A 144,179-nucleotide genomic window follows, 5' to 3' on the forward strand; every position below is an offset into this window, starting at 1 on the left:
GAAGGCAAAGAAACACTCGTTAATAGAACGACCCATCAATAAAATGAGCCAAACATTTCCCAATGCAGGATCCTCCTAAAAAAAGACGTTGTACATGCAATCGTCATTTTAACAAGTAGGCTTTCGCGACCAATATCATCCATAATAGAGGTTGTTTTGGGTTAGATCGCGTGAATATATAAATGTGTCGTTAAAACCCGCCACCACCCGACACAGCCACCTAGTAAGGGTTGTCACGTTAACAGAACGTGGCCAATTCGTCACTTTCACAGTCAACACATCTACGTGTCTATATAAAACAACGAAACAGTAAGACTTCTCCACAAATCTCGCTGTCGCCTGATGAAGCTAGTTGTAATTACTGGCGAAACGTCGTACTCAGATTGTAAATGTTGCGGCTTGGCTCTCCAACACACCGGTGATGCTGTACTAGTGACAAATTGGCCACGTTCTTTTCACGTGACAACCCTTACTAGTTGGCTGTGTCGGGTGGTGGCGGGTTTTAACGACACATTTATATATTCACGCGATCTAACCCAAAATACCTCTACTATGGAGCAATCGTCATTATACGTTGTCATGTTATGCACGTGCGTGCCGGTGTCCTGTGGCTGCAAGAAACGAGCCCAATGTGAAGTGAAAACCACTGCTCTGAAAGTGGCGAAGCGTAGTCCCAACTCCCCTCCCTCCCCTCCCTCTTTATAGTTCGGCCGCTGGGCCCCTCCGACTCCCGGAGCAGTTGCACCGCCTGCACCCTCGATCGCGACAAAGACCCCCCCCCCCCCCGACGTATAGCTTTAACATACCGTTGGGGCAAGTGCTGTTAGCGAGTAGCACCTATGAAGGCCGGCACGGCACACGAGCGGGTGGGTGGCCAGCATCACGCGCGGCCGCCTTTGTCTCCCTAGTGGCGATGTTTACACATCGCACGACGTGCTCGTAATGTAATGCTGAGTCGACCTCGGGGAGGCCCAGCAGCGGTTTAGAAAATCGTCACTGGTGGTGGTCGTGAGCGGGAATCGCACCCGGTTCGCCGGGTTCGTAGCGCAGTGCGCTCCCCACCGATCGTGACGCCACGGCACTGACACACGCTCCTGCAGCCAATTAGAACGCGTCTCTGGATCAATTAGCGTAGTCATAACTATAATTGCACGAGAGCGAGGGGACAGGGCAGGGCTCGGGTAACCGATTGTCGAACTGTATCAGAACGTCTTCTGTTAATCTACTGCAGGGTGACAGTATCCACGTTGCCGCTTCGGTCAGAGGGGTGGTTTGACCATACTGCACCGCTCTGGTCATGTGCGAGTTTTGTGAAGAAGAAGAAGAAGAAGCTGACCACAACCACCGGTTCATCTATCTCCCACCGCTGGCGTCAGCCGTGGATGGGGGGCGGGGGGGATGGAACTCTTTGTTGTCGGGTTCAATAGTGCAGCGGCGCTAACCGCTGCGCCACCGCTCTATAGTAGCGCCCGTGTAATTGATGGGTGTGGAGCAACACGGAGACCCAGAGAGACGGCTGCGGGGTCGTGACACGCTAGGAGTCTCCAGCCTCAGCCATCACCACCACCCCCCCCAGTCTTTCTCCAGTCTCGATGTCGCTCCACGTTTGTTTTGTTTTTTTAAGTTAGAGACGCGTCCCCGCGGGGTTTGCTGAGAACGTGATAATGTGTACCTGTCCACCTGTGCCTTCACACACGCAGAGAGAGAGAGAGAGCGGCGAGGAAGGGTCACTAGGGACATGGAATCCGGTCTCGCATTAGATGTTCCGACCAAGATTCGAAAAAAAAATATTAATTCATCTTCTTCTTGAACGCACGCACCGCCCATTAATAGCGTGTCCGGCAAAAAGGTGATGGCATTTCTTTTATTTATTTTTATCCACACATGATGGATGGTAATGACGATGGTGGTGGTGGTGATGATAATGATGACATTGATGATGACGGATGAATGGAAGGAGAGTGGGCGAATGGGTGACTTGGTTGGCTGGATGAACGGATTGATTTAGTGGGGTGCGGTGGTTTTTTGTGAAAGAAAAAAAAAGAGGCAGGGACGGCTCTCGATGGGAGCGCGAAGCGCCGCGGCCCGACACTGAAGCCGCGTGGCCGCTAAGGGGCGAAATTCACAACGGCGACTTTCCGTGCGTGCGACACCGCGCTCGGAGAGAGAGGAGCCCGTGAGCCCAAGGGAACCCCACCTGGGGGTGGCATATGCCGGACCTGCGGTATCCACTACGAGCTCGACGGCGTAGCTTGTTTACTCTCCGTTGCGTGGGCCCAAAACCGGCGAATGATTTTCACATTCCGCGCTCGTTTCACATCTCGAAACTCTCTTTCTAAACGTAAAGGCGCCGTGCTTTGACATGTTACGCAGAGAGAGAGAGCTACCACGGGCGCCTTGCCAGCTGTCATCTCAGCACGAAACGCTGCAAGAGCATCCTGGGCTATGGTTTTTTTATCACCCAACCACCGATATCGATCCTTACTTAGCCCGCTTAACGCAGACTTTGCGACACACGAAGTTAAACATTGGCCCTCCGACCGCGTGGATGTCCGTCGAACTTTTTTCGCACCGGAAGTAGCCAACCGAAGAAACAAAACGACACTAATAATACGTAATAATAATCATGTTTGACAGCCCTCCGTTAATCCACTGATAGACGACGGCCTCCCCTGCAAGCCGTGACGGCCGTGTGAGAGGTGTGTCCATCACTTCACCGCGTGTCGCCGCTCCCCGCTTCCCAATGGCGTTCCTCTCGGCTGCTGGAGGCCTGAGCCCAGCCAGTGAATAGATTATCTCAGTGGACGATTAAGACGATACGGGCATCTTTTCCACCGTCCTCCGGCCCCAGACTCCCAACCCTCGCACCTCCACGTGCTCCTAATTCCTCTTCCACAATCAAATGTCCCCCCACACATCTCCCGCATCCTCCTACAGCCCCGCACCAAAGACAGAGATCCCCCCCCCCCGTATGGCCTTTCACAGACTGTTGGGGCAAGTGTTGTTAGCGAGTAGCACCCGTGAAGGACGGCACGGTAAACGATGGGGTGGGTGGCCAGCACCACGGCCCGGCCGCATTTGTCTCCCCAGTGACGATGTTTACACACCGCACCGGGTACTCATTTGAGCCTGAGTCGACTGATAGGGAGGCCCAGGACCGGTTCAGATAATCGTCGCTGGTTTTGGTGGCCCGCGAGCGGGAATACAACTCGGGTGGCCGGGTTCTTAGCGAAGCGCCGCTAACCGTTGCACCACCGCTCCACAACCCCCCCCCCCTCCCAGAATCCTCCACCCCCCGGCACCACCCCCACCGCAGTAGCCAGCACGAGAGAATGCGGGACTCCTTCTCTCTGTGTGTGTGTGAGTCGTGGCCGAGCAGGCCTCATTATCTCCAGCCACGCATGTTTATTGATGCGGCCAGTTTGCTGATACCGAATCAAAACAAACTCATTAATGTTCATAATTTGCCAAACGTAAACAAAGGCTCCCGTTTGTTTCATCCAGTAGCAACAGCAGCCGCAGCCCTGTCACGATAACTGCTGCCACCGTCGCCACAAGCACCACCAATACCACTACCACGAATACCACCATCACCATCATTACTACGGAAACCATCGCCACAAACCAGAAGAATCACCACGAGCACCATCACCGGTACGACACCACAACCACCACCACCGCTGCCGCCTGCACTACAATCACTAACGCGGTCACCAACGCCACCACCACCAGCACCACCAATACCGCCAACCACCATTACCACCAGCACCACCATCAAGGACCCTACACCATAGCGCAAACTACGGTTTTCCTCGCATCAACGGTTTTTGGCTGCTGGCCATCGAACAAAGAGGGCGGGCCACGGCATCGCGCGCATTCAGATGCGCTTCTGCGGCCGTCTGGAATGCTCTTCTTTCTTGCATGTACGTTTAACTTATTTCGCGCCGTACGCAGACAACCGTGCTAATCGGAGGTGCGGGGAAAGAACAACACGCCTCTGGAGGTATGCACTTTTAAATCTAGATTGAAAACTCACTTAGATCGAACTGCTCTTTCGGTTGAGTTTGCTATCCTTACTCCGCACCTCCGATTAGCGCGGTGGGCTATGTACGGTGCGAAAGAAGGTCAACATACACACACCACTGCCGCTACTACTATCACTGCCGCCACGACCTCTATTTAAAAGACAAAGATCCCCCTTGTAGCCTTTCACAGACTGTTGGGGCAAGTGCTGTTAGCATGCACCTATAAAGGCCGCATGGTACACGAGGTGATGGGTGGCCAGCACCACGCCCGACCGCCTTTGTCTCCCCAGTGGCGATGTTTACACACCGCACCAGCTACTCGTCATTTAAGGCTGAGTCGACCTAGGGGGGCGCCCAGGACCGGTTCAGATAACCGTCAGCGATGTTGGTGGCCGTGAGCGGGAACCGAACTCGGGTTCGCCGAAGGTTCGTCCCGCAGCAGAGCGCACACCGCTCACCCTAGCGCTCCTCACACCTCGACTATCACCACCATCACCACCACCACGGCCGCAAGCGTCTACTTTCTGCTTTAATCTGAGGCTGTGTCGACCGGGCGCGCTTGTCTGCACATGCCGCTGCGGATTTGACTGCGAATCAAAGGTAAATTGGACATTAAGGTGACATCCAATTATACAATGGGGTACCCATAATAGCATGTACTTGCCTAGGTAATCATAGGTGGGCAAATCGAAAGGTTTGCTCGAAAATTGCTACCTACTCCCGCAAAGTGTGGCGGAGTTATTAATTATCTGAAACAGCAGCAGCAGCAGCGGCAGACAGCGGCCAGTAGTTTCCTCCCGAGCATGCGAACCTGAGTTCAAGTCTAGGCGCGGGGTGGAAGATGATGAGCCGTGGTTACTGTCACAAATATTGTTACCATATTCTTTGGGGTTTTTCGGTAAAGTCGTCGTTTTTTTGGTAGACGTAGAGGCGATTGTATTGCTCCAGGCTCCTTTCATAGCCTTACCGCATATCAGAGCGAACTGTTAAGGCACACAGGGCGATTCGACTTGCCATGTTTCCATTCAACGGTTGTGAGGTGGTGCAGGCGTTAGCACACCGCACGATGAGCCCCAGTTGAGCGCTGGGTGGTGACTAACATCAGTGGCGAGTGCAATCTGAACCGATTCTGAAACTCAGACTCCCTAACAACCAGCGTGGCGAAGTATAGTCAAACATCTCCTCTGACCGACACTGCGTGGGGAGGCCTTCGTCCAGCAGTGGATTGACTAAGAGCCGCGCAAGAATTACGTTCATTATTAATTCCAAGACTACATTTTAACTGTTTACCTACTCCGCCAAATCGGTATTTTATTTCCCGTTAGTGCAATCCCTGTTGACCGAAGCTTTCGCGAGAATAACTGCCGCAGAATGATCGATTCGTCGAACGCACGAGTCGATGCGAGTGCCGTTCGAGTAAGAATCGTGTTTTAATCGATGAAAGTCACACGGCTACTGCTGAGCCACGAACCCTGGACCTCATCCTCCTCCCCCCCCCCCCTCGGCCTCTGATAGGGGAGGGTCGAATCCCGTGTTATCGATTATGACTGTAGGTGCATCCGTGCGACAGGATACACCATAACGCAACATCACCTCTCAATAGGGGCCATCCGTTTAGTAGGTACGCAAAAAATCTGACAAAACTTGACCCCTCCCTGCACGCACCCGGACTTTTTACACCCCCCCCCACCTGCGTACGTACGCCTGACGCACCCCCCCCCCCCACCGAATCTTATGGAACGGCCGATTTTTTATCCACGCAGAAACGATCAAAGATTAATAATAATAACGTGTTTAAGCAAACAGATAGTCCACCGCCGGACTATCTAACTCATTTGAAGGCCAATGTAGACAAATAATTATCGAGGCTTCACCACCCCCCCCCTAGTTTCCTATGCGTACGTACTAAATGGATGGCCCCATAAGAGTCATCTTTCTGACTATACCTCGCCTGGTATGCAGGAGGACGTGGGTTCGATCCCGATCTGGACGCCTGCTCTATATTTGTGTCTATCTCCCCGTGGTCCCAGGGATTTTTCTCCGCGACCTCCGGTTTTTCCCTCAACAATTTAGAACCAAAATATGTTTAGAGTACTTGAGTGATATACATTTCCAAGTGATATCAGCTACTTCGTTCAGCTATCATTTGTGGCCAGGTCGCTTCTGAAAAGAGCTACAGAGCTCAGTGAGCCTGACCTGGTTAAATAAAAATAAAAAAAATTTAGTTTTTACTTTTTGTTTGCTCACGTTGTTGCTGTAAAGACCTTCACTAGAGTGAGCTCTAGAAAGCCTCTCTAGGTGGTATTTGGCCTACTCTTCTCAGGCTCACCAGACGTCTTGGGAGACGTGAGAAATACCCACGCCTCACCCCACCTCACTATTCTATTCATGCGCATGATGGCAACGCGGTTCAGGAGTCCTGTTGCTTGCCACGACAAAAGGGCTTCAGGAGACAGAGAGAGTTCGTGTCATTTCGCCGTTCATCCTCCTCCTACGTTGAATGGGCGCAGACCACAGCGGTTTACCGTCCGGTCCGTAGTGTGGGTTACATGGCCACGGTCGCACTGCTGTGGCCATGTGTCTTTAGTTTTTCATTCATGAAGGAGATGCGCGCAATGGCTTGTTGGTGTTATGATGCGGTTGATGGCCACACCACTGTCAATTCGGAGGAACGTCAAAGCGATGATGTTTGGGTCTCGAATGAGGTGAGGTTTTTTTTCGTTTTGCGGAGATCCACTTTGATCCATGCTGTTCGCCAGGGTTCTTTAAGATCTGGCTGAGATTCTAGGATGGTGACCGCATCAGCACCAGCAGCACGATCCCAGAAGGTGGATCGGGACTTGAGTCGACGACGAGGAACATTGCTCAGGTCTTGCTTGACGATTGGTAGGAGGGTTGCCAGAAAACGTGTAAACTACCTCGCAGTTTGCGCGACGTCTCCGCGGATATTCAGTGGCAGAATTTTCGCCAGAACAGGGAGCCAGGGGGGTCGATGTCGGTTTTCAGTGTTCAGGTTGTGACCCGCACCGCGTTATGTTATTGTGTTATTGCACATCGAGCAGTTTTGTGTACGAGGCCTCAGCAAAGCGACTCTGCGCCCCAGGCCTCACCACTGCACAAAAGTGCTCGCCACAAATGAACCACAAATACCTTCGCCGATGTCGTCAATGAGCACAAAATCCCATCACGCGAACTCCGCTCATCTTCACAGCGGCGGTGGTGGCTTTTGGCTGCTTGACCATCGATGAAAGGCGGCGGTCACCGCATCGCGTGGCGCTTTCGGATACGCCTTCTGTGGCCCTCTGGGAAGGCTCTTCCTTCCAGTATTAGGAAGCCGCTGGAGCTACGCACTTTGACACCATCGAGGTTGAAAACTCGTTTCTTTCAAGCTGATTTTCGCGTTTAGTTTGCTGTTCTTCGCCCCGCACCTCCGATCAGCGCGGTTGGCTATGTACGGTGCGAAAGAAGTTCAACACACACATACACACACTGAGTAGATCAGTGAGAGGTCGCTCCTGCTAGGCCGATCGACATTGGCGGTGGGCCCATTCACACTGCTGGGTGGATGAAAGCACGAATCTTCTTGCACGCTGTTTAAACTTCCTGGCGGTGACCTCCTTCTACCCCCACCCCTCCCCCCTCACCCCCCACGGCCACTCCCCCCCCATGCTAAAGTCCCTCGTTATCCGCTCCCAGATCGCTCGCACAGCAGCTTAATGAGCTGACGACCTGCAATCTCCCCCTAATTATAGCGCGGTGAACGCGCGACAAGACACTGATGAAGCAATATTCGAATTTTTCTGTGTGTCTGATTGCATGCGGCCGTGAAGCGGTCACACACACTGCTCCCCCATCTCCCTCCCACCTCTCAATTCACCCCTCTCTCTCCCCTGACTCTCCATCCCACTCTCCCTTCACCCTAACTCTCCCCCTAACTCACATCCCTCCTCACTTTTCTCCCCTCCGTACCATCCTCCCCTCTCTATTCCCTCTCCCCTAACGCTCTCCTCTGACTCTTCCTATCCTCTCCGGAATCTCTCCCCGAAATCTCTCTCCCTACCATCCTGCCCCCCCCCCCGTCTTTGTCTCTCATACATTCTCCTAGCTTTGAGCGATCTCATAACTTAACCTTACCTCTCCCTCCCATTCGCCTTCCCGTCCTCTCTCTCTCTTCTCTTCCCTAACTCTCCCTTACGTCTCCCTTGCTGTATCTCCCCCACCCTCACTCTCCCCACGACGCTCTCCCCTCCCTGCACCGAGCCCCTCTATCCAGCGCGCACTTTGACCGCGTCTCACGCCAGTGAAGCAGGATGTTGATGGCAATTCGCGTGCCTCGACTCGTCCACTCTGCGTATTGATCCGCGCCGCGGGAGGATTTTTCTGTTCGGTTTTATCGCTCAAACGTCGTGGGATCACGCAAACAAACAAAAAAAAATCGGCGAATTGCACGTTGTTACTTTCAATCTTGACTTAAATCTTTCGTGACTGCAGGAATACGCATTCTAAGGGTCTTTCGGTAAAGCCACGTGAAATATATATATGTTTTAATATCACGACGTTTCGATCGCAACACAAGCAATCGTCTTCAGGTGAGAGTTAAAATATAAGTATCTGTCGCGATATTTATTATTATTTTTCTATTTACGTGGCTTTACCGAAAAACCCATATAATATATTTTTTAGCGCAAAGGGTGTCGCGTGACGAGGCTGGTTTAAATTACCGGTGAAACGTCACGGCACTCGCATTGTTAATGTTGCGGATTTACTCTCACAAAGTGCCCGTGTCGGGTGGCGGCGGGTCTAACGACACGATCTAACCCCTCAAAAAAAAAACTCTATCAAGGATTATAAAACTATAATGAAATGTTCTTTATTTATTTGACACACCCATTGCCAAGCCACGGTGGGATGAAGGCCTCCCCCACGTCATGTCGGGCATGAGGGTTATCATGTTTTGCCCATTACTTGAACACGATGTTGAGTGCCGGAGGTGATTAATTGATTGATTGAGTCAAATATCATTCGTCACTGATGTTAGCCGTGGCCGGAAATCGAACTTGGATCGCCATGTTCACAGTGCAATGGACGACCCACTGCGCTCCGTTGACAGTCGGGTGCACAAGCACACTTAATAAAACAATGACCACGAGACATTCCGCAAATAGCACTGTGGCTTTACAAATAAAAGTACACATATATAATAGGCAACGTTTTGGGCAACGATCCTTCTGCATAGCACATAATCCAGAGAGAAGGAGTGGACAATAAGCGTTTGAGACTGTACTTTACACCATGCGGCCTGATAAGAATCACATTTAAGACTTAGTTAAATATATAAGTAGCTTATCAGTAAATGACTCGGCTATGTGCTTTTGGCTCTGGCTTTTTTTCTCTTACGGTTCATTTTCTGTAAGGGGTGGACATTCGGGGTGGATAATCGAGGTGGACAATGGGGGTCGTCGATCGAGGTGGACAATCGGGATGGACAATTGAGGTGGTCAATCAGAGTGGAGAATCGGGGTGGACAACTTGGGTGATCAATCAGGGTGGTGGACAAGGACCCACAGATGTCAGGGGGCGTCAAATTATCAATGATAGGCGGCGATATTTTGCATCACCGTGGATATCGAGAGGCACTGAACGAGGACACCGCCAGAGACACGGGGAGAAAGACACGGGGGCGACGGAGACACGGAGAGACAGACACGGGATCGACGGAGACACGGAGAGACAGACACGGAGGCGACGGAGACACGGGGAGAGAGACACGGGGACGACGAAGACACGGGGAGAGAGAAACGGGAGCGACGGCGACACGAAGAGACAAACAAGGAAAACAGCACGACAGGGACACAGTGCTGGACATCTGTGAAAAAGAGATTTATAGCTCATCGGATTCCTCCAGTATAAATAGATATTCCGATTCAGAGGCACAGTACAGGGACCTCTCCATCACATGCACGTGGTCGTGAAATGTATTTAAGTCTTCATTGCTCTGCTTGTGACACTTAAGAGACTAAGACATTGAAAAGCATTTGAATACTACCCAACGATGATATGTTCACGCTGCCCGGTCAACACGAACGATACAACGTTGGCAGCAAAGCGTGGAATGAAATTAGGAACTTTCCGCATTCGTCAGTCACACTCACGGCTGATGACAGAAAGAAGAAGAACAAGAAGAAAAAAGACACACACGCCATAGGCCGACATTTCGGGCGATTGCCCCTTTTCAGGGAATATAGAGAGAGGGCAGACAGGACGGAGTGAGTGATAGTTTGAAGCGGCACTTTATTTACACCGTGGGGTAATGAATAAACTAAATCCGTGCAGTAAAAAACATAAAGCTGCCACTTGGATAAGTCGAAGAGTAACTGGGGAAATGCGGGTATCGAGTGAACGATATTTCTTTATCTAGTTCATAAATCTTTGGGGGGGGGGGGTATAATTACGTCCGTCAACCCGCACGCGTTTATATTGTTTGACGCTTCAAATCGCACCCGGGGAAACACGTGTACAACAACAACCACAAAATAACACTCAGCCTTTGTGCATCGTGCAACAACAAAAAAAACCCCATCAACAGCTTCTGCACAACTTCCCCGTGGGACCTCGTGCCTCTTCTCGAGGCCACTCCTGTTCTAGGTGACTGGTTGCGCTGCGCAGGCGACAGTGGCAGGGAGTGGAGTGGCGTTGCGTGTGTGCAATGGGCGATTGGAGCACAAGTTAATTATTTGTCATCGATGCCATCAGCTGTTTATAACGTGCGATGGAAATTCCTATTAGAACAGTGGCAAATGCAAAACGACGGGGGGGTGGGGGGTGTAGTAGGGTACACGTTCTTAGACGCACCTGTGATGGTGTTCGTGACGGATTACAAAGACAAACACACGCACATCGAATCTCAACAACAGCAGACTATCGCCACGAAAGTTCTGACGAAAGAAATAACAAACCAAGACCCCCCGCCCGCATAATCTTAAATAGAGTGTCGGGACAAGAACTGTCAGCAAGCATCAATGACGCCCGACGCGGCCAGAACCACGCCCGGACGCCTTTGTCTCCCCAGTGCCGATGTTTTACCCACCGCACCAGGCACTCATTTGAGGCTGAGTCAACCTACGACACGCTCAGGACCGGTCCACACATCATATTCCAACGGATGCAAGTTATCCCGTGGCTGGTTCGTGGGGTACCACTCCACAGCTCTCAAAGCCAAAGACCCCCCACACACACACATATATACCCTTAACAGACTGTCGAACCAAGTGCTGTTAGTAGCGAGTAGAACCTATGAAGGCACACGAGGAAGTGGGTTGCAGAACCACGCTCTCTCTGTGCTTCCAGTGTTCAGGGGCCTGCTTAAGGCGCGGCTCGGGCTGGAGCACGCGTACCACACACATGCCGGTGATGTGCACGTCTTCTTCGGACGCTGGGGAGCCGGACAAGCCCCTCTCTGTACCAGCGTGGACGGCACCCTCGTGTTCACCTTCTGAAGCGCTCGCTCGTCACCGTGGCGTGCGCGATGACCACCACCACCACGTGACTTTTCTTTCGTGTTGTGCGCGGTGCATTTAGCGCCACAGCGCGCGGATTTAAAGCGTTTGTTTGTGTTGCTGGTGACTGTGTATTTCATATCGGAATCGCCTCCAGTGCTGTTGCTGCTGGCGGCAATAAAAGTTGTTTAAAAGTCTCTCTCTCACACACACACACATGCTCACGCTCTCCCACTACACATGCACACACACAAACAAGTGTGGCTGTACGGTATTGATCTGTCGTTGACAATGCACGCATTCATTTCAACTCGGTTCCGATAATACGATATCATCCGCGCCGCGTGATAAAGAGTGCTGCAGGAGGATTGGACGCGCAGGGTTAATCATTTACAGCCACCCCCGTCAGCCCGCTACTGGATGAAGGCCTCCGCACGCCGCGTCGGTCAAGCTGGTTGTTTGACCATACTTCACCACGCCGCTCAGACGCGTGTGCTAGAGTTGCATGTGCGTCACCCGGAGCGAGCTTTGTCCAACTCTCGACTTTACCGGTTTACTCAGAGTGATTTATAGTATATTTTGTAAAGAGTTTAGCTGCCAGACTTTACTTATGCGTTACCCAAATGAGAACATTCAGATGGCCACTTTTGTCAAGCTCACGTGCCATAAGCCGAGACTACAGTTGTGCCGCATTTAGGGCTTTGCAGCCCATTCGGAAAAGAAGGAAACAAAAAACCACGAGGATTCGTTCTCGCGACGGGGACCCCGAGTGGTGTTGGAAGTGCCCCGGGCATTCGGTGCAGAGAACGTGGGAACGAGTCGTGGGGACCATCCTTCCCATCGCCTTATAAGTTGACAAAGACAACGATCACCCGTATAGCCTAAACAAAATTTTGGGGGGAGGGGGGGGCAAGTAGTGCTAGCGAGTCGCACATGTACGCCTCGGCACACGAGGGGATGGGTGGCCAACACTACGCCTGACCGCCTTTGTCTTCCCAGTGTTCATGTTTACACACCGCACTGGGTACTGATTTGAGGCTGAGTCAACTTAGGGGAGGCCGAGGACTGGTTCAGAAAATCGTCACTGGTGTTGGCCGTGAGCGGGAATCGAACTCGGATCGCCGGGTTCGTAGCGCAGCGCGCTAAGCGCTGCTCCACCGCTCTCCTCCCCACATGCACACATAAAACAAACAAAGATCCCTCGTATAGCCTTAACAGACTGTTGGGGCAAGTGCTGTTCGCAAGAACCTATGAAGGCCGGCACTGTGGCACACGAGGGGGTGGGTGACCAGTACCATGCCCGACTGTCTTGTATCCATTTTGACAATGTTTACACACCGCACTAAGTACTGATTTGATGCCGAGTCGACCTAGGGGAGGCCCAGGACCAGTTCAGATAATCGTCACTGGGTGTTGGCCGTGAGCGGGAATCGAGCTCGGCTCTCCGGGTTCGTAGCGCAGCGCGCTAACCGCTGTTCCACCGCTCTCCTCCTCACATGCACACACACACACTGACATATCCGCCTTAGCCCCCATCGCTCCGACCCCGATCGCGAAACACACGGAGCGCTCGTCCGTGCGTGTGTGTGGGGGGCGGTGGCGCAGTGGTTAGCGCTTCGCTGCGCAGCGAACCCGGTGAGCCGAGTTCGACTCCCGCTCACGGCCAACACCTGTGACGATTATCTGAACCGGTCCTGGGCCTCCCCTAAGTTGACTCAGCCTCAAATCAGTAGCTAGTGCGGTGTGTAAACATCGCCAAAACGGATACAAGGCAGTCGGGAATGGTGCTGGTCACCCACCCCCTCGTGTGCCACAGTGTCGGCCTTCATAGGTTCTCGCGAACAGCACTCGCCCCAAAAGTCTGTTAAGGCTATACGGGGGATCTTTGTCTTTGTGTGTGCGAGCGGTAGAGCGCCGGGTGTCAATGCGAGCGAAGTGGGAGGGCGCAGGGAGGCAAGGCTAAGGGATATGGAAAGGGAAAGAGCTGGGAGCGAGAGAGAGAGAGTGAGCAAGTGAGAGATGGAGAGAGAGAGGAGGGCAGGGGAGGGGGGTAGATTGGATGAGGGGTGGGGGAGGGTTGAGAAGTGCTAGCGAGGCTATCGCGGGGAGGAGCGGTGGGGGTAAAGCAACACTGGGGGGAGGAGGAGGGGAGGGGAGCCGCAGCAGGAGGAGGGGAGGGAGATCAAGCATTGGGTTGGTCGCTGGGCAGCTGTGCCGGCACCTTCCGGGCAGAGTATAAGCGGGCGGGAGGGAGCTGCAAGGAGGGCGGGCGGGCGTACTCTCGGCGCACTTCATAAGGGAACTTTTGAGTCGACCTCTCCGGGAAATGTTGGTGCCGCACGGCCGGGAGGCGGAGAGAGAACCATGCTACCGGCTGCGCTGCGCCCATCCAGCGCAGCGTCGCACGCAGCCGCTCTGCTCCTAGCGCTCACGCTCCTCACCTGCGCCTCCAACCCCGTCGCATCTTACTTCGGGTAGGGCGCTCGCGACGGTTGGTCCCAGCAAGCGCGCGCGTGTGCGTGTGTGTGCGTGTGTGTGTGCGTGTGTGTGTGTGCGCGTGTGTGTGCGTGTGTGTGTGCGAGTGTGCGCGTTTGCACGTGTGTGTGTGCGTGTGTGTGTGCGTGTGTGTGCGCGCGTGTGTGCGCGCGTGTGTGTGTGCGTGCGCGTGTGTGTGCGCGTGTGTGTGTGCGCGTGTGTGCGTGTGTGCGCGTGCGCGTGTGTGTGTGTGTGTGCGCGTGTGTGTGCGTGTATGTGTGCGAGTGTGCGCGTGTGCACGTGTGTGTGTGCGTGTGTGTGTGCGTGTGTGTGCGCGCGTGTGTGCGCGCGTGTGTGTGTGCGTGTGTGCGCGTGTGTGCGCGTGTGTGTGTGCGCGTGTGCGAGTGTGCGCGTGTGTGTGTGTTCCCGCGTGTTTGTCTGCGTGTTTGTCTCCGTGTCTCCGCGTGTCCCAACGTTCGTCGGATCACGAAAAGGGATCGGTGTTTCTTGTGACGGCAGCATCAGTGCTGCGCCCGTGTTCGTGTCGGGATGTACGGGGTATATAATGCGCGTGCGTCGCGATCATCATCAGCAGCAGCAGCAACAGCAGCCATGGTCGATCCACTGCTGGATAATGCGCGTGAGGGTGAGTGGTTCGGGGCAGCGCCGCGCGCGTTCTACCTCTGCGCGAGGGGGGAGTCGGGAGGCGCTCATCAGCTCCCCCGAAAATTCGCCGCGCGCACACAGCGCCGGCTGGCCCCTACCACCACGACGACAACTACGAGAGAGACTTGCAACAACAAGAAAAAATCATTAACTGCCGCGGTTAATATTTAATATTTTTCACACTGGTCCCAGTTTTGTGTTTATTCTTCCTCTTCTTCGTCTCCTCCACACAAATGTAACCGATGGAAATACGGACGTGGTCATTTACTCAACCCTGTGCGAAACAAACGGTCACCGCTCATCACCGTCATCATTGGCCACGGTCAATCCTCTGCCGGATGATAGCCCCCCCCTCCCACCACTCTCCTACTCAAAGCCGCCGCCGCAGCCGCCGTGATCCTACGCACGAGCCAAACCCAAACGCTCCATCTCCGCGGCGGACGTCTCGTGGCGCCCTCTCGGACGCGTTCCGTTCATTGGCCGCCGCTATCCGATTGCCAAGCAAAAGCGGGCGCCGGTTTCGTGTCGTCTTAAACAGCGCGGGCATTTAAATTACGTGGAGCGACAGACAATAAAAAACGAGCCGTGAAACTGTTCATCATGGAACGTCGGTTATGCGTAACGGAGGAGGAAACACCAACAACGAAGATCCCACCCCCCCAATCCACAACCCCCCGTATAGCCTGAGCAGACTTTTGAAGCGAGTGCCGTTAGCGAGTAGCACCTAGCGTGCGGCCGCCTTTGTCTCCCCCGTGGCGATGCTCACACACCGCAGCCAGGCAGTAATTTGAGGCTGAGTCAACCTAGGAGAGGTCCCAGGACCGCTGCAGATAATCCTCGCCGTTGTTGGCAGCCGTGAGCGGGAATCGAGCTCGGGTCGACGGGTTCGTAGCGCAGCGCGCTCGCAGCTACACTGACGCTCGCCCACCATTGAAAAACCACCACCACTATCAACAACACCACCACCAACACCACCACCGCACCAACCTAAACAACCTCTCACCTCGCGCTCTATTCACGCGGCGAAGCAACGCGGGTTCAAAGTGTACAAATGCAATGATTTACCGTTGATCGCAGAGTAATGTCCATCACACACATCCTCCCCTGCTCTCTCTCTCCACCACCACCAACCCCACAACTACCTTCGCTCCCCACTGCCCCCCCCCGCCGCACCCCCCGCTAACCAACACAACCACGACCGAACCCATCAAACCCCACCTCTCCGTCTCACCCCGACGACGGGGGTTTACAGATTAACGGGCAAGGAACCCCTCTCCGCGCTCATCTCGGGGCCCGAGGCGGCTCACGCGGGCCCCGTACCCCGACCGGGCCGCCTCAAGGGCTGCGAGCGTCTGCAGCTGGGGGGCGAGAGGAGGAGGCTGTGCAGGAGGGACCCGGGCGTCGCCGATGTCCTACTGGGCGCGGCCGAGCTGAGCGCCGCCGAGTGCCGCGCGCAGTTCAGGGGCGAGCGTTGGCAGTGCGAGCTCGAGGAACGCTACCGCCTCAACATACTCAAGCGAGGTACATCGCCAAAGTGCAAAGATCGCCCCACCCCCACCTCCTCCCCGCACGCGTCTTGTAGCGTTAATAGACTCGTTGGGGGCAAGTGCTGTCAAGCGAGTGGGACATGCGAAGGGTCGATCACGGCACACCAGGCGACGGGTGGGCAGCAACGCGCCCGGCGATTTTTTTTACCATCGTCAGCGTTGTCAGCATCAGCACCATCATCGCCGTCGTCACCATCGTTGTGACCAGCATCACCATCAAATCCATCGTCATGAACATCATAATCACCATCATCACCACCATAATTATCATCACCACCACCATCACCATCGTCATCACCATCACCATAATCATCATCACCACCACCGTCATCACCATCGTCATCACCATCACCATAATCATCATCATCACCGTCATCACCACCATCGTCATCACCATCACCACCATCATCATCGTCGTCGTGACGTGGGTTCTACCGCATGATGATCTGCGTGATGTCTCGACGTTTCGCTCCACCGTCGATCTTCTCCGAAAACGTTTCATTTCTTGATTTTATCCACGTGCTGGGAGCTTCCTTGAGAGACTGAATCGAGCGCCTCACTTGAGCGTCGGGAAAGTGAGCGGCTCGATTCAGCTGTACAAATAAGGAAGCTCCCAGCCAGCACGTGTTGCGAAACGTCGGACATCACATCATGCAGCACGTCTCGAGACGGCGCCATAGAAAATGAGTGTTCTAGATAATAGCAAAGCTCGAGCGGTGGCGCTGTGGTTTGCACAACGCACTCTTTGAACCAGGCCCATTGAGTTCCAATCCCGTACACGGCTGTCATCAGTTGTAAATGATACATGAACAGATCTTACCTACCCACCACCACCACCACCAATCCGGCTCCCCCCACCCGTGTCAAAACCCCGTAGTGAGGATCACGGCGAAGTATGTTCAAACATATTCTCTGGGTCTTTCGGCAAAGTCACGTAGATAGGTTCAAAGAAAATCATAAAAACTAAATCTACGACGTTTCGATCACAAACGATCGCTTGTGCTGCGATCGAAACGTCGTAGTTTTTGTTGTTGTTATTTTCTTTGAACCTTTCTACGTGACTTTACCGAAAGACCCAAAGAATATGAATTCCTTATGTTCAAACAACAACAAACCAAAATCGACAATTGCACTGGGAGATCATCCCGAAGGGTGCTGACTTCGGGGCCGTGGTACATTGCGATGTCTATTGTTATTCTGATGAAGGTCAAATAAATAAGTCGCTGGGTAAATACTTACTTGCAGAGCGTGGTGGGCTTGCAATGATACTGCTGCTGCTGGCACCACTTGCCACGGCTATTACTGCTGCTGGTGCTGCCAGTAGCGTAGCGTGCCACGAATGAATGACTGCTGCTGCTGCTATTGCCGCTGCTGCTTTTGCCGTATGCGATTTTCCCTCGCTCTGTGCGCGTTGGGAGCGACACATTTGGGGCAGAGTCGGGTTCCTTGCACAAATGTTGCTACGCCGAGTGGAATTTTTTTTTCTTTCCATTTTATATCCGGAGAGCAGCTCCTACGATGGATGGAGTTTGTTTTATTTGCACGCAAGCGACGCACGGTTGGGTTGGTCGAGGTATCGCATCCTGCGTTTGGATGACGAATTGTCCACGCTCACTTTTCCCCGAGTACCGGGTTTGTTGGAGGTCGATAGTGGTCCGTGCTGTTACGATTGTAGAAAACTTCCACCAACACTATCGCTAAAATTACCATTACTGTTGCAATTACTATTACCACTACTTCTACCATTACTATAACCACTACTGTTACTATGACCACTACTATTACCATTACCACTACTAATAGCATTACCACTACCATTACCATTACTATTACCACTACTATTACTATTACCACACCATTACTATTGCCACTACTGTTGCCATTAACACTACTATTACCATTACTATTACCATTACCACTACTATTACCATTACCACTATTACCACTACTATTACCACTACTATTACTATTACCACTACTATTACCATTACCATTACTACTATTACCACTACTATTACCATTACCACTACTATTACTATTACCACTATTACCACTATTACCACTACTATTACCACTACTATTACCACTACTATTACTATTACCACTACTATTACCACTACTATTACCATTAACACTACTATTACTATTACCACTACTATTACCATTACCACTATTAGCACTACTATTACCCACACTATTACCATTGCCACTACTACTACCATTACCACTACTATTACCAGGACTATTACCATTACTATGACCACTACAATTACCACTACTATTAACACTACCACTATTACCACTATCGTTAACTCGGCCACTACTATCATCACTACTACAGTACGAATCGTACTACAGTACTGCTATCACGATCACCACTGCTGTTACCACAGTACTGTTTGACCATAACTACGACCGATAACCAGTGCTGCCCTACCACAATCGCTCCTACTTGTGCTGTCGCAATAGTTACTACTGGGACCACATAAATCATAGTTCGCGGCTGCTACCACATTGACTCTTACCACGACAGCACGCCACGAAGATAACCTCAGCAGACTGTTGGGGCAAGTGCTGCTAGCGAGTAGCGCCTATGAAGGGCCGGCACGGCACTACGCCCGGCCGCCTTTGTCTCCCCAAGTGGCGAACGTTTAACACACCGCGCCAGGTACTCATTCGAGGCGAAGTCGACCGATACAAAACAACTGTCACCATCACTACGAGCACATTGCTGCTGCGCCTACTGATCCGGTGAGAGCGCCCGTCCCCTGCTGCGAGTTGGCATCGATCCGGTGAACCCAGTTCGATCCCTGGCCACGGCCACCATCAGATGTGCGTACGTGGAGGGTACCTGCGTGTGCCTGCGTGCGCGTGCGTGCGTGGGGGCGTGGAGCGGTGGCGCGGGGGTTAGCGCAACTATGCTACGAACCCCGGCGACCAGAGTTCGATTCCCGCTCACGATTATCTGAACCGGTTCTGGGCTTCCCCATGGTCGACTCAGCCTCAAATGAGTACCTGGTGCGGTGCATCAATATCGCCACGAGGAATACGAAGGCGCCCGGACGTGGTGTTGGCCACACATCCCATCGTGCGCCGTGCCACCCTTCATACGTGCCTGCTAACAGCACTTGCCCCAACAGTCTGTGAAGGCTATACGGGGGGTCTTTGTCTTTTTAGGGGTGCGTGGGCTACGGAGTAAGCGGCTACTCCTTAGTTTGCTCATTGCGCTGTACAGTCATCCCGACGACCTGAGTTCAATCCCAAGCGCAGATATAGCTACCCAACATCAGTGGCACGTCTTAATTTGTACCAGTTTTAGGCCTCATCTGGGTCAACTCAGCCTAAAATAGTTACTGTACAGTGTCTGCTGCGTGTGTGTTATCATTATCAGCATTAATGACACAAAGGCGACCGGGTGTGGTTATGACTACACTTCCTCATCCTGCGTTGAACCAGCCCTTAATAGGTGCTTGCTAACAGCACTGACGGAAGGAGCGCAAATGTGTTTCGACCAAAATAAAATCCAAACTAATATTTCAGTGTCTCCTGTCTCACGAACGTGCGCCGCCGCTCGTGTTATCGCTTTACCGTTGGCTTTACACCCATGGCGGAAATGCCACGTTCCCACGACGGGGCCAGTCCATCCATAACAACCACTTTCCTATAAAACGGCAATAGTTTTTTATTGAGCCAAGAGCGATGGTGGACCCTCGCGTCTGTGTGGTGTCTGCGGTGATCAGGATGAGTTCCAGCACAAAGTGTGCGTACCCGTACATAGCAAACAGCCCACTGGCTAAGGAATAATAAACAACTACGACAATAAACGTTGCATATCTGCTACTCTAGGAAGCGGTGGCGCCGTGGTTAGCAGAAGCCGGGGTCGATGTACGGCACCCGTCCTTACACCAGTGGCTCTTCATGTCTAAACTGATCCGAGGAACTCCGGCCACTTTCCTAACCGGTACCTAAGTGTGGTCAAACGACTCATCCATGGGTAAGCTTTCAGCCAGCAGCGAGTTAACAGAGGTGGCCGCTCATTCGTATTGTATCGTTGTCTGTGCGTAGTTGTGCGTGCGTTAATTAATTCATCATAACCGGTCATGCTCTGTCAGCGGGGTCGGCTATGATGTTCGCGCGTCATGAGCCGTGTGTGCGCTCTAAGATTTCGTGTACGCTACGCGATGCGTGTGATCGCGATCAGCCACGGTCAAATCTACTGCCTCCCTGAAAACGCCGCCAGCTCTCACGATCCCAGCGATGTTATATGTGCAGCATGTACGTGTTGAACGTATTTCGCGCCGCGCGTGACCAACCGTGCTCATCGGAGGTTAGCACGTTTGGCGAAGCAACGCAGTAATCTATCTCGCATCATATACCCATTAATATGCTTCCGCTTATTATTTTAGTAAATGATTGTTTTAATATATTTATACTATTCTTTGTATGCTGAGCGTCTGCTGCTGCGTCCTGTACAGCGCTTTGCGATCCTTGATGAAAAGCACTACTATATAAATGTAATTATTATTATTCTTGGTTCTTTCGGTAAAGTCACGTAGAATGGAAATAATTAATAAAATAATAAAAATAAAACATAATAAAATAATTCTCACGACGTTTCGGCCACAACGCAAGCAGCCGTCCTTAGGTGAAGAACAAGTCTGTCGGCAGCTTGCGTTGTGGCAGAAACGTCGTGAGAATTATTTTATTATGTTTTTTTTACTTTATTACTTTCATTCTACGTGACTTTACCGAAAGAACCAAGAAGATGAATCCCTGCAGTCACGAAAGCTTTAAATCGAAATGTAATTATTATTATCAGCACGGGAACTAATTTATTCGCTCCGTCTCCCCCGTAGATGTCCTCTGGGAGGCATTCCCGAACCTTGGCTGCCACTCCGTTGTTGTTATTATTACTACAATTGTCCATGGTCCATGATTCCTCCTTCAGATGAGCCCTGTGCCCAAGGCCAGGCCAATATCGAATGTGTGAAGAACAAAAAAAAAGCCACCCCTACATAATAGATTGATGCACAATGAACACTAGTGTGTGTTGTTGTGTGATACACAAACTATAACTTCATTCATTGCATGGGTGCGTGACGTGCGGTGATAGTGCACGCAATTACGCTGGCACGCGTGGTATGCGCGTGTGTTTACCCACGTCAATAATAACAACAACAACAACAACATCAACAACGGGTACACCGAGACTGCGGGGAGGAAGGATGAGAGAGGGGATGTCTGCTAATGCCACTGGGGAGGTGCAAAAGTATAAAGTAGGAGTGGTGGGAACTTCATTCTGGATTCTCTGGAGCGTACCGCCCCGTGGGTGGGTTTGCGTTTGTGTGTGTGTGTCTGTGTGTGTGTGTCTGTGTGTGTGCGTGTCTGTGTGTGTGTCTGTGTCTGTGTGTGTGTCTGTGTGTCTGTGTGTGTCTGTGTGTGTGTGTGTCTGTGTGTGTCTGTGTGTGTGTGTCTGTGTGTGTCTGTGTGAGTGTCTGTGTGTCTGTGTGAGTGTCTGTGTGTCTGTGTGTGTCTGTGTGTGTGTCTGTGTGTGTGTATCTGTGTGAGTGTCTGTGTGAGTGTCTGTGTGTCTGTGTGTGTGTATGTCTGTGTGTCTGTCTGTGTGTCTCTGTGTGTGAGTGTCTGTGTGTGTGTGTCTGTGTGTGTGTCTGTGTGTGTCTGTATGAGTGTCTGTGTGTCTGTGTGAGTGTCTGTGTGTCTGTGTAAGTGTCTGTGTGTCTGTGTGAGTGTCTGTGTATGTGTCTGTGTGTGTGTGTCTGTATGTGTGTCTGTGTATGTGAGTGTCTGTGTGTGTGTCTGTGTGTGTTTGTGTGTGTCTGTGTGTGTCTGTGCCGCATGGGGAGCGGTAGCGGTTTAGCGCGCTGCGCTACGAACCCGGCGACCCGAGTTCAATTCCCGCTTACGGCCAAAATCAGTGACGATTATCTGAACCGGTCCTGGGCCTCCCCTCGGTCGACTCAGCCTCAAATGAGTAGCTGATGCGGTGTGTAAACATCACCACTAGGGAGACAAAGGCGGCCGGGCGTGGTGCTGGCCACCCACCCGCTCGTGTGCCGTGCCGGCCTTTATAGGTGCTCGCTTAACAGTACTTGCCCCTACAGTCTGCTAAGGCTACACGGGGGGATCTTTGTCTTTTGTAACGCATGGGGAGCGGTAGCGTAGCGGTTTAACGCGCTGCGCTGGCAACCCAGCGAACCGAGTTCGATTGCCGCTCACGGTCAACGCCCGTGACGATTATCTGCACCGGTCCTGGACCTTCCCTAGGTCGACTCAGCCTCAAAGCAATGCCTGGTGCGGTGTGTAAAACAGTGCCACAAAGGCGACCGGGCGTGGTAAGTGCCACCCCACCCCCTCGTGTGCCTCGTTCGCCGTCATAGATGCTCACTGACGGAAATTGCCCCGACAATATGTTGAGGCTATAGGTGGGATCTTTGTCTTTGTCTCGTACGTGGTCTGGGTGGGGGAGCGGTGGCGTGATGGTTGTCGCACGGGAAACTCGAGTTCAATTCCCTGTGACGGCTGCTAACATCGGTGGCTTATATCTGAACCAGTCCAAGGCCCCCTTCACACGATGCCTCCAACCTGTGTATGCCCTCGATGCGCTCCTCATTCATCCATCTATCGGTGCGTCTCACGTGACTAATTAACTGCGGCATGTAGCTGCCCACGGATAGACCCCTTCAAGTATCTCACCTTGCACCCATGAGCTTCACACAGTGCTAGTATGGGGCATGCGATTTGAGTGCACATTAGGCTGTTCAATTTAGTTGTCCGATGGTTCTGAATACGGCTGATTGCCGGAAACGTCTGCCTATTATATGGATTGGCTGTTTATTTTCTGTTTTAAGGGATTGGTAGTGACGGGCGTGGAGAGTTATGATCTCATCTAATATCCCGTGTGTACACACAAACCATTTAGTCCATTACAAAGCGCGTCACTTTCTCGTGTCTGAATTACCCACGACTGCCGTGCCATTGAAATTATGATAAGCAACTGTAAGCTCTTCCCCCCCCCGAAACGTCTGAATCTTTTTATTTCTCTAAGTGACATTTTACTTTAAATGTTTAGTATGTGTACGTATTTTGGAATATTTTGTAATTTCGCTGAAACCCAGGGGCGGCGTGGCACAGTGATCGGCGCACCTGAGCTGCTCCCTTCAATTCAAGGCCACGGCTGACATCAATGGCGGGTGATAATCAAAGCGTCCTCATCAAAACCGCAACCATCTAATAGTGACGATAATTAGTTGCCAGTGTCATTAATAGCGTCATCGACACGGCTAAACGGAGCAGACGCGTTTCTCGAAACAAACAGTGTGGTTTGTCGAGCCGCGTCCCTTAATTAGAGTCGCAGAGCACGTGGGTGAGTTAAATGAATGCGGGCCGTTTTTCATGTAGATATATATACACAAGTATACAACGAATGCATGCTACCTCGTGCACTTTAAGCTAATGGCAGTTCCCATCCAAATCCACTGAGAGGCGACGCCGCGTGTCTGTGAGGACGGTGACCAAATCGAGACCGTGTCGCTCCAACACGCATTGAAAAACTTGTTTCTTACCTCGTTGCTTTTGTATTTGTTCAAAACGTATTTATGCCGAAGAGCCACGCTGAGTCGTAAGCCTCTTTTTCAGGAGGCTCCTACCGCATCACTTTATTTTTTAACGTTTTTTTTACCAACTAATTTAATGGAATAAAAAGAAACGATTTTTTTTACCTACGTGACTTTACCGAAAGAACCAAAGAGTATAGATTCCTGCAGTCACGAAAGCTTCAAATCAAGATTGTACCGATTAGTTACTACTTCAGCACACCGATGTGTTGGAGAGTAAACCCAATACATTTACAATTTTAAAACGAAGTTTCGCTCGTAATTACACCCAGCCTCATCGAGCGATTTTGCCAGAATTCTGAAGACGTCTTCCTGCTTCCGATTTTAACATTTGCGCGATCTTACCCAAAAAACCATTGTTATGAATAACACGATTAAAACAAAACAATGTGTTGTCTTACCAATAAAGGGCCACTGAGCTACACATCTCTTTTTCAGAAGCGACCTGGCCACAGATGATAGCTCAACGAAGTGGCTTGTCATCGTGTGGAATATTATAGCAGCCAAATACTCGAAACGCACGTTGTTTATACATGTGGAGGGAAACCCCGGAGAAAAATCCACGCGCCCACGGGGCGAACACGCAAACTCCAAATATACAACAGACGTCAGGGCCGGGATCGAACCCACGTCCCTTCTGTATACCAGGCGAGGTAGTTAACATCTCCTAGCCACCGTGGCGCCCCCAAGTGTAGGAGAAAACGGAAGCACCCGGAGAAAACCCACACTCGCTCGACGGTAACACCGTCATCCCCGTACAGATAGGATCAGATAGCGATTAGTCCTCTTCCCGCACCGCCTTCTCCTGGCGAGCCAGGGGTTGTTATTCGGCTCCTCCTCCTCCTCCACTCCCACGTCAAGGGAGTTCCACACCATCCCTCGCTGCTTGCCCTCACACAGCGCTGGGTCCACAGGCAGTCAGCCACGTGCAGTTCCAGGAGCAGCAGCACAGCCGACGACTGCCCGGCAGACCGCTGGCGATGCGGCCGGCTTGATCGTGCTCGCCGTTGTTATTATTTTGATTACTTGAAGGAGACTTTAAAGTGCGGGCTATGCCCCGCTGCTGCTTGTTGCGAGGAGGGTATTTTTGGAAGCTGAAGGCAGAGCGGGGGAAATGGCTCAGGAAGGGGCACGGCGCCCGGTACCGGTTCGCCCGTAGCCCTGGCGGCACCGTGTGGTGTGAGTGTGGTGTGTGAGTGTGGTGTGTGAGTGTGGTGTGTGAGTGTGATGTGGTGTGTGTGAGTCAGTGTGTGTGAGTGTGTGGTATGAATGTGGTATGTGAGTGTGGTGTGTGAGTCTGGTGTGTGAGTGAGTGAGTGTGTGAGTGTGGTGTGTGAGTGTGGTGTGTGAGGTGTGAGTGTGGTGTGTGAGGTGTGAGTGTGGTGTGTGAGGTGTGAGTGTGGTGTGCGGTGTGTGAGTGTGGTGTGAGTGAGTGTAGTGTGTGGTGTGAGTGTGTGAGTGAGTGTGGTGTGTGAGTGTGGTGTTTGTGAGTGAGTGTGGTGTGTGAGTGTGGTGTGTGTGTGTGGTGTGTGAGTATGGTGTGGTGTGTGTGAGTGAGTGTGGTGTGAGAGTGTGGAGTGGTGTGTGAGGTGTGAGTGTGAGGGTGGTGTGTGAGTGTGGTGTGTGAGTGTGTGTGTGGTGTGTGAGTGTGGTGTGTGAGTGTGGTGAGTGTGGTGTGTGAGTGAGTGTGTGAGTGTGGTGTGTGAGTGTGGTCTGTGAGTGTGGTGTGAGTGTGGTGTGTGAGTGTGGTGAGTGAGTGTGGTGTGTGAGTGTGTGTGTGGTGTGAGTGTGTGAGTAAGTGTGGTGTGTGAGTGTGGTGTGTGGTGTGTGAGTGTGGTGTGTGAGTGTGGTGTGTGTGTGTGGTGTGTGGTGTGAGTGTGGTGTGAATGTGGTGTGAGTGTGTGAGTGTGGTGTGTGAGTGAATGTGTGAGTGTGGTTGGTGAGTGTGGTATGTGAGTTTGTGTGTGGTATGATGTGTGTGGTATGATATTTGTGTGTGTGGTATTATGTGTGTGTGTGTGGTGTGTGTGGTGCGTGTGGTGTGGTGTGTAAGTGTGGTGTGTTAGTGTGGTATGATGTGTGTGTGGTGCGTGTGGTGTGTGTGTGTGGTGTGTGAGTGTGTGTGTGGTATGATGTGTGTGTGTGTGGTATGATGTGTGTGTGTGGTATGATGTGTGTGGTATGATGTGTGTGTGTGGTATGATGTGTGTGTGTGTGGTATGACGTGTGGTATGATGTGCGTGTGTGATGTGTGTGGCACGATGTGCGTGTGTGGTATGATGTGTGTGTGTGTGGTATTATGTGTGTGTGTGGTGTGTGTGATATGATGTGTGTGTGTGGTGTGTGTGTGGTATGATGTGTGTGTGTGTGGTTTGTGTGGTATGATGTGTGTGTATGGTGTGTGTGTGTGGTATGATGTGTGTGGTGTGTGTGTGTGGTATGATGTGTGTGTGTGGTGTGTGTGTCGTGTGTGTGGTATGATGTGTGTGTGTGGTGTGTGTGTGTGGTATGATGTGTGTGTGGTGTGTGTGTGGTATGATGTGTGTGTGTGTGTGGTGTGTGTGTGGTATGATGTGTGTGTGTGTGATTTGTGTGTGTGTGGTATTATGTGTGTGGTGTGTGGTATGATGTGTGCGTGGTATGATGTGTGTGTGGTATGATGTGCGTGTGTGTGTGGTGTGTGTGTGGTATGATGTGCGTGTTTGATGTGTGTGTGTGTGGTATGATGTGTGCGTCTGGTATGATGTGTGTGTGGTATGATGTGTGTGTTTGTGGTGTGTGTGTGTGGTATGATGTGTGTGGTGTGTGTGTGTGGTATAATGTGTTGTGTGGTGTGTGTGTGGTATGATGTGTGTGTGGTATGATGTGTGTGTGTGGTGTGTGTGTGGTATGATGTGTGTGTGTGGTATGATGTGTGTGTGTGTGGTATTATGTGTGTGTATGTGTATATGTGGTATGATGTGTGTATGCGTATGTGTGGTATGATGTGTGTGTGGAGTGTGTGTGGTATGATGTGTGTGTGTATGTGTGGTATGATGTGTGTGTATGTGTATGTGTGGTATGATGTGTGTATGCGTATGTGTGGTATGATGTGTGTGTGGTGTGTGTGTGGTATGATGTGTGTGTGTGCGGTTCACTTCCTGTGCGCTGCTGCGTTTTGGCGCATCCGCGGGCGGCGTTGGCTGCCTGCTTTGATGCCCCCCCCCCACCACGACGAGGCCGAAACCAAACAAAAGGGCCGCGCCTTAATGCGTTTTTTGCAAAATATTCCGTGCTCGGGTGACGTCACGATGTTGTGTTGTTGTGTTGCTGTGTGTGGTGCGTGCTCGCTAACAGCACTTGACCCTCATTAAAAGTACGTTTGAGGCTACGTGGGGAGGGGGATCTTTGTCTTTGCCTGGGTAAGGGGGAGGGGGGTGGTCAGCACCACACCCAGACGCCTTTGTCTTCCCAATGCTGATGTTTACACACCGCGCGAAGTAGTTGCTTGAGGCTGAGTCTACCTAGGGGAGGCCCAGTACGAGTTCAAATTCTCGCCACTGTTATTGGCCGTGGCAGACTGTAGGGGCAAGTGCTGTTAGCGACGGGGGGCACCCATGACGGCCGGCACGGCGCTCGAGGTGGTGGGGGTAACCATCACCACGCCCGGCCGTGGCGATATTTACAGAGCGCGCCAGGTTGATCATTTGAGGCTGAGCGGACCTAGAGGAGGCCCAGGACCGGTTCCAATAATCGTCACTGGTGTCGGCTTTGAACAGGATTCGAACTCGGACTGCGGGGGGGGGTTCGTAGTGCAGCGCGCGCGCTAAGCCACAGACGCGCGACAAATCTTGACTCAAAGCTTTCGTGACTGCAGGAATTCATATTCGTTGGGTCTTTCGGTAAATACTCTAAGGTTTTTCGGTAAAGTCACGTAGGTAAAAAACTAAAAATAATATAAATAATAATAGAAATAAAGTCACGTAAATAGGTTCAAAGAAAAATAACAAACAAAAAAACTACGACGTTTCGATCGCAACACAAGCGGTCGTCATCTCCTGATAGTTTTTTGTTGAACCTATCTACGTGACTTTACCGAAAGACCCAAGAATACACACACGCCAAACACAACAACGACGACGACGACGACAAAGATCCCCCCGTTTCGCTTTTAACAAACTGTTCGGGAGCCAAGTCCTCTCAGCGAGTGGCACACACGACACGACACACACGACACCTCTTCATCGTGCAGAGGAAAGACATTGGCCTACTCCTCCTCCTGACACGTGCCCTCTGTGTGCAAGCGCCGTGGCCGATGTTCGTCGTCGTGAGCCGTGCTTTTTGTTGCGCTCGTGATAGACAGCGACGCTTTCCGTCAGCTTTAGCGTCACACTCAAACGGTGGGCAAATGACTTGGCTTCAAAACTCATAAAACAATTGTCGTGTAAGTGTTCGACCCGATACTTTAATGAGTGTAGACCTCGAGGCTGATTCTTTGTCTTAGATTATTTTTGGGGGGGATGGGAAGAGGAGAGGGGGTGGTGGAGCTGTAAATTAAAAAAAAAATGTTGATTTCTCGTGATAGGTTATAGACTCAACTGGATAATTGTTCCAATTCTCAGTTTTCCAACCCTTCTATAGGACATCGTCACAATTAAAATAATGAAACTTATTAGCTCACGATTGTATCTATGTATGTGTATTACACGCACACAGAGCTCGCGTATACAGTATGTAGTATAGGCTGCCATGCAGTCTACATGTTGATTTAACTTCATGAACGATACGCTTGACAGATTTTACCCTTTAGAGTGCAGATAAGTCGGCGTATTTGAATATTCGTTCGTGTAGAGATTTTACGAAATAGCCGACGTGGATTAATATATAAAGTACACACATATATACAGGACTTGTATGTCGCACATCGCATCGAGATCGCAGAGACAGAGAGAGAGATGGACACAGGGTTTCGCCGACATGCCACGTGTGTTTGAGACGAATTATTTTGTCGTCTGCCGTTTCAGATCGCTCAAGCGTTCCGGTCGAGCAAAAAAAAAACTCACTTATTTATATATAACGAATATGTTGGTAACATTTCAACCACATGCCAAACTCTTATCTATTTTATTCTTATTCTCTATTGTTACCCTAAATAGATATAATCAGAGAATCAGAATATGTATTTATAATGAAGGAATCCGAAGAGCTATGAAGCTCTTTGTCACAGACGTTCAGTAGGTAGTGATGTTTCTTGCTTGGCGTTTGGGAGACTTTGGGTTGGTTTGCTCGGTAACTGTGATTTAATAATAATAAACAATGTATTAATTTTGAACTTCTTTCGCATCGTACGTAGCCAACAGCGCTAATCGGAGGTGCGAGGAAGATTGACATAGGGATGTAGACGAATGGCGTGCCACCTTTATGGACATGTTACACAGAGTGATGGACGCACTGGGAGATTACACGTGGCAATGAATCCAGGAGTGGATTGCCAGAGGAGTGGAGATGAGTTATCTCTGTACCTGTGGAGGGTAACAGCATCTCCCTGTGGGGAGTAAAGAGCGTGCGCGCACAGAGAATGAGATGTGCATATCAGGATCTTTTGGGGGAAACGGATCGATTACTGAAACAAAATCAATACGCAGGCAATTCGCCTCCTGTGTTTTTACACATCCCATCATTTCAGCAACGCCGGTTCAACTCGAGCAAACTCTGGACCGGTTTCGATATTCAACGTCTCATCAGCAAGGGTCACGCTTGCTGTAGGCAACAAGCCCGATAGCTCTTAAGCGTTCGTGTGCGTGCATCTCCAGAACCCCGACCCTGACCCCGTGTGTTCACATGCGTGTGCGTATGTCCCTCTGCCTCGCTGGGAAAATATACAAGCGAAGCGGGTTGTTTGCGTGATAGCGAGCGGTATACGATGAGCCGATCAGCCGCGCATTGCAGAGAAACCCACGGGCATCTGTCAGAGCCGGAGGTGACTGGGAAGACATTGGCGTCCCTGTCAGCGTGCGTGTGTTTGTGTTATGTCTGTGTTATGTGTGTAAATATATGTGTGTGTGTAAATGAGTCAGCGCTGGGGAGACAAAGGCCGCCGAGCGTGGTTCTGGCCACACCACCTCCTTCGTATCTATGTATGTATGTACGTTGAACTTCTTTCGCACCGTACGTAGCCAATCGTGCTGAACGGAGGTGGGGCGTTAATAGGCGCTCGCTCATTGCAACTTGTCCCAACAGATCTGTTTCGAGCACTAAAGGTCTTTGGCTTTGTGTGTATACTGTACATCTTAGATGTGCTCGCAAACAGCACTTGCCCCAACTGTCTATGTTTGCTAAATGGGGACCTTTGGGGCCGTCTATAAATGACGCCATGCACCTAGGGGGGGGGGTCAGACATTTGTGACGATGTGACGAGGGGGGGGAAGGTTGAGAAATGTGACGTAATATAAAAATGCGCAACTTTAAATAAATATAAACAACACGTTCTTACTCTAAGAAAAATAAAATTATCATAAATGAAAATAAATCAATTAAATCACGACGTTTCGGAGGCAACGCAAGCTTCCTTCATCAGGTGTAAAAAAGGCACAGCAAAATAACAGTTGTGTTGCCTCCGAAACGTCGTGATTTAATTGATTTATTTTCATTTATTATTATTTTATTTATTATTTTTTACCTACGTGACTTTACCGAAAAAAAAAACCTAAGAGTATGAATCATTGCAGTCACGAAAGCTTAAAATCTAGAAACAACACGTTCTACTTAATTAAATAGACTTTTTAATAAATGTTTTCTCCTACAACATCAGAGTGCAGCGCCACATTAAATACGCACTACAATGACAATAGTTTAAAGCGATTTGAAGCGTGTTTTACTTTGGGGGGGGGGGGGGGTGCAGAGCTTTGTGACGTCATATCTGAGGGGGGTCTGACTTTTTGTGACGCCGTGTGACGAGGGGGGGGGGGGGTCAAAAATCGTCAAAAATCGCGTGACGTCATTTATGGACGGCCCTTTTATACAAGCGAGGTGCGGTGACGCACCTCGCTTGTATGTTCCATTCCCGGCCAGGGCTAACATCATTTGCGAGCCACATCTGAAAAGAACCTGGAGCTGGCACAGTGTGTGTCCATGTGCTGCATCAGCGTTGGGGAGACAAAGGCGGCCGGGCGTGGTTGCTGCTCACCCACCCTAGGTGCTCGCTCGCAGCACTTGCACCACCAACACGAAGGCGACAGGATGATGCGTGTTTCAGACAATCCATCAGGCCACACGTACGCGTCGGAATATAAACCTGTGTTGTGCTATGAAGAGGGGATATTGCCCGAAACGTCGAGCAGTACACACACATATATAGTTTTCATATTCCAAAGCGGAGCGTTGCGACCTCAGGCACAAGCCGGAAGGGGCCGCGTGGTGATGATGTCGCCGCAAAGGTGGCCCAGGTGGCCACGTGCAGGACGCGACTCCGGAATCACCGCTCTGTGCCGCGGATGAATCGCGATATCCGTGTGGCGTCTTCGACGTGCGCGTTGAACGTGCTTACATCGTGTTAGCGGCGATCGCAATGAATTAAAAACTAAAAAATAAAAATTAACATTTTTTATTTTTTATTTACATTTTTTTTTAACTTTTTTTTTTTAACCGGGCGATGCCCGATTTCAGCACGCTCTAACGCACATCCCTTGTGGTGCGTTACTCGTTGAGCAGTTTTACGTGAAGATACTCGCAGCCCCGAATAGCACGGTTGGCTACGTACGGTGCGAAATAAGTTTAGCATGCATACAAATACATACAACCGTGCGATGCGACTCTTATGTTCACATGAGTGGATACATCGCAAGCTCCTTGTCGTAGTTCACTGGTTGTGCGGGCACTGCGCACTGAGCCCTGTTAACCCGAGTTTGATTGCCGGCCACGGTTCGCATCAGCGGCGAGTTATATCCGAAGCAGATTTGGGAATTGAACCGGCTGTGTCCCGTATCCTTCCTCACCTTCACCAACCAGCGCTGACTAGCTCAGCACGATGTGTGTATGGGAGAGGTGCTATCCAGCAGTGGATTGACAGAGGGGTGTACAGTATTATTAGTATGTGCAGTGGGTTATGCCTGAATTGTTATTGATATAATTACTGTAGTAATCGTTATCATTCGTGTTACAGAATTATCATTCTCATCTAAGTGTTTGTTTGTACTTAATGGTGATGATAAATGATCCTGAACACTCTACAGTTATTACTCTACTGATGTAATGACTGTAAGTCTTAATCTGCACAGCGATTGTCATGTGTGCGTGTGTAGGGAGCGGTGGCGCATTGGTTAGCGGACTGCGCTACGAACCCGGCCACCCGAGTTCGACTCCCGTTCACGCCGAACACCAGTGACGTTTTTTTCTGAACCGGGCCATGAGTCTCCACTATGTTGACTCAGCCTCAAATGGTTCGGCCTATAAACATTAGCACTCGGGAGACAAAAGCGACCGGGCGTGGTGCTGGTCACCCACCCCCTCGTGTGCCGTGCCGGCCTTCATAGGTGCTGCTCGCTAACGGCACTTGCCCCAACAATCTGCTGAGGCTATACGGGGAATTTTTGTCATTGTCTTTTATGTGTGCGTCTATACTTGGGTCGACTCAGCCTCAAATGAGTACCTCGTGCGGTGTGTGAAAACATCGCTTCTGGGGAGACAAAGGCGGCCGGGCGTGGTGCTGGTCACCCACCCCCTCGTGTGCCATGCAGGCCTTCATAGGTGCTGCTCGCTAACAGCACTTGCCCCAAGAGTCTGTTAATTCCATACGGGGGATCTTTGTATTGATATACATCCTTGTAAATAGGTATGCATGTGCGATGTGTGTGTTTTAATGTGTACGGTACGTAAGTGTGGATGTGCATATGTATGTTTTCGTGCATGTATATATACGTGACATGTGCATGCTTGTTAAACGAATAAATACTGCGTATACACATACATACTGTCGAGACACAAATGCACAAGCTGATCAGAGCTCTGTGCGATCGAAACGTCGTAGTTTTTTTGTCATTTTTTTTATTTTCTTTGAACCTATCTATGTGACTTCACCGAAACATCCAAAGAATATGATTTCCTGCAGTCTTGAAAGCTTTAAGTCAAGATTTGACCATGCATGTGCCTGTATGTCTATCTGTACACGTATGCGCACCTACGATCAGTACCGTTGGCTACGTACGGTGCGAAAGAAGTTCAACAACACACATACTGCACATGTATCAATGTCTATGCGTATACAGTGCACACACGTGTGAGCATTATTGCTGTCTTTCTCCACGCCAAATGCCATCTCTCCATATTTCTCATGGCCATCCTCAAATCCATCCTCTTCCTCATGCCCATGCACACTCCCTACCTCACCCCCCGTCTCACTCTCCATTCCCGTTCTTGAACTCATCTATCCTCATCTAAACCCCCAATCCTACCTCGTCATCACTCAAATCCCCACCTCATCACTCACACCTCCCCCTCTGTCATCTCCACCTTTACTTCCCCATCCCGTGTCTCACCTCCATCCCACATCTCCACCTCTATCTCCCCATCCCGTGTCTCACCTCCACCTCCATCCCCCATCTCCACCTCTGTCTCCCCATCCCGTGTCTCACCGCCACCTTCATCCCCCATCTCCACCTCTGTCTCCCCATCCCGTGTCTCACCTCCATCCCCCATCTCCACCTCTATCTCCCCATCCCGTGTCTCACCTCCACCTCAATCCCCCATCTCCACCTCTATCTCCACATGCCGTGTCTCACCTCCATCCCCCATCTCCACCTCTATCTCCCCATCCCGTGTCTCACCTCCACCTCAATCCCCCATCTCCACCTCTATCTCCACATGCCGTGTCTCACCTCCATCCCCCATCTCCACCTCTATCTCCCCATCCCGTGTCTAACCTCCACCTCCATCCCCCATCTCCACCTCTGTCTCCCCATCCCGTGTCTCACCTCCATCCCCCATCTCCACTTCTATCTCCCCATCCCGTGTCTCACCTCCACCTCAATCCCCCATCTCCACCTCTATCTCCCCATCCCATGTCTCACCTTCACCTCCATCCACATTTCCACCATCCGCCGCGCGCCTCATCTCCCGTCTTTCCCCGTCCCCCAAACCCTCGCTCCTCCTCTCCCTCCTCCCGCCGTCACCTGATCCGCCACCGTACGCGGTCGGAAATCCGCCGCAGGTTTTCGCGAGACCGCCTTCCTCTACGCGGTGTCGGCGGCCGGCCTGGGCCACGCCGTGGCGCGGGCCTGCAGCCGCGGGCGTCTGGAGCGCTGCACGTGCGACGAGACGCCTGGCCTGGAGAACCGCCAGGCGTGGCAGTGGGGCGGCTGCGGAGACAACGTTCGCTACGCCGCCAAGTTCGCCCGCGCCTTCCTCCTGAGACGTGAGGCCAGCAAGGACCTGCGCGCCGGGGTGGACCGGCACAACACTCACCTGGGCATCAAGGTGAGCCGCCTGCCGTCGAGGGAGATAGAGAAGGGTGGGGGAGGGAGGTGGTCATTTGTGGGAAGGAGAATTAAATAATGGGTGAGTGCACGGAGGATGGTGGTGAGTGGGTCGCATGTACGTATGCATGTCGTTAACAACTCGTCACTATGGCGAGATGTTAACGACCTCGCCTGGTATTCAGGAGGTCGTGGGTTCGATCCCAACCCTGACGCCTGCTGTATACTTGAAGATTGCGTGTTCTCCCCACGGTCGCGTGGATTTTTCTCCGAGTCCTCCGGTTTCTTCCTCCACATTTAGAATCAACATCACGTGTTTAATGCATCTGTGTTCTGATACATTTCCACATGATAAGCCATTTCGTTGGGATATCGTTTGTAGCCAGGTCGCTTCTGAAAAAGAGCTGTATATCTTAGTGGGCCTCACCTGGTCAAATATAAATAGTTGATACATTTTTTGTATATTGAACTTCTTTCGCATATAATATAGCCGGTCGGTGAAGGCCGGTGGGTGGGTGGATGGATGGTGAGTGAGGGGAGGAGAGAGATACAGAGAGGGGATGGATAATGGGTAGTGAGTGGGTGGGAGGAAGGGAAAGCGAGCGGCTGGGGGTGAGTGAGAGGAGGAGAAGTAAGGCAGTTGTTGTGGTCGGTTTGTGGTTACTCTGGAGGGTGGTGACTCTGGGGATGAGGGTGAGTAATAGGTTAGGTGGTTGGTAAGTAGAGTGGAAGAAGGATCATGGCGAGTGGGTGATGACTGTGGGGAGATGGGTGGTAGTGGGTTGGTGGGTTGGTTTGTGAGTTCATGGAGGAGGGTGGTGGTGGTGGTGGTGGAGAGAATGATGCGGGAAGGAGTAGGCTGGGGGAGTTGTGAGTATTGGGGGATGTTCATGTTGTGGTGAAGTTGAGTGATAAAGGTGAGGTAGGCACTTGGTGATGTATTGATGGGAGTGAAGTCGTTTGCATTTCAGCTGCAGGTGAGTTGTACCTGAATGTTAGTTTTGGGGTCAGGTGCCTGGGTAAGATATATTTTGGAGTAAGTGTGAGATACACCTGGATGTGAGGTTCACCTGGTGTTGATGAGATCTCAGCAGGTAATCATGAACCTCTGGTGGCTAAATATCTTGGCAAAGTACGATTGATTCAACCAATGCCATTTCGATGTGTGCATAACGGGCGCAAAAAAAGTATTAATGGTCTTACTGTACCATAGAACATTATATCATGCAATCATTCATACGAATGCCCGCACCTGTGTTTTTTTTTTATTGGAAACATTGTTTACATAAGCAAGTAATTTAGTTCATAAACACGTTCGGTTACATCATAGACGAGGGCACATCCTCGATTCACATGTAACGCCTTGGCCTTGCCACAGTCATCAATAGGCGATCTGTGCAGCATCTCGCAATACTGTTAGCGAGCACTCCTTAAGGCCGTTGCCTCTCCAGTGCTGATGTTTACCCCCCCCCCCCCCGCTGCCGCCGCCTCCATGAATTACTCATTTAAGGCCGAATCGACCTCGGGGAGGACGCACGACCGGTTCATATATGACTCGCCACTGCAGTGCCGAATTATCCTAGTAGCAAAAGTAGCTACATATGCTACGGGCCCCGCACTTTCAAGGGCCCTGCGCTAAATACTTTCAAGCTATCGATTCTGGTTTAGTGATTCTGCACTTGCTCTATTACTATAGTACTATACTGCCTTCAACTTTCATGAACGACTGGGTGTTTAAGGTTAACAATTTGTCATATTATCTGACTGGATATCGCATAAAAAAATACAATTACTTTACTATGTAAGTAAAAAATGTGTGTTTTAATATTTACGTGTTTTTTTATTTTCAATGTAGGGCCATTTTACAACATATGCTACAAGCCCCGCACTAGCTTAATCCGGCACTGTGCCACTGATGCGTTCCATTGCATGGAAATCAAACCCAGGTCTCTCGGTGTTAATAGCCGCAGGCCGCCAAGAACGACGCCGCCGCTCCCGCGAGTAGGTTAACAACGCACGCGATTGCAGACCCATTGTCTCCCCCCCCCCCCCCACAATGCCCAGAGTTTACCTCTTGATTCCATTGCAGCGTAGCGCGGGGGGGGGGGAGATCTGTCACGCGTGCGTGTTAACGGCACTCGGACTGTGTGCCCCACGCTTTTCGTTCGGTCAAGTTGGACTTGTTGTAGATCAAGTGGTCGAGTCAAGTTTGTTTGTTTAACCGGTTGAGAACTCAAGAGACCAAACTAAACTAAAACTGCAGGTTTTTTTAACCAGATATTATGGCTCTTTTTCAGAAGCGACCTGGCCATTCCAAATGATAGCTCAACGATTTGGCTTTTCACGTGAACATTTAAAGCAGCTAACTGCTGTAAACGCACGTTGATTTTACATGTGGAGGGAAAAACCGGAGGACCTCGATGCAAAATCCACGCGACAACGATGGGAGAGGCGTCACGGTTGGGATCGAACTCACGACCTCCTGCATGCCAGGCGAGGTAGTTAACATCTCGCCACCGTGGCGACCAGGATGAGTCTCAGTTGCAAGGGTTGCTACGCGGTGCTGCTGGTGGTGGTGGTGGCGCTATTTGGGTGATTTTGTAAAACAAGTGCGGGTGGAAGAACGGCGTAGTGGTTAGGGGACTGCGCTACAATCACCACTGATTCCCGTTACTGGCGAACATCGGTGGCGAGTGATGTCTGAACCGGTTCCAGGACACCCCCTTTGCCAAACCACGCAGACCAGCGCGGTTAGGTATTGGCAAAGACACCCCCATAAATGACACGGCTTGAGTAGGTTATGGATTGACAAAGAGCCACACATTTATGTATTTAATGGGCAGTGGCGTTGCTAGCATCGCTGTCTGTCTGTAAGTAACTCGGCATGCAGTTATTCTACACCGGGCCCCTCCCCCGCGTCTCCCCTTTCCCTAATCCTGACGCCCTCCCACCCAGCAATTCAATCAGTCGTCACCAATCAGGGCCACGATTCGATTTAATAAAATATTCTTTCGGGACGCAAGTTTACCAACGTGTTTGTAATGTTTATACTAATATATATCGTTTGCAGACGTTTTGCTCGCTTCATCGATCTAAAGTCTAATACAGTGTTGGCAAATCATTTGCTTATACTATATTAAAATGTGCACAATTCATAAGCCATAATTTCTCAGTTTTCATGACCACGTGCATCGTGATCGTAAGGATTGACGTCAATCAGCGAATCGATGCCTCGTCATCAGTGCCGTTGCGAGGTTGACACGGGCACTGGTGGAGGAAATCAACCAGGACCCTCAATCCAAGTTACCCGGAGCCGAGACCCCTCTGGCCCATGGGCCCTGGTGCCGTTGCACCGCCTGCACACTCGATAGCTTCTCTTGGTCATTGACCGAGGCTGCTCAGTGCATTCAACGTTGGCTGTCATCATCGCCTCCCTCGCCGAACACCTTCATTGACTGTCGTTCAGCAACCACGACGACTCTGACAGTTGTTGGCAGCTACTTGTCAGCTAATCTGATGACTCTTATCGACGCGCAGCTAAAGTACAATAACAACGATATTTACGCTTACATAGAGCACCTGGTGCATCGACACGGAGACGTGTCTTGGCCGAAGGGGGCTCGGGACCTCTGTCGGGGAGGTAATATTCAAAGCGTGACGGGGAGGAGAAGAATAGTGGTCGCAGACTATAGGATAGACAAAGATGACGCTTCATCGTGAGAGACAGAAGCAGACGGTCACACAGGAGGTCGAGGAGAACGGAGAGCATGTGGGCTTATGAGCAACAGAGGATGGATTTCAGAATGATTATTTACACCGGAGGAATCCGATGAGCTATAAAGCCCTTTTTGACAAATGTCCAGGCTAAGCAGTGAGGGTGACCGAGGATATACAACATTCACTGTCATTATCGTCAAAAACAAAGATCCATCCCCCCTCATATAGCTTTGACAGACCGTTGGGGCAAGTGCTGCTAGCGAGCACCTTCGATTAGGCACGGTTGGTTATGTACGGTGCGAAAGAAGTTCAACATCCTGTACATACCATCCTGGCACGGCACACGAGGGGGTGGGTGGCCAGCACCACGCCCGGCAGCCTTTGCGTGCCTGTTGATGATGTTATACACATCCAAGGAGAAGCCAATAACCGGTTCAGATAGTCCCGTGTTCGCCCTGAGCAGGAATCGAACACGGGTCGCCGGGTATATATCCCATAGATAGCGCGCTCACCACTCCAGCTCACCTGTATACATACGAGCTGAAAGTAGCCACATTGGGTAAAACACCACATTTGTGAATGAAGCCAGTTGACTGAATCGTCAAGGCTGTCCTTGCATCTCAGCAACAGTTTAGAAACGAATCCCGTTTTCACCTTTTTTATTTCACCAAATGTAATGTTGTGGGGGTTGCTGTGTTCAGGAATTGGTGACCGGGGCTTAGACCATCAACTCACTGCATTTGAGAGCCCGGTTTAGTGAGGGCGATTGCGACACAGATTCAAACCCAGGTTCTCAGCGCTCTGTCCTATATCGCTCTGTCCATCTGTCCGCCTTTCTGTAAAGGGAGGGGGGGGGTTCCCCGGGGGGGGGGGGGGGTCCCTAATACTCTCGCAAAGATGATCCGATATAAATCATACGATATGTATGTTTACGGTTTTGCTGGCTGGGTGGGTGGCTGGAGGGACGGACGGACGCTCATGTGCTAAGGATGTGCGCGTTGCTAGTGTCGAAGGACATTGTAATGCAGTGTTGCAATTAGGAGACAAAGGCGGCCGGGCGCGGTGCTGGCCACCCACCCCCTCGCGTGCCGTGCCGGGCTTCATAGCTGCTACTCGCTAACAGCACTTGCCCCCAACAGCCTGTTAAGGCTACACGGGGGGTATCTTTGTCTTTGTTAGAGAGATGTGAGGATCTGCCCCCTCCCCACGTCACCCTCCGACACTCACGCGCCCCCAATCCCGGCAGGGCTGCTATTTGACTCACCACGGTGAGATAGTAGCACCATTGTGATTAATGTCGTGGGCTCTAGTGGCTGCAGGGGTCACGTGAACATAAACATACGAAATGTATTTCATCCAGCAGTGACAGTTCACTGCTGGGAGAAAGGGCACCACAAGCCGTGTTTGTTACGGAAGTTGCTTGACCATATTTCAGAGTCGGTTTGTGAATTGTTGATCCGTACATTGCTTATATATCAGCAATGTACGGATCAACAAACATCGATTACCGCGCGCGCTGTTTTATGCATGCATCGTGAGCTGGCAAGATTGGTGTTAACTCTGTGAATCAATGCATCGTCACACGCAGAGTGTCAGTGCATCCTGTCTCTCCGTTGGTCTAAACACAACTGGACTTAACGCCCAGTAACACAAGACAACACTGTGTATAAAGGATTGTAAATGTTGTGGCTTGGCTCTCCAACACACCGGTGTGCTGTACTAGTGACGAATTGGCCACGGTCTGTTTACGTGACAACCCTTACTAGTTGGCTGTGTCGGGTGGTGGCGGGTTTTATCGACACATTTATATATTTACGCGATCTAACCCAAAACAAACCTCGATTGTGGGTGTATAAAGGATGTTGAGCGGTGGCGCTTTGGTAGGCGCACTGCTCTCTGAACCCGGTGATTTTGAGTTGTATTCCCGGCCAAGACGAACTAATATCAGTGGCGAGCGATACATGAACCGGTTCTGGACACCACCGTCTGCAATGCGGATGGAGCGATTGACCAGAAACCCACGATTTGATTCAAGGGTCAATTACTTTGACTCATTTGCCCTCCCCCCTGTGCACCGTTTCTCCTTTGCTTCTCTCTCGTTCCTGCAGTTTTGCTCAGCCTCAATCTGACGTCGTGAACAACAGAAGCATTCTCGCAAGCACGTGCAATCTGACGCGCGTGTCACGGGCCGCAGGCATTTTATTGAGTCGACGATCGAATTCCTCGCCACATGCCTGGCGGGAAGCTGTCTGCCACAATGCAATGTTGTCCATTGTCGTTTCTTGTCTTTACAGTCGGTTTTCCTACAACGCCGCGGTGGTAGCCGCGTTCCTAAAAAAACAACCGCTTTGTGGAAAAATCGCGTTATAAAAAATGAATTATGATACTTAATGCTGGCTAAAGCGCGGGCCGCGATGACACGCAAGATGCGTACGCAGGCTGAGCAAAGACTTGAAGCGCGTGGTTGGTGACGTCCAGAAGCATCCAGCAGCATCCCGCCTTGTGTGACGCTAGGCCGAGGCAGTCGCGACGTAGTTCCGCTCACCTCAATCGCGTTATTGCCAATTCGCATCGGCGTTGTAAAAAACACGTGTTCCCAGATATAACCATCGCGGTATATACAATTCGCCTGATGAAAACCGCACGCGGTGGAGGAGAATATACAGTATTGTTTGAGCATCGTATTCGGTGTGCAGTCATCATCATCATCATCATCCCTTCCTTCCTGAGTTGACGTTATTGTGATGGTGACTCGGTAAGGAATTGATAGCTAACTTCAATAAAGAGGCGGTACAAATAATGATGAATTATGATTATGATGTTTATGCAAACAAAGCCAGGCATGCCCGTGTAGCTTTGGTCATCCGGAGATCTGAGCCGGAGTTTGCGCCATGGTGCAGCGTGTCATTATGGCGAGATGTTAACTACCTCGCCTGGTATGCAGGAGGTCGTGGGTTCGATCCCGACCCTGCCGCATGCTGCATATTTGGAGTTTGCGTGTCTCTCCCCGTGGTCGCTTGGATTTTTCTCCGTGTCCTCCGGTTTTTCCCTCCACATGAAGAGTCAACATCACGCGTTTAGAATATTTGGCTGCTGTACATTTGCACACAATAAGCCATGTGGAAATTTCTAATTGTTTCATAGTATAATAGTCTATCGATACCCACTGGGTCGTTGCCTGTGAATCCGATGCCGGTGCGGTTTGCGGGCGCTGCGTTTCGTTCGCCCGTGAAGGAATAACTCCGTGGCATTGTGAGACAACCTTCAAACGTTAACACTGAACCGCGCCAACGACGTTATGAAGGCGCCACCAGTCCGGCCTCGTCTCACGCTCCACTGATCTCCAGCGACAGTCGCTTCGATTGTCACAGCTTCGGCGCATCGTCGTTGCTAACTTTGATCTTCCCTCTTCGCGCCCCCCCCCCCACCACAACCGCCACCCCCCTCCTATGCCTGCTGGGGAACAACCGGCGGAAGATGGTGAAGAGCGGCGTGCGCACGACGTGCAAGTGCCACGGCGTGTCGGGCTCGTGCACCGTGCGCACCTGCTGGCTGCAGCTGGCGCCCTTCCCCGAGATCGGCCGCAAGCTCAAGCAGCGCTACGACACGGCCGTCAAGGTGAGCGCTGGTGCTGCTGCTTGTGCTACTGCTGCTGCTGCTACTGGTGTTGATGCTGGTGGTGTATCTGCTGGCGCAATTGCCGGTGCATCTCATGTCAGTCGGCACCTGGGTCTGTCCCCGTGAACTCCTCCTGCCAGCAGCGAGCCTTCGACACTTCACGTGGCCTCAAAATGCACCTGGCCTGGCACAGGTGCCGTGGTGATGTCACCGTCACTTAATTGGTGTAGCGGTTAGTGCCGTGCTACGCTACGAACCCGGCGACCCAAGTTCGATTCCCGTTTACAGCCACCAACACCGCTGATGCTTATCTGAACCGGTCATGGGTCTCCCTTAGGTCAACTCAACCTCGAATGAATACCTGGTGCGGTGTGTAAACATCGCCACTGGGGAGACAAAGGCGGCCGGGCGTGGTATTTGCCACCCACCCCCTCGTGTGCCGTGCCAGCTTTCATAGGTGCTCACTAACAGCACTTGCCCAAACGGTCTGTTGAGGCTACACGGGGGATCTTTGTCTTTGTTTGGTGGTGTCGGTACCGCCGCCCCGCGAGTCATCTGGGCGAGTCCCTTCAACTCCTCGCCCCTCTCTGCCCAGCGAGGCACGTGGGAAGGCTGCGTGCCTGCTGGGATAAATTGTGGGCACTCCCACCTCGTCCGAGACGTCCGCTTTAGCGTTGGAAGAGTAGACCAAAATTGCCCTCGAGAGAGGGGGGGATTTCTGGAGCTCCCTTCGGCGGAGGCCGTTCTGCCAGCAGTACAAGAGCGAGCAGACTGTCACATCGCATCCAGTATGCCTCTCGCTAAGAGGGTAGGGCACTACTTTGTACGCGAATGGGAAAAGTGGAGTTTTAGTTTGCTGGCATCGCCGTCCTCCCAGTTTCTCGGTGTAAAAGTCAGCAGCTAGGATTCTCATTCTACTCCGGTCATATTTACAAGCTGCTCAGGATCCATTCTTATTCTACTCTGTGTCTGTGCCGCTATACTTGGACTTTGTGTGCGTTAACTGTCGTGCATTTTCCCACTTTGTTGAGCACCCGGTAAATATTGAGCGATCGTCTTTAAACTTGCCGTGCTTCAGTTTAACAGACACACGAATTTAGGGTGCCACGGTGGCGAGATGTTAACTGCATCACCTGGTATGCAGGAGACCATGGGTTCGATCCCTGACCCTGAAACCTGTATATATGGAGTTTGCATGTTCTCCCCGTGGTCGCGTGGATTTTTCTTCAGGTCCTCCGGTTTTTTTCCTCCACATTTAGAATCAACATCGCGCGATTAGAGTATTTGGCTGCTATACATTTCCACGTGATTATAAGCCACTTCGTTGAGCTGTCGTTTGTGGCCAGATCGCTACATAGCTCAGTGGGCCTTACCTGGCAAAATAAAAAGTTTAGTCTAGTTTAAACCAGGAGGCTTGAACTTGAAAACTTGAATTCGAAGTGTCCCCCAAATGCGTGTATGATACTATATGTATAGCATAAGACTATTTGGCGGCACAAATTACGTGGTGAGGGACTTTTAAAAGGCATTTTATATAGTAAACCGAATAAAGAAGGCACAACTTTGATTATTGCGCATCTCATTGCCAGCTTTCAGCATTGTTTTAAATGCATCTGCTGTTAAACATTATCATCATCATCATGTCCCATCATCTATCCGCTGTTGGATGAAGCTTTCCCCAAGCCATCACCTTTTCTCACGGCCCAGCGATGTGATAATCTTTCAGTCATCTCATCCTGCACGCGAGCCAATTTCCTCGCCCCTCCTATGGGCTAGCTAACTACAAGATCTTACTGTCGTTTAGCGGATACCGTGCCGCGCGTCTTTGTCAAAATCTGAATTTCCCACGAGGCCGAGATGCACGGCGGGGACTGCGCGACTTCGCGCGCCTCCGTCCGGCGCGAGAGCAAGGGCCGTTCACCCGGGCAGTCTCGTGACGACACTCCAAACCACAATTACCCTAATTTGAAAGTCCATATACACAGCCGCTCGACGATAAGTGGCACTCGACTGCGTCACACATCCGGATCAAATGTTCAAGAATTGAAAATGCTTTAAGAAAAAAATATATATATTTCCAAAGTGGCTTATTCCCCCGTGATTTATTTGGGAATTTTTACTGGTGTGGACATTCCGAAGTGTGGCTTTTTTTAATTTGTGTGGAATACCCGATTCTAAGGGGTGGGGTGTGACGGCACAGCGGTTTTCCCACTGCAATATGAACCCATTGGTCGTAGTTTTATATCAGCGGTCCCCAACCTTTTTGGCACCAGGGACCGGTTTCGTGGAAGACACTTTTTTTCACGGACCAGGGGAGGGGGGGGGGTCATCATTGGGTCTTTCCCCCTTTTCAAAGAAGCTCTCCAGCGACGTTTGTTTTTTACTCATGTTGGCTAGGGGGTAAGCAGCTTGTGGGCTTACCAAAACTGTGACGGAGACAAGTGCGGAGTGCGGGAAAGAGGCGCGGACGGAAGTGGTAAATAATAAAATAATGGGGCCAGGTTCCACGCGCGGACTCACCGCCCTCACCTCCTGCTGCTGTGCGGCCCGGTTCCTAACAGGCCACGGACCGGTACCGGTCCGCGGCCCGGGAGTTGAGGACCCCTGTTCTATACGACTACTAATTGTATTTTGTCTGGTCAGGCCCACTGAGCTATGTAGCTCTTTCACTGAAGCGACATGGCCACAAATGATACCTCAACGAAGTGGCTCATCACGTGGAAATTTACAGCAGCCGAATACTCTAAAGACACGTTGATTTTAAATGTAGAGGTAAAAAACCGGAGGACCCAGAGAAAAATCCACACGACCACGGGGAGAACTTGCAAACTCCAAATATATAGGCATCAGTGGGGATCGAGCCCACGATCTCCTGTATACCAAGCGAGCTAGTTAACATCTCACCACCGTGTTGCCCATAAGGTTGATACGATACCACGGTTAACAAGAGTGGCAGGTGATAATTGAACTGGTCTTGTTCCCTCCTGACTGAACAGTATGGCTGCTGGATTCAAAGCACAGTGTGTTAACCGCTACAACACCCGCTCGCGAGAGCAGCGGTCGCGGCCCTATGAAGCGGCACTGATGGTTCGCACGGTTGGCTGTGTATGGTCCTAAAGAAGTCCAACGTACATACATGCATACGTACGTCGAACTTAAGTCGGCGAAGCCCCTGAGTGCAACGGCATCCTAGAGCTTGGGAAGCCGTCGCACCACAGTGGCGAGATGTCAATTACCTCGCCAGGTATACAGGAGGCCGTGGGTTCGATACCGACCCTGACACCTGTATATTTGGAGTTTGCGTGTCTCTCTCCCTGTGATCGTGTAGATTTTTCTCTAGGTCCTCCGGTTTTTCCCTCCACATTCAGAATCAATATAACACGTATATTTAGAGTAATTGGCTACGATAAATGCCCACACGATAAGCCACTTCATTGAGCTAGTATTTGTGGCTAGGTCGCTTCTGAAAGAGAGCTACATAGCTCAGTGGGCCCTTACCTGGTAAAATAAAATATATTGTTTTAGCTTTGGCCATGCAAGCGAATGGCAGAAGGGGCGCATGGTGGCACTGGGAGGAAGCACCTCGGCACGAGCGATTAGCAAAGTGTTTTTTGACGTTTTTATTGCAACAAAACGAGAGTCCGACACAACACGCCGAAAACATTTCGGTGAACAGGGGTACAGAAAATCCGCAGGTAATCCATTCCGAGCGCGACGGAACCGCACGAAAATGGGGGCGGGGTGGGGGGGGGAAGAAGCGGGAATAGGTGGCCCCCCGCTGCTGCCTCCAGCCAAGTGTGGGAGAAGATGAAGATTGAAATGGGGGGGGGGGGGGCGGTGGGGGGGAGGTGGAGTGCAATTAGCTTTGTGTTTAGGTCAAGCAGAGCTCCTACCCCCGGGCGCTGCAGTGCGAATCGGGGGTCTCGCGTCTCGCCCGCCACGTTGAGATCAACTCTCGGGCACCACCCGTTGCAGTTTCCCCCGTGGACTCCTGCGTTGGCCGTTCGTCGTTGGCCACCACCCCCCTGCCAAACCACTTGCCGGACTTGTGTACGTGCGTATTGTACACTGAACTTCTTTCGCGCTGTACATAGCCAACTGCGATAATTGGAGGTGCAGGGAAAGGAGAACGAAGAGGGACCTCCCCCGTGGTGCGCCGGCCACGGCGGTTGTTTCCGGCGTGCCATTGCCGCAGGCCGGTGGAGCGGGGGGGGGGGGGTGCGGAATCGGCAATTGATTTTCACTGACATTAGCCATGGCTGAGAGTTTGACTATCACTCCCCCCCCGCCCCCCCCCCCCCCTGGCAACCCCATCGTTCCTGGGATGAGCAATGTATTTGTTTTGGTTCTGAAACAAGAGCCTCCTTTCCGGGTGCACACACAGAGAGAAACGCCGTCGGGCCTGGAAGATCGGCAGGCTGGCAGTGGCCGTCTCTGTCACCCTGAGCTCATGTTGGCATCGAGGGTTGTGCGGCTGAATTGATGATTGCGTACGTTAGGGTTTTACGCAATCGCGAACGATGTAGATTTAGATTGCATTCGCTTGAGCCTGAAAAGGCCTCAATGAGCTGTCAGGCTGGAAGGATTTCACGGGCGTCCTGCGATGGCGCACGAACAAAACGGTGACCAACGGTCAAGAATAGCAACAGATTGGCTTCCCAGGGACAGAACGTGCCTGAGAGCATGTGCGCAGTGGAGATGGAGCGACGAATTTTGCTCGCATGCTGTGCAGGTGCTAGGCGGATGGTTATGTCGCAGGGATCGCGAGAGATGGCGGCGACAGCTTTGGGGAGACCTTGATCCAGCAGCGGATTGATCGTGGCTGTTGCTGCTGATGATGTTGAATGGAATACATAATCCGTTAGGACGAGTTAACAAATCGAGGCTGCGTCTCTAGCTTGCACAAATGCCCTCGTGCGCCCGACCCAAAGCTACGTTTCCAACCGCAAAGTGTCTCCGTGTTGCCACAGCCCGAAAAATCCGCTGACAAAATCCACTGACAAAATAGCCATTTCACACTCAACACACACACACCCCACTCAACACACACACACAGACCCCACGCGGCCCCACGCACTCGCTTAAGAGCCGTTAGCCGCATTGCGTGCTTTCTCACGGCACGGGCGGCTTATGACGGCTGGGCCGTCAGGTTCATTCATGTCTCATCTTGGTCGCGACGTGAAAATTACTAATGTACGGTCGCCTACAGCCGGTCACTCACTCAACGATCATTGACCAACCGGCGTTTACTCGGCACAGGTATTATCCGGGCTTAATCTCTCACTGGATATTTTTTTTTTGTCCGGGTCGCTGGTATATAGTCTGGAGAAGGCGCCACGTGACCCGTGGCCAGGGCCGTAGCGAGAGGCATACCTGATGCGGTGTGCTGGATGCGAACACTTGCTGACCCATCCCTACCGGAGATCAGTGAAAAATCGCTTCGTAGCTCGTCGGATTCCTCCGACAGTCTAAATCAAGATCCTGATTCAGATTGCATTTTATGGGTTGCCGACGCGGAATGACCCGGATTCATTTAAATCCCTGGGAATTAGGATCAATGTCTATAAATAAAAAAATCTTATTTTTGTGTTTCCACAATTTTTGTTTGCTGTCGGTTGTGTCGTGCGATGTCACGTCCAATATCTCATGCTTTTGCTCCGAGATCCCTGTGAGTGACCTGTTATCCGCACGAGCGGCGCTGCACTCTCCACGTGCCCTGACATAGAGGTTGTTCGCTGTGTGGCAGTCCAACCAACGTTTGTTTTCTTTCTCAGAGCTGTAATGTTCGCTAAGCTAAGTAAAAACAAAATTAATTTTTTGCCGTGTATTATATTTGGTAGGTATGTATGTTCCATTTATTTTGCACCGTACATTACTAATCGGAGGTGAAGGGAGAAGGACATCAAACTAAACACAAAAATCACTTTGTAAAGAAATTGGTTATAAATTTGGGTGCAGTCGTCGGTGATAGGGCCAAGATCATCAACGCATTGCGCTGGAGAGCCCCCCCACAGTGCAGCTAACCTCTTCTCTTGTGTTTTATCACGATCGCTTAGCACAGACCCAGAGGTCCGAAACGCCAAACTACCGGAAGAAAACAGCACCATTGAAGCTGTGAAAGCTTTAATGGAGGGTTATGAGGACTCGAGAAAAGAGGCGGTGGGACGGAAATTGCAAAGCCGAGCGGTGCGTGGAAAGAATCAGAAAGAAAGTTGCAGTTGCAGGCTGCGATCTCTGAGCCACACGGCCGCCTCATCTCTCACGGCCCCTGACCAGAGCCGGAGTGACAAGTTTGGCGCCCAGGTTGTCCGGGAAAGGCACAAGTATTCTTGCACTCCGCCAGCACCAAAAATTTCAGCCACCGGCCGTCACTTGTAGCATCGTATCCAAAAAAGTCATCTTCCCATCCAGGCGGTGCCCCCCCCCCCGCTGCCTCGGGAGGTGCGCTTACCCCGGGTGGCCCCCACACCCCCCACCCAGGCCCCCACCTCCCCCGACTCCCCCCCCCCCGAACCCCCCCACTCCTGCCACCCTTGTCACGGCACTGACCGAACGCGTCCCTCCCCACCTGACCCTCCCCACCTGACCCTCCCCGCCTGCTGACTCTCCCCACCTGACCCTCCCCGCCTGACCCTCCCCGCCTGACCCTCCCCACCTGACCCTCCCCACCTGACCCTCCCCGCCTGACCCTCCCCACCTGACCCTCCCCACCTGACCCTCCCCACCTGACCCTCCCCGCCTGACCCTCCCCACCTGACCCTCCCCGCCTGACCCTCCCCACCTGACCCTCCCCACCTGACCCTCCCCACCTGACCCTCCCCACCTGACCCTCTCAACCCTGACCCTCTCGACCCTGACCCCATCCGCAGGTGCTGAGCGTAAGCAACGAGGCGGCGGGCGAGGGCTCGCTGGCGAGGTCGCGGCGCCCGCCCGTCAGCGAGCTGGTCTACGTCGAGGACTCGCCCAGCTACTGCCGCGCCAGCCGCTTCTCCCCGGGCACCGCCAACCGCAGCTGCCTCAAGGGGCGCAACTGCGACAGCGTGTGCTGCGGGCGCGGCTACAACACGCGCGTGCACACGGCCGAGCAGCCGTGCCACTGCCAGGTGCACTGGTGCTGCTACGTGCAGTGCCAGCAGTGCTCCAAGCGCGAGGAGATCTACACCTGCAAGGACGGATGATCCGGCCGGACGGCCCCCGGCAGGCCCCGGTGCCGCCTCGCCGACCGGGCGAGCTCCGTTCAATGCCACCATCGAACGGAGAGGGGGGAGGAGGGTGGAAGCTGCGCCGGCGGTGCCGGTTCTGTCCATTGACTTCACAGCCCCACCTCGCACCCACCCGCTAGACGCGACGCCGGAGCCGGAGGCAGCTCGTGCATTCGTTTCACTTCTCGGCAATGCGTTCATCGAATGGAGAAACGAAACAATTTGGGGGAGCGGGGGTGGGGGGGGGGGTTGGGATGAGCGGCCGGCGTTCTTCCACTTTGCTCTTGTTTCGAAGCGACGACGGAAGACAGAGAGAGAGAGAGAGCAGTGCGACGGACGGTGAGCGAAGGCGTCGTCGGCAGGGGGTTTGTGGACGGACCAACAACACAGGCACCGACGCCGGAGCCAACCACCCCCCCAACCCCGCCTCAGTCTCGTCAAACAGACGACTCGGGCTGAAGGGCACCCCGCGGGGTTGCGCAATGGCCGCACCGGCAAGAGCACGAACTCGGCGGGCGGCGCGCCAGAGAGGGCCCGGCGTGACCCGGCGCAGGGACGACGCTCATACCGCCAAACTCGTGGAGGATTCCGGCTTTGTCGCTCGACCGCTTGCGCCCTGGTGGACGGCGTCTTCGTCGTCGTTGTCGCCGCCCGTGGTGGTGGCGGCGCTGGTGGTGCTGGTGACCCAGTGCCTGGCTGCGGGGACGTGGAGAGGAACGATCGCGTTGTGCTGCCGCACTGCGGGCCGAGTGGCTCGGTCTCGACGTGTGTCATTCCGCGAGTCGTTCCTCGACAACATAGCGGCAGGAACGATGCGGGTGTGTTCCAGGGACACCAGGGACACCAGGGGCGCGTCGTGTTTGGGTACACGCATTGAGTTTTGCGAATTATGCGAACGAAAATGTACACGCTGTTACATGTAGGTTATTGGGGGGGGCGAATAAAACTGTGCAAACGACACAAAAACCCACGAGAAATTATACAAACGAGACGGTAGAAAGAATGGGTTCTCCAGTCGAATGGCAGTCGTGAATAATGGCGATTCATCTAATCACCGGGGGTGTGGGGGAGGCAAATGAAATGATCTCCCTTGTGTGTCGCAATTCACCTCCCCCCTCCCCGCCCCTCCTGTGTCAGGACCGATACAAAACCAGACGGATGCCTAATTGATCGTCAGGTTCCCGGAGTTGAAGGGTGTTTTGTAGAGCCGGGTGTAAACTCAAAAGACCATGGCAGTCCCAATTTGCAAGAGTGGCCCGGACAGTACTCGTATCACGACTCAAACGCAGTTACGATGCCTCCCGTATGCCTCATGTACAAAGGAGTGAAAACGCTTTGGAACCAGGATACTCATCTCGCGCAGGCTTGTGCCTGTTGCTCTTATAGAGGTTGTCTTTTTTTTGGAGGGGTGGGGGGCTTAAATCGCGTAAATATGTATTTGTCGTTAAACCCGCCGCCACCACCCGACACAGCCGATGAGTCAGGTTTGTCACGTAAACAAAACGTGCCAATTAGTTACTAGTTCAGCACCTCCGGTTGTGTATTGGAGAGTAAACTCACAACATTTGCAATTTGAGTACGACGTTTCGCTGGTGATTACATCCAGCTTCAGAATTGTGCCTTACGCGGCCTACATGTTAAACTACTCTTGTGAAACTTAACCATCCCGAAGACGAATGCACTTACTCGAGTGGAAAGGACTGCACAGTACTTGTAGACAGGGAAGGGCTTAACATCCTCGAACAACGGCTTGGGATACAGCATTGCATGGAATAGTTTCTCATTCTCTGAACTTTTGGACCGCCCAGTGCGAGTTCAAACACGTGAATGAATGTTTCCAGTCATACAAACAAAATGCAAAAATCCTCCATGTATCCTTTCAACAGACAGTTGGGGCAAGGACTCAGAGCCAGCACATATTAGTCATACAAACATACGTATTCATATGCATCATATCCGCTATTGCGAGTTCACGCGAAGACGATGTGGGTAGATCTTGCGGATAAGAAAATGTGTGGATTGGAGGAGTTTTCTTCTACCTTGCGGTGAATGGTAGCACCTCTCCTGGCTTCAGAGTTTGCGTAAACCCATCACGTACAAGGCACCCGGATAGAAACGTTGATTCGTACTCATGCCATTCACACATGGCAAGCTTAGAGAGTCGATTTCAATCAACGAATCGACGTGTCATTACACCCCCGTTGTTATACCCTTCGAGCACCTACGAACGCTGGCAGGGCACACGACCGGGGGTGGGTGGCCAACTCCAAGGGTCACTGTGAATGTGCCGTTCTTACGTAGCGCAAATATTACACCACGAGGCAAGGACGATGATGACGACGATGGACGATGATGATGACTCGTGATCAACTGCGTCTTTTCAAAGTGGTGTCCACTTTTCACTTTTAACTTGCATGTCTTCTACATTCGATACAATGGGGGGGGGGGGGGGTATATCGTCCCAATGCTACGGTTTCCGATTGGTTCAACTGAGTGATGTTTGGTAGAGTGATGTGAATATGTGGGTGGTTCACGGACAATTCCATCCCGAACCTGACGATACCTGCTGTTTATTTGGAGTTTGCCTCTCTTCCCGTCGTCTCGTAGATTTTCCGGGTCCTCCGGTTTTTCTCTCCACATTTAGAATCAACATTACGCATTAAGAGTATTTGGCTAATATACATTTCCACGTGATACGCCACTTTGTTGGGCTATCATTTGTGGCCAGGTCGCTTCTGAAAGAGAGCTTCTACAGAGCTCTGTGGGACTTACCAGGTAAAATAAAATTAAAAGTTTAATAGTTTTAATTCGAACGTTATGCAGACTTCACGAACGTTCATGCGGCCTGCGTACGGTGTTGCCCGAATCGTCAAGCAATGCGCGCGAACGTTCCCCGGCAGACTTTACGATTGTTGCAATCTAGACATAAATTGTGAACTGTCTCAAAAAGGCCTGAAGCGTTTCAAGGCGGGTTTGCCTCAAATGCGCTTACAAATGTGGTTTGGGAAATTGATAGGCCAAATAAATATTATTGGTTCTTTCGGTAAAGTCACGTAGAAAGGAAATAATAAAATAATAACAATAAAACATAATGAAATAAAATTCTCACGACGTTTCGGCCACAACGCAAGCAGCCAATTTAAATTAAAATTAAACTGTTTTCACACTTCCTTTCGCAAAAAGTCGTTCAAGGCCAGAACAAATATCTACACGCCGGTAAGAATGAAATAACTTAGGATTCGCTGATTGGGAATAATTAATATCTATCATTCAAAATCGGTGCAATCGTTTCTTCTACTTGTAAGGATGTCTATTTGGAAGCCACGCACACCCTCTCTCTCTCTCTCTACCGATGGACAAGACGAGCACAGTACTCACTCGGGCGCTCCAACCATGAGTGTTCCTGTTGTGACGCGTGCCGTGACGTCATCCCGTGACGTCGTCCCGAACAGCTCACACGGTCCACCACGGGCAGGCCATTGGGAGAGCTCCACCCGCGGTGGACACGCGCGGTACGCTCTGTTTCGGTTGACGTCTCGAACGCCTCTCTCATCGTGTGTCTTCGAGAGAGTCCGGAGGTGAACCGGCGAGGAATTTCTGGCCGGTCCAACTGGCATGTCCACGAGATGGGGAGACAGGTTGGGGGGGTGGGGTGAATGATACCTATGGAAACTTCCAGACAGGCTGCTGATATTGCGAGTTGTCTCACTAAACAGTCGGACGCCTTTCTAAAGGGCAGGCTCTGCCAGTAATAAGTGATATTTAAAAAAAAAACTTTTTTTAAGCACGCTTTTATGAAATGTACTCGTAATGGCAGAACTCCACGACTCCAGGAAGTGGCCCCGAAGCTTGCCATAACGTTAGGGACCGTGGCCAATTACAGCCAACGTCAGTTGAGCGTGGACAATTAGACCCAAGCCGAAACATAACATAAAAAAAAGAATGTTTAAAAATATAGATTTTTTTATGATAGAATATAGTATTGTCATCAGTATGACATAAGTATACCAAGTTTGCAGTCGATACCACATTGGGAAGTGGGTTAAAATTTAGTTACAATATTTGAGGATACAACAACGACAACAACAACAGACAGAGTGAGTTAAAAGAAAGCGTGTCATAATTTAAAAAAAACTAAAATTCAGCCCCTTCAAGCGCGCGTGTAACGTCGAGCTTGTATCGAGAAGACGATCTGTACATTTCAAGCGACCGCAAAAAACACGATTATTCGCGACGGCACCATGAGCTGCTCTCTTGCCAACGCGGACAGTATTTATACAGAGATATATTTTGTTGTTATTATTCGTGTGTACATAGCCGCATTCTACACGTATAGGTCAATGTTAACGTTATACGCTCTCAATAAGGGTCATTTAAAATTAAAACGAATAGCCGGATGTCTTGCCAGGCAATGCGTGCGCACTTACCTGAACGTATACACGTCTGCGCATGCTGTAGATGCGCACACGCGTACATAGGGGGCCGTCCATAAATGACGTCATGCACCTGGGGGGGGGGGGGTCAGACATTTGTGACGATGTGTGACGATGGGGGGGGGGGGTTTGAGAAATGTGACGTCACATCAAAATGCGCAACTTTAAATGAATATAGACAACATGTTATATTTAATTAAATAGACTTTTTAATAAATGTTTTCTCCTACAACATCAGAGTGCAGCGCCACATTAAATACGCATTACAATGACAATAGTTTGAAGCGATTTGTTTTTTGGGGGGTGGGCAGAGCTTTGTGATGTCATATTTGAGGGGGGGGGTCAAAAATCGTCCAAAATTGCGTGACGTCATTTATGGACGGCCCCATACGTCACACGTGATGCAGGTGTATGCTGCAGAAGCTCGCGTGTTGGTGTCTATGTGTTCATGAGCGCGCGCGGTAAGCAAGCCGCGTGGTGACAGGCGAAAACGAGCTGACTGCCGAGAAAGGAAATGTAGGTTAGACTCCCGTGCAGTCCGCATGGCTTAACTATTCGGCGAGAGTAAAATACGTCGGCTTACCATTCCCCGTTTATCTCGCCCGTACGTTCATGTACGGAGCACGTGCACTCTCCTATTGACACGTACAATGCGTACGATTCACCACGCACGCGTTCTCAATTGGAACAACGCCATCGTATTCATGACATTCGTTTCAGTACGTGTCCCTCTCGGTAACGTTGCTGGGTGGGTGATTACAGGTGGACGTTTTCGCTATTCCCACCTTATGTGGATTTAACGACGGTTAAGCACTCGGTTGCAGGGTAACATGACGGTTGTCGCTCTCGTGTTCGGTTGAAAGGCAAACATGTCCCGTTTTTTTATATATATAACACACACATATATACAAAAAAAATACATAGCCCATTTTGACCAAACATTGGTGATGTTTCAACAGGTTTGGTTTTGTTTGGGCCAAAATTCGCCGACCAAATGTCACATGTTTGGAGAGAGTCAACGACACGATCAGCGTCGACCCCCCCCCCCCCAAACGGGCTCGGCACTTCTGCTACGTGGGGAGAGGGTAACGGCGGGTCACGCGGTCACAGCGGGCTGCCAAAAAGTCCAATCATTTGCACACCTCCAGCAGGTCTGTGTCGTCGCGGTTCCCGCGGTGAATACTCGCGCTCCCATGCACCGTGGGAGAACAATGGTGACACAGACGGTCCCCCCCTCCCCATTCTCTGATTGGTGTGCAATCCCAGGAATCTGCATAAGGAGTCGGGGGGGGCATTGACACAATTGTCAAGATTGGTACTTTCCAATTGCGGGGCCAAGTGCTTGATTTTGACACCAATATATATGAACGGGAATGATGCCCAAACTGTCTACATTTTGGTAAAGCTCAGCCGACCGAAACGTTGTCATGGTTCCAATACAGTACGAAACACGAGGTGTGAAAGATACATCTTGGGGTCTCGCGTAGAAGGAGGAATGGATGGAGCGATGGCAAAAGGCGAATGCCAAAGTCAACAGTGCCGTTATTCTTTCGTGTGTTTTGACTGACAATTGTTCATGTGTTCAATAACAAAATGAAGAAACGTGTTATTGATGGTAGAAATCTGGATCAAGGTGACCAAAAATGCAAAGAAAATTGGGGGTAAAAAATTTAAATTTGTGAGAGTTGTCTACCAGTGCCATCCACATTGTTTCGTAGCTGAAGAATCGCTCACATGCAAAATAATAATAGTTTTTTTTATGATGATGATAATAATAGCAACGTATGCTGTGAGCAAGTGCTCTGAAAGAGCCAGACAATGGGCCACGTTCTCATTGTGACAAATGTAACATTTTGTGACAAATGTAACATTTTTTTCCCATTGTTTCGTTATAACACCAACTGGGCAGATCGACAAAAATACAAAACGTGGGTGGGAATCGAACTCGGCGCGCCGGCTTTATATTACAGCGTGCTACGCTATTGGCCACTTGTCGTTGTCACGATGGGAATCTGGTCTAAATAGTTCCTCTGGGATGAGATTAAAACCTCCCGGTGATGGCGGTGGACCAAGTGGCCTGCACTTCAGTGGGACCCACGTCGTTCCGGAGCTCAATGTTGTAGCGTGGTCAGCATCGCACCTCCGATTAGCGTGGTCGGCTACGTACGGTGCGAAAGAAGTTCAACATGCATACATTGCATGGGCCCTGCTGCAAAGCAAATTGAAGCGGACCATCCCCGTCCGATATCCACCCCCTCTCTCTTCGTAGCCCCGGCGCCAGCTGCCCATCCACGCCTGTGGGCACGTCCATTGCAGTTGCACCGCCTGCACACTCGACAGCTACGCCACTGATCGAAATCTCTCTCCATCGAGGGCACTGGTTCCTTTTCTACGTGAGGCCACAGATGTGTGTGTATATATGTATTGTTTTGTTATCGCCTCTCATGAGTACACTTCCGACATTGGAGTCGAGCAGATTTCTAGATTTGAAGTTTTTGTGACTGCAAGGATCCATACTCTTTGGTTTTTTCGGTAAAAAAAAACAAAGAGTATCGAGCAGATTTCACAGGACGAATGAACAGAACCGCGGTGCGTGAATGTCCATCGCATGTGTGTCCCTGTTGTTTAGCAAATTAGTCTCGTGGGTCATGTTCATTGGTCGGAAACAAATGCAGTACCACTCGAGTACGCGCGTGTTTCAGTGGGTGCAGATGTCGATGCATCGTGGCGTGTGATGTGTCCGGTGACATATACAAGCATATGGTATATATGTGTATGTGTACGTACTTGCGCTGAGCCCATAGTTCACGGAGCGCGTGCAAACAGGCGTAGAATAAGACTATGTACACATTATAGTATTACTAACAGAGATCGTATATAGGTCGGCAAGGTTATTTATTTGGTATTGCATTTTTTGGGCTATAAATTATTTTTCTACCTCGTCTGTATAAACTTTTGCAGGTATAAGATGTACAGTAGGATTATTGTTTTGTAATGTAACTTATTTATATGCTGTACCGTACATGGATTAAGAGTAGGGATGCTTATAACATAAACACTTAAGAATAACAACAACAACAACAAAAATACATCTGAAAAAAAGCCCCACGAAAAAAAAATCTCTGCTTTCTCATCTCCTCGATTGTGTTTCGAACCTTGGCGCAGTTGCGACCGAGTGATGATTGGTGGTGATAGTCGCCCTCCATTCGCGATGCACCGCTGGGAACGCGTGGGTCTGCCCGAGACCTTGCTCGGTTGAACACTGCCACCTTTGTCAGCCAGAAGGTCACTTACGGCATCCACCTGGCACGGGCCAGCACAGTACAAGGTGAAGCATGTCGGGAAACGTGATTACGCCAGTTCTAAACAATAAAAAATAGTCATGACAATACTTCAGCCTTGTGTCAATCCACTGCTGGATGAAGTCCTACCCCCGCCCCCTCTATGCGTGTCGGTCACGGGGGTTTGTTTGGCCATGATTGACCACGCTGGGCAAGTGTGGGTGGGTGATGTGGAGGAGCCACACGGGCTGGTTGAGATATCACGATGTTAAGAGCCATGGCTGGGAATTGCCCTCGGGTCGCCAGGTTCACAATGCAATGACCTATCCACTGCTACACCGCCCCAACCCTGCACGGCGTAGGGCAGGAGTACGTTATTTGTGAAGTCTTATCTGCCTGTTGGAGTTCCAGATGTTAGTTATCCTGCAAAATGTAGGACTGTGTGGTGGCCAAGAGACGTCAGCGTTCAGTGTTACCCCCTTATATACTCAACTTTCCTCCCCCACGAAGCCAAACGAATGTTCGAGAATGAACTAAACTAAACTTGTTTTTTTATGTTACCAGGTAAGGCCTACTGAGCTATATAGTATTTTTCAAAAGCGACCTGGCCACAAATGATAGCTCAACAAAAGTGGCTTATCATGTGGAAATGTATAGCAGCCAAATACTCTAAGCGCATGTTGATTCTAAATACGGAGGGAATCCCCGGAGGACTTGAAGAAAAATCCACGCGACCACAGGGAGAACATCCAAACTTCAAATATACAGCAGGCGTCATTGTCGGGATCGAACCCACGACCTCCTGTGTACCAGGCCAGGTAGTTAACGTCTCGCCACCGTGGCGATTATGGTTATGGACACTTGGCTCCTAACTTAAAGTCTGCGAGTTCAAATCCCGGTCAGGGGAATGGGGGAGTCGGCTCGGCCCACGGGGCCCCGTGGTCACTAGATTGAGTGCGGGTATGGTTTAGTGGAAAGTCAACAAACGTCCTGCTTTGGAATGTGGCTTTTGGTCGCCAACAGAGTTTAGCACCGCTCCGCTGCTCGTTCGAGAAGGTATATTTAAAATTGATGGAGACGTTGATAGGCTAATTTGGGGCTCTACAGCTGCCCTGTGTATCACCACCACCGCCTACCACCACCACCACCGCCATGTGTTTCCGTCACAGCAATGACAGAAGCAGAAGGTTGATGCGGTAACGTGTCACGGCTGCACCCGTCGCGAGCCTTAATTAACCCGTCACCACAGAGCGCTCCTCCACAATCCACCACCTGGCCACTCCAGCACGGCGTTCCACATCTCCCGGCTGTGCCTGCGTCCAATTGAGAGGACGTTCATTTGGTAGAAGTGTATGTAGCTGGACACTTTTGACTGATGCTCACCAATCAATGTGATGCTCAGTATAGCTCTCTACGTTTCGGAGGCAACACACGGCGTTCCACATCTCCCGGCTGTGCCTGCGTCCAAATGAGAGGGCGTTCATTTGGTAGAAGTGTATGTAGCTGGACACTTTTGACTGATGATCACCAATCAATGTGATGCTCAGTATAGCTCTCTGACCGGGATTTCCTCGGCAGGTTGTAACTGGGCTTGGCTAACCGATCATAGCTAATTATAACACCCTCGGCTGGGTATGACGCCCCGTTGGTTGGCCTCCACGCGAACTAATATATGGACTCAATTAAGGAGTCCCTGTCGCTCCTGAGTGTGAGCGCTTCGCACCTGGTCTGCTGGGAGACAGACGCTGAGCGCAACACGTTCGGCCGTCGGGTGTGGGTGGGTAGCCCCACAAAGACAAAGATCCCCCGTGTAGCCTTAACATTATGTTGGGGCAAGTGCTAGATTTGAAGCTTTCGTGACTGCAAGGATTCATACTCTTAAGTTTTTTCGGTAAAGTCACGTAGGAAAAAAATATATAGAAAAATTATAATAATAAATGAAAATAAATCAATTAAATCTCGACGTTTCGGAGGCAACACAAGTCTCCGTCTTCAGTTGGGACCGTCACAGCCAAATTTACTGTAAATTCCTCCCCGTAGAGGAGCTGTGATGGTCCCACCTGAAGATGGAGACTTGTGTTGCCTCCGAAACGTCGTGATTTAATTGATTAATTTTAACTTTTTATAATTTTATTTCTATTATTTTTTACCTACGTGACTTTACCGAAAAAACCTAAGAGTAGGGGCAAGTGTTGTTAGCAATCAGCACCTATGAAGGCCGGAACGGCACGCGAGGCTTGGAGTAGGGCATGTCGGCGTAAGGCACTACCACGAGACTTCAAGGAACGCTTATGTCGCACGTACACCCTCGAATCCACGTGTGCCTCCACTTACTCTCACTGGAACCAGCCTTCGTCCAGTTCTCCTAAACTCCACATCTTGTTATTCCACTCTGTATGACCGGTGCTACTATTTACGTGCCTCCTCCAGGTCTATCAGCGAGCTCACCAAAGCGGTGTTTGTGTGTGCGTGTGTTCTGGATTGTTTTGTGTGTGTGACCGTGTTGGTGGAGAGGAGTGGGGGGGGAAGGTTTGTGGGAGCAATGATTGTTCACGGGGCCTCCTTCCAAACCAAACGAAAGGGTAAACAGTGCCACATAATGCGTGTGCCCACGGCGTTTCCCGTGCAGCACAATGGGAGCTTCCAGAGCGGCACGGGGGAAGCTGGGCCGCCTCGCTTAGGTGAGGGGGCAGAGATGGTGGGGGCGAGGGGGCAGAGATGGTGGGGGCAAGGGAGGGGGAGAAACATTGACGCCGCTCCGTCCGGGTCAACTACCCACAACGAGTCTGCACCCGGCACACAACGTCCAGTATGCATCTTCCTGTATGGATGTGGCCGTACTAGTTACGTGCATACTCCAGTATACCAGCAGCCCGCAAGATATTCGGTGAGAATGTAAGCCCTGGTGGTGGGGGATGGGTATATGGGAGGGGTGGGGGGCAGGTGCATCAGTTCCTACCGTGCGTTGGCCCCACGCGAGATTGACGAGCGGTGGTGTGAGACCGTGGCTCAGAGGCAGAGCCGTCCATAGGGGTGAGGGGGAGTCCTGGGGCAAATCCCAGCATGTGGGCTACCCACTGACGCTTTCAAACTGAATCGGAATTATTACATCTGACACCGTGACGTTGAAAGTGCGGGGCCCCCTCAAAGCGCGTGGCCCGGGTCGGTCGCCCCGATATGCCGGGAGGAGTGGGTGGGTGCCGTTCAGTGGTGTAGCTTTCGAGTGTGCAGGCGGTGTCACTGCACTAGGGTCACTGGGGTCAATAGGCCGGTAGGGGGGTGGGGGGGGGCAGGCACCGGGCTATGAAAAGGGGGTCAGATTTAGATAAGTGGTCCCCTTGTATGAGAAAGGGGAGTGAGTGACAATAGAACTCGGGTGGCCCGATTCGTAGCACTGTGCATCTGCAAACCACTAACCATGACATGAGATGTGGCTGCCACCGTGGTCAGCGTCACTCACACTCCACACAGATAGATTCAATAATAAATTTTGCTCCACTGAATAATTCCTGCGGCCCCACCCCACCTCGCAGGCCGTGTTGGCAACACCTAGTTTCTACCCCAGGCATTACGTCCATCACAGCGCGGTACTCAACAGGCTCCATCCCGCTTAGCTTCCGCGCGAATTCGAGTTCGCCTGGCGCGTTCGGGGTGCTTTGGTCGTCAGCTGTATCCCGCACTGACGCGTTACGGAAACCCCCCTCCCCCTCCCGACCCCAGGCTACGTGAACCCAACACGGCACCGCGCTCTCCGCTGTGGGCTCAGTCCAAGCCGCTTTCACATCCACGCCTGATTTATGCCTCTGCGTCCTCCCGTGTTCACCGCACGTTCGTGTCGTCTGAATCCCACATTACAGGATTATCCAAAATTATCCCAAAAAAATACATTTAAAAAACACGTACACTCTGGGTCACCCCCTTGGTCCCACAAGTCTAAGATGACAAATTATGAATCTCAATCGCACTTGTGTTAACGTGGCTTGTATGGGGCCCTGGTGCTAATAATTAAATGCCCCCGCTCCCCCTAGGCGCGGGGGGGAGGGGGGCCGTTTCGTCTGGATCCTCTGGCCCGTTTTTCCTGATGCAATTGCACTGCCTGCACACTCGATAGCTTCGCTAAATCTGAAATTCCTCTTGTGTACACCTCCAATGTATCCCTATTCCCCCCTCTCTTCTACCCCTCCCCCTCCCCCCAATCTTGATAGCAGTTCTGTCCCACACGGGGGTCCAGACAGAAGGGGTACTTGACCCGGGACTGGATGGTCAGCGAGACAACAGGAGCTGAACGACTCAGCCTCTAACAGACTGTTGGGGCAAGTGCTGTTCACGAGCACCTATCACTCTCAACTGATGCTGTTGTGTCCTACGGAACCTCATACCTGCACCATAGCCGTATAGGGCAGGCTCAGTGCTGTCAGCGAGCGCCTATTAAGGTCGGAGTAGCGCACAAATATGTGATTTTGTCCTACCAGTGTTAATGTTTATACAATGTACCAGGTACTCATTTGAGGCTGAGTCGACCTAGGGGGGAGGGGGGGGCAGGACCGGTTCAGATAATCGTCACTGGTGTTGGCCGTGAGCGGGAATCGAACTCGGGAGCCGGGTTCGTAGCGCAGCGCGCTAACCGCGACACCACCGCTCCCCACCCATACATACACACACAAACCCGCACACGCGCACACACGTATACACACATAGAGGCACTGATGGATAATGATGAGGACGTGTGGTGATTGATGATAATTACTGATGACGAGGCTGCTGCAATTTAATAGCATAACCAAAATAGTATTTAAACCCGCCACACACATTCCTTACCTCTATACAGAGGGATTGCTTTGTGTTACTGCGAATGTTCTCGCTGTTATTTGGAATGTGTGATCGCTTTAATGAATAGTTGTTTTAGACGCAATATTTTATCCCACTCCCCCGTTCCGGTTTACTTCGAAGTGAGGGATATAAAAAAGTGGAATTGACTCCATATCCAGTTCCACGCGTGCTGCGGTGGCGAGATGTGAACTACCTCGCCGGGTATACGGGAGGTTTTTGGATTTTATCCTGAGCCTGACTCCTGCTGCAGTATATTTGGAGTTTGCATGTTCTGCCCGTGGTCACGTGGATTCTTCTTCGGGTTATCCGGTTTTCCGCTCCACATTTATAAACATGCGTTTATAGTATTTGGCTGCTATAAATTTCCACGTGGTAAGCTACTTGGTTGAGCTATCATTTGTGGGCAGGTCGCTTCTGAACAAGGGCTATATAGCTCAGTGGGCCTTACGTGGTACAATAAAAAAAATAGTTATAATACTTTAGTTTAAACAAATTGTGAGCGTTCCACATTACCATGTCGAGAACGAGTCAGTTTAAATGATTCTAGATTTGAAGCTTTCGTGACTGCAAGGATTCATATTCTTAGTTTTTTTCGGTAAAGTCACGTAGGTATAAAATTTAAATTAATAAAAGTAATAAAAAAAAAATAAAAAAAAAATTACGTTTCGGAGGTAACACAAGCTTCCGTCGTCAGGTGGAACCATCACAGCACGATTGCTGTATCAAGTACTTACTTACTTTTATTAACTTTAATTTTTTACCTACGTGACTTTACCGAAAAAAACTAAAAATAAGTTTAAATGATAACTAATGCCGGCACTTGTAAGAAAGGATGACAATTCCATAATCCGACGGCCAGCGATTAGTTTATGCGACCCAAGAGCGACGATTAGCTGAGTCAACCCGTCCACCCAGTTGGAATTTGAAACTCATGACCCTCCACTTATGAACGGAGCACGGAGCCTCGCGGGAGGATGTGATGGGATACACGTGGCGTATACACTGTTTCTCAAGTGTCTTATCGTGTGTATGGTATGACAGGCTATCATACACACGTCACGGTAAGTTTACTCTGGGTCACAATCTACGCGGTGTTTTTCCTCCACTTTAATTTCAGTAATACGGTAATAGCCAAAACATCAACAAGGCAAAGCGGCGACCAAACAGGCCACTTGAATTAGATTCCAGGCCACGGCTGACATCAGTGGCAATTCATATTTCAAACGCCCCCCCACTCTCCCTTCTTCACCAACCAGCGTCATAGAGAGTGTTATACAACTGTGAAGGCGAGAAGCGGTGGCGCAGTGGTTAGCGCACCCCACTACCAACCAGGCGACCTGAGTTCCATTCCCGGCCGCTGCAAAACATCAACGTTAATGTCAATCAACCAACAAGACCGGCTGGGCATTGTGGGGACACTTTCATTCAGCAGTAGCTTTTAAAAGGACTGGATTTGTTAAGTTTATTAATTAGATAATTGTATTGACCAGCCGTACCCAGCATCTGCTGGTAGATACACACTCTTTAGACTTGGCACAATTCTCATTCGCATTGGTAGACGAATGTCATTTTGTCTAATCATATATCGTACGGATTATATTGTGAAAAGTTGTATGTGCTATGAAGGGTCATTGCCCGAAACGTCACATTTTTAAATTTGTTACTTTTCAGGCCGCAACGCTCTTGACGAATGTGTTGAGTTGCTACCGTTAATTGTGCTTGTGCACCGCTGCCAACAACAGCGACAGCACCAAATCATTCGATTCATTTCCAAGCAATTAGTCGTGTAATCTATAATCGTATAGATTTAGTCATTATTACTGCTATACTTAGGGACCGCGTCAAATCCAACCCGAGGGGGTAGAGGTGTGTAGCGGAATTGCGTCAAATCGCCGCGGTCCCCGCGTCTCCTCCCGGGAACTCTTCTCCCTCAGGCGCCATATTGGAGGCCCTCGCTTCTCCCGCCTCGCGTCACCAAACACGTTTATACTTTCGATTTAAATCACCCATCACAATAACAACAACCGAGTGATTCGTTAGGAGACAACAACCCCATCCCCCCTCCAGGCCAAGCAGCCGAGAGCCGCGTCCAACATGTACATGGACGGGCAGCCGCCGTTCCCGCCTCCGCCCTACGCCGGCCTAAACGAGGACGCGGCCTACGAGGTGAGCCTGCCCCCCCCCCCCCCTCTGGGTGTTTGTCGCGATTTAATTCCGTCTCTCGGTTCTAAAGTGAATTAACTGGCGCCACTGGACGGGTGTGCGTTGTGGTGGTGGTGGGGCCTCGTTAGGCGCTCGTGTGTTGTGATTTGGACGTGTCGCGTTAATGTAACTTGTACTGTACGGTACAGTGGACGGTGGCTACCTCGTGATCGTCAGTGTTTGTAATGCTATATACTCTATGCTCTTTGGTTCTTTCGGCAAAGTCACGTACGTAGGTTGGTTTTGTAATACTCTTATGCGATCCCGTATACGTATTCATGCGAGGGGACACATCCCCCCGTGTAGCCTTGACTGACTGTAGGGGCAAGTGCTGTTAGCTGAGTAGCACCTATGAAGGCCGGCACGGCACATGAGGGGGTGGATGGTCAACAGCACGACCGGCCGCCTTTGTCTCCCGAGTGGCGACGCGTACACACCACTGCATAAGGCTGAGTCGACCTAGGGGAGGTCCAGGACCGGTTCAGATATTCGTCACTGGTGCTGGCCGTGAGCGGCAAGTGGGAACGGCGCCGCACAACAATCGATTTTGTTGTACAACTTATCTAATCGTAGATACTGCACCGGTATGTGTACTGTAGATGGGATGCATGATGCCCATCAATGTTGCAGTTATCGTGGCAAACGTGGAAAAAACCTAAGAAGATGATTCCTTGCAGTCACGAAAGCTTCAAATCTAGAAATAATGTGCAGTAATTCATGAGGCTTAGAAATTACTGTGAAATATGATTACGTATAATTGACATATAATTGTGAAATATGTTCATGTAATGCTACTGTGTGTGTATTACAGCGTGTAATGTGTGGACGTACAGTATTACAGCATATGCAGTTGTGGAAATGGCAACTTCCCCCCCACCCCTCCAGATTTATAGCCAATAATAAAACAGATTTTCGTCCAATCACAGATCTTGCGTTGTGCTTGATTATCTCGTAGCAGTCCTTTCCAAACTTCGCATGAAAGGGGAGGGGGGGGGTTATCTTTAGTTTTCATGTAGGGTTAGGCCAGAGGTCGGTAACCCAAATAGCAATAATGCACACGAATTGGTTAGGGGTTATATTCAAGAGTGGGTGGTTAGGTACCCAGTTCCGTACACAGTTACATGCTAATTTCTCACATTAACATCACCAGACCCAGCCACTCTATAACCCTTTGGCTACACCCATTTCAAACCTTTAAAACGGTCTGCATCAGCAGCAGGTCATGCTTTCCCACCTGATGACGGACGCTTGTGTTGCGCCTGAAACGCCGTGAATTATTTTATTTTTATATCTACGTGACTTTACTGAAATAACCAAAGAGTATGGGTGGTTAGGGTTAAGCTCTACGGTGTTGGACTCTGGATTCGATTTAAGGTTTAGGAAGTTACATTTTCAATGACCGCTTCTCTTGCCCTGCATCTGTGGGAAAACTGCAGTTCCAGGCACAAATTGCAGTCCCCAGTAGTCTGTTTATAGCCTTTGATAATACCATAGCAGAATAGAATTGTGTTTTTGCTTTCTTTAAGATTCACTGGACGTGTACGAGGCTCATTGAGCTAAGCCAAACTATCTTAGCATTTCACACGCTGCAATAATGCACACACTGACCGTTCGTTATATGCACTAGCACCTTAGATATATGATATTTAGTTAAACTAGGTGACAGCCCATTGACTCAAAGCCTCATTCCAGAGAAACCTGAGTCCTACAACGTACATCCTATCTGGTTAGATTTCTCGAGATGCGTGACATCATCTTACTTGGCATAATATAGTATGTCTTCTTAGGTTTTTTAGGTAAAGTCACGTAGAAAGTCTGATGAGCTCCCCCTAAGTTTGTACCCATCATCATTTTCGTTCTTTTGTCTATCATGTGTATTAGACCTCCCCTCCTCCTCTCTGCCCATTGTGTTGGCGGGTGCAGTGGCTGGTCGCTTGCGCACAATCGCTCCATTGTGTTGGCGTGTGCGGTAATTGGCCGCTTGCGCACAAGCGCTTCCACGTCCATCGCCCACCCTTTTGGCCTCGCCCCCCCTCCCTCCCGATACGTTCCTTTCATTGGCTACCATAGTCTGATGAGCTCCCCCCTCCCTCTCCCTCCCCCCTCAACTCGCTTTTAAGGGATTACATCTTGAATCATTGCCTCACTTGATACAGCTAATCTGACTGTGACGGTCCCACCTGATGACGGAGACTTGTGTTGCCTCCGAAACGTCGTGATTTTTGTTTTTATTTTATTTTACTTTCTACGTGACTTTACCTAAAAAACCTAAGAAGATGATTCCTTGCAGTCACGAAAGCTTCAAATCTAGAATATAGTATGTATATTCCATTTTAGTATATAAATTAATTATGCTAACATATAAGATGCATTCAGTAAAATGAACAAGATTCAAACTATTGCACTACACCTCACCTCTGATTAACACGGTTGTCTACGTATGGTGCAAAAATAAGTTCAACATGCATACATACATTGTTCAATAACAGATTTGAATAAAAAAGCCCTGCTAGTAGTGTTTACATAAACTTAGCACATTTATTTTTTGCGAAAAAGAACAACAATTGGGGGAATTTTTTCCCCGGCTTATTTTGGCAGAAACGCATTTATAGCCGAGAAGAGAATTACGGTAGGTTCCGAGTGTTAAGGCTTGCGTCCCAGAATGAAAAATCCGTTTCAGATTAACAAAATATTCTTGGCTTCTCACCATTTATCCTACAAGGACATTTTGTATATAAACAATATGCAATTTGTTTTGTGCAACTCTGTTTCCCTACCGAATGTCACGTGCTCATCTTTGGGATGCTCTTTGGCATAAAATGTATTTCGTGGAAATATGGTCATCGGTGTGCGTTTGTGTTTTAATAACAATGACGCAATTCGAGTAGGTTGAACATTTGACAGGGTGGTGTTTATGTGATGTGTAACATTTACTTGCAGTGCATTACGTCAAGCATATATATAAAAAAAATACACAGGAGGCCTATTATCCGGAGAAAGGGTGTATTTTGTTTGTATCCATTGTTAAGCTATTGTGCAACGATATTTACGACATTTATTTTCTAAAAGGCTTGCGTACACTTTACGAAGTTTCCAGTTAACTTGTCGGTTTGAATAAGCATCACTTGAATTAAAAGCTTTTTTGTTTGCAAAATCATTCATATAGATAAAAACGGAATTAGCCTTCCAAAATATATTATTCGCAAACAAGTAAAAAAAACGTGTATCTGCCCTTTATATTTAATTGAGTAACTTCATTATTGACACGGTTGCAAAAGAATAAGTAAAAAATTAACTTCATGGGATAGGCAGATATTATATAATTAAGGAAAATTTCCTTCTGGAAACTACAGTGAATACAAAATCACCCGTACATTGTCATTGTTAAAGGTTAAGAAAAATCTGATTTTGGAAAATGATAAGTTACTCAAGTTGTACAGATACATATTTATGTGAATTAACTAAGTTACATATACTTAATGAAATGCCAGTGTTTTGTGGGTTCAAATAAATGTTTCCGACATGCGTTTCCATGTATTTCACGTAAAGCTGGTTGACAACGTTCACCTTAAAATCTGCCTCCTTAACCACAGTGTTTTTGGCATTGCACGGTTGTAATTGTGTGACACGTTTTTATCTATTCCTGCAATAAGAAGTTCTCATCGGCTCATCTGAGGCTGAGGGAACGGCTCCAGAAGACTTTGTATTACAGAAATGACGTCAATCCAAGAATGGAAGGTCTCTCTGGGCCGGTCGCTGGTAAGCCAACACCTGCTCATTCAAGTTTCGTGTGTGCCAACTCTTGATCACCTGAGGTAAAATCGAGAAGTGGAGTGGTCTGCATAAAACAAAAACACGGATTGTGAAAAACCCTACGTAAATCATAGGTGGAAATGTTTGTTTTCATTTGAGCGTGAAGATGTACAATATGCCATCAGTTTTTATTGCTTATTAACCTAATTGGTTTACTTGTCAACATGTTTGCTGGCACGTTGGCCCGGAGTCATAAATTCCAGGGTTTTAGGCACAGCTGATAATTAAACCTGCTTATGAAAAATATTGTATTGATTGCAAGCATGATTAAGTCCAAAAGTTAAGCTGGATAATTGACAGTTAGCCTTTTATCGTGAAATATTTGTCAATGTCACCAGACTTCACTGCACATTCTCCATTGAAATGGGGGATGAGGTATTGTGGTAGTCTGGTGTTTTTAAACTAAAGTCGTGTATCTTTGAAAACTTGTGCACAGATATTCACGACTTTCTTACTTATAACATGGCATTTATTTCGCTATATATTTGCACCTCTTCACTTTTTGTATCAGACTTTAAGGCATTGATGGCATCATGATACTGATTTCAATAGTACTGATTTAGAGAATAATTTTTCCGCTTTTCTTTGTGCAGATATTGCTGTGGAGCTGTTCCAGAACGCAGCACCAAACCCTATGAGAAAGCTGCAGAGAAAGTATGCTTCGCACGTTGCCAGGTAACCTAAGTGGCACCTTAACAAACACACACGCCGGCCCTGTTCCCTCGCTCCTCCGCAAGCAGCCAGATCTGCCGGTTTATGTCCCTGCCAAGCCCTGCTGTCGGCTTGTGCTCAACACTTGCCCCATCGTTTGGTGAACTAATTATTAACCAAACTCAAAAAGTATTAGGACATTCTCCAGGTATCAATTAACCATTGTGATAATTATTCACCAGCGATTGCAAATAATTTCGTACGTGTGATGTATCACGCTTGCGTCTGGGTTTCATAACAATCATAATTTGTAATTGCCTGTACTTATTTTTTTCCCCTATATTTTATACAACGCAGGTATACAAATCGGTGATTAAAATTTTTATTCAATTAGGTTATCTTGCTCAGTGTAAACTGTGCCCATGTACTCTTCCCACAGCCCGTGGTGCACGATTATCATGGCAAGATAACGCACAGGACATTTTAATGCCATTCCCATAATAAGAACTAATGATGGGTGTCATTTATTAGCATTTTCTGTTTACGCGAACCCTGGTGCGTTTTCTTAACAGTGCGGCGCTTGGCATGGCCCTCTCAATTCCGTGTAAATAAAACAAGTGTTGTGATTTTCTTTTCCAACGGTTTGTAAATGTCGTCAGCACTGGATTGGCCACTTCCTGTTTGCATCACTGTGGCTTTTCAATTCGAGTCACGACGTCGAACTAGAGTGGCCTTGTTTGTCTTTTAAGAAGTTGTCCTTTTTGCAGATTCTTAAATTGCTTATAGACGAGGGCGCGCAAAGGTGAATGCAGTGGTACCTTACACTGGGAGTGTTAAAATATACACTGCCTGTTGAGCATTAAGGTTTAAACATTTCATAAATATTCAACAAGGCAGAAAGAAAGCGTTTATTAGTGATGAGGTGTCCCTTGTGGCGCTGCGCGTGACGTTCACTGCATGTTAAATTGAGCCTGGCAGTCGGCCATTATCAATTCCCTTGTGGGAGAGCGGTGGTGGGAGCGGGTGATGTAGGTTCATTGCTTAATACTGTTTGAGTTTACTTTGAAACTAAATAGTAAGTGCGTAGCCTAATTGGATAAAGTGGTGATTTACACTGACATTAAATATTCCTCGTAGAGAAGAAATAACCATTATTTAAGCATGTTATTTATGAGTCTACTTGTGGAAAGAATAAGATTTTTTGGACACTGTAGTGGCTTGCTCTCTGTTAGACTTCTCGTTATCTTGATTCTATTAACTACTGTTATTACAGACACAGTATCCACAGTGGAGTGGAATGGCCATGCAAAAAAAACGGGGGCGAATAACCAAGCAAAACAACATGTTGCTTAAAAACAGAGCTCTGCATGGGAGTGCTTTTGGATGTGTTGTGTGCCTGCATGCGTAGTGGTGCAGCAGGTACGCCCACTGCACTATCAACCCAATGACCTATATTCGATTCCCGACCAATTGACAGCAATGGTGGCAAGTGATATTTGAACCTGTCCCAGCCTCTCCCCTTCTTAGACTCACCCTCCTTATACAAGTACCTGGTGCATTGTGTCAACGTTAGCACTGGGGAGATAAAGCAACTGCATGTGCGTTGGTCACACTATCCCATTAGTGCACCACACCAACCTTAACAGCTGCTTGCTAACATCACTCAGCCCCTAGGGTTGATAATAAGGCGAAATGGGGCATCTGTGTTGTGTGTGTGTGAGAGCAGGGAGGCATGCGTATCCCCATGCGCCATGATGCTGGCCGTCGTGTACATCGAGCGACTCAAGAGACGTAACCCCGAGTACCTCCAGAACATCTCCTCCTCCGACCTCTTTCTCATTTCCATGGTGTGTTTTCTCCCCACCCGCCGCTTTCCCCGCCCTTTCTCCCTCCCTGGCTCCCTCCCTCACCCACCCACCCTTAATAATGTTTATTGAGAACATCTTAAGCCAGCAGCATAAACACAATTATCTCGCGAAATAAATTTAAAACATTTACGTATGAAATTTTATACAGGATAGCTGTGTTTAATCACGTTTACAAGAAGCTCGTTTGCAAGGTGGTTTCGAGGAATGCGGCTTATAAATAGCTGTGTTCGGATCGGTGGACGTGATGCCTTTGGAAAAGGATCGGCGAGGGTTGCCCAGTGTTTTGGCAAGGAATTGGGATTCCTCCTTGGCGTCCCCCTTTCATGAGCTGTCGTGCTCTCTGACTAAAGTTGTTTGTCCGCGTGGCGTGTGGTTCTTATCCTCCAAACCACACATTTTTGAGCACTGTACACAGATGACTCCAAACACTTATTTGCCTTCACTGCTTGGAATTTGGGAGAGGGGAGACATTGTTTTGAATTGCGTTTTTGCTTACGTAATTGACTTATTGATTGTGTTGATCTTGTGATTGAGCAATGTATTATAATTAGTGGAGTAGTACTTCGCCCCATTGAATTTGTGGTAGAATGTTTAATGGCTGCTTGCAGAGTTGTAATGATCGTCCATAAAGTTATGAGCATAGTGGGTGTGTTTGTGCCTAAAGTCACGAACAACCAGTTCATGTTGGTCGTCAATATTGTAATATTGACTCGTGATTATTTTATTGCGTAGCAACATCAAATGAGGCGCATGGGGGCTTATTCATACCTATCTTGAGATTTTCCAACTGCTTTCTTGATATTTGAATGCGCCACTATTAATATTTTATACAATTCATATTTAAAGGGGAAAAGTCACTGTGACCTTGCCTTGGTAATTTCTCCCTTTTGGTTATTGGTACGTGAGGACAGGATAGCAACAATATCGTTACTTGCTTGCAGTGCTTCTTTCTCTGAATTTTCTCTTTGGTAATTAAGATATTTCAAAATGGGATGGAGCCCCGTGGTGTTGTTAGTGCACTGCACTATGAACCTGCCGAAATAAGTTTGAATCCAGGCCATGCTTTACATCAGTGACGAGTGATATAGGAAACTGTCTTTGTCCCCCCCCCCCTTCACCAACCCTCAATGACCAACGTGATGAAACACGGTCACACAACTCCCATGACTAGCACAGCATGGCAGGACCTTCATCCAGCAGTGGATTGACAAATGGACTGTACATTTTACATTTCTAGGAAGTTTCAGAAAACTAGAAGTCTCAATTATTGAATGTTCTGGACACTATTTGGGCCTCACATTTTTTTACCCATTTCATGTAAAGTGGCTATGGTTATGTGAGTAACTTTTATTAAGTCGATGACACCTAGGCTCACACCTGCATACACACACATGCACATACGGCTGCCACGGAACAACCACGGCAGTAACAAACTGGGAGAAGCGACATGAAATAACAACAAGGAAAGCCCAAAGTGAATCCTTTAGTAGAGCAATGCGGGGCTCTGGATAATCTGCACGCTGAGTGATGTGCAGAGATGTAGTTGTCTGTGCTAACTCAGCACTTTTCTCGCTGGCTTGTGAGTGCAAAAACAAGTCCACTGCCTGTTTAACATCTGCCATTGTTGTTGAGCATGGCCTGAGCATTTTAGGGATGCTTTGACGGTCGTCTCCCATTCTACAGGACTTCCATTTTTTTTTCTTTTGCGCCGGCGTGTCGTCTTTGCTTTGCGGTGTGCGTACGGCATCTGTACTCTGCCTCAGCGGCTATCTTTCTTGCTATCAGATGGGGCAGAATTATCGGGGAGTGTTCATGAATTAGGTGCACCCTCGAAATCCCGGCTCAGTGCTTTCCCACGAGAGGCAGATAATGGGGAGGCTTGACTCAAGAATGCGTGTTTATTTGTAGAGGTGCAAGGAAAGATTTCATTCTTACAATCTTGAGAGTTGTATTTGATTTTAACGTGATGTTTTTTTTTCAAAAGGAATTTAAGGCAACTGAATTCTTTAGCGAATTTGTCAGAAAACGTGCTTTAAATTGTTTAAATGTTTCTGTTTTATTAATATTTTTTTTAGCTTTTTTAGGAAAAACAAACTACTAATACGTTCTATGATACAACAATTATACTAATGTATTAGTTAATGTAATTATTATCGGCACCATATTAAAACGATGTTAATCACGGTGTGTGAATTATACGTGTTATCCATACGGCGTGAGCACAGGACAATGCGTACTTCTACACTCACACTTCGTACGCCAATTTCCAACAGTGTCAAATACCCTTACACACTTGCAATATATGTACATAAATATTGGACTGCCGTTAGATTAGTCGTCGTCGTGTATTTAATTCCCAGTGTTTTTTCCGGGTGTGTTTTGGAAGTTGAAGTTAAACAAAAAGCGACGTTCAACAAAGCATATGCTTATCACATTTTGTTCCTGTTGCACTTTTTGCACAGAAGGCAAACATTACTGCGGGCAACTGGCATAGTTGTGTGAGCAGCTCACCGGTGTAACGTTTCATATTAACTTATCGTGCAGTTGGTCAAGTAGCGGAGCGAGCGAGAAATGTCGAAAACTGTAGCTGCAAGTCATTTGCTCTGATCTTTAGGGCAAACGTGAAGCAGTACGTTAGCACTGGGTAAACAGCCACCCCCCGCCCCCTGCTTCCATCTTCACCCCGCAGTCCCCCAGTCTCTCTACCCCCACCCTTCATCCTCTCCGCCGGTTCCCCTCTCCCGCGCGCCGCAGTGCTGCTTGGCAGCGCTCTGGCTCGAGACAGAGTACCTCTGCTGCCACTCGGTCCACTCCACTCTGTCCCAGGTGCCAGAGGTTGGGTTTGCCTAACCTTGGGCTGAGGGGCTTGACATGTGTCCACTGACTCTTAAGTGGAGCTCTAATAGCATGCAGTTCACAGCCCTGGGAAAACACAACATCATTATTACGTGTGCAAAAAAAAAACACCCCCATCTCCCAAACCAAATGGCTCCTTGTATCTTTCTTATTTTAGTACTTTAAAGTCCTTTAAAAAAAAAACTGATCAATTTGATGGCAGGGTTTTTCCATGTCCGAGCAGCAACATGTGATGTGAATTTGTGGTTGCAGCTGTGGTAATTGTGAGAGACAAAAAAACATTTTTTTTGGTTAACAGCAGCCAGCCACATTTTTTTAAACATCGAATTGCGATGAACAGAAGTTCTCGGACACGATCGAGCAGTCATCGACAAATGGACGTGTGCCTCGATCATTGTTTCCGTTTTCACACATCCGCCAAGATCTTAATTTGGCATCGGTTAGAAACCCTTTTATAAACTTTGCACTAGTTCTAAAAAAAAAATATTCCCTTTATCTATTGACAAGACGGCTTCCTGACTTCCAGTGGCTGCTTGGCCAAAGTCTTGTCTCTCGTTTGACCCGCGTGTAAACTGCGCGCCTTAAATATCTGCCCCCGCTCCAGAAACAGACATTCTCAAAGAAGCGCCGCGCTAGCACTCCCCTCATGGCTGCCGAGCCAAGGTCGGCCGTCCCTGCCTCTGCTGCTGCCGCCACAGCCTGCTGAGTGCAAGCGAGCCAATTAGGTCTGTTTATAGTTGTAGCCGTACTCCCAAAAATATCCCTACTTGGGAACCTGTCTTGGACTTCCTGCCACGTGGCCTTGTCCCCGTGCCCCATTGCACAATGTGGTGGTCAGATGTGAACTTCCTCACCTGGTATACAGGAGGTTGTGGGTTCGATCCCGACCCTGACGCCTTTATATTTGATGTTTGCGTGTTCTCCCCGTGGTCCCATGGATTTTTATCCCTAGTCCTCCTGTTTTCCCTCCACATTTAGAATCGACATTCGTATTGAGTATTTGGCTGCTATAAATTTCGATATAATAAGCCATTTCGTTGGGTTCTCATTTGTGACCAGGTCACTAATGAAAATTACTTTCTAGCTCACTGGGACTTAACTGGTAAAACAAAAAATGTTTTTTAGTTGTATTCTTCCTCTGGCTGTCCAAGATCAATGGCACCGCCGTTCTGTTGAGGAGCTGTCTTGTGTTTTACATTTCCTCTGTTGGGCTGAATCACGTCACCATCGTCCGTTCGTCCCCGTTTGTCCCTGGGCACAAGCTCGCATGGTGTGCTCGTTTCCAGCAGAAGCCTTTCATTTTTTTTAAGCTTATTTTCTTTGTTAGGAAATTTGCGTTATTAGCGCTGTCAGTTGCACTGACGCTGCAGTAGTCGCTGCTGGTGATGCAGCAATTCATGCCTGCCACAAAAAAGCGATTAAATCAGTATAATGAGTTTTTATCACACTGTTAACTATCTCGTGAGTATTTTCTGAGCCTTTATGATATGGACAGTTCTGTCTGTCCATTAACCTAACTATAGAATAAATATATAAATTTAGTATAATTCACATTGGTCATGAATAACTGATTCCCACACATATTATTTGATGTGTTTATCATGAACGAAATAATACATTTTAATCATGAATAAATGCATCATTACATGTTTAGTCGCATCTCTTGATGTTTTTGTGCCGTTTCTGTTTATTCCGGCTTATACAGACAAACAAATCTCTGATTTGTATTATTTTATTTTCATTGCAGTTTATTAACTTGTATTTGTACTCTTGCAACTGTACCGTTATGCATTTTAAATACAATTAGACATGGTTAGGCCCTGGTAGCTTGTGTGGGAAGAGGTCATTGTGAGTTCTGCAAGTTTGTAATAAGACGTGCGTTTGTGTGTGTGTCTTTGCTCATGCTGTCGTATATGCTCACTTGTCTGTGGTAGTGTTTGCGTGTACACTTTATTAATTTTTATTATTTTTATCAAAATTTCATAATCACAACATATACAACAACACATTTTTAACTTGTGACTGTTCTTATGTATATTTACGTAGTTCCGGTTTGTCAGACGTATACGTGTGCGTGCCCAGTGAGCCAGGTTTGAATCTTACTCGTGCACGTGAGAAGACCTCTTGTCTGTAAATTATTTTATTCAATGGGTCTACGCAGTCTAAAACCAAATTCCTGCTGGAGGTGTGTTTTGTCAGTGTTGGTTGGCCCCTCTTGCTCATCATGTGTTGGGCTGCTCACGAACATTTCCAACGAATTATTGCACCATGCAGGCTTTAAAGGGGGAGAAACATACAGGGTGATCAAGTTTACAAATCTCCCACCGATTTACAATTCATCACTCTTCTTCTCGGCAACTGATTGAATATTGTGAAATCAATGGCTTAATATCTTACAGAGTAGAGTGTTAAAACGTTTTTAAGATGTTTGTTGTGACTAGTGGGAGACGTGTAGAGGCTCTGATATAAAATGTTGTTTTCACTATACTTTATTCTGATTACATTAGCAGGGTATCTATAAATGGATCACTCCTTATATCCGCCATGTGTATGCAGTCGTTGGTCCACTGCGCTAAAAACCCAGAAACCTGGCTTCAATGCCTGGCCATGGATAACTATTATAGCAAGTCTCGTCTGAATATATCTTGGACCTGGAGGTCGACTTAGTCCTAGGTGAATACCTGGTGCGGCGCGTAAACGTCGGAACTGGGGAGAAAAAGGTGGCCAGGAGCGGTGCTAGCCGCCCTTGCTAACAGCACCTGTCCTGGTCAACGTAGGTATTTGAGGATCTTTGTGCATCTGTGTTTGTTCTTGCAGATGGTAGCCAGCAAGTACCTGTACGACGAGGGCGAGGAGGAGGAGGTGTTTAACGATGAATGGGGCACGGCCGGGAAGCTGGACACAGACATGGTCAACGCGCTGGAGATGGCGTTCCTGCAGGCCATTGTGAGTGAGATGCGACGCACGAACCCACACATGCAAGGGACTTGCGCAACACCGCTGCAAGATCACACTTTGGTTTTTACTGGGTTTTTGATGACGTTTTAACATTCGCGCGGGTGAGTTCACGCAGTGAAATGATTTGATAAGGCATTGCTTCAAATTGGTCTGCGAAAAATGTACTGTTTCCTTCCTCCCCTCGTCGTGTGAGGACGCGGTGTGTTCAGCGTTGTGAGGTGGCTTTCCCTTTGAATAAATGCCAAGCAACAGAGCGATGTGGGAAAACGTAACTCTTGAGGCAAAACACTCTTAAGGCTTCCGCCTGGACACTGACGCAAATGGATGATCGCTCAGAAGACGAAACGAGAAGTTTGTATATGGTGATGATGAGACCAGCTTGGCTGTGGTGCTCTAGTTTGTGGTGCCACAGAGAAGAAAATAAATATTCTCATGCAAGTTGTGACCTAGGCGGGTTGTGTGGCCATTTTAATCGTATGACTCAATCCTAAGCACCCCTTTTACAGCACTGTCGTAATTATACAACTCGTTATAATTTGTCTAGACGAGCACATTTTTGGAGGTGAAACTAGAATATCTAAATGACCGTATTGTATTAAAAAAAATACTAATGTGTCATAAAAAATAGTGAAGTGAGTTTTTTAATCAACAACAGATGGACTGTGTTTATCTGATAGGTCACAAATATTCTTCTTTTGATCTTTTGTCGTTTAGTGTTTTTTCTCTTGTGTACGCTCACATTCTTATTCTCTTCTGCCAGGACTGGGATTTGTTTGTCCGTCCTCACGATTTCTTCGGATTGCTGAGCCGGCTGGAGGGCAGGTATGCGCAGGAAGCGTTGGTCTCGCTTTGAACTCACCTGTGAAACAATCATGCCGCGTACCATACGTGTGAATTTTTTTTTCCACCTCTCTCTGGGCGACGGAATAAATGTCAGGCCACATCCGCATTGATTGACTTGATGCTATCAGCCTCGACCTGTCACGCATGCCCCATGGTATTATTATATTTTTTTCCTTCTTTTACGCCATCGCCTTAATTAATTTTTTAAAGCATTTAAGTGGACAGCGTAATATGTGGGGGATTTGAGTTCTGCCGGCTGCTGTTGATGATTCGCGCAGATAAGCCGGCCCTTTGCTGTCTGTCACGACACTGGTTATCTTTTGCCCTTTGGTATAATTCATTGTCCATCCTACCTGGCGCGAAAGGGGATTTATTTTCGGCCTTGCATCGCGAACACAGAAGCAGACGCATTGTCGACGTCGCCCTGCTTTGGTGAGGACCGTCATCTCGGAGGGAGCCGGCCTCGCGACTTGCCAGCGACACTTTGTCTGTCGGCAAATTGTACGCTGCTTCGGCAGTGCCTGTTGGCCTGTGAACGAAGTTCCTTCCTGCGGAATTTCAACGACAGCGACTCGCCTAAAAATTTACTCCGCGAAAATCCTCGCCGCGAGTCCGCGCGGCGCTTAGCAACCGTTGCCGCGAGCCTTCGAGATAGTTGCGGCCGTAGCGCGAACGTCCCCGGCGAGCCCTGTGGAGCAACGCGCCCCCCCCCCACCGCCTTTGCCCCCCGTGCGGGCGCATTCCACGCTGCCCCGTCGCCCATGCGAACACGCTACACACGCGCACACACACACAAGACTCGCCTTAACCAAATTAAGAGGTTAATTTTTGAAGTGCGTGCTCGGCCATTGTGCAGACGCTGTGACCAAATCTCGGGTGTCCCTTCCCGGTGACTAAGCACATCAGACGGTTCAGGTGTTGGGGCTCTGCTGGCGTGACCTTATCTGAGCTAAGCATCTTCACCTCCCACCCCCCCCAAATGGCATGTTGTTGCTGTCATTCCATTGGGCTGAGCTTGGGGGGGAAAAGGTCTGCTAGAGAGAAGAGAGGGCTGGCTGTCTGTGTGTGTGGAGCTCACAAGACGGGTGTCTAACTTGCCACGGGGCAGGAGCCCTCCAGGACTTGTGAGACTGAAGAAGTCATTTTAGGAACAGTCCCATGCTGTTCATTTTGCATGCTGGGGGTTACCGCCATCGCCTCTTCAATGCCATCGCTGCTAAATCTTTAACTTCGTACCATTATACCACTCGTATGAACTGCATAAAAATGGTCGTCGAAAACGTGAAGGTTTTTGTTGCACCAGCGTACATTCAACATCCTCATTTACAACCCGTTTTCACGTTCAGATGTTCACACATTGTTTAGTATTTCACACAATCGCTCAGTTGGAATTTGACAGCTAAAGGTGTAACTTGAGTTGGGTTGAAGCAAGTTGCGTCATCAACGTAAGTGTTGCCTGCAGCGCATGCTGCGTCTGGAGCATTGCATGAAATGTTCAAAATACCAGGGCGTTTGCAAGATCAGGATGGATAATTTTACCAAACAGCAGCATGGGAAAATATACGCCTAAAAATTTAAACTCACGCATAATAATATTTCAGCACGATTAGTTTTTATAACTTCCTCAAACGTTATTTAATTTGAAAATATTATTTTCTTTAATGAAAGTTCACATTTACGTGGTAATTTAAATAAGAAATCGTGGTCAGCACTGCAATATATATTTGTAACATTATACACAATTTAATTGTTTTCATTTATGACTGAATAACTAGTGTTACCCAGGCCTCTTTGCAGAAGCTGTGAAGACCTTCAGTCTGGTCTCAACGATAGACAATCACATTTGCTAATATACTCATAGATTGTAGCAGTCTCAAATCTACATTGAGCTGGCAAGGGGAGTTTCACCCCAGCGGATATTTTACATGAAGAAAAATAAACTGGGTTGTGGCAACCAATTTTAACTAAACAGTTCATGTAAAACAAGGTTAAAGCAATTTGTAAGAATTCTTTTGCAGCTCACGTCGGGAGTTTTATGTCACTGAATTGTGTTTAAAACATGTGCGCTAAACTTATTTACATTGCTTTTCGTGAAAAGGAATACTGGTACTTGAATGCCATGATGCCATTTTCGACTGACTTCAAATTTCTTTTGGGGAAAGTGAGTCTTTAGAGAAGTATAGCTACGTGGTTCGGAGGTAATAGCAGTGCACGCAAGGTTATTGTCAGGGTTGGGGAGAAGGTGGGCGACTCGAGAGAAACGTGTCTCAACAGGTGAACAAAGTCCGCTCTTGATTGTTTTGTCTGGCCGAGGAATTACAAGTTAAGGAGAAAAGGATACACTGTAACACCCTTAATGCTGTTAAAAGATTACAAGCGATAACAGCAGATTAACTCCTCTAAAAGGCAAGATTATTCGAGTTTGTGCCGCTCGCAGGAAATAATTCTACACCGCACATCAGGGGTGGTATAAACAATGGGAGAGCGCCCATCGTGTTTGCTTAGCTGCAAATTTTGCTGAATGCAGAGGAGGGGGAAAAAATAGAAAAACAAACATTCGCCGAGGCTGTCCCGTGGAAAAAAGGAAAAGAAAAAGAAACAATTGAATGAATGAATGTGGCTGTTTGCAGGGCACGCGAGCACGGGGATGGGGTAGGATCGCTGTACAGAAGTAGTTTCCCTGTTCATCTTTCGCACGTTTATCAGCGCGGGCTGGGATGCGCATGCACTGGTGTGCTTGTGTGCGCATGCGCTCCTCTAATTGCTACTGTATTGAGCATTCATCACAGCCTTCTGCTCGCTCGTCCACTTATTGGCTTCGGCACTTGCATTTAAGTGGCGATTCCAATGATTTGACTCTTCAAATAGGACTGTTAAGTTGACGGTTTAGTGCCCTTTTTTCGTTAGAGGAATTGGATTTCTTGTGAGCAAGTTGCTCACGCCACGCATACTGCCAGAAAATTGCTAAACCCATGTGCAAAATACCTTTTGAAAATGTCATCGCGATGAAGAAATGTACCCATAACGTCCGCTGTGTACTTGTGCTGACGCACGATACAGTTGTGTTGGCTGTGAGTGATTGAATGCGAATCCCTGTCAGCCTGCCCCCCTTAGTTAATCATTTCAGAAATTTTGCATTCCTTTAAAGCCTACAAACTCATAAGGGTAAAATTCCTGATGAAATCCCAATGCACACTCTGGTCTTGACCTCGTGAACCACAACACGATACACGATGTGTTGTGAAACGTGCGCTCTTAAGAAATCTACATGACACTTAGGGCTGATGTGTTTAATAAAGTTTTTAGGGGCAAACCAGCATGTAATGATTCACTCCATGACAATTCGATGAGAAGTGATGATTTGGGATCACGGTTAAATTCAGTAACCGATTCTTTTTCTTTTGCCAATTTAGTAAATGTAACCCGTCTCATCGTGAGAGTTAACGTTATCCAATTAAATGTAACATAGAAGTTGAAAATGAGCGGTTTTTCGTACTTGCTGCAGTGCATTGTATCGTGAGAATGAGAATCGATTTTAATCGATGAATCGATGCATCGGACTGTGCCTGAAAGATGCGTAAATGTCTTGAGTTCTATGCTCACTAATCTTTTGTTGGGCGAGTGACAGTGCATTGCGTATCCTTGAAAACTTAATTTTTGGCGTGCGCGCGCAGTTAGCGCTCTGCACTACAAACCCAGTATTCAGAGTTCGATTCTCGCTGAACCAGTCCTGGGCCTCCCCTAGGTCGACTCAGCCTCAAATGAGTACCTGGTGCAGTGTGTAAACATCGCCACGAGCGAGACAAAGGTCGTGGTGCTGGCCATCCACCCTTTCATGTGCCGTTTTGTCCATAGTTGCTCGCTAACAGCACTTGCCCCAAAAGTTTATTCAGGCTATAAGGGGGATCTTTATCTTGTGCATACACAACCATTAAATACTCCGCTTTTATACACGCTTTTATTTAACTCACTGTCTATTGTCGTTGTCGTATCCTCAAATCTTTTAACTCAATTTTAACCCACTTCCCAATGTGGTATCTACTGCAAACTTGGTATACTTACTGACGACAATACTATATTCTATCAAAAAAATAAAAAAGGTATTTTTAAACATTCACTTTTAAATGTTATGTTTCGGCTTGGGTCTATTTGTCCACGCTCAACTGACGTTGGCTGTAAATCACCACGGTCCCTTATATTATGGCAAGCTTCGCGGCCACTTCCTGGAGTCGTGGAGTTCTGCCATTACGAGTAGGGTACATTTCATTAAAGCGTATAATTTTTTTTTGAATATTACTTATTAACAGTGCAGTGAGCCCACTTTCCCCTCTGTTTTAAACCCACGTGCATAGTGTTCGGGACTGAGGCCCACGGAGCTTTTGATTCCCCCTCCCGCGAACCTTCGCCTCGCGGTCTGTGCTCTGTATTGGGCTCCTTGAAATGTAATTTAAAAAATATAAAAAACAGCACCCATCTTACACCGCTGTGCGATGTTGTTGTCCCCCACCCACCGTCAGCGTGGCGTGGCAGCAGGGCACGTGGCGGGGCTGGTTCTCCTACATGGACCTGTGTGTGCTGATGGACCAGACCTCGCTCCGCAGGGCCCTCACGCAGCTTTACCTGCAGTTTGCCAAGGTGGGACGGGCCTGTACCACTCGGGAGCCGAGCTCTATACCAGGGGTTGTGGGAACCCCTTCCTTGCCGAGGGCTGAATTTCGACTTTCAAATGTCTTTCGCGGGGGGGGGGGTGGGGGTGCCCGCAAATTGACACACACCTTGACGATATTGAATAAGAGGCCCCGATAAATATTTTTTACTGAGCACGCTAAAATTAGAAACGTGGCAGCCAGGTCAAGAATGTTCACACGTCGTAGATTATTGGTGCGGCTACGATGCTTACAGTGGCCTCCTATTCCCACGGACTGTATACGGTGAAGTTGTAGGCCATGAGTTCCTTACCCCTACTTGACGTAGATATGTGGAGATATTTTTTTTTATTATTTGCATTCCACACGCACGTTCTAAATGTTTTGTCACCGTCTGCACGGTACAATAAGTGACGACTCGTCTGATTTACCATAGCCATGCATACGTGTACAATGGAATCGGTTATGAAAAGCCAGAGCGATGATATGAACTGTTTCCACATCAGTTGATTAAATAGTTAATCACAAATTGAACTAAGTTTTGAATGCAGCCTGGTGCTGACCAGCAAGAGTTGCCGATGAGGTGTTAAAATTATTATAAACTCTTGTACATTTTTGTTGTTTTTTCCTCTTTGCATTCCTCCAACTTTTAAATTAAAAAATTGTTTACTCCACCCTGGGATGTTTACTATTCTGATACAAAATCGAAAAAAAAACTCTACTTTTTGTCGTTCAATTTTAATGTTTACTTGAAAAATATTTCTGCTGTTCTATTTTTTTTTATCAATGTAACCCAACTACCATAGTTGGCTTCCGAGTGTTAAATATTGTACATTTTCTAATGCACTATACAGCAAACATCTTGATACGTAGAGGAAGATAAGTTGCAAAACCAAGCAGTTCACCTGGAGATACCGGTTAGGTTGTGTGTCTTAGCCTGTCTGACATGTGACTGAAGTTGTGTTTATCATGATAAGGTAGACACCACTGCGGTGACATTATAAATGACCGCCGTGATGCCATCGTCATTTCGCTAGACCACTCCTTGCACTGACTTTAAAGACTTGCCCTCTGATTAACGAAGCTTCAAACTCAAGTCGGACACCCAGGGGCACGCAGTCTAGGTTGTGTGTCCACACACACACTCGTATACCTAGAGCTGTTTGGTATTTTTGGTTGTTCATTTAAAGCAACCATTAAAATGCGGGTGGTGCGATTGGGATGGCGCATTGAACCCAGTGACTTAAGTTCGATTGCTTGCCGTGGCTAACACCTGTGGCGAGAATTACCGGAACTGGTCCTGCCCCCCCCCCTCCCCACTGCTTCACCAACTTGTACTGATCAGCATGGTAAGATACGGTGAAAACCCCCTCCTGACAAAAACACATAGAGAGGCATTCGCTCAGCAATGGATTGATAAAAGGCCGAGTGATTATATTTTATTAGAACGTGTGTGTGTGTGTTTTACGTGTGCACGTGTCTGGTTTGTGGAGTTGTCGTGCTCCGTACATGACGGTGCTGTGTCTTTGTGCGCTCGCTCGCTGCACTCGTTTGTGTTAGCATGTCAATGTAGAGAAGAAGAAGAAAGAGGAATCCTTTGTACCCCGCATGCAGGCCACAACTTGACAGAAACGTGGGAATGCCCAACACTCGCCTTCCTGTGGGGGCAAATAACACAGGTGGCGGATAGATATGTAGATAACGCCTGTCTGTGGCTGTGCATGTCTATCTCGCCATTGAAAGTTGTACGTTCGGAGAGAAGTATTCAAACGTAAATTAAAAACACATCGGATTGCATATTTGAGTGCAAATAGTTAATGTTTGAGCCTGTCAGGACGATACGTGTATGTTGCCTGCCTGCCGCTGGCCAGTTTGCTGAGGTAGACACAGCACTTGATGTATGGGGGAATTATTTTACTGGGCTAATTTATACGTATGAGCGCAAGGATGTGGCTTGCTGATAAATATTGATTCACTTTCGAGGCTGTTTGCCGAGGGCTTGGTAAATTTGTATGAAACTCACCGTGTCTGAAATGTTTTTTTCCAGGCAGATTTACGCTGTCACTTCTGTATCATGAGTCTTGTGGGGTTTTTTTTGTTCAAACAGCGACGTTTATTTATTTAACGTCGTCTTTTTTGCACCCACATCTTTCTTGAATAACTTGGAATTCTTATGAACAGCGTGCCTGTTGAATTTCAACTTTGTCCTAAAAATTCGTCATCGGTCTGATTCAAGCATTGAGAATTAAGTGTCCAAAGCAGTGTTGACCGCTGCATTAAACAGTCTTTTTTATCGGTTAGCTATATTTATCTGCACTTCAAAGTCGGCAAGCAACCACAGGAAACGGATGTTTAAATGTTACAGTTCTTAGTCGTCATGTCAGATTGCATGTATTCCTCGATTTAAAATCAATTCTTATGCGCACTAAACTTGAATTGTATCGTGTGTGGCAATGTATTGCCCACAACCTGTGAAAATAGTGCAAATTATATTTGGGCTAATGGTGGCAACGTGGCTACAAATGAGACGCAATAAAAAATAAAAGCAATACGTCATGTTAAAAACATGACAAGGATGATTATTATTGAATCAACTCACAACCTTCAATTGTCACAGTTCATCAATTTACTGAGGGATGAATGATTAAATTACTGCTGATTTGCATCGAACTATAGATGGTAGTTCCAATGCACGGTTGTCTGTGCACACTTTTCATGAATATGAACTCTTCAAGAAAGGAACGCACGGGAGTTCAATTCCAGTAAGAGCCCATTGACTCTGCTTGTGCTCTCTTGTTGCGTGTCTGGACAACGTAGCCATCGAGTAACGGTGTCGTAGTGAAGGCAGACGTCGAGGATGAAACAATCATACGTAGGCATACAGCGACGCATCAATTCTCGGATGAAAATGTATACTTGCGTTCATGGAACGTGAGTTTAAAAACTGATTAATTACAATTTATGATATTGATAATAGTGTCTTGAGATGCAATCACATTTACACATTCCTGCGGAGGGAGCTGGTAGGAACGTTGGGTTCCTCGGTCAATGGCCAGGGTCAACGGCGGCGTGGTGTATTCCGCAAATATGCCCGACTGTGAGGGCGGGCACAAGCCGGTGTGAGTAGGTTAAACGTTGAGGTTTATAAGGGCACCATGGGGTAACCAGCCCCTCCCCACCCAGCCCCACCCCTCCCCCCCACCCAGCCCATCCCCACCCTCCCCACCCAGCCCCTTCCCACCCAGCCCCTCCCCACTCTCCCCTCCCCACCCAGCCCCTCCCTGCACGACGGACACAATAATCCCCTGTGGGCTGGTGTAACCAGGAGGTTCCTACCAGTAAAATGCTATGTAAATGTACATTGTGTAATTATGTTTTACATTTATGCTATTGTTGATGGTTAACCCTTTCCCTTCTGAAAACCGAATAGGACTTTAAAATACCTTTGGTAGGTTACACATTAACACTCATCTTAGCTTTATCTAGTAATACGTCAATTTAGGCTCATCTTTGCAAAAAAATATATATACATTGTGGCCAGTTAAAATGTTTCCCATCTGGAACTGATCAGTGCAGCTAAGATGTTTACAGTGACTGCTAAATAAATATCGTTTGTGGGTAATTTTTAAGTGTGGTCGGATCCTTTGTGCGGTCGTCGGCCGTAAGAAACGAAGTTGCGTGCTGTTTGTGTGGCCCGCAGGTTCCCCCCGCCCCTGGCGGGCTAGCGGGATGTTGTGGCTGACCCCTGTGCGTGCCTCGGCAGGTGGCGTGTCTCTGCGGGGTCGTCTACGTGGCAGGGCTGCTGGGAGTACTGGGCACCACCGCTGCGCTCCACCGCGCTTTAAGCGCGAGGCAGCAGCAACAGCACGGATCCTCCGGGCTTCCCGCCGCCACGGTCCCCACACTTCATCCGGCCGTTCCAGCCCCACCGGGCGTGGCTGAGGGAGAAGCCACGGGCCTGGCGAGCCCCGCCGCACTTTCCGAACGGCATGGCGCGGCACTCGGCTACCGGGGCCCCGCGGTGCTGCTCACTGGGCAAAGCAGGCTGCCGCGGTTGAGTCCCGCGTTGAGAGACCACCACCCTGGCACGGCGGCAGGAGGAGCAGGAGGAGAAGGAATTGTGACCCTGCGGCGGATGACAAACGCACCACCACCCGGAGCGTCTCCGGTGGTGGCGGCGGTGGTGGCAGCGGTAGTCTCGAGCGATACCCCCGGCAACGCCTCTGCTTGCGGCTGGCTGGAGCTCATGACGGCAGGGGCGGCCCTGCTCTGGCGCCACCTTTCGGTTGTCCCCGCCGACCTGGCTCTTCCGCAAGGCGAAATCGCGGCCACCTTTGCTGCTTCGGCCATCATGTGCCGACCGAGGAACTCGTCCGTGGGACTGCGGGCCGTGGCCGGCTATGGGGCCATGTCAGGCTTGGTGCCGGGCCGCAGCGAGGCTGGAAGCGAGGCCACATTTCTAGGTCGCGCTTGTCCGGATTCACCGTCTGTGCGAGTTGACCAAAGCGAAGTGGTGATATTGCCCGCCGGCTGTTTTATGGCAGCCATCCACCGGCCTAACCCCCCGCACCTCCTCAAAGTGTTTTGAGTTCTAAGACCCACAATTGGACTACAGAATTTGATAGTCATAGCTGAGATTTTGAGTTTAGATTTTTGGGTGCAGGTTGGTGGCCGAAAGAGGATGTTGGGATGTAAAGTATATGTGACGGCGATAATGAGGTCCCGTTTGCCTTAATACTGTTACCAATGTAGCAAGTTCAGTGTGATGCTGTTACGCTATCATATTGAATGGTGATATAATACATCATTTAGATATTCAGTGTACATATGTACAGCAGATTAAACAGACTGCAAGTTTTGTACGAGAATGAAAGTGCATTTCTATTCATCTTGTCTAAACAATTTGGACACATTTGTCCACGTGTTTTATATATGTCCTATGCGTTAAATACGGACAATGAGTTAAACAATATAACGTGCAAGGTTTTTTTGTTCACCCCTCCCCCCCCTTTGCACTGCATTTTAACATTGAGCAAGAAGGTGCTCCAAAGGCAGTGTTTTGAATGTACAAGTGACTGCGGATGACCGGGTAGTCGGCTTATAGATTTTTTGGCAGATGCAGTGCGTGATGAGTTTCACTCGCACACTTCCCCGTGCCCACCTTTGCCAAATGTCCGGTGAACGCCGCTGCGACGGAGCCAGCGTCTCGCCCAGCGTACCCCACACACACTCGCCCTGTGAACAAAACAGCCGTGAGTGTGAGCTCTTTGTGATGTGTAAGCAGGGGGGTGGGGAGGAGGGCGATGGTTTTGCCGTCGTTTGATTTAAAGCATCAAGTAACTCCTGTTCAGATAGCGAGGGAAGCACAGCCAAATTGAAGTAGATATTTGGATTTGTGGCACGATCAAATTCTCTTGGCATTGTGTTTTAGACCCGTCTTAAGTGATTTCTCGGTCAACAGTGCTTTGGTTTATCGTTCATGTAACAACGCATGGATTAAAACGATCCTCATGATTGTGTTCGTCGAAATATCCGTCGAAGAATTGTTATTTTTGGTCTAAAGAAATTGCTTACAGATAATATGCTGAAGTACATTGAGGCCAATGCAGCAATCAAGATACCGGTGCATGCTAGACAATTCCAAAAGAGACGGGGGTGGAACATTAAAACGACTTCTAAAAATGCCGCAGGGATTACAAGACAGACAATAAAAACAAGACACGGTACATGCGGCGAAGTACAGTGAGACAAATAATACAATCCTGAATCGAGTCGCGACCGCAAATTTTGACAATTCATCATGTTGCTGGTTGTGCGAAGCGATTAGGTGCATTTTATTGCAGCACCTCGTGCATTTATCCTATGGACCCAATGCAAACAGCGCCGTTATCACCCGTTGGTCTCTCGGCCAACACCACAGTGAAGGTACTGATTTTGCTTTGCTGTGGAAAACACGACAATGTTACTTCCCTTTTTACACACAGGGTATAGCAGTAAAGTGCTGCTGCTGCTTTGCATTACATTGTGCATCATGGCATAGCCGTAAATCCTGTGTGCTCGGTGCCTCATGTAAGAAGCCTACTTGCACATGTTTGTTGTTAGGCCGTGGAGTTGGTAGTGACCCTGTCCACCAATCCCGTGGTCCCCGCTGTGCAAGCCACACAGGCAGCAGGAAAGACCTTCACCCAGGACACCGTTCCCTTTGTGGGCGAAATAAAACCGGGGGGTTGCGACGGGTCACGGCACGGTTTTCGCAGTTTGGATTTGGTCAATGGAAGCGGCCACCTCTGCGGTTGCACGCCGAGGTAGTTTTCCGCAGAGGCGCGCGCATTATGAAGGGGAATTTGGCCACACAATGTGTCGGTGGACTTGGTCACGAGCGCTAAATAAATGAGCGATTTTTTTTGTGTCCCGTTTCGCCCGCTGCCTGTTGAATTGCGCCGGGGTTTTTTGGAGAGAGGAATGGCAATTTTTCCGTGTTGGTAAAACGTAAAGTCTGGATGCGTTGCAACACGAATGGTTGACCACGTTTCCCCGACCCTGTGAGCCGAGTACCAAAATATTCATTCGTAATGGCCTTCGCCTAGGTGGGTCACGTGATGGCGATCATGCGGTCGGTTCACTCGCGCCCAGTGGCTGTGTGGGGGTTTTGAACGTGGAAATCTGCACGAGTGTCCCGGGAGTATTTGTGTCTGGCTCCGCTTCAAGGGGTCTGGCGCCGTGGCCCACTCCTGCTTGGGCAGATTTTTTTTTTCTGTTTCAAAGCTATATCGAATAGTAAATAAATTGCAGCACGTCCTCCCATCGATCCGCACGCAGCTGATGAGCCACTGTTGGCTCGTCGGATAGAATAGAATTGCATGGAGACGAAGAATGGAGGTGTGGACATGTGGCCTGGTGAATGAAAGGGGGCTCAGGGATATGCTGGCAGTCATTTGTGAAGTTGGCAGTGTTGAAACGTCTTGAGATTTATGACCGAAGGAATGTGTACCTAACCAAATTATCAACCCTTTAGATCTGATGTGAACTATAAAACATTTGAACAGCAGAGTTTTTACTTAAATACAGGAATCCATGTCGCTTGATAAAGAAGTGACTTGATTAAGTAAGAGCACAGATGGGATGCGTTTTTAAAACCGCGGCTGTGTCGCGTTAGTAACAGTTGTTAATTGTCAGAATCTCGAGTCGGGCGTGGTGGTATGTGTGTCACCTCAACTAGCTGCTCACTCCCATTACCTGGTGTGCGCCGCAGGACATAATTTGCATGTGGAAGACGCGTTGTACATGGCGGCGTTATTTTGGTGATTGATGATAACAATGCTAATGACAAGTCATCTGGCAGGGCCATTCATTCTGAGCGATGGCCTTTGGTAAGATCTTACTCATGGCAGATATGAGGCTATTTGACACATTCTCATGGCAATAGTTGCCTCAACCAGGTTAAGCGGTATAGTCCATGAGGCCAGACCAGATATTTCACATGTTGGTACCACTATTGGTGGCATAACTTTACCGATTCCAATATCCTGTCCAATAACAGTGAATTGTGTGATAAACCATTTGCAGTTAGTGGCTTAGCAAATAATTCGCTCCTATTAGCCATATAAATAAAGTTTTGCCACCTTGGATGGTACAAATTACTGCTCTGGCCCTTTGAGGAGGAGAGATCCAGGCATATCTGCAAATGAATGAATACTTTTGGGAGTTGGATATTCACCAGAAGTCTAGACATTCATCTCCCCCCTCCCCCAACCTGGCAATTCGATTAAAAAAATATTGTGGGGAATGTAGCGGCCACTATTGACTGCAGGGGACACGTGAACCCATTACATGTTAAATAAACGCGTAGACAAAACGTTATTACACGTGCGCTTGTATGCATCGTAGGCATAGCAATCGCTCGTATACTGAATTACTACACCTCTACTTTGCACACTGCGTGTATAAGGCAATCAGGAAATACATTTAAAGGGTTTCTTGAGATGGGCCGGCTCATGCTAGTTATCGTTTTTGTTTCTGCAAATTATGGCGTTAAGTTGTAGTTCATTCAAAAGCTTACCAATTTTTGGGGAGCAATTGGTGCAATAAGAATACTAAACTTTTTATGCATTCTTTTTATCTCTCGGGAAGAGAGTTTTATTTGTTTCTGTGGTTGTCCTTCTGGGAAACAACTGTAAAAGACCATTTGTAAAACTGAATTGGAAATATCACGACTAATGGGTTTGGGTGCCCTTCGCTCATTTAGTAGCATTTTATTTACAGACGCGCACAACTCGCTGGCGTGCATGTTATGAGTGAAGTGCATAAAACAACGTTTGGAGTTTTTTTTTCTAAATGAATAACGATATAAATACTGTCATAGCATAGCTATGATTGCTATACTTGGTAAGATGGCATGGGTGTGTGTGTTGGCTTGGACTGGGAGATGTTAAACTTGCGGTTCGCTTAAAAATCCAGTGATTGACAGCACTAACAATGTCCCATCAGCTTGCTTTAGTTCACATGCCGAACCTTAATTCTGAGAGGTGTTTAATGCGGGGCTTACGTTTTTCACATCTATTGATTTAATGCAGCCATCAGGGGTTCACAATAACTTCTGCTGAATCGACGTCCTTTCTCCCAAAGATCTGGATATTGCTCCGGGAAATGTTCTGGTGTGAAAACTTTGCCCCCCTCAAGATTAACAATGGATGGCTTTAGTGGTCCTAATGCTGTTTTAATTAAAGATCTATTTAGCCAAACTTGACTTCTTTCTGTAGGGAAACTCTTAAAGGTCCAGTGTGGAAGTTGTATAATAAGGGGGGTGGGGGGCATAATGCCTTAGCTCGGTAATTGTCTTTTTCTGAAAGGATCTCGCACAGCCCAATATAATGTCTAATAGAGTGTTGTTGCACTTGCGAGCTGCCCCTGCGGTGTCGCCCTGAACTGTTGCATTGTCCAAAGTAAACCTGCCCCATTCATCGCTCCGGGCTCTAATTCTATTACCGGCAGTATGAAATGTGCTCAAGAATGCAGATAATATTGAGCGTTAGCAGTGTGTGGTGACAGCTTTAGGGAATTAAGGGCCCACTGATAAAATGGGGGAGAAAATGGTGTCTTGCTGATTTTGAGCAGAAAATGCTTAAAGTGTGGAGTTTTACCACGCTCTCTGTGCACCGTGGGCCGGCCGGAGCAGCGATACCAATTGTTGGGGAGTGTGAAAAGAGCGAGGCTGGCTTGTTGGAGCCCCGCAAACAAAAGCCATTACATGCCGTAAGCCTTCCCCCCCGGGGTTCGGTGCCTCAATAGCGCGAGGCGTGCAGGGATGTAATGACCTTTGCTGACGCGTCCCCATAATGGGCTGAATTATACACGCCTTGCAGCTGCGCGGCCCAGCCGTCACTTTCTCCGCGCGACGGGCTATCAGAAAGTTTTGAGAATGAGATCCGGCGATTTAAGCGTCGCTCAAACCCTATATATGCCAATAGCACTAACTATTGCCGTAATAATTAGTATGTTTGCCATGCCTCTCGCGTTGCATACGTACGCTGGGAAGCGCTGAGAAGTATTCTGAACGTGAGAAACTTTTCGTGTATCGAACACGAGGCACTTTATCCAATTTATCTTGGTTATGCTTGAATTAAACTTGGCCCAGGGTTCTCGAAAGTACATTGGTTTTTGTGGTAAATTTACTTAATAATAAAATGGAACATCTTTAAAAAGAAAATATTTTTTCATCGTTTTTCTTATTTTATCTTTGCCTGACCTCTATACAGCGATGCCACAATATAACAACACGATATATATTTTTTTCCTGGCTAAGCCTTTCTGCCAAAAAAACCGTTTTATTTCTGAGAGAAAATCCTGTTATTTTATTTTGGCTCACCTGTATCTGTTTGTAAAAGCGGCATTGTTGAGTTTGCTACCAACTAGTATAAGCAAACATTTATAAATGCTTGAAAAAGTACAATATTTATGAATGCCAGTTGAGCTGCAAATGTTGGTCGATTAAATTGGTGCAAAGGAAAGAAAAACATGGGTGAAACAAAACAAATGTTGCGACGTTTTGGTTGGTAGATCATTGATATTGAGTGTCATGTGCTACAGATATTCACCCTGCCGATAACGATCAGCAAGTAACTTGCACTGTCTGAGCATCTGGGAATTCTCGCGCTCGAGACATCGCGGACCAAAAACAAATAAATATAACGAAACGACTCCTGGAAATGTGTAGAGGACAAACAGTGTGGTGACTTGAATTTTTGTCAATTTTAAACAACCCTCTGTTGAACTGAGAAATGAATTGGATGTGAAAACGCAAGATAATGCCGTTCATTGTCTGCAAAGAGCATTGGCGGGCAGCCAGGTTCGCAAAGGGGCCGTCACTCAAGGCGGACTTTCTGGCAGCCATCGCTACTTCGTGTCCCACCATTGCCAACATCGATGCCATTCCTACCATCACAGCCACCTTCAGCATCACCACCAGCAATGCCATTCCTACCAACACAGCTACCTCAACCGCCAACTCCAGCATCACCACCATCAATGCCATCTCTACCTTCACCGCCACCTCCATCACCACCATCAATGTCATCCCTACCATCATAGCCACCTCCAGCAACACAATCAATCTCATCCCTACCATCACAGCCACCTCAAACATCACTGCCATCAATGCCATCACAGTCGCCTCAACCATCACCGCCATCTCTATCACCATCAATGCCACGCACAGCCACCTCCACTATCGTGAGTATCACTGCTAATCTACCATCACCACCACTCAACTATCGGTAGCAGCACACTGCCATCATTGCTGTCATTTTATTTGACCGTTCGATTCAACTTTTGATTAGTTTGCTTATTCCTAGCACCCCACTGAATCTATACACCGCTGGGCCTTTTAAATTCCACGATAGGGGTATGTAAAAAATGTTTGTGGGATTCCAAGTTTGTTAACTCAATTCTCATAAACATTTCAAATTTTTAGCTCGAAGGTCCTCCAAACTGGTGGCTTGTTCTCATCGCCTTTTGATGGTCATTCTGGCTCCGCTGAGACCACGTTGACCACATCTGAGCACGTTTTCCACTCCTCGCTCATGTCAACACCGGTGTAATCTTGCACGGAAACGCCACATTTTAAGAGAGAAGGCAACGACAATTACACCGCACTGACGTCATTGCAACTGGTGTTCCTTTTTTTAAAACGTCTGGTGATTCTGTGTTGGCAGTGATGATGCACGAGCACTTTTAACATGAACACGGACGAAGGGCCATTGCCCGAATCGTCGCCTGTTAATGTTTTATAATAACGCTGCTTTATTGAAACATTTACTGAGTTTAATTTTCTATGTATGTGTGTATGTTGAACTTCTTTCGCACCGTACGTAGCCACCCGCGCCAATCGGAGGTGCGGGTGGAAGGACAGCGAATCAAACACAAGAAGCGGTTCTCAAGAAATCAGTTTTCAATCTAGATTTAAAAGTGCATAGCTGCCATGGAATTACTAATATCGGAAAGAAGTGTGTTCCAGACGGCCGCGGAAGCCCATCCTTTACAACAACGCCGCATTGATGTTAAGGCGCAACTGTGGCGTTGCGTAAAGTTTCCTTCCATTTGTTCTCGGTTTGTCTTTTCTCTCTCAGCGGCGCGTTAAGATCGCGTCGGCACCCCTGGACACGGAAACTTGTTTTGGCTTCATCTCCTTTCAGTAACACTCGCCGTGCCTTCCTGTTATCGTTACGTGTTCTAGAGCGGCAATGTGTGATCACAGTGTTCAGTCAATTCGTCAGTCCGCTGCCGAATGAATGCCTTCCCACGCCTCGCCGGTCATGACCGTACTTCACCACGCTGGTCAGCGCAGGCTGGTGAAGGAGGGAAGGGTGGTGGGTTATCCCCGGGACCAGTGCGGATATCACTCGGCCTGGAATGGGAATCAGTTTGGCGGCTTCTTTAGCGGCGTGGTGCGCCACCGACCACACCCCCGCCACACCGCTTGCGTGTATTGTGTGTCTATAAATAAACGGACACGTCAAGCAATGACCCCCCCGCCTCTCACAGCCCCATACCCCCCCCCCCGCCGATTCTTCAAGATCCCCCGCCCACTGAATCTTCACCGTGAGATCCCTTTCAGCAGGGGGCTGTAACGCGTCACACCCCGTCTTGCAACCGGCGATTTCAGGATCACTAATCGGGTAATAGAGGGGCTGGGGGGGCAGCAGAGTGGACCTCTGGCCTGGCAACAGCGTGTTCCTAATTATAACGCGCTCGGCCACTTCCGTCACGGTAAGAGGTCTCGTGGTGACAGCAGTGGCCACGGTCTCCGACAATTGCATTTGTGGCCCCGCCAAAGCGATGTGAAAGTCCTATTCGGCCCGCGGTAAGAAAATTCCCTCCCCCCACACACCTTGATCTACAATTTCACATTAACTCCGTTGGGTTTCATATTTAAACATCGTAATTTAATCACATTTATTCCTCGCCTCCGATGGAGTACATCTCGGGGCGCCAGAGCAACTGGTGCCTTTGAGACAATGACCACCGCGAGGAAGTGATCACGCAGGCCAAGTGCAATGTTAAAACACAATACAACGTAGCCAATGCACAAAAGGACTAAGATCGCCAGTACAAGCCTTAACAGACTTGGTGCAAGTGCTGTTAGCGAGCACCTATGAAGGCCGGCACGGCACACGAGGGGGTGGGTGGCCAGCACCACGCCCGACCGCCTTTGTCTCCCCAGTGGCGATGTTTACACATCGCACCGGGTACTCATTCGAGGCTTACACGAGCTAGGTGAGGCCCTGGACTGGTTCAGATAATCGTCACTGGTGTTGGCCGTGAGCGGGAATCGAACTTGGGTCGCCGGGTTCGTAGCGTCGCGCATTAACCGCTGCGCCACCGCTCTCCCAACAATTTACACAACGAGCCAGAGGACAAAAGTTGCGCTGGCGTCTTCTCCCATTGTGTGTTTGGTTTTTTTGTCCACTTCGAGTTCTTCATTTCACGTGCGCTTGTGCTCGGTGCGCTCAGCCGGAACCGCTGTTCCAGGAATTAAGTTGGGCACGCCGCAGCCATCTCGCCTTATATTGTCAGCCTATATTATATTTCGAAAACATGTTCGTGGGTTGATATGAAAATAGTGTAGAATATTTGAAGAGTGTTGTGGATTGGTATACCTTCTAATCTGGTGGTAGTGCCTTACGCCAATTGGTCCTACTACAAGCCTGCCTCGCAGTATTCAGAATCGTGTTGATAGAGAAATCAAGTCGTGGTTGTACAGTGATACCTCGATATACTAAGTAGATGCGTTCCTGGAGCTTCGTATATCGGAATCTCTCTTTTATTGAATATCTTTTTACATCAGTACTATGATAATGCGTTCCCAGCCTTTGTAACTTTAATATTTCAGACTATAAACACTTCATAACTTACCATTCATCTTGTTCACAAATACAATTAATATTTAAAACAATATATGTTATGCTGTAAAGTTAAAATAAATCAAAACTGGCAAATAAAGGAAACAGTGAAGACACGTAATGTAGTTGTAATTGATATCGTACTAATTCATTATTTAGTCATACATTTCAGTACATTTCTCAGTTTAATTTATTCCTTAGCTTTATCTGTAAAATAATGGGAACAAAAACATCTAAACGTCGTGAGACTGCTACCTCGTGTATCGAATATACGCATATCGTTGTAATACCGCATGTTGATATAACCCGAGCTACGTCCGTGTGTAGGTGCGTTACTATGCCGTGTGTCCGTCAATAAGACGAATCGTCCACCCCCACCAGCCCCCCTCCTCCCCTCGCGTAAATACATAAATATATAAATGTGCCGTTAAACCCGCCACCACCCAACACAGCCAATTAGTAAGGTTTGTAACGTAAACAGAACGTGCCAATTTAGTGACTACTTCAGCACACCCGTGTGTTGAAGAGTAAACCCACAACATTTACAATTTCAGTACTGCGACGTTTCGTTGGTGATTGCAACCAGCTTCATCAATCGATTCGCCAGGATTGTGAAGAAGGCTTCCCCAACCCCCCCTCGCCACCCACTCCTCCCCTTAGCCTTGACCATGAATCCCCCCCCCCCCTTAAGCGCTCGTCTCCCCGCATGTGCGGTGGAGAGACTCGCAATTAGCGACGTAGTTAACATTTCCTTTACGGCAACAGCAGCAGCAACGCTTTACATGAAACAGGAACCGATAGCATCGACGTCTCGTGGGTGGAGGAGGAGGAGGAGGGGGGCTATGGCTCCCAGCCCCCCCCCCACCTCTAGCCCAAGCGAGCCACGTACAGAGTGCATTATCTTTATCTGAAAGAGGATCGCAGTTTGCCGTTCTCACGGATGAAAGGCTCAATGGCAGAAGCCCTAATGCCCCCGGTACTGTATGTGTGTGCGCGCGTCTGTGTGTTCGTGCGTGCGTGCATGGGAATGGGGAGCCGTTTTAATTGGGCGTGTTTCAGACCAATTTGAAATATGTGGACGAGCTTTTATCATTCGCGATATTTACGCGTGTCAACTACACACACAACACAACATCGGGCTGGAGTGTGGATGGCACAGTGGTGAGCGCTGCACTGCGCCCTGGACCTCTGGCTCACCTGAGTTTGATTCCCGGCCACGGTTGAATTCAGTGGCGAGCGATATCTGAATCAGGCCTTCTTGCAACTCAATCCACTTCAACCGACCGGCACGTAACGAGAGGCTGGTTTAAAGTATTGTTCACAAAAAGCTACGGGGTCCGACACGGCCGTGGATTGGTAAAGGATCGAACAACCGGTGACCGGTAGCGACTTGGGGCTGCTTTCTCGCGACCTTAGCGTCACACTCCACGAATTGTTTGGTTAGCTGATGAGACGGATGCACACACATAGATTCCAGCGCTCCAGGGTGACCCTGTCCTATGCGTGAATCCAAATAAAACTTTATGGACCTTTATTCTAAGGATCCAAATTCGACGATTAAGGATGATTATTTTTCCGGCAATAAAAGAAGACTCGGTTATATTTGTGCCCCATTTCAACTCTCACGGAACTTCCAGAGACATGTGACGGCCCCTCCGCCACAATCATCGTCTGCAGTAGACGGCCGGAGAGCGGTGGCGCAACTGGTTTTACGCACCGACTCTACGGACCTGGAACACTTGGAGAGCATCCCCAACCACAGCTGACATCGACTGCCCAGTGGTGTCAGAAGCGATTCTGGGCTTCGCGAAGGTCGACTCAGCCATAGGCGAGTAAGGGGTGCGTTCCGTAAACATCAGTGCTGGGGAGACAAACGCGTCCGGTTGTGATCATGGTTGTATCACCCCCCTGTATACGTCCACGCGGGCGACCAGTGTCTCTCTCTGTGTGTCTGCGTGATTGCATCCTGCACGCACGTAGCCCACGGCAGCAGTGGGGAGTAACGCGGGGATCTAAGGTCAGACACGTGTTCATCCAGCAGTGGAATTGACAAAGGGCTGCGGTTATTAAATGTATGACATGTGTTCCTGTCAATGCGTGCTCTCATTGACCCAGCAGCCAGACCGCCTGTACGTGCGTGGGTGCGACTACCCTCGTGTGTGTGCGCGTCGGGCGCCGCGGTGGTGAGATGTTAACTACCTCGCCTGGCATACGGGCAATGGCGGAGCCAGGATTTTCAGGTGGGGGGGGGCAACCCCTCCAGCAATGAGAAGTGATAGAGGAGTTGTTAGTAAGTAAGGACTTGTCCCTTGCTTTTTATTCGACGTGTGTGCGGCGATGGCACAGCCATCGATCGAGGGTCGAATTCGAACCGCGTTGTGTGATCGGCATCGCGCTCGCTGAAGGTGTTGATGCCTTCAGAGAAGTCGTGCACTGTATACGCAACTGCGCACAATTCTGTGAGTCCATTATAACCGCTCTGCCGTTACTTATTGCCAATTATGGAATCATACTATTGTCCTATCATCTCATAGAGTCCCTGGCACGTAATAATATGCTACACAGTGGCAGTGGGGGTCGTAAAATGCCGATGTATTACTAATAAACCCAAAGATCCGATCGAAATTAGGGATTTCGATCGGATCATTGGGGGGGGGGGGGGCACGTGCCACCCCCCCTCCCCCACTGGTTCCGCCAGTGGTAATACAGGAGGTCGTGGGTTCGATCCCGACCCTGATGCCTGCTGTATATTTGTAGTTTGCGTGTTCTCCCCGTGGTCCCGTGTATTTTTCTCTTGGCCCTCCGGTTTTCCCCTCGACATTTTAGAATAAACATCACGCGTTTGCAGTATTTGGCCGCAATTACAATCCCACGTGATGATAAGCCACTTCGTCGAGCTATTATTTATGATAGCCAGGACGCTTCTGAAAAATCGCGTTACAGCTCAGTGGGCCTTACCTGGTCAAAAAAATAATATTTCGTCGAATTTTTAGATCACGAGGCGAGTTCGATGCCCGGGGCCATGCCGCAACATCGCTGGCAATCGGCAAGTTGTGTCTGCCCGGTTGACCTGCGCCTCCGCCAGTGACAGGAGTGGCTGAGCGCGGTGACGTGTCACTCGTTGAGTGGTCGAGGTCCCCTTTGTGAACCGCGGGACGTCTGAAATGAAGTAGCGGAACGGATGCGACCGGCACGAGGGAGTGTAGGTTCGCCATCCCCCTACATTACATACACACTCACGTACGGTACAATGCAGTCTCTACGACACTTAACGTATCGATTCGCGTCAACACACACACACACGTACGGTTCTATGTACCGTGAGTGTGATAATCGATATTGTTTAATTGATACATCGGTATATGCTTCGCGGGAGAAGAAGTGGCACTGATGACGAGCTTTTACGATCGAGACTCTGAACGGAATCTCCCGCACGCATTCCGCGCGCGACGGCTGTGACAGGCTGACTGGATGTCGGTGAGAAAAGAGCTTTACAGCTCATCGGATTGATCCATTATGAATATTCTGATTCTGGGTGGCGAAAAAATGGGAGGTGGAGAGGGGGGAGGGGTGGGAGGGGTGGGGGACTGCTGGGTTTGAGGTGAAATGCTAATTTCTTGTGACTTGCTTGACAGATCTACATTCTGACTTAAAGCTTTCGTGACTGCAAGAATTCATATCCTTTGGTTCTTTCGGTAAAGTCACGTAGATAGGAAATAAAATAAAAATAATAAACATTAAAATTTTAAAGTTAAAATAAAAAAAATATTTTTAAAATATTAAAAACCAAAAACTCACGACGTTTCGATCGCAACACAAGCGATCGGTTTCATCGACCAGGGTAGCAGACTGGTGGGAAAATGTGGTGGCGATACGAATGACAAGATGCCAATGAGGAAAGCCTTTCGCTGAGCACGAAGACTCGTATTCGTGAGGGTCCAGCCTTGGGATGTCTGGCCTATTCAATGAATGAGTGTCTGGCTACGTGTACCCGGAGAAAGCCCAGCATCTGCCCATCTCGCAAGGCCTACAACACCTGGCAAGCCCTGGTGGTCACCCCACCGGGGGGTTCAACAGGCGCAGCTCCTGCTTGACTTGCGACATCCGACGACATCGGCTGCATCCGGGGTGGATTTGGTTGTTGCCAAATGTTGAACCGCCACCGGGTTCCGTTGAAGCCGCCGCCACCGCCGCTGCTGCTGCTTTTGCAGCTTGCGTGGTGGGGGAGGGGGGGAATTTCCTGCTTCGAAAAAGAAGAAATAAATAGGTCGAAAATTTCCAAAGGCCGACGAAAGCAACACCGCTTGGCCGATGAACTGGTTCAACAGTTTATAAGAAGGACAACAAGACTATTTACCCGGATCTTCTGCTAATGTAGAATCCGGTGACTTGATGTGGACCCAAGTTCACATTGCCGCGGTGGCGAGATGTTAACTTACCTCGCCTGGTATGCAGGAGATCGTGGATTCGATCCCGACCCTGACGCCTGCTATATATTTGGAATTTTCGTGTCTCTCTCCCCGTGCTCGCATGGATTTTTTTCTCCGTGATAAGCCACTTCGTTGAGCTATCAGTTGTTGCCAGGTCTCTTCTGAGAAAGAGCTGCAGAGATCAGCGGGCCTTACCCGGCAAAATAAGTTAATTAATGAATGGTGTTTTTTGGGTCTTTCGGTGAAGCCACGTAGATAGAAAAATTAGCTATTTTTTCACGTGATGACGATTGCTTGTGTTGGGATCGAAACGTCGTGATATTTTAATTAGTTTTTCTATCTGCGTGGCTTTACCGAATGACCCAAAGAATATGAATTCTTGCGGTCACGAAAGCTTTAAATCAAAATTAATGGTGGCAGAGCATCGCCCCAAAAATACTAGAAATCCCAGCAAACTTATGCGGCTTATCGTGTGGAACTTTATAGCAGCCAAATACGATAAACGCCCCCACAGCTTTAACAGACTGTTGGAGGAAGTGGTGTTACTGAACCCAGGACCGGTTCAGATAATAGTCACTTGTGTTGACCCTGAGCGGGAAACGAACTCGGGCCTCCAGGGTTTGTAGCGCAGCACGCCAACCACTACACTACCGCTCCCCACACACAGTGACATGCGTGTTTGTGTGTGTGTCAGTGAGTGACACACAGACACGCACACAGTGACACGCGTGTTTGTGTGTGTGTCAGTGAGTGACACACAGACACGCACACACAGTGACACGCGTGTTTGTGTGTCAGTGAGTGACAAACAGACACGCACACACAGTTACATGCGTGTGTGTGTGTCAGTGCGTGACACACAGACACGCACACACAGTGACCCGCGTGTTTGTGTGTGTGTGTCAGTGAGCGACACACAAACACACACACAGTGACACGCGCACACTGACCAGGCCGCACGGCTATCGCCATTCCCCGGACCTCCGCGCTAATTGGAGGCATTGGCCCCTGGGTCGCATGAATCTCAGTGTACACAGAGGAGCAGATAAGCCTCCTCCTCTTCCTCCTCCTCGCCTTTTCTCGCTCTCTGCCAACAGCGATGCCAAGTGGCGCTACCGGAGGCTCCAAGCGGAAGCTAAGGGGGGATGGGGGGGGGTGTCGGGGAGGGGGCATGTGATGCGTATGGCTGAATGATTGCATCATCGTCATCATCAATCATCTTACAGGGGCCTAACATCTCACCCGGGCGCAACTGTGGAGAGATGTTCACTCCCTCGCCCGGTATACAGGAGGTCATGGGTTCGATCCTCGACCCTGACGATGCCTGCTGTATACTTGGACTCTGCGTGTCATTCTCTGTCTCTCTCCCCGTGGTCGCGTGGATTTTTCCCTCCGAGTCCTCCGGTTTTCCCCTCCACTTTTAGAAGCATGCGTTTAGAATATTTTGCTGCTATACATTTCTACGTGATGATAAGCCACTTTCTTGAGCTATCATTTGTGGCCAGGTCGCTTCTGAAAAAAAGAACTATATAGCTCAGTGAGCTTTGCCTGGTCAAATAAAAAATAAAAAGCTTCATGGTTTCATATTTCCCAGAACCGTGCTAGGTTGACTTTCAGGAGTATGGATTAGCGGCGTAAGGCACTACCACGAGAGTACAAGGTACGCCAATCCATGAGGCTCCAAGATTAGTGTGCACTCCACTCCTGTCATCATGTGAAAGTATTTATAGACAGCAGATGCATGAACTCACTGCTGCTGCGAGAGTGGTTTTCGTTAAGATAAGGGCAAATGGATGTGGCTGGGTGCCAAAATAATTGACGGAACAGCGTTCTGAACTGTTCCGGCGGAAATAAAGCCCTGGTCATCCTCGCAGCTGCGGCTCTTGGCTAACCATCGAACATAGAGGGTCACTGCATCACGCGCTTTCAGATGCGCTTCTGCGGCCGTCTGGAACGCTCTTCATTCCGATATTAGGAAGCTACTGGAACGATGCACTTTGAAATAATCTCGATTGAAAACTCATTTCTTTAGACTTGTTGTTTGTGTTAAATGTATTGTCCTTCCCCCGCACCTTCAATGAGCACGGTTGGCTATGTACGTTGCGAAAGAAGTTGAACAATTTTTGTATCATCATAAGCTACAATTGAGGTCAGGGTTAGGGCTGTGCAGGGCCAGATTAACCCAGAGGCTAATAATGCCTCAGGCCCATATTTTATATGCACTCCTTTAGGCCCTCCATTCCATATTGTCTGTATGTTGAACTTCTTTCGCACCGTATGTAGCCAACCAACGTCGTAACAGCGTGGCCAGGGGGATTGTTTTTGGTATCTCTGAATCACGATGGCTTTGCCACAGCAGCGAAAGCTAGGGACTAAAACAATCGTTTGCTTGAACAAATTAGTGTTGCGAGTGATTTACGTTTGATGAATTTACCTCGAGTCGAAGACATGTTGAAATTTTACAAATGTGATTTTTTTTCCAACATATTTGATGACTTAATCGGGTTGTTTTTGTGTTTTTGCAATATGTAACTACATACTTAGGCCCTTCCCTCCTATTAGCCATAAGCCCTCATGACCTTAATCTGACCCTGGGGCTCTGCCCTACATTTAACACGGACACTGCTCGGAGGTGATCGGCTAGTTCAGAGGTCAGAGCGTTGAGCCCGTACCGCCAGGGTTCAGGGGTTCGAGCCGCCCTTGATTAAGCCGGGTTCGTGTGCGCAGTCGAGTTGGTGCGCCGCGGGAGCGAGATGTTATCTCCCTCGCCCGGTATGCAGGAGCTCGTGGGTTCGATGGCGATCCTGACGCCTGCTGAATATTTGGAGTTTGCGCGTTCTCCCTGTAGTCGCGTGGATTTTTCTCCGGCTACACCGGTTCCACCCCCCCCTCCCCCCACACGCACATTTAGAATTGACGTCAAGCATTTAGAGTTTTTGACTGCTCTACATTTCCACGTGACGATAAGCCACTTTCGTTGAGCTTTCGTATGTGACCAAGTAGCTTCTGAGAAAGAGCTAAATAGCTCAGTGGCCTTTTCCTGCGAAGTAAAATAGTTGAAAGAGTTTTTTAAATATATTTTTATATATTTTTTATTTTCATTTTATTTTTATTTTATTTTCTATCTACGTGACTTTACCGAAAGAACCAAAGAATCGATTGTCTCTGCCAAGTGCCGCACTATCATTTTAAACGCATAGAATTTAATGTTACGCAGCGGGCATTACTGTTCATGGCAGAGCGGGCAAGGCAATGTTCCTGCCTACGATGTCAAACGGAGCAAACTCTCTGGCGATGCTGCTGGCTGCTTCTACAGCTTTGGAAGTGGTGCACAAATAACAAAAAAGACTCAAAATATTCTCAACACTGCCTTTAAAGAGAAAGTACAGTACAACTCTTAACGACAGCCCCTGTTCACGACTAATCGCTTAACGACGGGGCCTCCATAGAGCCCAATGTGTAGTGTATAGTGTAGAGTAGTGTATAGTGTTGTGGATAGTAGTGTATAGTATAGTGTATAGTATAGTGTATAGTAGTTTAGTGTATAGTGTAGTGTATAGTGTAGTGTAGTGCCTCCATAGAGCCCAATGTGTAGTGTATAGTGTAGTGTATAGTAGTGTAGTGCCTCCAAAGAGCCCAATGTGTAGTGTATAGTGTGGTGTATAGTAGTGTAGTGCCTCCATAGAGCCCAATGTGTAGTGTATAGTGTAGCGTATAGTAGTGTAGTAGTGTATAGTAGTGTAGAGTGTAATGTATAGTAATGTAGTGTATAGTGTAGTGTATAGTAGTGTAGTGCCTCCATAGAGCCCAATGTGTTCACTTACCGACCAGTCCTCTGTTAACGATGGGCTGTTGTAGGTACAGTGAATGAATTGATTAACCATGGTTCTTTTAATATTGTGTTTATAATGTTGTTCGTATCTTGATGTATTCATAACCATGGTTTCAATATCATAAAGTAAATTATTTTGGTGAAAAAGGCGTAACTTTCGATGCTGTTAGAACGAATTAAGCCTTTAACGTGGATTTCCTACACTCGCTTAACGACCAAATCACTTAACGACCGGTTTCGTGGAACCTATCGCTGTCGTTTCGAGGAGTGGTTCTGGCTGTATACAAGTGGGGTGACATCGCGGGATGGCACTGTGCAGTGCCGGCCCTAGAGAGGCACGGCGTGCGGTGTAACGACATCGCGGACACCACGTGGTGTGGGTGCAGTACCGGCCCTAGAGGGGCCCGGTGAGCGCTGGTTGATAGCGCTGGATGGCACCACGCTTGGCGTGCAGTGCCAGCCCTACAGGACAGGGTGTGGGAGTGTCGGCCATAGGGATGAGGTTACTAAAGGCCATGGCACTCTGCTTGACCCGAGATGACACGTGACCAGTTCAGTCTACAAAGGGGCCCCAAGTGGGGGCTCGGGGTGGTCACGTGGTTGGCATCCAGATCCTTCCTGAGGATTCTGGAAGGTGGGCGTGGCCAAGGGCGGAGCCAGCCACGCCGCAGATAATATAAGCCGGGTCACGAGAGGGACCGGCGTTGTTGTTCATCTTGAAGAAGCCTTCGTCTACGTCCTACGTTCAACGAGTCTCCAACACGTGGACCTGGACCCAAGCTGTTGGTCCTGGTCCGTCGTAGCAGTGACGTTGTAATTAGTGGAGTTAGTCTGGTGGTCACCACCATAGGTTGTTATTCTGTTAAGGGGAAGTTACCCCGTGTGTTGGAGTTAAATAAATGTGTTGCCTCCAAGTATACGTCTGTGACTCAGTTGAACTCACTACACAAGTGATGGCTCTTGTGCTACCACGTGCTATGAACAAGTGCCAATGCCTGAAACGTCACCTTTTATATACGTTTCCTTTAAAGGCAGGGCCATTGAGGGATGTTGAGGTACTTTCTTCTTTCGTGGCACTCTGTAGTAGTTCTTCAATATCCACTTATGCTGCCATTTCCCTAACACGGGAGGGGGGGGGGGTGGATTTGCACTACGAGATATGCGAAAACGACCCATCGGCCCGTGCCTCGACGCCGAAAACGCAACCGGGGTAAAACTGCGGAAACGTATCAAGAGAGGATCACCCAAACTCGTGGAATTGGTGTGGAGTAGGTGCGGGATTGTAACGACAAATGACTGTCTCACACCTGCATCGATTCACATTCATCCACATCCCATTTGTACCTCTGCACATTTACCCCGCAAACCACAATCGGCTCCTGTCCTGTAGCTTTCTGCACACCGACCCTTCTGTGTCCCTGCCTGGCTCGCTCAAGCGAGATGGGATCTTCCTTATTGATAGATAGAAAGATGAATAAATGAACAAACACGTGACAATAACTCTCAAGTGCGTCATTTCGGGACCATTGTGACGCGTGCTTGTGATGTTTGTGTCGGCTTCTATGCGTGTGTGTGTTGGCGCGCTGGGTTACGCACCCGGCCACCCGAGTTCGATTCCCGCTCACGGCCAACACCAGTGACAGTTATCTGAACCGGTCCTGGGGCTCCCCTAGGTCAACTCCGCCTAAAATCGGTACCTGGTGTGGTGTTGGCCACCCACCCCCTCGTGTGCTGTGCCGGCCTTCGTGTTCTCGCTAACAGCACTTGCTCCACCAGTTAAGGCTATATGGGGGATCTTTGTGTTTGCGATGTGGAGCGGTAGCGGTTAGAGTGCTGCGCTACGAACCCGGCGTCTCGAATTTGATGATTATCTAAATCGGTCCTGGTTCTCTTCTAAGTCGACTCAGTCTCAAATGAGTGTCTGGTGGGGTGTGTAAACATCGCCACTGGGAAGACAAAGGCGGCTCAAAGTGATTCCGGTTTTATTACCCCCATCGTGCGCCTATCTGGCCTTATAATAGGTGCTCGCTAACAGAACTTGCCCCAACGGTCTGTTTAAGGTTATACGGGGGATCTTTGTCTTTTGTGTGTGTGTATAGAGACCGATGTGTCGGTGTGTCTCTGTGCGTGTGTCGTGACTTTGTCGTCTTCTATTTTAATAATCTAGTGACGTCGTTGCAGCGCTATGATGGAGCGCCCAGCCGTGATTTTTTTAAAGTATTTTTTTTGTGTCCCACGCTTCAAAAAGCCGCGTCGGACCGCCCAGGACGGCCATCTCAAGTATGTCGCTACAAGATAAGAGCCGCGTGTTTGCTGTTCATCTCCAGGTTCTCCCTCGCTGGAGAGAGAACGCGCTGACGCAAATTGTCACTCGGCTGTTCCAAGCGAACCCGTGACTCGCCGCGATGGCGAGGAGATGTTAACTGCCTCGCCCGGTACACAGGAGGCCGTGGGTTCGATCCCAACCCTGACGCCTGCTCTATATTTGTAGTTTACATGTCTCTGTCCCCGTGGTCGTGTGGATTTTTCTCAGGGTCCTTCCGTTTGTTCCCTCCATATTCATAACCAACGTGCGTGTAGAGTCTTTGGCTATTATAAGCGTCCACGGGATAAGCCACTTCGTGGAGCGATCATTTGTGCCAGGTCGCTTCTGAAAAAGAGCGATGTGGACCTTACCTGGTAAAAAAAATCAAATTCAGTTTTCAGTGTAGACTCGTTCGCATCAAATCATCTTCTTCTTCTTACGGTAATTCATCAGAGCGGCCCCGAGAGGTTCTCTGAGCCACGGATCAGCCCCGACAATGCTGATAATCTCAGACGCCGTGGGGGGGGGGGGCAGAGGAAATTCCCACGAGCGCCAGAGGAGGAGAATCGAATCTCGTTACACTGCAGCCCTGAATCTAGAGGCGATCGCCGTAGCGTTACGCGTGCGTGTGGGTGTGGGGGGAAGGGGGATTGGTGGCGCAGCGGTTAGCGCATTTTGCGACCCCGCATCAGCGACACGCATATCTCAGCTATTCCTGGGCCTCCGCTAAGTCGACTCGGCCTCAAATGAGTGTCTGGTGCGGTGCGTAAACATCGCCACTGTGGAGCCAAAACGCGACCCGGCGTGGCGTTAGCCACACCACTGCCCTCGTGCGCTTAATAGGTGCTCGCTAACATCACTTGCCCATACAGTCCCTATGTCCGTACGGGTTACATTTGCCTTTGCGAGTGTATGCGTGGATTCGTGCGTCACTACGAGAGGGTGCGCGTGTGATCGCGAAGGGATTGGCTACGTACGGTGCGAAAGAAGTTCAACATACAATGCATACGTACGTCCCCGTGGCAGGGCAATCGAACGTCGGGTCACTGTCGACTTCATTAGCGAAGCGCGCTGATCACTGCGCCACCGCTCCTCCGCATACTGGACACCTGTGAAAAAATAAGAGCGTCATAGTCTTTGGTTATTTCGGTAAAGTCACGTAGATCGAAAAATAGCTACTGATCTATGAGCTATTTTTCTACCGAAAGAACCAAATAGTATTGATTTCTGCAGTCACGGAAGCTTCAAATCAAGAAAGAGCTTCATAGCTCATCGGATTCCTCCTGCGGTCCAAATACAACCCCCCCCAAAAAATATCTGATTCTGATGGTATAGAGAACGCGCCATGCCCGCGTTGCGTTCCCCTTTGCTGTGGCTGAAGGCGTCGACGGAAGGCGGGGGGGTCGCTTCCTTCGGCTGCTGCTTCCAGACCACCCCGACCCACCCCGACCCACCCCCACCCACCCCCTCTCCCTCCCCTTGACATTTATTGGATTTTCTCACGCGTTTAGAGAGACGAGTCGCGCTTGTTGAGGGGGGGGGAAGGGGGGTGGTGTTGTTTTTTTGTTCGCTTTCTGCTGCAGGCAAAAAATTTTTGCGGCATCTTAATTCATATCTGGGGAAATAGATGTGAGGATTGGGCAGGTGTGGCGAGCACCTGCGTGGGGGGAAGGAGGAGGGAGGGTGGGTGGAGATGGGGGACGGGGGCGACACGATGGGATGCTCCTCCCCCTTCCTCACCTCTATCCCCCCCCTCCTCTCACCTCTTCTCTCGGCTCCCACAGTCTCTCAAGGCAAACCAAGCTTCACAACTCGCATACCTCCCCCAGTCCTCTTCGGCTGCGGTGTTGTTCACTCATTTTCAGAGGGGGCCCACCACTTTCGCCGATAAGGCATCATCATCAGTGTGAGGGCCGCCACACATTTGAAAACACTGGAGGTTTGACAGCAGCACCACGATGATGATGGGGGGGGGGGTTCAATGTTGTCTATTGTCGGGGGCCGCACGTAAGTGCCACCAGGGACCCCGCGGGCCTTGCAAATGAAGCACGCTGCTCGAGACGATGACGCGTCGCTGCGTCACGTGTCGCCGTGTCGTCACAATGGGCGCAACCGCCCCAACGCGTCGGCGAGTTCGTCCTGAACGGGGCGAGTTTGTGGCAAGGCCCGGGTGGGTGGCGGCGAGGGCGCGGCAGATTGCGTGGGGGGAAGGTGGTCCGAGAGGATGTCAGAGAGGGGGCAAGCAAGAGAGCGGGGAAAGGAGACACAGAGCAGAGGGGGAGATTCGGGAGACAAAGGGAGAAGTATGGAAGAGAGAGAGAGAGAGCTGCGAGAGAGATTGGAGAGTGGGAGAGGAGGGAGATAGACTTTTGACTTTTAAACAACTTTTATTGCCGCCAGCAGCAACAGCACTGGAGGCGATTTCGATTCTAAATACACAGTCACCAGCAAACAAATGAAAATAAACGCTACAAATCCACGCGCTGTGGCGCTAACAGCACCTCGCACAACACGAAAGAAAAGTCACGTGGTGGTGGTGTCATCGCGCACGCCACGGTGACGAGCGATCGCTTCAGAAGGTGAACATGAGGGTGCCGTACACGCTGGTACAGAGGGCTTTTTCGGCTCCCCGGCGTTCGAAGAAGACGCGCACATCACCGACATGTGTGTGAGAGAGAGGACGCAAGGAAGGACGACCGGAAATCAAGAGAAGCGAGAGGGGGCGGATAGAGAAGGCAAGGAGAGATAGAGACGTATTGAGGAATTGGATAGCACAGCGCGTGTGCTCGCTCTAAACAAATCACTCCCCCGTCCGCTCCCCCTCGCGGATAACGAGGCCACGCGTTGACTCTGTCTCCACGTCGAGGGGTGACGGGGTGAGCGCGGGGGAGCGATTGGGTGCGTGGCGGGGGTTAGGGATGGGGTGGGGGTGAGAAGTGAGTTGGGAGGATGTTGTGTGCATGGTTTTCGCGGATGATTATGGTGGTGGTATGAGTGTTGCACCGAGATACGCTTTAATCGTCACCGTCAGTTGCAGATGGTTGAATCATCGCCATCAGCAGCGGCATCAGAAGCAGCAGCAGCAGCAGAAACAGCAGCATTTTTTGTCCTTCCCCCGCACTTCCGTTCATCACGTACGCTGCGTACGAAGTTCAACATGCGTGCATGCACATCATTGGCAGCATTGTCGTCATCGTCATCATCATCATCATCCATCATCTATCCCCCCGCTGGGTGAAGGCGACCCAGAGCTGATTCGCCACCGCAGTGGACTTCCTCTCGTTCGTTCGCTTCTCCCCTCTGACCACCACTGCGGTCGTGCGGCCTCGAGCACGCGGTGCGGCTCTCCTTGCTCATCGTCAAACCACGTGGCGCTTGCCATCGTTTGGCCCCTACCACCGGGCCCAATCCCTCCCTCCCTCCCTCGGGGCGCCACGGTAGCGAGATGTTAACCGCCTCGCCTGGTGCGCAGGAGGTCCGTAGGTTCGATCACTACCCTGACGCCCGCTGTGTATTTAGAGTTTGCGTGTTTCTGTCAACTCGTGGTAGCGTGGATCGTTCCTCCGGGTCCTCCGGGGTTTTTTCCACCCCTCCACATTGAGAAACGCGTGCGTTTCGAATATCTGTCTGCTGTAAATGTCCAAGTGATAAGCCACTGCGTTGAGCTATCATTTGTGCCCAGGTCGCTTCTGAAAAATAGCTAAATAGCTCAGTGGGCCCTACCTGTTAAAATAAAAAAAGTGTTTAGAAGTTCATCGATTTTCTCGCGACGTCTGCTGCCCAAAATCCACTTGACTTTCTTTTCCCAAAGTCTCTAACCTGCGCAACGTTCCCTGGCAGTGCGTGTGCCTCTCTCTCTCTCTGTTACTCGGTGTAACTCCCAGCATTAGCACCTTCCCCAATGCTTCTGTTTCTACCTCTCATCTCTTGTTCCGTTGTATTTGTCAACGTCCGCATTTCTGATCCTTTGGCCACAGCAGGTCACGTGCACCGGCCGTTAAACAGCAGGGGGTACAAGGAACGGACAGCCCCCCCACACACAGCGATTCGATTATTCTGTTTAACACGTCGTCGGGTTTCGCTACCAATATTATCCATAATAAAGGGTTATTTTTTGGGTTAAATAGTGTAAATATATGTGTCGTTAAAACCTGCCACCACCCGACACAGGCAATCAGTTAGGTTTATTATGTAAACAAAACGTGGCAATTAGTTACTACTTCAGCACCACCGGTGTGTTGGAGAGTAAACCCACACCATTTACAAACTGAGTAGGACTTTTCACCGGTAATTACAACTAGCTTCATCAATTACTGGCGAAACGTCGTACTCAGATTGTAAATGTTGTGGCTTGGCTCTCCAACACACCGGTGATGCTGTACTAGTGACGAATTGGCCACGTTCTGTTTACGTGACAACCCTTACTAGTTGGCTGTGCCGGGTGGTGGCGGGTTTTAACGACACATTTATATATTCACGCGATCGAACCCAAAAGACCTCTATTAGGGATGATATTGGTCGCGAAAGCCTGCTGCGTGTTAAACAGAGGCGGGCGATTGGATCGATCAATCGATGCTCGTTGCACCACCGACCGACGATCTATGATGCGTCAGATTCGACCTGAGACGCGGTGGGGGTGGGGGTGGGGGCGGTTTAGACGAGATTTTTTTTTGTTTGTTATGCAAAAAAATAATCCACGCCGGCGGTGAACGTGAGGATGTGTGGATGCCGATGGCAAAGCGGGACAGCGCGGTGGGAAATGGGCATTAGTCATAACAGTCTGTGAAGCAGGGCGGGTCTCAACTTTGGGGTGGGAGGGGGGCGAGGGGAGGGTTTGAGTGATGGGGGGGGCACGGAGCTCCATCCCCTTCCATCCCGTTTCATTTCCACCGACATCGCCCCCTCCACCTCCTCCTCCTCCTTACTCCGCCAGCCCCTCCCTCCACTCATTATGGCGAGCGCCTGAGGCTCTGTCTCCCTGTACCCGACAGATGACGTGCGTGGGCTGGATACATCCTACTCAACAACATCATCATCATCATCAGTGTCATCATCACGTTGCCTAATCATCATCTCGCCACCACCAGCACCACCACCATCATCGTCAACGTCCACCACCATCACCATCGTCAACGGTAATCATGATCAGCAGCCAGAATCTACCTACTGTTGGTTTTAAGTTCTAGTGGCCTCACAATCACTACGTGGCGTAGTCGTTACACGTTTAAGAACGATCACCACCGTCCAATAGAAAAATGCCTAGTAAGCTAACGTTTCGGGTAATGGCCCTTTTTCAGGGCCGTGACGATTGACCGATCTACATATAGAAGTCCCCCCCATCCATTGTAGGAGCTTGACAGCACTGGGACATTTTAAATGTTTCAACAAGATGACGTTTGAACAAGTTTTAACTTACCGGTCAATCTGCCTCTTCCACCGACCCACACACTAAAACATCGTGGTTGAACTTCTTCTTGGTTCTTTCGGTAAAGTCACGTAGAATGGAAATAATAAAATAATAAAATAAAACATAATCAAATAATTCTCACGACGTTTCGGCCACAACGCAAGCAGCCGTCCTCAGGTGAAGACCACGTCTGTCGGGGAGAATTTCATTCATTCAGACGCTGTCTCCCCGACAGACCTGGTCTTCACCTGAGGACGGCTGCTTGCGTTGTGGCCGAAACGTCGTGAGAATTATTTTATTATGTTTTATTTTATTATTTTATTATTTCCATTCTACGTGACTTCACCGAAAGAACCAATAAGATGAATCCCTGCAGTCACGAAAGCTTTAAATAGAAATCGTGGTTGAAGTGTCGCCAGCCAGCCCTCGTGCGCGACTCTGCGCCTGAGAGGACTTCATCCAGCGGTGGATTTGTCAAGAAAAAAAACAACGGTTGTGTGGATTGAACAAACAACAAAAAGCTGTCACTCTGGTCGGCCCCCGAAGATATTTCTTTTGTACAACACGGAACCCGCAGCGCCCCCTTGCGTGTATTCCTCCTCAATCGCGATCCACGGCCGCCCCAGTGGTCAACTTCACGTCTCAAGCTGTCGAAGCCCCTTCCTTCTTGGGTTATCTCCGAGGATTAAAGTCCAGGACGCTGAGATCCCGAAATAAAATATTTATATTTCCCCCGGAGAATTCATGATGGTTTATCAATCACGCGAACGGATAGATGCATTCTAGATTTGAAGCTTTCGTGACTGCAATGACTCATATTCTCAGGTTTTTTCGGTAAAGTCACGTAGGTAAAACATTAAAAGTAATGAAAGTAAAATAAAACAAAACAAAAATAAAAATAAAATTCACGACGTTTCGGAGGCAACACAAGTCTCCGTCATCAGGTGGGACCGTCACAGCCAGATTAGCTGCATCAAGTGAAGCAATGATTCAAAATGTAATCCCTTATAAGCAAGTTGAAGGGGGGGAGGAGAGGGGGGGGGAGTTCATCAGAATGTGGTAGCCAATGAATGGAACGTATCGGGAGGGAGGGGGGTGGGAGGGGGAGGGAGCCAACAAAACATTTGGCGACGGCTTGGACGCGGCTGCTGCGCACGCCAACACAATGGGCAGAAAGGGGGGAGGGGAGGTCTGATACACATGATAGAACAAAGGAACGAAAATGCCCATGTTTATACCAATGCAGGCTGAAAAATGAAGAGAGTACTGTTAAAAATAACTGGGGATGTTAACACTCGGTGAAGTAAATTAAAATAGTGCCTGTCAGATAAGATGGTCCAAAAAGTGTAATTAAGTCTTTTTTGCGTGGTTAATAACATCTTTCCAGTGATTACTGAGTTTGTACCCATCATCACGGTTGAAATTATGTCTGTGTTTGTATATTTGTATGGCTTCGTGTACAAACCTTTGATGGTAGCCAGGAGGCTTGCAGAGAACCTTGGTCTCGGAAAAGACAATATCATGAGAGCCCGCCGAGTTGTAGCAATGATCGGCAACGGCCGAAGAATCAGTTCTGCCGTGTTTCAGATCTGACTTGTGCTCGCGGACACGATCAGCAACATGACGTTTTGTTTCTCCAATGTAGCAATCACCACAAATGCAACTCAATTTGTAGACTCCAGGATACTGTAAGTCAGGAACGACATCCTTCACAGATGGAATCAGATCACGGATTTTATGCACTGTGCTGAATCGGACTTGGATCTTATGTTTGTTTAGAATTTTGGAGATCTTTTTGGTCACGCCTGCTATGTATGGTAACGTGATAGTTTTGGTCGGAGTTTCATGTGGTTGTTTCTGTGTGGTGGGAGAGACAGCTTGGCGGATAGTACGGTCAGAGTATCCGTTCATCCTGAGGGCCCGATGTACATGTCTTAATTCATCAGTCAGGTGGTGTTGGTCAGAAATGCCATGGGCTCTGTGGTATAGCGTTTTGATGAGAGAATTCTTTTGAGATGGGTGGTGGTGGGAATCCGGTTTCAGGTAGGAATCTGTGTGGGTGGCTTTCCTGTAGACAGAATGTCCCAAGGATCCGTCAAGCCTCCTCTTAAACAGAATATCCAAGAATGGTAGTTTACCGTCTTTCTCCACTTCCATGGTGAATCTGATAGATGGGTGTCTAGAATTGATGTGGTCCAAGAAGTGGTTCAATGCTGGGAGGCCATGTGGCCAGATGACGAAAGTGTCATCCACATATCTCTTCCACAGGGAAGGACGCAGGGTGGATGTCTGGATGGCGTCTGATTCAAACTTTTCCATGAAAATGTTGGCTATAACTGGTGACAAGGGGGAGCCCATAGGGGTACCCTCATTCTGTTTGTAGAAGGTGCCATTCCAGGTAAAATAGGTGTTGGTGAGGCAATGCCTAACCAGCGCAGGTACATCAGAATTCAATCCCTGTTGGACTAAGTCCTCAATTATTGTTAGGGTGTCCGGTACTGGGACTTTGGTAAACAAAGATACTACATCAAAGCTGACGAGAATGTCATCAGGAGATAGTACCATGTCCTTAACCATAGAGACTAATTGGGTTGAGTTGAGTACTGCCGAAGAGGTCTTGCCTGTGAAGGGGAGCAGAGTATCTGATAGAAAACGGGCTAGTTTGTACGTCGGAGAGTTTATCGTCGACACGATGGGTCGTAGCGGGGTGCCTTCTTTATGGATTTTAGGAAGACCATAGAGTCTGGGAGGTCTTGCCGCCGATGGTTTTAGAGAGGGACGTTTGCTTGGTTCGATTAGGGAAGTCGAACTCATGATGATACTGTTGGTTTTTGTCGTTAGGCTTTTAGTGGGATCGTTTTTAATTTTGGAGTAACTCCCATCATTCACAGGCAAGACCTCTTCGGCAGTACTCAACTCAACCCAATTAGTCTCTATGGTTAAGGACATGGTACTATCTCCTGATGACATTCTCGTCAGCTTTGATGTAGTATCTTTGTTTACCAAAGTCCCAGTACCGGACACCCTAACAATAATTGAGGACTTAGTCCAACAGGGATTGAATTCTGATGTACCTGCGCTGGTTAGGCATTGCCTCACCAACACCTATTTTACCTGGAATGGCACCTTCTACAAACAGAATGAGGGTACCCCTATGGGCTCCCCCTTGTCACCAGTTATAGCCAACATTTTCATGGAAAAGTTTGAATCAGACGCCATCCAGACATCCACCCTGCGTCCTTCCCTGTGGAAGAGATATGTGGATGACACTTTCGTCATCTGGCCACATGGCCTCCCAGCATTGAACCACTTCTTGGACCACATCAATTCTAGACACCCATCTATCAGATTCACCATGGAAGTGGAGAAAGACGGTAAACTACCATTCTTGGATATTCTGTTTAAGAGGAGGCTTGACGGATCCTTGGGACATTCTGTCTACAGGAAAGCCACCCACACAGATTCCTACCTGAAACCGGATTCCCACCACCACCCATCTCAAAAGAATTCTCTCATCAAAACGCTATACCACAGAGCCCATGGCATTTCTGACCAACACCACCTGACTGATGAATTAAGACATGTACATCGGGCCCTCAGGATGAACGGATACTCTGACCGTACTATCCGCCAAGCTGTCTCTCCCACCACACAGAAACAACCACATGAAACTCCGACCAAAACTATCACGTTACCATACATAGCAGGCGTGACCAAAAAGATCTCCAAAATTCTAAACAAACATAAGATCCAAGTCCGATTCAGCACAGTGCATAAAATCCGTGATCTGATTCCATCTGTGAAGGATGTCGTTCCTGACTTACAGTATCCTGGAGTCTACAAATTGAGTTGCATTTGTGGTGATTGCTACATTGGAGAAACAAAACGTCATGTTGCTGATCGTGTCCGCGAGCACAAGTCAGATCTGAAACACGGCAGAACTGATTCTTCGGCCGTTGCCGATCATTGCTACAACTCGGCGGGCTCTCATGATATTGTCTTTTCCGAGACCAAGGTTCTCTGCAAGCCTCCTGGCTACCATCAAAGGTTTGTACACGAAGCCATACAAATATACAAACACAGACATAATTTCAACCGTGATGATGGGTACAAACTCAGTAATCACTGGAAAGATGTTATTAACCACGCAAAAAAGACTTAATTACACTTTTTGGACCATCTTATCTGACAGGCACTATTTTAATTTACTTCACCGAGTGTTAACATCCCCAGTTATTTTTAACAGTACTCTCTTCATTTTTCAGCCTGCATTGGTATAAACATGGGCATTTTCGTTCCTTTGTTCTATCATGTGTATCAGACCTCCCCTCCCCCCTTTCTGCCCATTGTGTTGGCGTGCGCAGCAGCCGCGTCCAAGCCGTCGCCAAATGTTTTGTTGGCTCCCTCCCCCTCCCACCCCCCTCCCTCCCGATACGTTCCATTCATTGGCTACCACATTCTGATGAACTCCCCCCCCCCTCTCCTCCCCCCCTTCAACTTGCTTATAAGGGATTACATTTTGAATCATTGCTTCACTTGATGCAGCTAATCTGGCTGTGACGGTCCCACCTGATGACGGAGACTTGTGTTGCCTCCGAAACGTCGTGAATTTTATTTTTATTTTTGTTTTGTTTTATTTTACTTTCATTACTTTTAATGTTTTACCTACGTGACTTTACCGAAAAAACCTGAGAATACGGATAGATGCAGACAGTCATAGGATCGAGGGGAAAAACAAGATCTTGAGTCTGGAGCAGGGAGTCGACAGCACTGATAGCTGGATGTGCGGGGGGGGGGGGTCAACAGAGCAGAACTTGCGACCTCACAGGTACCGGCTAAGGGCTCTGAACCCCGAGGCACCCGTGGCAAACTATCACGCGAAGAACTCCGGACATGCTCGCAAGCAGCGGCGGCGGCTTTTGGCTGCTCGCCATCGAACGAAGGCGGCGGTCACCGCACCGCGCGGCGCTTTCAGATGCGCTTCCGCGGCCGTCTGGAACGCACTTCCCGCCGATAATTGGAAGCCACTGGGAGCTATGCACTTTTAATTCGTCTAGATTAAAAACGTTTTGTCTATAACTGCCTTTTGTTTTTAGAATGCCCCCCCCCGGCGCACCTCCGATTAGCACGGTTGGCGACCTACGGTGCGAAAGAAGTTCAACATAAATATATGCATAACATGTCTTGTCATTGGGTACTCCATAGAGGGTCCCCAGAGCTTGCAGAAGACCAACACAGACGTTGCACCGCTGATACCGTTGCTGCTGCTGCTGTTGCTGGTGCGAGCCGCCAGCTGCAGCTTCAGCAGCAACAGCAGCAGCAGCAAGTGCTAAAGCTGACCCATTTGCGGCCCAACATTTGCTGACCAACGTAACGGCTACAACTCCGCGTGCCTCGGCGCACAATAGGAGGCCGCCCTGCCCCTCCCTGGCCAGAGTGGGCAGAGCGGCCTGCAGTGAGTGAATCGCCTTCTGTCTGTCTCTCTCTCTAGGATTGATCGGATGGAGAAGGCCAAATCTTTTTAGCGCTGTTTTATGAAAAAAAATCATTAAACCGCCCGGGCGTTCTTCCTTTTCCAAGAATTTCAGCTCGCGAGTCGGGTAACGGGTTCACTCCCGGGTCCCGGGTGTGCCGCCTGTCCGAACCTTTCACTTGAGGCAACGTGCGTGAGTGGGAACGAGAGAGCGAGAGAGGGCAATTGGTTGGCGCGGCTGTCGAGTGTGCAGGCGGTGCGATTGCGTCGAAGTTCGCGGACCCGGGGTGGCGAGGTGGGGACAGGGAGCACCGTTTTTCATTCCTTGAGCCAGGGCCCATGCCGGTGGCGATTTGCGCGCCACTGAGATAATTTGGGTTGAGGAGTTGGGTGACAAGAAGGGATTGAGGTGGGGAGCGAGGCATGGAGGGGGGGGGTGATATGTTCAGAGTAAGGATGAGGAGAGATGTCTGAAACGGCGGGAGAAGAAACGGAGATGTGCGGGGGAAGAACGGGGTAACAATTGATAGAAGATTGAGACAGAGAGAGAGAGCGAAGACTGCGCTGCGATGTCAGGTGAGGAGTTGTGAGAGAGGGAAGGAAAGAGTGAGTGGAGTGAGACAGAGAGAGAGGTGGCCGGGCAGGGTAGAGGGGGGGGAGAGGCAACGAAGTGAAAGATTGCGGGAATAGCGAGGAATGATGAGAGATGTCAGCGCGCGAGAGAGAGAGAGGGGGGGGGGAGGAGGACACCCCTCGTGATGGCTGCACGGGTGTGAGATCGAGCCGTGATGGATGGACAGACGGCACCGCTGCTAGCCTTGGGGAGCACCCCCATCTCTCTCACCCCCACCCGCCTGCCCTTGATTGATGAAGGTATGCCAAGGGCGAGGGGATGCTCGCGTTAGCTGGAGGAGGGGCGGGGTCCCGGGAAAGGGATGGTGGGGGGGATTAGGACTCTAAGTGGAGTGAGGGGAGGGGCGCGGGGTGTCGGGATCGCCCAGGTGATTGCGTGTGGAGGGGGAAAGTCGCAGGTGTGACGCGGGGCTAAGGGCACGCGGGTTATAGCCCCCGAGGGGTAATGGGGGGAGGTGAAGGAGATTTAATCCCGGGGTATGCGACGTTCAAATCGCGTCGTATAGAGCAGGTGAATCCCGGAGCTAAGAGATTCTGGCCCTGTGCTATAGGAGAAGATGCGGGGAGGGGGGAGCTATGTAGCCCTGGGTTAAAAGAAGCACTGCTATCATCACCGCGCTAGTCGGGCCTGGGCTAGTTGGGGTGGGAAGCGTTACGTCGTGGAGGCTATCGCGGTTTGTGCTGGCCGACACCACGAGATTGTCGCCTTTGGGCGAGCGGAGGAGGCACGTCCCTCAGGCCAAGCCGGTCGTGCCCCGGGGGGGCTACTCGACCGCCCCGGTCATTTTCGACGAAGCCACTCCGCGCTGCCGACACCGCGTTCCCATCGTGGAGGAGGGCTGCGTCCGCAGCTGCGCACACGGAGCGAGAGGCGACTTGAAACAACTCGAGAGGAGCTTGGGGGGTGCCCTCTGCGGGCTGGGGGTGGCGACAGTCGCAGCAGGGAGAGCTGTGGGAGGTGGAGGAGGAGGAGGAAGAGGAGTTGGATGGATGGGCTCGCGATTGAGAACTATTTGCACAGTGGTCCCACTCCACGTGGACATCGTCTCGGTCGTCTTCGCCGCTCCAGACGCAGCGCGAGGAATGTGGCCACGGGAACTCGCGAGGAGTGCGCGGCAGCGCAACGCTCACCTCGTAACACTCCTCCCCTCGCTCACCTCGCAACACTCCTCCCCACGCTCACCTCGAAACACTCCTCCCCACGCTCACCTCGCAACACTCCTCCCCACGCTCACCTCGAAACACTCCTCCCCTCGCCCACGCTCACCTCGAAACACTCCTCCCCACGCTCACCTCGAAACACTCCTCCCCACGCTCACCTCGAAACACTCCTCCCCACGCTCACCTCGCAACACTCCTCCCCTCGCTCACCTCGAAACACTCCTCCTCTCGCTCACGCTCACCTCGCAACACTCGCCTCGCCACCGGCGATTAGCTTTGAATTGTCAGCTTGAAAAAAAATATAGCAATAGCGATACGGAGGTTTGGGTGCATTCCCCATCATTGTGATGCGTTTCGTTTGCGGGTTGCAAAGCAAGATTTCAAAGATACGCACGGTGGCTATGAGATGTTAACTTACCTCGCGGGGTATGCAGGAGGTCGTGAGTTTGATCCTGATCCTGACGCGTGCTGTATATTTGGAGTTTGCGTGTCGCTCCCCCCGTGGTCGCGTGGAATTTTTCTCCAGGGGCACCTCGGATTTCTCCCACCACATTTGGACTCATGCGCGTGGAATATTTGTCTGGTAACATTTGCGATGGCCAGAGTTCAGTGGCTTAAGCCTGGTGAAATAAAAGTAATAAACGTAGCTCTCTGTCCCTTCTACGGAATCATTAGAATGTGCCTGGTGAGCGTATTCTCCAGTATCGATTTGTACGTAGAGCATTGAGCGCTATTCACCTCGTACCCGTGGGGTTTCTCTGCGTGCTCCAGTTTCCTTCCACACGCCCAACAACTCATTAAAGGGAATTAACCAAACATTCCATTGCAGCAGGACCCTCCCATATTATTATTATATAAACGGAGTCTTAAAACTTCGTGTGGCTCGTCTCGGTAAATAATTGGCAAATATTTGGCACATTCTTCCAGCCACAGGGATGTTATGAATCATCGGCCGAAACTCGTGGAATGATTTGTCATTAAACCAAACAGACACGTTAACCGACGGGTGATGAGTGAGTGCGAGCGGCGGGGGAGGGTGTCAGAAGAGAAGGAAACATTACAAGTCGCGAGATATCCCATTACAACACCGGCTGCACCCATCTTGTTGTTGTTGTTGGTTAGCGAATGAGAAGAACGCATTGCCAAGTCCAGAGCCGTCTAATTCATCGTCTTCTTTATTTCGTACGGCTGCTGATGTAGACGCAGAGCGACAACCACAATTTCCATTCAGCTGGCCGAGCCGCGTAACAACCGCGTCAGGAGGTAGCAGAGTGGTGCATCATCCCTGTGAATGTCTCATTCGTTGTCAGTGGTTCACAACCAACAACAGCAAAAATCAACACGATCGCTTGTTGCGATCGAAACGTCGTGATCTGTTATTTTTATTGTATTACTTTTATTTCTACCTACGTGACTTTACCGAAAGAACCAAAGAGTATGAATTCCTGCAGTCACGAAAGCCTCAAATCAAGATTAAGTGTCCTAAAATTCAATTAAAATGTTTATCTGCTGTGATGAAGAGCCTATTGCCCGAAACGTCGTGTTATATAAGACCTGCACTGTGTGACGTCTGTACCATAACCCATGAAATAGAGCCTAACAGGTCATTGTGCCCTTCCTCCTGAAATAAATGCAATGTTAAATCAACATATGTATATTTTCCTTTCAAAGCAATGTTATTGACGAATGCGTTGAGGTTCGTTTGCGGGTTTTTTTGTTACCTATAATTACGACTGTGTTCAACCTGAAGCACGCGAGTGGAGTATTCAGGCCGTGACATGATGGATGCCCGGCGGCCGCATGTCACCAGAATAAAGAATCTGCTACTCAGGGACGGTAGGCGGTTCCAGGTCGAGGAGGCATCAGAGTCCACTTCGGGTTTCCGACGCTCGCAAGATGAATTAAAAACTAAACTATGCTTTTTGTAAATTTATTTTACCAGATAAGGCCCACTTTCAGTCATTCAGACTCTGTCTTCTCGACAGACCTGTTCTTCACCTGCTGCTTGCGTTGTGGCCGAAACGTCGTGAGAATTATTTTATTATGTTTTATTTTTATTATTTTATTATTTCCATTCTACGTAACTTTACCGAAAGATTTCGATTTAAAGCTTTCGTGACTGCAGGGATTCATCTGCTTGGTTCTCCAAAACCAACAACATCATTTCTGCTTCAACCGCATTAATTGATCAGACCAAACAGTTCTCGTTGAAACCTTCTGCAGCCAGGCCACCAAGATTGTACGGCTTGCCAAAGATACATAAAGAAGATACACCTCTTCGTCCCATTGTCTCTACTATCAACTCCCCCACTTACAAACTGGCTCGTTTTTTGTCCGAAATCCTACGGCCTTTCACTGGAAAAACCACCTCTGCAGTACTAAACTCTACTGACCTGGTATCGACAATCAAGGGGATTGCCCTGTTCCCAGACGACCTGCTTGTCAGTTTTGATGTGGTTTCCTTGTTCACAAAGGTGCCTGTGCCTGACACCATCGCAATCATTGAAGACTTGGTTCATCAAGGACTAAATGCTGGGGTACCCCCCCTGGTGAGACACTGCTTAACCAATACATACTTCACCTGGAATGGAACCTTCTACAAGCAAATTGAGGGCACCCCAATGGGCTCCCCCCTATCTCCGGTTGTAGCCAACATCTTCATGGAGAAATTTGAGACGGACGCCATCCAGACTGCCACTCTACGCCCGACCTTATGGAAGAGGTACGTAGACGACACTTTTGTCATCTGGCCACATGGCCGGCCTGCTCTAGACCAATTTCTCGACCACATCAATTCCATACACCCAGCCATCAGATTCACCATGGAAGTCGAAAATGATGGCAAGCTACCCTTTTTGGATGTCCTAATCAAAAGGAGACCTGATGGTTCAATGAGCCACTCTGTCTACAGGAAAGCCACCCACACGGATGCTTATCTAAAACCGGATTCCCACCACCATCCATCCCAGAAGAATTCCCTCATCAAGACTCTATATCATAGAGCCCAATGCATCTCCGACCATGAACACATTTCCAGGGAACTCAAACACGTACGCCAAGCTCTTAAGGCTAATGGTTACTCCGACTACACAATCCGCAAAGCCATCACTCCAACCATCAAGAAAGATCCTGTTGAGGAGCCTTTCAAGACCATCACCTTACCCTACATTGCTGGGGTCACAAAAAAGATCTCCAAAATCCTGATTAAACACAAGATCCAGGTCCGATTCAACACAGTACATAAAATCCGTGATCTGGTACCATCTGTAAAAGATGTGATTCCAGACATACAGTACCCTGGCGTCTACAAACTAAGTTGCCTCTGTGGTAGCAGTTACATTGGGGAAACCAAACGACACGTCTCAGACCGCATTCGTGAACATAAAGCTGATCTAAAACACGGTAGGACAAACACCTCAGCCGTGGCAGACCACTGTTACAACTCAGTGGGCTCACATGACATTGACTTCTCCAAGACGGAGGTTCTCTGCAAGCCATCTGGCTATCATGAGAGATTCGTTCATGAGGCGATTCACATATACAAACACAGAGACAATTTTAACCGAGAAGATGGATTCAGGCTTAGCAATCATTGGAAGGACGTAATAAACCATTTCGATACACATTAGGGTGAGTTGAATAATACATAGTGTTATATTAAAATGTATAAAGTATAGGGTGGTTTACAGCAATACAGTATATAATTTAATGTTGGGTTTATCTATGGCAGTATATAGTACTGTATATGCTAAGAGAATAAAGTTTAGATGGAAGTATATTATATACTTCTTACGACGTAGAATTGTAATTTATTATTTGTTGTTAGTAACTCAGCTTATTGTAGAGTATAGTAAGTTTCAGTTTATATTTTAGTTTTTTATGTAGTTTTTACTTTGGTTTTCTACGTGGTTGTTTGGTAAATGCAGCTACATATCACTAACATTCCTTTCCTTTATTAACGCTGTTCCTTGCGCCCCCCCGTGGTGCTGTTGATCCTGCATAATGCATGGGCATAATGGGACTTTGAAACCCCTCCGCCCACCTCCTACGCATTGTCCATTGGTATGCTAAATTCCTCTTCATATGCACATTCTTTTGTTAAGGCGCTCCTCCTCGCAACACCTATATAAGCTCCTAGCTTGATAATGTTCTCATTCTTCGCCTGAGGACGGCTGCTTGCGTTGTGGCCGAAACGTCGTGAGAATTGTTTTATTATGTTTTACCGAAAGAACCAAGAAGATGAATCCCTGCAGTCACGAAAGCTTTAAATCGATATTTAAGGCCCACTTTATCTCTTTTTCAGAAGCGATTTGGCAATCGTACGGCAATGCATAGCGGTCAAATACTCTAAACGCACGTTGATTGTAAATGTGGAGGAGAAAACCCGGAGGACCCGGAGAAAAATTCCACGAGACCACGGAGGGAGCGCCATGCAAACTCCAAATATACAGCAGGCGTCAGGGTCGGGATCGAACCCACGAACTCCAGCTAACGCGGTTGTGCAGGAGAACTCCGTGTACTTTATGCACGTGCAATTTACTTCGCGCCGTACGTAGCCGACCGTGCCAATCGACGAAGGGGACGATCGACCGACTCAACACGACTCGCGAATATTGGCCGAGAGACGTTTGCGGTGGGCCGCTCATCACGGCCACCGTACGCGAAACCGTTCGCCCATCGCGGAGAGAAATGTGCGTGTGCGTGTGTTTTTGTGCGTGTGTGTGTGTGCGTGTGTGTGTGTGCGTGTGTGTGTGTGTTTAAATCGCGGGGGTCACGGAGTTCGCGAACGAGAATTCGGAGGCGGCTCGCCACGTGGAGTTTCGGAGTGCGGCGTTGTGCCCACGTGGAACAACCCCCCCCCCTCCACACCCGCCCCCCCTCCACACCCGCCCCTCCGCCCCCCCCCCAGGAGCGAAAAAATAGAAGGGGGGGGGAAGGAAAACAGTGGAAAAGGAATCTTCGCGCGGTTATCGAGATCGGGGTGGGGGGAGGAGGTGGCGACGGGTATGTGAAGGGTCCCTGCCTGTGCTTGTCTGTGTGCGTGCGTCTGTGCGCACGTGTGTGTAGGTCGACTCGACTCAGCCTCAAATGAGTACCTGGTGGGGTGTATTAGACGTCGTCGTTGGGAAGACAAAGGCGGTGGGGCGCGGTGCTGGCAACCCACCCCGCTCGTGTGCTGTGCCGGCCTTCATAGGTGGCTCGCTAACAGCACTTGTCCCAACAGTCTGCTGAAGATATACGGGGGATCTTTGTCTTCGTGTGTTTCGTGTCGTAGTGTAACGAGCCGAGTTCGAATCCCGCTCGCGGACAACAACAGTGACGATTAACTGAACCGGTCGTGAGCCTCCCCAAGGTCGACTCAGCCTCAAATGAGTATCTGGCGCGGTGTGTAAAACATCACCAAAGGCGCGGGGGGGGGGGTGGTGTTGGCCAACCCCCTCGTGTGCCATGCCGGCATTCAAAGGTGCTCGCAAACAGGACTTAGCTCAACAGGACTCATCGTTATGTGCGTAAATCAGTTCTCGTCATAATGTGCGTAAATCAGTTCTCGTCATAATGTGCGTAAATCAGTTCTCGTCGTTACGTGCATTGACACCACGTGATGCAACTGGGTCTTTGCTGTGACATTGACATCAAATACGAAGATCCCCCGTATGCTGTTAGCGAGCACCTATGAAGGCCGGCATCGCACGTGAGCGGGGTGGGTGGCCAGCACCATTCCCGGCCGCCTTTGTCTCCCCTCAATCGAAGCTGAGTCGATGCAGGGGAGGCCCAGGACCGCCTCAGATAATTGTCACTAATAATAATTGGCGTTGGCCTTGAGCGGGAATCGAACTCGTTCGGCTGGATTCGTAGCGCTGCGGTGCGCTAACCGCTACGCTGCTGCTCACCATCGTCACAACCATCGTCACCACCACCATCATCACCACCATCACCATCATCACCACCACCATCACAACTACCACCACCACAATCATCGTCACCACCACAATCATCGTCAACACCACCACCATCATTATCACCACCATCATCATCACCACCACCACCACAACCATCGTCACCACCACCACAACCAGACGGACGAAGGTATGGAATGCGGCTGCTGCTGATGATGATGTTGCTGATGATGAACTCACATGAAATTATCATGAGGATTTACCACTACTTGCTCCTCTTGAAAAAAATATGTCGTTGCTGCTGTATATGCATTTGCGAGTGATGATGATGAAGGCGATGTTCATAATGCTGCTGTTACTGATGATGACGATGATGCACCCTACATATGCGTCTAGAACACGAGTCTGCAAACAAAATGACAACGAGCATTTTTGTTTCTAATCCGGTAAAATAAAACTCAAGATTAGAAGAGCCGCAATGCATTGTGGTGGTGAATTCGAGACGGCGACTCCTCGATGAAGGACGTCACGAAGCAGTCACTTGAAGAGTCGCGTGCAACTCCACAGCCTTGAAGGATCTCTCGCACACGATCGCATCAAAATAATTTCCCGTCGTGACACTCCGGCGCAACTAAACTCCACAGGGCGAGTAGAAAGCGCCCAGCGGACGAATCAATCGAAGCTCCGGACAATTTTATGTTATTAAAATTACAACTCCATACCTATTCGTCCGGTTTATGTTTGTTGGTGTTGCAAACACGTGTCCATGTCTTCACCACCATCAGTCATGGTCAACATCGGCTCAATCGCTAACAACCACCGTGGCTTAATGCATTTTCTTACTGAAGGCCAAATTGGGATTTTGGAAAAGCCTTTGGCAGCGCAACACATTAACCGGTCCAGGGCCTCCCCTAGGTCTACTCTGCCTCAAGTGAGTACCTAGTGCAATGTGTAAACATTGCCAATGGGGAGACAAAGGCGGTCGGGCGTGGTGCGAACAGCACTTGCCCCAACAGTCTGTTAAAGCTATGCGGGGGATTTGTGTCTTTTGTGTGTGGAGAGAGAGAGAGAGCGAGCGAGAGTTCAGCTCTCTTCTCTAAACAGAGGCGTAACGCGACCCTCGGATCCAGCACGCCCGCCTCGCCGTCTCCTCGACACGCCAACGTCAACATGAGGTCCAACCGGAGCGTGGTGGCTGAAGCTTGGCATGACCCGGCTAGCCCTCGCAAGCAGACGCGCAGCTTCTAATGCCTCGACGGGAGCTGCGTTACAACCTCTCCTTGTTTGAATGAAGGCTGACCCAGACCTCAGGTCTGGCATCGCAGCTGAACTTCGGAGGTTCGTGTTCTTCACTCGTTTTCAGAGTGGAGTGGGGGGGGGGGCACTTTCGCCGATTGAGACATCGTCAGTTTGAGGGCCGCCACGCGTTTGAAACCATTGCAGGGGTTTGACAGCGGCACGATGATGATGATGATGGAGGTGTGGTGTTCACGTGTTGTGTGTTGTCGGGGGCCGCGCTAAAAAGACCACCAGGGACCGCCAGTGACCCGCGGGCCTTGCAATGAAGAACACTGCTCTAGGTACACGGCAGTGCCTAGTAGCTCGATGAAACATTGGTTCAAGCGGGCATGACAGCTGATGAGACACTGCACGTGGAAACCGCTCCAGAGTTTGCTTGCATCGATGAGATGCGCTCCCCAGAGGCCGTGTGGCCGAGGCGTTGTGCAGGAAGATAATTTAATGTTTGCGCGTGGAGTGACAACTAAGGGAAGGGAGGCGTTATGATGTTCTGTTCTACAGTAAGATCACGAAGAGCGGGGGTGGGGGGGGATTGATTGGGCAGTATCTTAGAAAATTAAAAAAACATTGTTTTAATTTGAACAGGTAAGGTCCCACTGAGCGATATCGCTCTTGTTCAGAAGCAACTTGGCGATCACAAATAAAAACCTGAACGAATTGGCGACTTACCGCGTGTGAATGTACAGCAGCCAAAGAGTCATAACGCGTGATGTCGATTCTAAACGTGGAGGGACTCAACCGGAGGACATGGAGACAATTCCACGCGACCACGGCGAGAGAGACACCGCGAACACCCTAAATATGCAGCAGGCGTCATCAGGGTCGCGATCGTACCAGGACCTCCCGTAGACCGGGCGAGGCAGTTAACATCTCGCCTCCTGGCGCTCAGAGTTCTGCCCCGCCGTATTTATTTTTACTTGACCTGATAGTTATCACTACGCGCGTGCGTGTGCGCGCGTGTGTGTACACTACACTGATGAGCATATCCGCGCCGACAGATGTACCGTGCCCAGAAACACTCGATAACTCACTCTCCCATCGACTGTGAGTAAATCCGTCCATGTGCAGCGCAAGAACAATAAAGTTTCGGCCGTGCCAGAAATTCGCAATTCATCAATGCACACGATACACAAAGATGCCAAGCCCCCCACCACCACTCCACCGTATCGCCTTAACAATGATGTTGGGGCAAGTGCTGCTAGCGAGCACATTTGTTGAAGGTCGCACGGTGCGTTCGGCGAGATTGATTGCGGTCAGCCTGCCCGCCTTCGTTGAGCTAATATGTGTGGCCAGGTCGCTTCTGAATAAAAAAAAATAGCTTCATAGCTCAGTGGGCCTTACCTGGTAAAGTCAAAATAGTTTAGTTTTAGTTGCACACGAAGAGGGGTGGCTGGTCGACAACACGCCCGGCCGCCTTTGTCTCCCCAGTGCTGACGTTTGCACATCGCACCAGGCGCTCATTTAGGGCCGAGTCTACCTAGGGGGGGGGGAGGCCCGGGACTGCGGCTCAGAAACACCGACACTGCTGTTGGCCGTCGCCCCGGATTCGAACTCGGATGTCTGTGGTTAGTCCGTTCGAGGCAGTGCCCCAACCGCTGCGCCACCGCTGCTCAAGTGTCGACGCGCGGATCGATCGTGGCCACATCGAGCGTCCGCTTGATGTGGTGCGAGCGCCGCGTTCCCCGACGGCCTCTGGTCCACCTAGCAGTGTTGGGGGTGTGTGGGTATGTTTGTCCGTGCGGTGGAATGTGGGTATGTGTCTTTGGTGGTGGTGGGGGGCGGGGGGGTGGGTTCAGCTGGTGGTGCATCTCGTGGTCATCTCAGTCGGCCGACCCATGGGACCTGGGTCTGTCCCGAGACCCTCCTGTCAGCGAGCCTTCGACGTTTCACGTGGCCTCAAAGTGGTGCACTTAGCCTGGTACAGGCGCCGCGGTGACATCACCGTCACTTAGTGGCTCGTGTTCTAGACGCATGCGTCTAGAACACGAGCCACTATGCATCATTAACATCATCAGTAACAACAACAGCATTATGAACATCGCTTTCATCATCATCAGTAACAACAGCAGCATTATGAACATCGCCCACATCATCATCATCAGTAACAACAGCATTATGAACATCGCCTTCATCATCATCAGTAACAACAACAGCATTATGAACATCGCTTTCATCATCATCAGTAACAACAGCAGCATTATGAATATCGCCATCATCACCATCAGTAACAACAACAGCATTATGAACATCGCCTTCATCATCATCAGTAACAACAGCAGCATTATGAACATCGCCCACATCATCATCATCAGTAACAACAGCATTATGAACATCGCCCACATCATCATCATCAGTAACAACAGCATTATGAACATCTCCTTCATCATCATCAGTAACAACAGCAGAATTATGAACATCGCCTTCATCATCATCAGTAACAACAGCAGCATTATGAATATCGCCATCATCACCATCAGTAACAACAACAGCATTATGAACATCGCCTTCATATCATCAGTAACAACAGCAGCATTATGAACATCGCCCACATCATCATCATCAGTAACAACAGCATTATGAACATCGCCCACATCATCATCATCAGTAACAACAGCATTATGAACATCTCCTTCATCATCATCAGTAACAACAGCAGAATTATGAACATCGCTTTCATCATCATCAGTAACATCAACAGCATTATGAACATCGCCTTCATAATTTTCAGTAACAACAGCAGCATTATGAATATCGCCATCATCACCATCAGTAACAACAACAGCATTATGAACATCGCCTTCATTATCGTCCCCAGAAAATGGGCATACAGCCACAACGACATATTTGTGTTGTTTGTTTACCGAATTGCGAAAGGAAAAATGTTCTCGCTATTTTGGTTGCCGACCCCTGGACGAAGACGTGACTCTGCACGTGTGTGCAGAGAGGGCGATAGATACCTCTTGCTGAAGCAAAGACGCAACAGCGGCGGTGTGAGACGCGATCCCGTCCTGGGGACACGTGGGCGAGGAATTAAAAACAGGAAGAGTTGTTGATTTAAAGCTTTCGTGACTGCAGGGATTCATATTCTTGGTTCTTTCGGTAAAGTCACGTAGAAGGGAAATAATAAAATAAAATATTTTTTGTTTGTTTTATATTTTATTATTTCCCTTCTACGTGACTTTACCGAAAGAACCAAGAACAGGAAGAGGTGTTCATCTGTGAGGGTGTTCATCTGTGAGAGTTGTTCATTTGTGAGGGTGTTCATCTGTGCGAGTTGATCACAGTGCGACTCAGCCTCAAATGAGTACCCTGCCTGCTGTGTAAACATCATCGTTGGGGAGACAAAGGCGGCCGGGCGTTGTATTGGCCACCCCACCCCCTCGCGTGCATCGCACCGGCCTTCACAGGTGCTGCTCACTAACAGCACTTGCCCCGGCAGTCTCTCACAGGCTACACGGGGCATCTTTGCCTTCGTGGGCGTCTGTGGGAAAGCGCTCTCCGAGCGGGGAGAGACGCACGTGGCGTGATGCCGGCGCGCCTTTGATTCAGCGACATGAAAGGAGAAAAAGGGGGGGGGGCACAGGAAGAGCCTTGGTTTGTGTCTCTCCAATACTTCCCGCCGCCCCTCCTCCTCCTGCCCCCCCCCCTCTTACCCCCCACCCCCCCCCGCGCGCCTTCCCTGGATTCCTAAAACAGAGGAGAGTTTGCAGCAACAAGGCACGGCAGAGAGAGGATGCTTTCGAAAAGCAGGCAGTCAGGATATCCCTCCCTGTCCGCGCTTCCTGCTGCTGCTGCCGCTGCCACTGGCGGTCTCGCAGCTGCGTGATGCCTAACCCCGCTCACGAACAGTGTTGCAGCAGCAGCAGCAACAACAACAACATCATCATCATGCACGACGAGGGTGAACTTCACAGAGCGCCTATTAATAGACTCGCATACACGATTAGTTACCGCGGGCACTCTGTTAGTAGCAGCGTTTTGGGATGACGGTTGTGCCATTTCGCTATAATTGCTATGAACTATTTAAAAAATATTTACCAGGTAAGGCCCACTGAGGTCACTGGCGGAGCCAGTGGGGGGGGGAGTGGCACGTGCCCCCCCCCCAATGATCCGATCGAAATCCCTAATTTCGATCGGATCAATGGGGTTTATTAGTAATAAATCGGCTTTTTGCGACCCTCTGCCACTGTGGAGCATATTATTACGTGCCAGGGACTCTATGAGATGATAGGACAATAGTCTGAGTCCATAATTGGCAATAAGTAATGGCAAAGCGGTTATAAGTGACTCACAGAATTGTGCGCAGTTGCGTATAGAGTGCACGACTTCCCTGAAGGCAAACACTTTCAGCGAGCGCAATGCCGATCACACAATGCGGTTCGAATTCGATCCTCGATCGATGGCTGCGCCATCGCCGCACACGCGTCGATTAAAAAGCAAGGGACAAGTCCTTACTTACTAACAACTCTTTACTTACTAACAACTCCTCTATCATTTTTCATTGCTGGAGGGGTTTCCCCCCACCTCTACCTGAACATCCTGGCTCCGCCATTGACTGAGGTATTTTGCTCTTTATCAGAAGTAACCTGGCAATGACGCATGATAGGTCAATCAAGTGGCTTGTCATCATGTGGAGATTCATAGCAGACAAATACTCTCAACCAAGGGCTCAGCAAACAGTATAACAAGAAGAGGCATTTTTTGTTCATTTAATGAAAAAAATAAACTCAATATGTCAAGTGCCGCAATGCAATGTGTGGGGTGAAACGAGACCGGTGGTCCTTAATAAAAAAAAGTCACAAAGCAATTCTTAAAAGAGCCGCAGGTTGGCGACCCCTGCTCTAAACGCGTGATGTTCATTGTAAATGTGAAGGGGGGGAAACCCAGACGACCCGGGGAAAACTCCAACAGGACCAAGGGGAGAAAGAGGGAGACACGCAAACTCCAAATATATAGAGCAGCAGGCGTCAGGGTCGGGATGGAACCCACGACCTCGTGTATACCTCGCGAGATAGTTAACATTTCCTAGCCGCCGTGGTGGCCCTGCTTGATGGCCCATGGACAATCCACGATGATGGCCGAGATTGATAACGGAACGGCAGCAAAAGGCGGGAACACACCCAAGAAGCGCATCGAGGAAGAGAAGTTATGAGATGAGCGCGTGTGTAGCAGTGAGAAGGTGGCGGGCGGGCTTTGGGAGGCCTTCATCCAACAGTGGATCGACAATGACCCTCGATCACCATCATCATTTTTATCATATTATGTTATCACATATTAGCTAAACCATCGGTACGTAAAATAATCGCAACCACCGTGATTACCACGTCCACCATCGCTGCTCACCATCATACACGTCGGCGAATAATCCCATCATCATCGTCGTCATCATCATCAAGTTCAAGTTCATTTATTAGGTATAGCCCTGTGAGCCATTCGGCTCTTGAATCGGGTGCAACCGCAACAAACAAAAAAACAAAAACGTGAAAAGACAGCAAAATATTGCATAAAAAGCACCATACACCAACGCTGTGTGCAAAAATCCCAGTGGGATGCAAGTCAAACAACAACAACCACAAGACAAACAAACATGGCCAAACCGAAAAACTTTTCAAAAATCACCAAAATAAACCATAAAAGCAATGAAACAGTGATCATAGAAACTGTGACCGAAATTTCACAAAATTCATGAGCATCGTCTATTCTCTCTCTCTCTCTATTCACCGCTCATTAAAGACGCCCCGGCGGCCAGATGTGTCGGGAGTCAGTAGGCAGCTCCCTCGTCATCACGCTCCGTCCATCCTTTAGCGCGCCACTCCGAACGCTCTGAATATTTGCCTGAACTCCTCCCCCGTCGACTGCCGTCGATGATGGGACCCATCGCGGCCGCCATCGCAGTCCGATAAACATCAGGACTGGGGGAGACAAAGGTGGCCGAGCCTGATGTTTAGCCACCCACCGTGTAGGGGTCAAACAACCCCCACCACAGACACGGCGCGAGGAACCATTCATCCAGCAGTGGATCGACGAAGATTTATACAACATTGTTGTTGTTTCTTATATCACGTAATGTCAGACATAATGGTTACACGGTATCCCCTACTCGCTCTCAGAGTCGCCGCGAGGAGGAGGAGGAACCACAGACGGCGCGCGGAAAGACAGCACACGCGGTGAGCCGGCGTCAACAACTGTCCAAGCTCTGCGTTCCTCCATATATTAAGATGCGGGGCACCACGGTAGCGAGATCTTAACTCCCTCGCCTGGTATACAGGAGGTCCAGGGTCCGATTCAGACTCTGACGCCTGCTGTGTATTTGGAGTTTGCGTGTCTGTCTCCCCGTGGTCGCGTAGATTTTTCTCCGGGTCCTCTGGGGTTTCCTTCCACATTTAGAATCAACGTCACGCGCTTAGAGTATTTGGCTGCTATATATTTACACGTGACAATTCACTTCGTTGATCTATCATTTGTGGCTAAGTCGCTTCTGAAAAAAAGATATACGGAGCTCAGTGGGCCTTACCTGGTAGAATAAAACATTGTTGAGTTTAGTAGTCTGCCAAATCACGCGTGGATCTCTGAATTGAAAGACCAGTGTGCCAACCATTGCCACCCGGCAGCATCCCTATTGCAGTGTTTGTATTTAAATCCCGCATCGCTATGCTTCTCTGCGGCTTCCCAACGCACACACCACACCACACACGGTTGTGGCAACGCATTTAAACATTAACCACGGCCCGTGCTTTAATAAAACACGGAGGGGGGGGGGGCCGAGCGGGGAAGAGTCGGGTGGTGCGATCGTGTGTGCGCGCGATGAGGATGAGGAGGAGGAGTTCACGTGGGGTCTGGCCCGGGTCAGGGAGCTTCCGTGCCGGTGCGGAACGGGATGCTTGGCTCTGGTGAGAAAATCCGAAACGAGTCACCGCGCCTGAGTGAAGGCGATGAGTTATGCTGCTGAGTGGAGCGGTGGCGTAACGGTTAGCGCACTGCGCTATGAAACTGTCAACTGTGAACTCTGAAGACGCCCCCCCCCCCTACCTCCACTATCCGTCTATCCACCAATTAATTACATTCTCACAGGGTCTCAAGACTCTTTTCACGAGGGTCTTAGCGCGAGCTGAGCTGCATTGGCTTCCGTTTGCCGAACGAATACATTAGAAGGGCGCACTCATTACACACACAAAGTGCTTGCCACAAATGCACCACAATACCTCGCTGATCTCGTCAAGGAGCAGGAACCACCACGCGATCTCCAGTCATCCACGCAGCAGCGGATTTTGGAATACCGTCGAACAAAGACGATCGCTGCATCGCGTGCTTTCAGATGCGCTTCTGCGGCCGTCTGGAACGCTCTTCATTCTGATATTAGGAATCCACTGGAGCTGTGCACTTTTAAATCTACATTAAAAAAAACGAATTTCTTTATAACTGATTTTTGTGTTTAGTTTGTTGTCCTTCCCCCGGGCCTCCGATTAGCACAGTTGGCTACGTACGGTGCGAAAGAAATTCAACATACATTGCTCACGTGGTACCTGACATGGACACGGCGTGGGATACAGCTGTGCAAACGAGACAGAACACGTGTGAAACAACACGAACGAGACGGTATGGAAATAATCGACCGTTGAATCGAGACCCTCGACAGCGATTAGATGAACTCGCGTGCAGCAGCAGTGGCAGCAGCAGCAGCTCAATAAGATTCTCGAATCGCCAGGCCGTGCGTGCGAGATGCCCTTCATCCAGCGGTGGATCGACGAAGAGCAGACGACTGATTTGGACCGCAAAAGTTAATTGTGAAACGGGCCCGTGTCAGAAACGTCACATTTATTCGCACCAGAGGAATCCGATGAGCTATAAAATTATTTTTCACGGATTTTTGTTGTTGTTTCTCACAAATTGAAACAGGCCCCGTAAATTGAGGCGTCAACGTCCTGAGCGGTGCGTGGCGTCCCAGGGAGAGCGAGAGAGAGAGGGAGAGATTGATCGCGAGCGACTTAAACGAGCGAGCGAGCAGAGAGAGAGAGAGAAAAAAAAACCCGAGCTGTTTAATTGTGCTGGGGCCAATATTTACAGAACGTGAAACATCAGCTCCCCAGCGTGGCAGGAGATTCTACGGGGCCCAATTGGCAACGCTGCCAAAACAGACAAATACAAATTCCTCCCCTCCTTCCCGTCAGCACCCCACGTGCGCGCTCACAGACAGAAACACAGACAAAGATCCCCGTATAAACACATAGAGTGTTGGGGGCAAGTGCTCGTAATGAGTGACCTACGCACGCCATAGCACGTTGCACGAGGGGGAGGTCATGCCAGAACCGCGCCCGACCGCCTTTGTTTCACCAGCGCCGATGTTTACGCGCCGCACCAGATCCTCGTTTTTACAGCTGAGTCGACCTCACGGAGGCCCAGGTCCGGTGCAGATATTCGCCACTGATTTTGGTCGTGAGCGGGAATCGAACACAGGTGGCCGGGTTCGTAGCGCAGTGCGATAACCACTGCGCCACCGCTTCCCATCAGCCACAACGCGCGCACACGCACACAGATTCACATACGAGACACACACACACAGACCTCCACACGCGCCTATATTCCCACACACACTCACACGCTCACATTCAGATACATACTCTCACACACTCACACGCACACTCTTACACACACTCATCCACACAGGCTACTCTATCACACACACTCACATACTGACACACATTTTTTTACGCTCACACAAAGACAAAGATCCCCCGTATAACCTCAACATACTTTTGGGACATGTGCTGTTAGCGAGCACCTATGAAGACCTGCACGGCACACAAGGGGGGGGATGACCAGCTCCACGCCCGGTCGCCTTTGTCTCCCCAGTGGCGATGTTTACAGATCGCACCAACGTACGCACACACTTGCACGCACACACTTACACCTATTCTCACACACTCTCTCCCACGCTCACGCACATTTTCTCACACACAAAGACCAAGATTCCTTGCGTATCCTTTCCTAGACTGTTGTGGCAAATGCTGTTAGCGAGCACCTATTAAGGCCGGCACGGCGCATAAGGAGGTGGTGTTACCAGCACCACGCCCGGCCGCCTTTGTCTCCCCAGTGCTGATACTTTACACACCGCACCCGGTAGTCATTTAAGGCTGAGCCGACCTAGTGGAGGCCCGGGACCCGTTCTGATATCACTCAACACTGGGGGTGGTGGTGGGGGGGATTCTACGGGTTCTTCCCAATTCCGCCCCCACACGCATAAAACACTTACTGCTGGCATCGGCCAAACATCGCGATGCAGGACCCTCCTGCAAACGAGCCGAGAGACTCAGGGAGGCTTTTGTCAACGAACGACACCGCTAACACCACCACCACCGCCGTTGTCGTCGGCTGATCGTAAATTTACCCCCAGGCAGGTCACCACCGCCCATTCATGCCCAAGAGCCTCTTGCACAATTTGAAAAATGTTCCTAACCCCATTGTTGTTGTTGTTGTCGACGAAGCCCTCCAAATCGCGCATCGATTTGACTGCCATTAAGAGCAAGAATCTCGGAGCGGTGGCGGAGCGGTTAGCGGCAGTGCGCTCTGTCCACCCGGGTTCGAGCCCCGCACACGGCTAACATCGGTGGCGAGCGATCGCTGAGCCGGTCGTGATGCCACCCCGCACAGGAACTCGTCGATTCTTTTATCGATTTAAAGCTTTCGTGACTGCAGGGATTCATCTTCTTGGTTCTTTCGGTAAAGTCACGTAGAAGGGAAATAATAAAATAATAATAAAATATTTAATGTTTTCTTTTTATTATTTTATTATTTCCCTTCTACGTGACTTTATCGTCGATTTTTGTTTTGTTCTTTCAGACGAGCTTGAGAACGCATGTACAGCAAACAGTCGCTCTCATTGCACACAAAGTGCTTGCCGCGAATAAACTGCACACTCCCTCGCTGATCTCGTCAAGTAGAATAAACCATCACGCGTGCTCCGGTCATCCTCGCTGCAGTGGCTTCTGGCTGGGCCATCAAACAAAGACGGTCACCACATCGCGTGGCGCTTTCAGATGCGCTTCCTCGGCCGCGTGGAACGCTCTCTCCCTTCCGATGTTAGGAAGCGACTGGAGCTGTGCGCTTTTAAATCATCTCGACTGAAAACGAATTTCTTTAGAACTATATACTCTTTAGTTCTTTCGGTAAAGTCACGTAGGCAGACAAAATCGTCTTCTGGCACCTGAAGACGGTTGCTTGTGTGGCGATCGAAAACGTCGTGATCTATTGTTATTTTCTGCCTACGTGACTTTACCGAAAGAACTAAAGAGTATGAATTCCTGCAGTCACGAAAGATTCAAATGAAGATTAATTTTAGAACTACCTTTTGTGTGTTAATTCGTTGCCCTTCCCCCGCACCTCCGATTAAGCACCGTTGGCTACGTACGGTGGGAATGAAGTTCAACATAGGTACAGACCTACACATGGCACAACGTATTGGGGGAAGAAAAAAAAAACAAAGAAAAAAAACCGGTGGAGACAGTGGCGCATATTCGGGACGCGCAGGAATGGATTGTTGGAGATGCCACGAGCGGTCTGGCGTGATCCAAGCGTCTCGTGATAGACCACGTGTCGTGAATTCGGAGTGAAAATATTATCTCTGGGGGGTGGGGGGGGGCAGCTCGGATAGGGGTCCCTGCGTGTCGGGGAAAGGGAGGGAGGGTAAGAGATGGGATTAGGGGGGCCCTGGGGTAGCTGGAGGTAACTCGGGGGGTGAGGGGGGGGGGCGTTGTGGCGCAGGATGGGGAGACGGGCAAAGTGCTTGGTAGACCACTGTGAAGCTTAAGCCGACACGTTTACCTTGGCCGCGATAGCGAGTATGCCTCCTCCACCACGGCGCTCATCTCACACTCACTCATCATCGTGCTCAGCCAGGGCTCCAAGAACGCGGACACTTCACGGCAACGATATTTCGTTTTGCGATGAATTGAGGAGTGTGTGTGTGTGTGACGGCAAACTTTCGCTGCGTTGTTGCTTAACAGACGCCCACGGACTACAGGACGAGCGGTGGCGCAGTGACAGTCACCCTGCCGCTGCTCACAATCGGTGGCGAGTAACATCCGAACCGGTCTTGAGAATCTCACCGCTTGCAACCCCCACCCACTCCAGCCTCTTCACTGATCCCCACTGAGACCAGCGTAGCCCAAGCAGCCAAGGGGACCTGGTCCAGTGACAGCCTCCACACCGGATAGTTACGCCACTGCCGTGATGCTGCAACAGAGCCGACACGTGGATAGGCAGTGGTATAGTGGTAGTGGTGGTGGTGATGGTCACTGTGGTCATGGTGGGCATTGTGAGGCTCCGGGAAATGGGCGACACGGTGGCGAGATGTTAACTCCCTGGGCTCGCTCCCGACCCTGACGCCTGTTCTTCCCGTGGGGTTTCCCTCCACATTTAGAAACTTGTGTTGAGAGTATTTCGCTTCTGTTGTGCATTTGCGCATAAGCCACTGCGTTGAGCTTTCATTTGTAGCCAGGTCGCTTCTTAAAATTAACTATATCGCTCAGTGGGCCTTACCTGGTAAAATGAAAATAAGAGTAAATAGTCATTCTGTCTGTTGAATAGACCCAAAACGCGCCTCGATCTCTCTCCACATCTCGGAAGTTAAGCAGAAGGTGAGCCTGGATAGCGCTTGGAACCATGACGCAAACTCCGCTCATCCTAGCAGCGCTTTCAAATTCACTTCTGCGGCCGTCTGGAACGCTCTTCCTTCCGATATTAGGAAGCCACTGGAGCTATGCACTTTGAAATCTAAATAGAAAACTCGTGTATTTAAAACTGCTGTTGATGTTTAGTTTGTTGTCCTTCTCCTGCTCCTCCGATTAGGACGGTTGGCTACGTGCCGTGCGAAAGAAGTTCAACAACAATCAATAAACTTTTTTGCGTCAAATATTTGCATGTTTCCCTCGCTTTGTGTTGGTTCGGTTTGTGCAGTTTCGCGTCAATGCGGCTAACTTATTTCTACCCAAAACTCGCTCTATGCGGTTAGAATTCACTCAGATACGGCTATGCAGTGAGACGTGGGACAACACTGTGTGCGTACTGTGTGTACTGTGCGTATGCACTGTGTATATTGTGTTTGTACTGTGTGTACTGTGTGTGTGTACTTTGTGTGTGTACTGTGTGTGTACTGTGTGTGTAGTGTGTGTACTGTGTGTGTACTGTGTGTGTGTACTGTGTGCACTGTGTGTACTCTGTGTGTGTACTGTGTAGTGTGTTTACTCTGTGTGTACTCTGTGTACTGTGTGTGTACTCTGTGTATTGTGTGTACTCTGTGTGTGTACTGTGTGTAGTGTGTGTACTGTGTTTGTATCGTGTGTACTTCGTGTGTGCACCGTGTGCGTACTCTGTGTGTGTACTGTGTAGTGTGTGTATTGTGTGTGTACTCTGTGTGCGCTTCTCGGCATGCAGCTGTCTCATCGTCCATCGGTTTTGCTGTGTGCGTCCTGTTGATTTGCAATACATCTTCTACTGCCATTACCGCATACAGCGAAGGAAACCTGTCCGGTGCTTCAATGTTTTGACGTGCGGAGACGGTAATGGGAAGGGTGCGAATTGTCAGTCTGTGAAATTTCCCACGCAGGACTTTCGCCTGCGAATTGTAACACCGTCAGCGCCAATGCGCGTCCTTGCCATCTGTGAGTGACCAGCGCCGTCTGCCGACGCTCTCGGGCAGAGGTCGCAAACGGGTTTTGATTCTTTACCCGTATCCGGCCGCACCAGGGTCGCAAATGGGTACCCGTACCCGTACCCAGCCGGGTACGGGTACCCGTTCCCTACCCGCACCCGTACCCTACCCGAAATGAGTGACAAACGGTTACTCACCAGTGACTCACGGCCTACCCGTACCCGTACCAGGCCGCACCAGGGTCGCAAACGGGTACCCGTACCAGTACCTGGCCGGGTACGGGTAGCCGGGTATCAGGTAGGGTACGGGTATCGGGTACCCGGTTGCGACCTCTGCTCTCGGGGTGTGAGCGTCTCATCGAGGCGGCGCCGTTTTTCCATTGGCCTCAAACTGAGCCAGTTGTGGGAATTCCACATTTCTGTGGCGGGAAACGATCTCTGGAAAGGACGGCCACTACGGATACCAGGTCAGCGCGATGGGTAAGGTGGATTAGGCCATAGGGCGGACAGGCAGCTGGGTGGGTAGGTGCAAATATAAAATGAACAATTTTTGGTTCTTTCGGTAAAGTCACGTAGAAGGGAAATAATAAATACTCTTAGTTTTTTCGGTAAAGTCACGTAGGTAAAAAATGAAATTAAAATTAATAAAAATAAAATAATAAAAATCACGACGTTTCGGAGGCAACACAAGTCTCCGTCATCACGTGGGACCGTCACAGCCAGATAATAAAATAATAAAAATATAAAACAATAAAAATTATCACGACGTTACGACTGCAACACAAGCAATCATCATCAGGTGTGAAATCCACAGCAAGAACATTTGAAAAAAGTGGCGGTTTTTCCTAACGTCAGCACGTTAGGAAAAACCGCCACTTTTTAATATTAATATTATTTTATTATTTCCCTTCTACGTGACTTTACCAAAAAAACCAAGAAAATCAATCCCTGCAGTCACGAAAGCTTTAAATCAAAATTTAAACTTTTTTTTAACCAAGTAAGGCCCACTGAGCTGTATAGCTCTTTGTCGAAAGTGACCTGGCCACAAATGATAGCTCAAAGAAGTGGCTTATCACGTGGACATGTATAGCAGCCACATACTATTGTAATGCGAGCAAGGATTGAGGGGGGGCGGAGTCTGGGTCACGTGGGGAGTGGGTGGAGTTAGGGTCACGTGGGTGAGAGGATTTAGGGAGAGAACCGGAAGGGGAAGGGGGAGTTGAGACGGTGTGAAACACGAGGAGGCCACGCTGGGCAAGACGGAGAGAGTGGCGCGGTCACCACGCGGTGGGAGACGTCGACACCGTCAGCCATCGGTGTCAGACGGAGAGAGCTAAGGGCGTTGTGAGAGGCTAGTTGTGTACGGGGCAGCAGTGACGCTAGATAGCAGAGCAGCGGTGTGGCTGCAAGGATTGCCTAACGGAGCAGCAGGGAGACTGCATATCTGAGCAGCAGGGAGACTGTATATCGGAGCAGCCGAGGGCCGTGGAGAGGTCGTTGAGCGGGACGCGGGCCTGAGCGAGACGCCGTGGTATCGAGATTCTACGAACCCAATAAAGGACAACGGAGATCGACATCTGAGAGAGAGTCCTTTATTACATTGGTGTCAGAAGTGAAATGGCATGTCAAAACAGCTCAGGAGGAAGACCCGTCCCTGCACCATCTTCGGCAACATCTTCCGTCGACGACCTCCCTCCAGCGGTGGCGCTACCCACGATGGAGGAGGAAAGCGGAGCGGGGACGAGCGGGGTTCCAGCCATGCAGGACGTGGCCGCCTCGGTGGGCCCATCCGCGCGACTGGACGCTGAGGACGGATGGCGACAGGTGGCGGCAAAACTGGAGGCGCTGAAGACGGTGTTGGCGCAATTGTGCGTCCTTGTGACGCCGGCGACGACTTCGGGGAGGCCCGACGGGGAACAACGGGCCGGGGCCTTGCCGTCGCCATCAGCCCTCTCGACCACGCGGCACGAAGACGCCATCTTGGGCGTGGCCGAGGAAGAACGGCGGGAAGCCGCCATCTTGCACACGTTGTGGAGCGACGCCATCTTGTTGCTGCCGCGCGTGTCACCATCGGAGGAGGACGGAGGAGCAAGAACCCGCAGCCGTCATTTTACAACGGTCAAAGAATTCTCAATCGGCGGCGATTGGAGCGCATTCGCCTGCCGTTTTCAAGCGGCCGTACGCTCCGCCAAATGAACGGGCGCGGAGGCCCTGGAAGTCTTACCAACACTTCTCGACGACGAGTCCTTCCGGTTCTTCCGCTCCATCAAGGCCGACAAGAAGAAGACGCTGCAGGGTGTCTTCGAGGAGAAGGCGGATGCGTACGAGCCTCCGGACGACGCCCATCGGAGATTTGTTCAGCGCCAAAGGGCGCCTGATGAATCGCCGGTGGCCTTCAGAGGTGCAGTTCTGGAACTGGCGATGGCGGCATACCCCGAGACGAAGCCCGATTTGTTGGAGCCCCTCATGTTGGGCAAGATGCTCGAATTATCTAGAGACCTGGGGATCCCCATGCCGGTGTGCAGCCATGATAAATTGACGTCCCGTGCTGTGGCTAAGTGCTTGGACGCCCAATTTAATCTCCGACGCTGGAAGCAGGTGTCAGCTTGGACGGGGGGGCCCATCGTTGAAGGTGGTGCTACGGGGTGGGATCCTACGAAGGCGATCTACGTTCCTGACAACAAGGGTCGGGACAGGGGGGGTACCGCGCGTCGGAACTACGTGGAGTGTTTCCGCTGCGGCCGTAAGGGCCACTTCGCCAGGGATTGTTGGGCTCGCATCCCGGGGCCGCCCCAGCAGGAGGCCTCGACCACGGACGTCGCGCGAAAAGACCCACCAGGACAGGCAAGTCGGTGCGCACCAGACACCCGGCAAGGCCTGTCACCTCATGCATCACCATCGCCGCGCGGTCCGTGTGTCGTTAACAACAAGTTGCCTCCAATTGACCCGTGTCACTCGCTGACGCAATGGCACCGATTGGCATAGAGGGTAGTTGCGGCCACAACGGGGTCGTCCACAGTACCGGGTTTTATTCAGGGGGTCGAGGTGCGTATTTTGGTGGCCATTATTTCGGATGTCATTTTCCATCTTTTGGGCATTCCACCAGGGAGAGTGCGAGCAGTTTATGATTCATGCATAGCGGCGAACGGGGGAAGTATGGGCATTGTGGGCCAGGTGGACGCCAACATATCCATTGGGGAGGTGTCGGCTTCAGGGACCGTGTTGATCTCTAGGTCCCTCGTGGTACCCTGTCTGTTGGGGACTGATTTCCTGGCAAAAAAACCGCATTGAATTACCAGGGGGCCGGAAAATTTTGTTCCTACCGTCGCCATGGGGCCGGCCGGCCCCTGTTTGCCAGGTGCAGTCGCTGTCCGAGGTATCTGTTGACATTCCACCTGGTTCGCAGATGCTTATCCCGTTGAGATATCTGAAGCCAGTACCTGGCATTGAGGGAGCGGCGGGGGTTCTGTTATCGCCGTCCACGGCTATAACGGGCGGCTCGGCGCTGGTTGGGGCACAAACAATTGTCCGGCCGGGCCAGCCCCCGTTCTTACAGGTGCTAAATGGGAGTGCAGAGAATGTCAGTGTCCCGGCCGGAACGGTTGTGGCTCACGCCACGACCGCGTTCACGACCCATGACAACCGGGTCCGCCGGGACATGGTAGGGGGGGTTTCGGGGCCAACGGGGCAGGATGACCGTTGGGTTGCCGAGTTATGCGGGGAGAATTCATCCCTGACCAGAGAGCAACGGTCCGCGCTTCGCGCGCTGTTGCTAAGTTTTTCTGACGTGTTCAGCTTGGATGATTTTGACTTGGGACGCACCTCCCTGCTTTCCCACCACATTCATACGGGGGATGCCGCTCCGATTCGGTTGAACTCACATCTGTTGAGCCCGACGGAGTGGGATCAGGTTAGCGGTGCAGTGGAGGACATGCTAGCCGCTGACATTATATCCCCTTCTAACAGTCCATGGGGCGCGCCGGTAGTCCTTGTGAAGAAGAAGGATGGGAAACTGCGATTTTGCGTCGATTTTCGGAAATTGAATAAGGTGTCCGTCGCAGATGCGTACCCACTTCCGCGTATGGATGATTCCCTCGATGCCTTGTCTGGGGCGAAGTTTTTTTCAACATTGGATCTCTCTTCGGGATTCTGGCAGCTTCCCCTTGACGAGACCTCGAGGAAAAAGACGGCTTTTCGTATGCCGCAGGGACTGTTTCAGTTTAATTGCCTGCCGATGGGCTTGAATGCGGCTCCCGCCACTTTTCAGCGGTTGATGGAGCTGGTGTTAAGGGGTCTGCAGTGGGAGACATGTTTGATTTATTTAGACGATGTCATCGTCTTTAGCCGCACATTTGACGAACATTTGCAGAGATTGGAGACGGATTTTGCTAGGATGCGCTCCGCAAATTTAAAATTCAAACCGAAAAAGTGTCACCTACTGCAACGATCCGTGCATTATTTGGGACACATAGTCAGTGCGGACGGGGTGGCCACGGACCCGGAGAAGACGGCGTGCGTCCGCAACTGGCCAACCCCGGCCTCGGTTGGGGACGTACGTCGCTTCCTGGGTTCGCCTCATATTATCGCAGATTCGTCCCGAACTTTGCTATGATCGCTAGGCCCTTGCACCTCCTTACGGGTAAGGGTCGGAGGTTCAGTTGGGGTCCGCCGGAGGAAGCGTCGTTTCAGGGCCTACGCGATCGGTTGGCAACGGTGCCGACATTGGACTATCCGGATTTTGATCGACCTTTTATTCTGGATACGGACGCTAGTGACACTGGGATTGGGGCTGTTCTGTCACAGTCCAAGGGCGGCGTAGAACGTGTGGTAGCCTACGGAAGCCGTGTACTGTCCCCGGCAGAAACCCGCTACTGCGTTACTCACCGCGAATTATTGGCTATTGTCTATTTTCTCCACCAATATCGGCCGTATCTTTACGGCCGGTCATTTATTGTGCGCACGGACCATGCGGCTCTGCAATATGCCCTGAGAGTTGACCAACCATCTGGCCAACTGGCACGATGGTTGGAGACCCTGCAGGAATTTTTCTTCGACATACAATATCGGAAGGGGTAGCGTCACGCGAATGCGGACGCACTCTCCAGATTACCGCAGGGGTCCCCTTGCGCTTGCGAGTCGGGTACGAATAGGTGTACGTCGGTTCAGCTACCCCCTCGGCCTGTCGTGTCAGTTGTCGAGGTGCCTGGGGCTCCGGTGTGCCCAGGACCGGCCGATGGGGTTCTGAACCTGCCGCGCTCGGTATGGATTCGCGAACAATTGCTTGACGACTCGTTGGGGGCTTTACGGAGTCGGGCTGTGAAGGGAGCGGGGAGATTGCTGTCCGGTGGGATGCCGGGGGCCGCTCTCCGGGATGGTTTGCTCATGTGGAGAGAGGGATTGCATGACCGCTGACGTCTGGTAGTACCGTCGTCGCTACGGTACGAATTGATTCGGACTCTGCACGGCGACACTTTATTAGATCTCGGGGTGCAGAAGACTTTGTTAACATTGCAGCGAGACTACTTCTGGCACGGCATGACGACGGATGTCGTCGGACACATTCGGGCGTGTCCCGAGTGTGCCCGGCGGAAGCCGCCTAAAAACCCTTACGTGCCGCCGGTGCAGTCTATACAAGTGTCTCGAATCAACGAGTTGGTGGCGCTGGATATTTTGGGACCTTTCCCGCCATCCGCTAGGGGTAATAAATATTTGCTGGTCGGGGTGGAATATCTTTCCCGCTGGCCGATGGCTTGGCCTTTACCCGACCAGTCGGCGGCATCTATCACAGACGCCTTCCTATTTGGATATGTGATGGACAAGGGGGCGCCAGAGAGGCTGCTCACGGATCAGGGGCGAAATTTGTCTTCCAAATTGTTGGCGGAGGTATGCGCTGCGCTGGGAACCAAGAAGGTCCGTACGTCTCCCTACCACCCGCAGACGGATGGCATGGTGGAACGCCTTAATCGGACGCTGTCGGCCATGCTATGTCACACGGTTGACGAAAAACAAGCTGATTGGGACTTGCATATACCTGGAGTACTCTCCGCGTATCGGATGACGCCTCATGCGTCCACTGGGTATTCTCCATTTTTTCTAATGTACGGCCGTGAGAATGTGCTGCCGGTGGAAGTACAGCTGGGTACGGGGGCGAAGGGTCCTGTTATACCTCTCCCCGAATATATTCAGGACACTGTTCAACGCGTCGCCGAAGCACAGGAGGGGGCCCGATTGGCTACTGCCAAGACGCAGGCGCGAAACGAGCGTTGCGCCCGGCGCTCGACCGGTACATGCCCCTGGCGAGTAGGGGACATGGCATGGCTGCACTGCCCGCAAGTGCGGCCGGGGACCACCCCTAAGCTTCACAAACCATGGCAGGGGCCGGTTAAGCTTATTGAAGTCCCTAACTCACAATCCGCATGGGTTCGTTTCGGATCGCGGCGCTGGTACGTTCATACGTCTAGATTGAAGCCCTACATGGCCCCGCGGATGGA

General features: G+C 49.8%; 2 protein-coding genes across 3 annotated transcripts; both read left to right on the forward strand.

Moving 5' to 3' along the window:
- Window positions 1-13,795: 13,795 nt before the first annotated feature.
- Window positions 13,796-53,326, forward strand: LOC144933890 (protein Wnt-9a-like). Its single transcript, XM_078859177.1, has 5 exons — window positions 13,796-13,995; window positions 15,915-16,183; window positions 34,027-34,292; window positions 41,486-41,626; window positions 48,496-53,326. Exons 1-5 carry the CDS (start codon window positions 13,886-13,888, stop codon window positions 48,802-48,804), a joined length of 1,095 nt encoding a protein of 364 aa, XP_078715303.1. The 5' UTR covers window positions 13,796-13,885; the 3' UTR covers window positions 48,805-53,326.
- A 9,962-nt stretch (window positions 53,327-63,288) lies between these two features.
- Window positions 63,289-91,383, forward strand: CNPPD1 (cyclin Pas1/PHO80 domain containing 1). Of its 2 annotated transcripts, none has more exons than XM_078859190.1 (8): window positions 63,289-63,538; window positions 67,228-67,333; window positions 67,981-68,062; window positions 69,765-69,885; window positions 75,580-75,708; window positions 76,481-76,542; window positions 81,081-81,198; window positions 84,973-91,383. In XM_078859190.1, exons 1-8 carry the CDS (start codon window positions 63,467-63,469, stop codon window positions 85,795-85,797), a joined length of 1,515 nt encoding a protein of 504 aa, XP_078715316.1. In that variant the 5' UTR covers window positions 63,289-63,466; the 3' UTR covers window positions 85,798-91,383. The 2 variants fall into 2 exon arrangements, with proteins under 2 accessions (XP_078715316.1, XP_078715325.1); XM_078859199.1 differs by having other exon boundaries at window positions 67,231-67,333.
- The last annotated feature ends 52,796 nt before the right edge of the window (window positions 91,384-144,179 follow it).

Source organism: Lampetra fluviatilis, chromosome 1 (genome assembly GCF_964198595.1).
Source record: "Lampetra fluviatilis chromosome 1, kcLamFluv1.1, whole genome shotgun sequence".
Taxonomy (NCBI): domain Eukaryota; kingdom Metazoa; phylum Chordata; class Hyperoartia; order Petromyzontiformes; family Petromyzontidae; genus Lampetra; species Lampetra fluviatilis.

Bases quoted from the DNA above. Each gene is read 5' to 3' on its own strand.
- LOC144933890 (XM_078859177.1), top strand. From the start codon at position 13,886: ATGCTACCGGCTGCGCTGCGCCCATCCAGCGCAGCGTCGCACGCAGCC. The intron at 13,996-15,914 runs GTAGGGCGCTCG...GGGGGTTTACAG, and splicing joins CCCGTCGCATCTTACTTCGG to ATTAACGGGCAAGGAACCCC. The intron at 41,627-48,495 runs GTGAGCGCTGGT...CCCCATCCGCAG, and splicing joins GCTACGACACGGCCGTCAAG to GTGCTGAGCGTAAGCAACGA.
- CNPPD1 (XM_078859190.1), top strand. From the start codon at position 63,467: ATGTACATGGACGGGCAGCCGCCGTTCCCGCCTCCGCCCTACGCCGGC. The intron at 75,709-76,480 runs GTGAGTGAGATG...CTCTTCTGCCAG, and splicing joins TGGCGTTCCTGCAGGCCATT to GACTGGGATTTGTTTGTCCG. The intron at 81,199-84,972 runs GTGGGACGGGCC...GTGCCTCGGCAG, and splicing joins TTTACCTGCAGTTTGCCAAG to GTGGCGTGTCTCTGCGGGGT.